The 108,121-nt window shown below is 42.1% G+C and overlaps 3 protein-coding genes and 1 long non-coding RNA gene across 4 annotated transcripts; all 4 read left to right on the top strand.

The window, feature by feature from the left end:
• The first annotated feature begins 838 nt into the window (after positions 1–838).
• RHNO1 (RAD9-HUS1-RAD1 interacting nuclear orphan 1) lies at positions 839–4,050 on the top strand. The gene is made up of 2 exons (XM_074825795.1): positions 839–1,006; positions 3,243–4,050. The coding sequence occupies exons 1-2, from the start codon at positions 839–841 to the stop codon at positions 3,876–3,878; spliced, it is 804 nt and encodes a 267-aa protein (XP_074681896.1). The 3' UTR covers positions 3,879–4,050.
• Positions 4,051–4,285: 235 nt separating this feature from the next.
• On the top strand, positions 4,286–37,578 carry TULP3 (TUB like protein 3). The gene is made up of 11 exons (XM_074825794.1): positions 4,286–4,379; positions 18,314–18,365; positions 23,113–23,275; positions 25,205–25,381; positions 27,207–27,337; positions 29,078–29,275; positions 29,778–29,890; positions 30,295–30,409; positions 32,289–32,387; positions 34,535–34,706; positions 35,208–37,578. Exons 1-11 carry the CDS (start codon positions 4,339–4,341, stop codon positions 35,339–35,341), a joined length of 1,395 nt encoding a protein of 464 aa, XP_074681895.1. The 5' UTR covers positions 4,286–4,338; the 3' UTR covers positions 35,342–37,578.
• Positions 37,579–41,374: 3,796 nt separating this feature from the next.
• On the top strand, positions 41,375–56,288 carry LOC141923996 (uncharacterized). Its single transcript, XR_012623444.1, has 4 exons — positions 41,375–41,515; positions 41,884–41,953; positions 50,101–50,155; positions 56,199–56,288. It is a non-coding gene; the product is annotated as an uncharacterized LOC141923996 (long non-coding RNA).
• A 28-nt stretch (positions 56,289–56,316) lies between these two features.
• TEAD4 (TEA domain transcription factor 4) lies at positions 56,317–102,232 on the top strand. The gene is made up of 11 exons (XM_074825797.1): positions 56,317–56,453; positions 76,139–76,203; positions 77,105–77,167; positions 81,002–81,136; positions 81,965–82,008; positions 84,418–84,473; positions 85,268–85,398; positions 86,356–86,529; positions 97,541–97,681; positions 99,150–99,302; positions 101,993–102,232. The coding sequence occupies exons 1-11, from the start codon at positions 56,447–56,449 to the stop codon at positions 102,104–102,106; spliced, it is 1,083 nt and encodes a 360-aa protein (XP_074681898.1). The 5' UTR covers positions 56,317–56,446; the 3' UTR covers positions 102,107–102,232.
• The last annotated feature ends 5,889 nt before the right edge of the window (positions 102,233–108,121 follow it).

The following is a 108,121-nucleotide window of genomic DNA, read 5'->3' on the forward strand; positions in this document are numbered from 1 at the left end:
AAAAATATAAGTAATTAGCAACTAGAAACTGAAAGACTCTGGTTATCTTGGCGTCACACACCAGTTTTATGGATTAAATTAAAAAAACCAAGTTTTTCAGACTTTGAATTCCTAAACCATTCTTTGACTCGACTAGGTATTGAGCTAATGTGAAATTGTTTTTGTGATAGCTGACTTGACATAGCTGCTTCAGTAGGTCAGCTACTCCCATACCAATTTTTTTTCTTCTCCCAGTGGTTTGAATTTCCTTAAAGTTTTAGTGACCAAGCCTATTTAAATATAGTTTGTTCTGTATTTCAGTATTTTAGTCAGGCCTTATCATAAATGGGTGTCTTTCAAATTACTTCTAAAATATTCTTATGAAGATAAATATCTATGTGAGTTTGCCTGTCTTATGTATTTAAAAAATGCATTTTCATAAGAAACTATTTTTTCTAATAATGTTGAGTCTTGCCCAAAGGTCAGTTCAGAACTCCTGCAGCTGGGACATTTGTTTTGTTTGTGTCTCTGTCTCCTCCGATGTATTTCGCTATCAGCTTCGGAGAGTTTATCTATTCTGCTCTGCATTTCTAAATCTACCTGAAATTCAACAGAAGGTTCAAAACCTGCTGGTAGGAAAAAGTCTGTATAGAGATGTGTAAGCTGTACTGTTACATAAATGTTTTACTTCTGCTAAATGCTAGATTTGAGGTTTCCAAACAAGTTTGTCTTCAAGTCCATTTATTTGTCTTCTACAGGTTTAAGAGCACTTTGGCATCTCCCTGGGGTGCTTTCCTCTTTGTCCAATTGGCTCTAGCAAGCATCATGAGGTTTTTCAGTGGTTTTACCATATCTTTTGATGCCTCCGAAGAAGAAATGTACCCACAAGGCCAGGAAGGCAGAGCTGATATTCCTTGAAAGGCCGCGAGAGGGACCCGTCCAATGCTACGAAACTCCACTACATTCGGCGGAGAATCCAAGACGTGCTCCTGCAAAACCTGTAGACCAGAACACCTCTGCTGCCTGGGTTGGTAGAGATTATCCTTCCCCCTGCGTCCCACAGCAATGGTTTTCAGGTTTCTCACGCATGTCTCGAGAGAAAGCTTTCTGTTCTGGATTCTGAAAGTTAGTAGCACAGACCTGGATTCATTGTGACTGCCTAAAGCATACGTAACTACTTCTGAATTGCTTCCCATTCTAACTACAACCATTGAGGTCTTGCTTATTTGAAGTCATAAAACTGTGTGCAGTGTGTACTGATTAATATGACTATTTTCCTTCTGAAAAACTAATTCTGATCAGGAAAACGCTGTTTTCTATGGCAACTGAAAAGCCTGCATGTAATAAACATTAGAGGGAATTTTTTAATTGGGTTGCTGCTTGAAACAACTGCTGAACTCCAAGTGTAACATGTTAAAAGTACTAGGTGTTTTGTTTAAATCTGGCACTGCTGAATTTAGAGAACATGGGCTTTCACTTCAGGATTATTTGTTCTAACCTGCCCTCTTTTCCATTCTGTGCATTTTGAATAGTTTCTTTCCATAACGCTCTTCTGATGGACTCCTTTTCTAGTCTGAAAAAATATTCCAGGGACTGTTCAGTGTCCCAAGAAAATCCTTATATAATGTAATGTAAAGATTTTTTTTTTTTTTTTTAAGCAAACAGGCGCTGCAGAGGCAGACTGTTCCCATACAACATTAGACATCACCTAGGGGAGCTCTGTTGAAGCATTTTTGCTGCTTGACACTCTGTTCTTCACAAAGCAGGCTCAGGAAGCGTGGTTTCAAACCTGCGTGAAACATTCCTTTGTTCCTGGTGACCTGCAGTTACTTTTATGATGCCTTAACCTTGAAGTAGAACATGTTCAATTTTTTCCTCTTCATTTTTTTTTAATGTGCTTGAGGCAGTTAGCTCTATGGTTTCTGAAACACTAAGTAAAACAACTGCTGAGAATAAGCGTTCCTTTTGTTTGGAAGAGGTGGAAATACACACACTGGTACTCGGCTCTTTGATTCCAAACATACAATGATTCTAAAATTCGAAGCTATCAGCACCAAAATGGTTAGATATTTTTCCATTTGAAAATCCTGGTAGGTTTGTAACTTCCTGAAGCATCCTCTGCAGAGTTTCTGTCAACTTGTTTCAGTGGCAACTGATTTTCTCCTCCTCTCTTCATGATGTTATCTAAGTTTTTCATACCTTCCTGACTGCTAGGTGCCTGCATTGGTAAAGCCTGCCCTACATGTTCTCTGAAGCCAGGAAGTCATAGCCTCAAAGTCAGTGGTTCACCTATGATCTTTTAAGTATGTGCCAGGATACAATTATCAGGGAATCATTTCTCCCTTTTCCGACATGAAGGCTTTGCATTCAAACAGTTCAGTTGTACGGCAGACAATCACTGTCCTTAATTAAATTGCACTTAAATTTTTTGAGGGACTATGTAGTAACTTAGGAATGCTGAAAGGGATCTGTAGTTATCGTAGCTAGAACCCAGTTTGGTGTGCTCTAGGGAAAAGCAAATTGCAAGAAATGGAACCTGACTCTTAGTTGATACTCAGGAAGATTAAAGAATACTGTAATAGAAGGATTTCCAGGTTTTGAGTAAGAGTCCAGAATCTTTCAAAGAAATATAGGTTGTTGAGCCTTGACCCTCTTCTATAGAAAGCCAATTTTAGAAGTGGCTTTTGGGTGATCTGTTACTCCAGAATACAGATATTACCTATGTTTTGAAGTAAAGATGTTCAAGAGGAACAGTGTGAAAGCCGTATTAATATAATCTAAGGTGATGGAGCTAAGTGGGCATCCTTTAAATAATTTTGTATTGCTCTCAGTTCAACCTCTACTTGTACAGGGAGACTGAGAATGTAGTTCACTGAATGTATTCAGAGTTATACTAAGACACAGAAATAAACAGGATCCAGCTCTGAACTCTTTTAAATCTGCAGGGGTTACAGGAGTAGACACCAGTTAGACTTTTCTTTAAAACCCAGATCTTGAATTCTTTTGAAGTTGTCAGAGAATACAGCTCACTTACACCCCAATCACTTTTCAGAGAAGAGTGGCATAACATGATGTTGAAGTTCAGAGGCATCTCCTGCTTAGTAGCTTAGTTAGTGACTGATTTATTTGCTGCAGACCAGATTACCTACTTAATGAACACACTGAAAAAAGATGGGATAGATGGGGGAGTAGAATCAGGTTGACATTCCTTTGTCTGGAGAAAATTGTTGGTTTTTTTCTTATTATTACATCTTTCCATTCAGGTGTGCCCACAATTTGAAACAACTAACTCAGTGGTGTTGAAAACATGCCAGAAGAAGCATTGTGGTCCTCACAAACCCCATAATCAGGATGCCGACCACAGTTTGCTCCATGCAGGAGGAGCTTGTCGAAGAGCTACAGTCCGCAAACTTCCTTCTTTGACTTTTGAGAATCCAGAAGGATATGCAGTCCACCCCTCGGATCATCCGAGTCGCTCCAGGAAGAACACACAGCGCTCTCACAGCCAGCCCAAGAAAGGGACAGCAGCGACAGCTGACATCCAGGTGAAGAGCCTGGGGGGCTGTAGAGAAATACCTTCATCACCTGCTCCTCAGCCTGTGGAGCCAGAAGTCTTTACTCCAGACACTCCACAGGTGCCTTCTGTAAGGAACTGGAGATGCAGCAGCAGTGCCTGGCATCCAGAAACAGAGCTGGCATCGGGGACAGATCCCTGTGGGAGCGGGGAGGCAGCTGCAGTACTGGTTACAGATACTCCTGAGCATGAGTACGGAGTAAAGGTTACTTGGAGGCAGCGGCCTCATCTCATGAAATACCTGCAGGAGAGGGGGAAGCTGAGTGCTGCCGACATACTGGTGAAGGCGAACCCCGAGCTCTCAAGGAGACAGGCCAACGTCTGACTTGGCGGCAGCAGTAGTTTTGTTACATTCAAAGACACGTCCAGAGCGACCATGTCGCTTCCAAGGATGAGGAGGGGAGAGGATTCAAGCCAAGCCCTGCGCTGCGGCCGGCTGAGCCTCCCGTGGAACGCCGCAGAGACACGGGGGGTGTTTTCTGGGGGATGCGGGTGTGTCTGGGGGACTGGGGGGCTCTGACAGGCGCTTTCTGACCTGCGCGGTTCCTTGGCGGGACTGTGGCTCCCAGCCCGGCGGAGGCGCGGGGCGGGGCGGGCGGGGCAGCGCGTCCTGCGCATGCGCGTGTCTCGCCCCGCCCCGCTGAGGGGCGGTGCTGGCCAATGGGCGGGCCGGGTGCTGCGCCCTCCACCAATGGCGTCGCGCCTCAGTGCCGAGTTCCGTTGCCAGGGGTAGCGGCGGGGCCGGGCGTGGCGACCGGGGCCCCATAGCAACGGCGGGACCAGAGATGGAGACCGCCAGGGGCCGGAGCGGCCCCGCCGGCGACAGGTGAGAAAGGCCCGGCGGGGCGGTGGGCGGCCCGGTGCGGCTTCCCCAGTCCGGTTCCGCCTTCCGACGGGCGGGCGCGGTTTCGGGTAGGCGGCGCCTCCGGGGGCAAACCGACCTGGGCCGGGGCTGCCTCCCCCCCCCACTCGCCTCACCTCCCCCTCGCCTCAGAAACGGCGCCCTGGGCTGTGCAGCGCCCGGGTCTGGGTTGAATGGGGGCTGGGCGGGCAGAACCGCGGGCGACCCGCCGTGCGAGCCCCCGACCCGCGTGGTAACGTCGCGCCGCTCGGCCGGGAGTTGTGGCTCCTCTGCCCTGGTAACCACTTCCAGCAGGCGCCCAACAGCTGTGTAAAACCCGGCTGCATTTTGTGTGCTTAACTCTTCAACATGACATCATGCGTCATCTAAATACTTGTAGATTAAACTGGTTTTGTGGGGTCTTGGTCCACGCTGGTTGTTTCCAGGTGTTGCTGTGAAGCATTTTTTGCAGTGTTTTTCAGCCTTTCAGTTCCTAATGAAAGTCTTGGTGCATGTTGGTAACATACTCTGTACGCCGTTGCAAGAAAAAGAGAGGAATAACTGAAAGGAACTTAACTGATGTAATACAGAAAAACAACCGTGAACTTGGGAGAAGAGATTTTTGGAAAGAGATGATTCCCGTGGCACCTGAATAGCTCAAAACAGAAATTATTTGAAATTAAATGTGAGGATGCAGACAGGCAGCGAAAATGGGTTCTGACAGAATTAGTGTGATTGTAAAAACACAGGAAAAAAATACCTTTTGTGCCTCTGATGTTCGGATGGGGTAAGGAGAAGCAAGTAAAGAGAGAAACCTAAACTTCTAGCAGCTGGATTATAATGAGCACAGCAGAGAAGAAAACCAGTATTTGTTTATGACATATGCTTGGTAATTTTAGTTGAGGGTGAAAAGAGGCCATAGAATTAGAAGGGGTCCCATAATCTCTTGAGTCCACCAAATATGCCATGAAAAATTAGAAGATGACTTGTTTACCCAGACTTTAACGGCTGAGGTTCGTGTACCAATTCTGGAAACAATGTTTGAAAAACTGAGGACCAGATGCACATAAACTTCCTTGCATAGATATTAGATTGTTTAAGTTTGACAGAGTTGAAGCTACAGGAAATTATGCTCCTTTTCTGATAACAATTGTACTAGTATAATTTCTTTCTATGAAGAAACTTGTTTTGCATACTTTTATGGGTGCCTCACAGAAATAGCCTAACAATAATGACAGTTCATGGGATAGCTGCTTCCCTCCCACCCCCAGTTTATTAAACAAACAATCCATTTCCTTCACTTTCTTAGTCTCCGTGTTAAAGTAAAAAAACTAGAATACATGAACCTAAAGAAAAGTACGTAGTTTTTAAATAGCTACTACAGGCCTATTATTTTTAGGGGTCTGACTCTGAACTTAGAATGTTCAGCAGCATTATAATAAATTGCAGGAAGGCAAAATATGGTATTCTTAAGAAGGATCTTCTTTTACTGAGAAGAGAATAGTAAAATTATCCATAAATCACTAGTTTAGTCATTAGAACTCTTATTTGGTAAAGTAATTGTCAGTTGTCCAAACAGTGGTTTGTATAGAAGTAAATGTGATACATGATAACTGGCAGTTCATAGCAATGAAGATACTGCCTGTAAAGTTTAAAAAAGCTGTACCTGAGAACCAGTTGGCAGCTTTTTTTTTTTGCTTTTTATTTTTTATTTTCCTGAGGTTGAATACTTTCACTATTGAGCAATATGTAAAATACACATTAAGATACAAAAAGTATTTTATTTCTCATGGACAGAGGTGAGGGAAACAAGTCAAAAAGAAATGTCTATAGTTATATAAATGTGCTGGGATACTTGATGATGAATAGACGTCTGAGATCTTGGCTTTAGGCCATCTCTGAAAAAGGTTGTCCCTTGAAACTATGGCACTGTGTTAACCTATCTTCCATTTGAGGTGGCTGCGACTGAAAGTGCTCCAGTTTGTTTTGAAGTTTGATTGACTTTCGGGTAGACATGGCACAACTGTCTTAATGCTTTTGAAAATGATAAAGTTGATAGTGCTATTTCATACTTTCAGTAAGTGCTATACCTTCTCTCTTCATTTGGGAAAGTCCATTTTGAGACTTAGCATGAAATTAATAATGTTGAATGCAGTAGAAACAGTCAGATAAAAATTATTCCAAATCACTGTAAGCTTTTAAAATATTGAGAAGGGAATTTGGTTCATACAGTGGTATGTATTTTAGAATCTTGGAGACTGAGGAACTTCACCTTGTTGCGCACTAATTATACAATATACAGGAATACTTAAAGCTTCCCACATGCTGCCGTCCAAATGTGCTTCAGCTTCTGACTTGCAAATGTCGTGTATAAAGAAGAGAATTTTCAAGGTGCAAAAATCTTGACTGAGTCTGCAAAGACTACAAAACTGGGTGTCAACTACAGTGGTCTATCCCATAATTTGGATGCTTCCTGGGTGACTAGACATGTATGAGTTGGTGGTTTTCAGTTTGTGAACTCAGGAACTCTGGGATACTTCCTCGGGGTCTTCAAAGGTTAATGAAGAAAAAGGTCTGATTGACAATAAGCTCAATTTTCAGAAGATTATGAGCCCACAGACTGAAAAATGTTCAAAAGTCATTTCATATATTGTTGTCCAGCCAAGAGCCCTTTCGATATTTGAAAAACCTCAGTGTGGTTGAGATTGTTAGGAATCTTGGTGGCTGCTGAGCTTGACTGTTTTGTATAGATGCACCTTAATTATAATTTTGGGGAAAAAAGACACACTTTTCTAATCATTTTAGCTCTACTTATAGTCCAGAGAAGACAGAGAAGTTTAAATTTCCTTTTAAAAGCCTATCAGCATCTCTGTTAATCCTTGGGTATTTTTATTTGGCCACGGGTGACCTTGAAATGAACAAGCAGTGTTTTGTAAATTCCAGGATTTATAATTCTGCCAATCTTATCCTTAGATAAGAGAATTGGTTTTCTATCTTGTTTGCTTCATTCCTTTCAAGTCTAAACATTATAACCAAGAAATCTGTCCAAAATGGGATAAATCTGTAAATATTTTATAAATGTGGTTGATATGTACTCCTAGGAGTGCAGTTTCTAAAGAAAATAAAACCCTTTGCGACTGCAATATGATGCTGTTGCTGTCAGCGTGAATTAAGGAGGAATCTCCTCGCTTCCTGTCATGTAGACAGCAGTGCCAAGAGAGAAAAAGTAGCAACGCTGTAACACCTGTCACTAAAATTTCCAAATACAGCTTGAAATGCACTTGGTAACTGCAATTGTTAGAACAATGAAAGAGTTGTCTTAAAGTTGAAGCTCGTTTGAAATGTCTCTTCTTCTCCCATCTCTTACAATTTAGAATTTCAGGTATTGATCACACTTCTTTATGAAGACAACCATTATTTTTCTCTTCTGCTTTTTTTTTTTCCTCTTTTTTTTTAAACCACTGTTGGCGTGGCATCTGTAGGAGGGACTAATGCCCTGATTTCAACATAATCATGACTTTGTATGTGTGAAAACTTTCTGCACCCAGGCTTGCACTGGGATAGCTCCAGACTTGTTTTGTCACTGAGGCACAGTTGGGTGATCTCCAAAATAAAACTTATGATTGTGTTGTAATTGGGTCATGCGATGAATTCTCTTCTAAGTGGATTTGCTGATATGCTTAGAGCTGTTGTCTTAGTCTACTGCAAGACATTTACCCTTACTCCTAGTGTTGTTTAAAGCATATATTCTGTGGGATGTTAGAACTCTAACTGCTTGTGTTATTGTTATAGAAGTCTGTGGTCACTTCTGCCCTCCTCTCCCATTTAGCATTCTTATGTGAAATCTGAGGGGAAAAAAAAAAAAAAAAAAACAAGAATCTGAGTCTAACAGCAGTATCTTGCTGAGTCACCTAGTTTGGGATGAAAATGAAATTTTGCTGTTTCTATCTCTTTAATGGCATCCCCTTTCAATCTTCTAAAAATAAAAAAAACTGGACTGGGACTAAAAGTTCACAATCAGTTCTAGAGTGTCAGTTCAGAAAATTTCATTTATTCCTTCCCCAATTTTTAGTTTGAAAAGCTACAAAACAAGTGCAGTTTGTGGCATGAAGTGTGATACACTTATTTTCGGGGAACGTTGAGTTTTGTTACCTGGTCTGGCTTAAGCATAGTGTGTGCTATTTAACTGCTTTGTTGCTAGGAGAGAATAGCAACTGCTCCACATTTCACTGGTTTCATGTTGTAACGGGGTATGACATCAACAAAAGTGACAGGCAAGGTTTAATAATTTACAAACAGAAGATCATAGGAGTCAGAATTCTAAGCCCTGTGGATCTTGCTTTGCTCTTTCCTTGGGTAGAGCAATTCCTATAAATGAAATGACCCTGGGGGTTTGGAGTGTGTAGTTGAGAGGACATTAAATAGAAAGCTGGTGTTCTGCTTATGGAATAAATGTCTCTTTCTTTTCCTTAGCAGAAACCTAAGATGCATTAAATTCACCTGAATAAACATTATTTTGGAAGCATAACATTCTGTAGTTATATTGGTGGATAAGAGCTGAAAAGTCCTTACTCAAGGAGTCACCAGGTGTGAACTCTTGAAGGAACGTACGTGGCAGAAGATTCCTTGTCTCCTTTTTCATTCAAACATTGTAAGAAAAACCCAGTTTAGAACCCCTTTTTTGGCTACACACTTAAAGATAAGTTTATGAGCATATTTTTATTCTTATGGTTGTCTTCTGTGTCAACTTCCCAGCATCCATGATGGCTTTAATGGTTAATAGCCTGTGTGGATTTCTGGCTTCTCTTGGCCTTCCTTCCAGGAAAAGAATACTCCTTTCACTTTAGCTATCCTGTAACAAATTACTTGAGACTTTTCTGGCTAAGGAAAACAAGAATCTACTTTATGTTCTTCCAGTATAGTATAGTAGGGAATGACACAGGCTTTTGTTTGCACTCTTCTTTGTAGTCCAGACAGATGATCTATTAGCTTCTGTCCAGAGGGTGCTGCTTTATTTTCATTGCTCTGGTCCCTTGTTCCAAGTAGGGGGAGATGATCTTTGGTGCTTGGTAAATCAGTTTTTGAATGGTGTATGAAGCACTAAGGAATACAGTAGTAAAAATAGTTCTGAGCTCAGAATTTAACCTTTTCACGATGCTTGTGTTCCTGTTGCATTTTCTTGTAACAGGCTGTGTATTATTTATTGTCATCTAGTTTCTCTCAGACTTGGGCTTTAAACGATCTCCATTTATCTTATGATCTCCAGAACCCAAACAGACAGAATCACAGAATCATGGAGGTTGGAAGGGGCTTCTTGAGATCATCTGGTTGAACCCCACCGCTCAAGCAGAGTCAGTTGGAGCAGGTTGCCCAGGATGATGTCCAGTCAGGTTTTGTGGAGACTCCACAACCTCTCTGGGCAACCTCTTCCAGTGATTGACCACTGTCTCCGTAAAAGTTTTTTTTCTTGTGTCTGGATAGAATTTCATGTGTTTTAGTTTGTGTCCATTGCCTCTTGCCCTGTCAGTAGGCATTACCAGCTTCATCTCCTTTACGCCCTCCCATCAGGTATTTATACACCTGTATAAGATCCCCCCGAGCCTTCTCTTCTCCAGGCTGAACCATCCCAGTTCTCTCAGCCTCACCTCATGCGAAATGAGCTCAAGTCCCTTAATCATCTTTGTGGCCCTTTGATGGAGCTGTTCCAGTATGTCCATATCTTTTTTGTACTGAGGAGCCCACAACTGGACGCAGCACTTCTTGTGTGGCTTCACCAGTGCTGAGCAGAGAGGTAGGGTTACCCCCCTTGACCTCAGCCCAGGATGCTGCCAGCCATCTCTGCCCTGAGGATGCATTGCTGGCTCATGGTCAACTTGTTGTCCACCAAGACAACATCAATCCATTTCTGAAAAAGGAATCTCATCAGACAGCATATGCTTTATTCTTTGTTTTGCCATAATTCAACTTTTCTCCCAATCACCCTTCAGTTCTGCATGTTCTGTTACTTTACTAGCAGGTTCCTGTTTAGTTTGCTGGCAATCTTCTGACACAGTTAGTTCTTCCTATTTCAAGGTGTGTTTGTGTACGTATGTAATAGTGTGGAGCATATCCCGTTGCATTTGCGAGGTGATAATTTTATACTAGGGTTTTGTGCTTCCACGGATACCATTTTGAAACAGAAGATAGGGGTGATTCTTCTGAGTGGTCCTTTCACCTTGCTTACACTGTTTCATTTTACCTTAAAAAATCACTGGAACGAGCACTGTAAAGAAAAGAAAAGTTTGTGTCTTTTCTGCATTAACTTAGCTGCAGTCAGTCAGTACTAGACTGCATCATTATTTACCTAGTTACATTTGGCATGTGAACAGTCACCACAAAACGGATGCATTTTCAAAGGATCTCCTTTAGGCCAAATGAGCTCAGCTCTTGCCGAGCTGTTTTAACCTGAACAGCCTGTTACTTTCAGGTACACTGCACTGAACTATTAGGGCATTAGGCGTTTAATGGCATTATTGCATTATGCAAGTATGGAGAACATGGTGCTGCAAGGATAGATTTGGATTAAAATCACTTTCTTGGTTTTAGCTAACAAAAATAATTACTTTATACCAATATTTTTCTGTAGCACAGGTGTATTGGATTGTTTTATCTTGAATTACTTTCTTCAGCATAGTATTCCTATTGCTCTGAGTTGTTGGAGCAGCTGTTTTGCCACAACAAAGGCAAAACATATCCATATATTTATATATGAAGAATATATAGATACATTCTTCATAGCGCCAGCCTTTTCAGGCTGCCTCTAGTCTTGACATGCCTCTAGTCCATGTGACTTTGAAGAAAAGTACCTAATAATTCCACAGTGAAGTTCCATTTTTAAACTCAGAGGTAGGTAGAAGCAGAAGTTTTACAGGACTAACTTGCATTTGTGTTTCTTTAGGATCTTCTTTAGTAAGTTGTAAATCGTTCAGATAGTTGCCACAAGTTATTGGCAGGAACATGCAGTGCCTAGAGGATTCAGGTGTGTTTTAAAGTGGAGTAGGACATACAGATCTAGATGCTTGTCTTGCTGGTCCCACACCCCACCCTGGTCTGGCAGTTGACTTTAGTGTTCTTAGTTCATTTTACACTTCTTTTCAAATATTTTAAGTCTTATTCAGTCTGTATCATGTGGGACATAATTTGTGTGTTAAAGCATATCCAAGACACTCTTTATTCACAGTAATACCTTCACTCATTCAGAATTGCTTCCAGAATGAAGTGTTCACTGTTGCCATGTCATTGTTCCCATAATATGTCCTGTAGGTGAAAAACTTGCCACACAAATCTTGTGAAACCTGTCTCAAAACAGTACGCTATTGGCATTAGAAATCTGTGCATGTTTCTTTTGGGTGCAGAATCAAAGGTAAAACTGATTTCACTGGAGAAGTTCATTTTTGTAAGAAAGCCAGACAGAGGCTAAAACTTGCCCTTGTTGAAATACCAACTGTTTGAAAATATAACTGAAATGTTGATGCAGCGTGAGCTGTGTCAGTTAGAAATGGGTGTGGCACTTTATGGCTGATTCGCAGCAGATCCAGGTTACCTTGGAAGACTTACTGGCAGTTAATTTAATTAGGAAGGAAAGAATATCCTGTGTTTGCCAAAAAAAATCTCACTCTTCTGCCTTGGGGAAGGCAGAAAAATGTGATAATCCTCACTCCTATGGATGTGATGTTACACACTTTCCCAGAAATGAACAATTACAGTTGCGTCGGTTGTAAGGAAAGCAGCTGGGACTCCTCCCTTTTGTGGATTGGAAGGTGCATTACAGATAAATTTTGCTCTTCAACCAGTTTCCAGAGATGGTATTGCAATTTTGTCTGGAATATATCTTCTTCAAATGATCTCTTTTCTACAGCTTCTGTTTTCCTTCATAGCTGTAGTTCAGATGAGGAGAACAATTCCCAGGAAAGTTCTTTGGAGAATTAAGAGTGAAAACCCTTGCATACCAGCTGACTCCACATTTCTTACAGAAGTTGCTTTTACTTGCGCTCCTACAGCTAAAAATAAAATCTAGTGGACAAAGATATGTGCCACAAGCCACGTTCTTCTCATTCCCTGATTCTTAAGTTCTGGGAGTATTGCTCAGAGGCATAACTGCTGCTACCACATTAATAAACTGTCCTGCAAAGGAAAAAGGAGTTACGTGAGCTTTGTTAGACTCCTGATGGAAGCAGCCCTCTGTAGAGTGAGAAATGGAACATAAGGTATTTGGGACATTTGTAGATGAAACTGGTGTTAGTTTATTGTGCCTTGGAGTTCCTTTAAAGGAAGCAGAGCAATGGAAACAGCTACAAATTTAAGGATCTTGATTGTTAATGTATAGGTTCATATTCCCATCAGTACTGAAAGATTGTGTTTGTTAAAAGAAGGATTTATGTGTCAGACTGAAATAAAATACCAAGCTTGTTTGTAACAGGGTGCAGTAAACTCAAAACCTAGTCCGCTTTAAAATAAGGTAAAAGCTTCTGCTGCACATTTTCCCTGAATCTCTCTGCCAAACTAAAGAGTATCTGAATTTTTAGTACCTTCCCTAGAGCTGTGCACAAACAGGTGATATTTCCTGAATTTCTCTCACCAATAATTCAGTGTATATACAGTGCTAATATATGCTCTAAAGAAGCTTTTTTTTATTTTCTGTTTTGATCTGTGTTGTTGTGGCTATGGAAATGCTGCTTATTTTTCCTGTTCCTGCTGGATATTTAATTCCTCTTATTGCACATAAACCCTTCAAATAGAAAAGCATAGCAAAGAGTATAGTGGTTTTGCGTGGGCATGTCCGAAGAGCACTTGGATATACTGGTCTGTGTAGCCAGTCTATCTGAAGGAGGATTCGTGTTTGAAGCCTGCAGCTGTATTAAAAAGCAAAACAAGCTATCGTTCCTCCTCTTGAGTCAGATTTTCTTTTAAGGGTAGGGTGGGGTCTGTTTCTGTTAGCTAGTCTGACCTTCTGCTTAAAAGAACCTCTGCAAGAGAACCTTACTCTTTATCAAACTACTTAAATTGCAGAAATGCTTTAGCTATCTCGGAAGCTTTTCAATCTGCGAGACCTTGCTGCCTTGCTTCTTTAGGAGGAAAACCTAAGTAGAGTATTCCTTTAGTGGACATATGAGGAATTTAACTATTTTGTTGAGTGCAGGAAGAACTATCATGAGGTTTTTTTCCTTTGTTCAACATATTTCAAATTTATCTTCTCAGTGAATTCAGGATCATGTAGAACATTTTCTCTCTCCGGGCTGCTCTTCCTGTGGCTTTTCTTGCTCCCTTTGCTTGTTGCTTCTCACTCACAGCTGCAACCAGTCAATTCTTTGCAAAAACTAGTCCATAATAAAGGCAACCTTCTATTTTCCTCTTTACAGCTTCAACAGACAGTATATAAAGGGGACTTAACTGGTCCATTGGTATAACTTCAAAGAAGATTGCTTAGCTCTCCCATCTGGGATAACTGCACCTGAAATCTGAGGTAGACCAAAGCCTTACTCCATGACAGCAGTTTTTAGTATAATAGTATTCAACCTTGATTAAAACCTGTCATTTTCTGTTGAAAATCCACAGCTCTGTGACATATCCCAATGGTTAGTCACAGTTTTAAATAAAAATTCTATTTGCCTTCTGAATTTGTTTATCTTCAGTTATGTCTGTCTGGATTTTGTTGTCTTCTTTCATCAATAGCCATTTGTGGCCTCAAATCCATGGAAAGGAGTGGAGTGTATTGATTAGTTTTCTCTTGAGTAAACTGCAGGATGCATTCAAATCTTGCCAAGAGGAACATTTTCCAGTGCTTGGTCAAATTGTTCAGCTTTCTGCTGAACCCTCTTCAGTTCTTCAGAATCCTTTCTCTTGTGTGGACCTTGGAGAGAATGGAAAGACCATTTTCAGACTGGGTCACTGCTTTTTTGCCCTATTTTCTATGTTGTCCTGCTTCAATATCAGGGTTTTTCATTATTCTCAGAGTTATATTATACTGTGGGTTTATATTTGGCCAATTCAATGGTAATTATTGCCAAGTGCTTAGAACATAACTATTTCATTTTTTTTAAGTATAATATGTTCAGGAACACAGAGAAGTTGCAATGAAAGCAAGAGTGTTAACTCTGCCTATCCGTATCTATGCTTTATGACATAGTTTGTAATTCCAAAATCTCAGTGTGTTTTTGAAAAATAAGTCCATTCTGAAAGAACTGTCACAGATGTAGTGTGCCATTTTTACTGAAATGAAAATAAACTGCATAAAAATGAAGCCTTAATTCCATCTATGAGCATCTGTTAAATAACTTGTGAGTTATCTCTTCGCTGTGGTTAGTTTGATGTTCTGAAAATGGTTAGGAAAGACCAAATAAACACATCTATAATAAATTTGTCATTCATATTCCTATTGCAATACTGTCATTTCTGCTTATGATATGAAAACAAGCCTAATTTCTGATTTCAGCAGGAAATTGAGGTGGTATCTGTTAAAAATAAAACATTTTAGTTCATATTGGTCTATGTTGAATCTGGAGATGGATCTGTGAACCCCTTTATGTGTCACTGTCTTCTCCCCCATTCCGATATGCTGTTGTATCATCTCAATTGAGTGTTTTTGATAAATAGTTGCTTTCCCACTCTCATTTTTGTTCTGTATCCTGGATAATCATTAGTTTTCATGTCTATGTTACATTCTGGGTCATTTTTCCTTTGTGACATGTGTCCATTACCCGTCACACAGCTTTAGTAGGAGAGCTGGTGGATTCTGGTTAAATTTAGCAGAGGAGTTGGTGGGCAGGATCTTGCTTTATACATCTGCTCTACTGCAGCGACTGGGAAGAGGAAGATCATGACAGGCTACTTGAATATTTTCAGTTCTTTTCAGTAAATGGGTGACTGCTTTGGTGGTTGTGGGTTGGTTTTTATTTTCTGTTTTGATCTGTGTTGTGGCTATGGAAATGCTGCTTATTTTTCCTGTTCCTGCTGGATATTTAATTCCACTTATTGCACATAAACCCTTCAAATAGAAAAGCATAGCAAAGAGTATAGTGGTTTTGCGTGGGCATGTCCGAAGAGCACTTGGATATACTGGTCTGTGTAGCCAGTCTATCTGAAGGAGGATTCGTGTTTGAAGCCTGCAGCTGTATTAGCACACTCCTTGCATTCCTTAGTGGTGAGCTGTGGGAGTGACTCTGGCACAGCCTTTTCCTCTAAGGTCTGTAATAACACCAACCCCGCTGTGGTGGGTAGAAAAAAGCTTGAAGTGTGTCTATGCCTGGGAAGCTCTTTTTTTGTCTGGTTATTTATGTTACACTTTCATGATGACCAAGTGCTGGAAGGAAGGTTGCAGGAGGAGTTAATACCTAGTGTAGGGTTTTTTTTCTTTTAGTTACTACTTACAGTGCCACAGTGCTCATGGCTTTAATTCTTTTAATTTTGCTCCTTGTGTGAATCCTTGCACTTTATAATGGAAGGATTGATGGCTGCTTTCATTTTGTGGCACGCTACAACGTGATTTTGGTCTGTGTTTAACAGTAAATTGTTAAAGAGAACACTCTTTTTTGCTTTATCAAGCTGTGTGACCTGTTAGAATCCATGTATTTCAACCATGTTTGAGTCTCAGTTAAGTGGTTAGAGGTGAGGCATTGTGTAGTCCGTGTTACCGTCCTGTTCCAACAGTCTTCAGACCTGTCTTTGCTACCTAACTTTATTCCAGTGTGGGTAGAAAATAATCTAAAAGTACAAAGTAAATAATTTTTATTGAGGATTTCTGCAAGGTGTGTATGCAAGTCCTAATACTTCAGCATTTTGCCATCTTCCAGGTAAAAAGGAAAACCTGGAAATTACTTCCAAAATTAGTCATGTTTTTGTTTCTTTTTATTTTCTGAAGAAGGGACTCAAATTGCCAGGAATGCAATTTCTGTTAGGAAAAGCAACAAAACCACAGACAGTAGCTTGTGTCTACACAGGACACCTTTGTAGTTCTTTTTAATTATATAGCAATGTGTCCATAAATCTGATATTGATCAGAGCTACATAGATTGCTTCATAACAAATTCTTGACTGCAGTTAACAAATGTCATCTATTAAGTCAGTAGGTGTATGAAAAGGGATATTTCTCATAACACACACACCCCCTTTTTTTTTTTTTTGGTCATTAATATTTTTACTGGAACTTTCAAGCACTTTTTGGGCTTTGCCAAAGATGGTCTTTTCCATTGCCTATGCTTTAAATAAAAAGCATGGCACGTTTTGACTTTATGTTGAAGTTTCATGTGGCAACTAATGTCTATCTTGCTGCACTCAGTAGATATGTCTTTGCGTGTTTCTTTCTTAAATTGTGGATGTTTTCAAGTGGAGATGACTGTATTACTGTAACTGTTGCTGTGGGGACACGGAGTAGCTCTCCATCCCTTTTCAAGACAGACATTAATTTTTCCAGGCCCTGCATTGCCTTTGACTCCACGGTGCTATGTATTACTGGTCCATGTGAGGAGTAACATCAGTTTTTAGAAGCAAGGTGTTGTCAAGGTCTTAGGCCTGTTATGTGATGATACTTGAAATACATTAGAAAAACATTATAGAAATAAGGAAAACTATAAAGTGAACAACCGTGGTAGTGATAACTTGCTTTAAAATACCATTAGTTGGGCAGTAAGCATCAATTTTAGAGTATATAAACTGTTCTATAAGATGTGCATATACAAAACTTTTTTTCTGTGCGTTTCAGCCTTCCAGAAGAGGGCCTGTGTTGGCTAGAGTAGTGTGTCTGTAAAGACCTCTGATCTGTTGTCTGCTTGCCCTGGAAGTGGAGTCACATGTGGATTCACTAGGGGTTAAGGGGACTCTGGGCCCTTTCTCCTCATTAGCTCCATGTGCTGTGATCCCATTTCCATGGCATGTGTTTTGCAGAAACCCCACCCCACCTGTGTCTCTTCATCTCTCCGGTTTTCCTGGTTAGGGTTATATTCATCACTGTCTGCTAGCTTGTGACTTCACATCATTGGACATCTCTGCATACCTAGACCAGACAGAGCATTTCCTGTTTAAATTGAAATTTTGGCTAGCCCTGCTTTTCTGCTTGCCATCAGTAAAATATATAATGTTTATCTGTTTCCTGTATTATTCTTCCTGATGCTTTCTCACTTCTAGAGAGGTCTTTGTCAAAGCTGTGTGGAAGGAAAGTGCACAACTGTGGTAGGCAGAATATATGCTCATTTGTCAGTTAACCTTTCCCCTTTGTAGGGTTAACTGCTCTAAATCACACTCTGTGTAATAATTCATTATCTTACAAAAGGAAAAGGGAAGTCTATATAGAACACAACTGGGAATGAAAAGCTAGAGTTCTTATGAAAGTTATCTATGTAAAACTTAGAGTGAAATAATTATTTTTTCATCTCCAGGAAGTAATATCAGGTGTTGCAAATACAGATTCTCTCAGGTATTGTCAGTAGTTCTGGGAAGCCTGACAGGAGGAAAAAATGGTGTGGGTTTGACTCCAAGACAAAACCTGAAATTCTGAGTTAATTTGGAACTGGGTATTTTGTGAAAGAGCAGGGACTTTGCTGAATTGGTTTGAACTGTATTAAGCCTTCAAATATAAATTGTCTCATAGCCCACCTCAACAGTGGCTCATAATCCATCCGTCAGTAATGAAGCCTTTTTTGCTTACAAAATGTTTTCAGAACAGTTTATTAAGGTAATTAAATTACAGTTTGGTCCTATTTATGATGGAATATGAAGTATGCTTTATTTTTTAATGCTATGTAACTTGGTCTTCTTGTGGGATAGAAGTTATGTCTTACAGTTGTTTTAAAGTCTTGACAGTGAAGTTGTGGTCTGTGAATATCCTGTGCTCTTACAATGCAAACTATTAACTAGCAATAATTAATTTGTTTCTTTCTCTTTCCCAGCATCTTTAAGGATGAAAGCATGAAGCTACGACAGCTGAAACTAGAGAATCAGGTAAATGCTAGTGCTTGAAGCTGGTAAAAATAAGTATAGGCAAACAAACATTAGCCATCTAGAGACTTGAGAAACAGGGGTGAAATGTTAAAAATGATTGGTCTAAAGAATACAAGCAAGAACTCATTGCTAACATTTTTCTTTAAAGATTTTCATGGCTTTTGTTAGTTTGTCAACCTTGCTATGGCTTGTAGGCTTGATTTCTTTGATACATTTATTTTTCATACTTATTTCATTGGGACTGAGTCACCACAGTGCAGGAATGAATCAAAAGAGAGGAAGACGGCAGGGAATTACCCATTTTAAGCATCAAAGGAAAAGAAAAACTTTCCCTGAGCTATAGAAAGATCTCCTTAACACTGCTGTTGAGAAAGATTTCCGGCATTTTTTGGCTTTTTGTGTTTCCTACAAAGAAAACATTTACAGCCAAGCATTTGTCAAATATTAGGTCTCAGTTTTTAAAGTGTTGTTGGATGCTTACATCACCATATTCTTCAAAATAATAAAGTAACCATCCTTAATATTCTTCCTCTGTGAAATTTTAAATGCTTATAAATAGATTAGAAGATGTGAGATTATTATGATTCTCTAGCTGGCTGCTTCACATGGACCACAAATCACTGTCTTGCATTAAATTAATCTGTGTTCAAATTCAAGTATGTCTTTTAGAAAAGCTCTTTCTCAGATGAGGATCTCTAAATCCAGACATAACAGTCTTCAGGGAACTGCTGCAGTGGATAATAACCCTCTTTACCAGAACTTGTATATTATTTCTAGTCTGAGTTTGCTTAGCTTCTGACAGTGGATTTATCACCAACTTTATCTGTGTGTATATAGGTGCTTATCTAAAATGCTTCAGAGTCAAGGAGTAAAATTTATCTTTGGTCATATTTGTGGAAGCTAGGATGATCCTTTTACCTGTAGGCTATCCAGTAACACTTGTTTAAAAAAAAAAAAAAAAAAAAAAAAGGCAAGCATTAGTTCAAATAATCAGTAAAAGAACGTTTAGTGCCAAATGCCACTCAGTAAGAAGTTTCAAACTAAGGATGGTCTGACGGCTTGGTGTTGTACCTCAGTGTCTGTTCTAGGACTGTTGCCTTGGGTCATAAGCTGGTGGTAATCCCTGGCTCCTAGTGCTAGGCACTGTGGTCAGCGTATGCCTAGTTTCAGACCTTGTCATGGGGATGCATTGCTGTTCCACCAAAACAAAGCTGCTGGGCTGGGTGGAATTCCCTTGGAGGAGCTGTCAGTTGAATCATGAAGAAGTGAGTTTAAAGAATTTATGCCCTCTTGCAATTTTCTTTGAGGCTTTCTTGGATTTGTTTGAGATTGGTTTTGCAGATGATTGCAAAAGCTAGAAAATTTCACAAAAATGTATTTTAACACTACCATCCCTCCTCGCAAATGAGATTTGTTGAGAAATGCTAACAGTCTCTACTTTAGGATTGTATGTTTAGGTTTGGATGTTAACTTTTAAAGTCTGCTTTTAACTTTTATATGAATAGTACCATGCTTTCTGAAGAAATAGAGATCAATACGAGATCACTATCAGACATGATGGGCTCATTGCTAGTTGTAGCCAATGACCCACTTGATTAATTTGTCCTAAACATTTATAGGAATTGGGATAAAAATGCAAAAAGTTTTAATCCCGCAGGATCACATTTAGAACCTTTGGCCATACAGAGAATCTGGAATAAGCATTTGCCACAGCAAAGACATATGCCTGCCATCCATCTTCATGACGGGTTTGGAAACCCAGTAATTGCAGTACAACCTTATTTCTAATAATGCATGACATCAAGTTCCATCTGTGGGCCAGCTCTGCCTGACAGGCTGCTTTTATCTAGACTAGTGCCTTTTCCTTGAGGAGAGCATGTGGCTGCTTGCAGTGCTCACTTCCCCAGCAGTACAAGGTGTTCCTGCAGCTCCGGGTGCAATGCTGCCATCTCCCTGGGGGTGGGGAGCACCGAAGACGTATTTCTGAAGGCACCTGGTATGGTACTTACTCTTGACATGAAGTTTCATTAATGCCGTCATCACTAGCATTGTCACTGCTGCCTCAGCATGAACTAAGGGGGAGCTGGAAGAGTGGAAAGGATGTTTCAGAGGTAGGATCCATCCCACATGGCCTACTGAGGTAGGACTGTGCCAAATAATAATGGTATGGTATTGCACCTTCAAGGGTGGAGTGGTTGGAACATTCCTGTATACCATCTTCCTGCTCATCACAGTTGTAGGAAGAACACTAAAGTAGTTGTCTTATTAGCATGCTATGACACATCTGACTTAGCCTGTTGGAAACTCATAAGAACCAGAGTTGGTGGTTTGTGATCCTTTAATCATCCTGTATTCTGTGGTGCAAAGAAAATGTTTCTGAAAGTATTTAATACTTGCAGTTTACAAAATCCTGAACAAATTATAATCTGTATCTGTTATTTAATGGGTTATGTGTTCTGGTGTCCTGTTCATGAAATATCTAACATTTTTGCTGTAATATTATATGAATTTTTACTGTAACACAGAGCTGGAGGAAAAGGCTAGTTAGTAGACAAAATTAAACAAAATACAGTTTCCTTTTTTCTACTTCATTTTAGCGGAGTAAGTCTGAGAATACACAGTGCTGAAGGTAAGGCTGCTCTGCCACCTTATGTAGAAAAAATGAACTGCTACTGTCTGTCCTGTCAGTGGACTTGTAGATTTTTTTTCTTTCATTTCAATAAATACAGTAGTAGAGAGAATTACTGTCAAGTTTTGTCACTTTAATTATCCTGAAGTTCTTGCAAAAAGAAGATTGGTCACATCTAACAGCAGTAAAGTGTGTGTTTCAATATAAACCAATATGATCCCGTTGGATTGGTAAGTCCTAGAAACTCTTTGATGAAACAGAATGTACTGTAATAAGAAAAAATAAATTTCTCAACTGGTGAGCAGTGAAATGTTTAAAAAATCTCATCTAATAGAACAATCAGTTAAGTAGCTCTGAAAGTTCGTATATCCTATATTGATCCCAAATTCAATTCCCATTCTAGCAGTAGCTGTGTACTTTCGTATGTCTTTAAGATGTGTCTGGTTTATTTTTTCTTGTCTGTCTATTTGTCAGGTAGAGAAGCACTGGCAACAATTTTTCTCAAATCCTTATTCAGAGTATAATGTTTGGATTCTTGTTTTCCTCTCTCTCCTTTTATTTAAACTATTAGAGACTTATAAACTGTCATTAAATTTTTTTACATTTCCTCAGCATTAATTTGAAAAACAAACAACATAATCCGATGTAAATTCTTCTGGAGGGTCTGACTATCTTTCTAGAAAACAAATTTTATCTGTAATTAGCATTTTTGAAGAATTTGACTTCTACTGCTTATTTTTCTTCTCCTAGACCAATGTGATAATTTCTTTGGAATTCTATGTAATTTTTGCTCTGCAGGAAAGTCCTTGCAAATAATTCTGCAGTAACAAATGCTACCTGTACTGCAGTCCAGTCTTCAAAGTGTAATTATGAGTTTAAATAAAAAAGGTTGGTTTGGTTTGGGTTTTTTGGTGCTGGATAGGGTTTTGGGGTTTTTTTTTTAGGTAAGTGCTTGAAAAGCAGAAAGAATAAAGGACCAAGGGCTGAGTTGTGTTGCAGTTTCTCAGGGAGATGTTGCCTGAGAAACTAACCTCACTTGAGTTAAAAAGCCCAATAGGAGAGGAAAGAACCAACAGGAGAGAGAAAAAGCAGAACAGGAGAAGAAAGGGTTTCAGAGATGTCTGTGTCTCAAGTGGATTGAATTGTTGGTACTGTTTATCTGATGCATCCTTGGAGACTGGAAAGAATTTGGTGGAGAAAGGGTTTCTGTCATCAAGAACAATTTTCAGGGGTTGTACAGATACCTAAGAAGCAGGCATGGATAAACTCCCTCTACGGCAAGGGGCTTGCACATCTTTTGCATAGTGGTGCCTTACAGAATATCAGAAATATGATTTTTCCTCCTTCATCCATTGCCTTAACTTTTACAGGTTAAGCGTGGCTGTCTTTAAAATGGTGCAGTGTCCCCATTTGCCTTGATTTAAGTCTAGAAGTTGTTTCTGTTCTCATTTAGTAGGAAATCATAAACATCAAATGTATATGTATCTTGGAAAAGTAATGTTTTATTTTTCAACGTTTGCATTTACCGTTCTTTCCTTTCAAGCCTGAATTACATGGAAAATTTTTGCAAGGTAGATAAATTTTCCTTTTACTGGATTAGTCCTATTTTAGTGACTGTAATTTTTAGATTTTTTTTTTAATTTGTTTTTTTTCCTCTCTAAGTCTTATGTCTTAACATTGGTTTCTGGGAACTATTTGTTTTGAGATCTCCTTATAAAATGATAGCTTTTGAGACAAAGACCTTTTCCTTTGCTAGTCCTGACTTTTTCATATTGGGTCATAAGTGACTGCTGAATTTGTCTATTTATATTAAGGATTGCTGCAGTTTAGATTGGATGGAAGGAGTTAAAATTATCTCCTGATGGTCTCAGGATAGATCAGAAAATAAGCAGGTGTCCACATCACCCATCAACCACTGATGGAGAATCAAAGGGAATGTCTCACTCCAAAGACACAGTAATACCTGTGTCCAGGATTTTTGGAAGAGATTACCAGAGTATTCCAGGTTTATTGGAGATCCTGATCAGTGACATGTCATTGACAATGGCTGAGGTCTGATTTCTGCATCTCTGGATGTGATTACTCATCCTTATTTCATGCTGCTTCTTTATTTCACAGAGAGCTCTTCTAGAGAAGAAGCAGAGGAGGAAACGTCTTGACCCCTTGATGGTACAGCCAAATCCTGAGGCAAAGCTGCGTAGGCCAAAGCCCAAAGGGTGTGAGGAGCAGACTCCTTTAGTAGAAACTCCTACCCCTTTCCACGGTGATGTTATTTTACATGGTAAGTAATCAACCTGATTGCAACAACCTTCCCCAAAATGTCAGTGAGTGCATTTTAAGTCACAGATGGGCACCTACATTGCTGTGACAGTGGTCAAGTGATAACCAAGTTTGATTACATACCTTTCTATGTAACAGAAGTAGAATTGTAGTACAGTATGGTTGAGCAATACTGAACTGTAAAAACAAACAAAAACCTTAGCCTGAATTTTGTGACAGCTGAGAATCTTCATGTGCCTTTGAGTAATCTACCTTGTGTTAGGTTAAGAAGAACTGTAGAAATGGGTTAGGAACTTCTATACAGGTAGGGAGATACAAATCCAAAGCTATAGGATAAAGAAAAAGAAATAATCCAGTAGTATCTGCGTGTACTTTTCTTCATGGTATCATGGTATACTCCATCTCAAGATGGCGTATGACCGAATGATAAAGTAGACAAGAGCAAAACAAATGTCTTATGAATACTGAATTAGGTTCTTGCTGTTTTTTACCTCATCTATTGTTTCCTCTGGGCTTCAGGGAGACAACTGAAACATGACAAACAAGCTATAGTGGTCCGGAAAGTCACAGAGCCAAAGGGAATAACTCATTGGTCTCAAAACATTGCAGTAAAATAGTGACTATTCTGTTAGGACTGCAAAGAAATACAGTAGTGAGAGCTTTAAGACTTTCATGTCACATGGAGCAAAAAAAGAGCGGCAGTGAAACCCCTACATTCCAGTGGAAGTGTCAGGAAGTAGTTTGAGAGCTAGGATCCCATCAGCCTGTCAAGAAAGTAACAGGAAACATCCTCAGGCTTTGAGATGCATGCTATTGCAGGATGATAAAATACCACCATTATATTAATAGGGAATTAATGTGTAGAGTAGAATTTAAAAAACCCAAACAAACCAGTGTTACCTGGTTTGAAGATCACATCTAGAACTATGTTATCCCCTGTCTTTTGAGTGTTTTTCTTGTTCTCCGGATGTCTTTCAGGATTGTAGGACGGGGAGGAGAGTGGTGATGTGGATGGTAGCATTTATGTTTAAAATCAGGTGGGAGAAAGCTGTTAAAAGACACTTTTAAGTCAAAAAGAGAGTGAGATAAAAGACTGATGTAACTTCTAAGTTAGGAATTTTCAGTAATGCTGAAACTATAAGAAAGAAAAATGAAAACTAACTGCTCCCTCACTAGCATCCATAGTTCTGAAGCTTCCTCAGTACAAAGAAATCCTGTTAAGAAGTGATAGCAGCAGTAAATGTGTCAGAAATCTGATGGCTAGATAAAGCAGTAAAGTTTTACGAAGGAAAACAGTGGGAAAGCAAGAAATCTAAAGATGGAACTACACTTATATATTGTGTGCTACACAAAAATGTATTAAGTGTTACACCAGACCCTGCCATCAAGACATCTCCACCAATTACAAAGTGCGTGCACAGCTGTGTTGCCTGTTTAAACGTGAAAATTTAATTTCTACCAAAAAGACAGAGGGCATCCATTTACAGGTTTTTTTTCTGCCTGTGACTATAGATATTTTTATCAAATTGATTTGTAATGTTCACTGTAGAGCACTCACTCATTGTCACAGGAGCAAAAAAGTAACCTGAAGGAAAGGAAAATAGAGTAGTTGCCCATAAATAAATTGAAGGATATCAATGTGCATGACAAGTACAACTCATTCTAATTGCTTAAGCCCTTGTAAAAAAGTAGATACAGTCACTATATTTATAAATGGAGAAACTGATGCCTGATATGTTTATAGGACTAGGCGGTCCATACCAGAGTCAGGCCTGACTCCTCCCAAGTCTTCTGACAAAAGTTGAACAAGTATACATCAGTAGTTTAAAGCAATGCTTGAGCAAGGGAAGATGAAAAGAACCACCATCCTGGGATGCATCCTTAGCTATAAAAAATAGACTTTAGCATTCTGTTTCATTTTGGCCTGCAGGCATTGATGGACCAGCTGCTTTTCTGAAATCAGAAGTGCAAGATTTGGGGACCAAGCTCCAAACTCTCTCTGCTGGATCTTCCAAAACAGAAGACAATAAAGATCAGGAAAATGATGGAGAGGCTCTAACAGACACAGCAGGCAAGCCAGATCTGCAAGAAATCTTACAGAAACGAGGTAGGAGTTGATAATGGGCAAAGGTCTTTTTCAGGGCTCTTCTTATAATTTTTTTTCCAGCCTAAAAAATATGAGGAATCATGAAACAAGTGTCTGTAGGATATTTTAAATGCAGAGCTAGTAGATTCTACAGCATGTAGAAATGCAGAACTGCAGTTCCTTCTTCTGATATTAATTGGAACATACCAGTTATGTTTTAAAGGTTTATCAGTGTGGTATATAATTTCTGGCCTTTCCAAGGAAGTTGGTGACAAAATGCTATACTTCACATTTTGCTAAAGTTCAGGGTATTTTTATTCCAGATGTAATATATCTGGATATGATGCTCGAATATTTTCACAACAGCAGAATCCTCTAGAGCCAGTAATTTAACTGTTTAGGAGACTAACAGGAAAGGTGTTCTTCCTGAGTCGAAGGCTGTCCAAATTGACCATTTTAGAGTTTTATGGTCAATAGGTATATCCTATTGAATAGTTTCCCAGTGGAGTGTCTGTCTCTGTCTGCCAAGTATCTTATAGTGCTGCCAGTACCACAGGAAACCTTTTTTTGTTGCATGCAGCCTAAGCACTTTGCAGCAAAATAATGGCTAGTGTTTAATATGGTACACAGCTTGGTTTTATTTTGCAGAGCCTGTCTCCCAGAATGTTTCCAGTACACTTTATATATAAAGGTACTACCATATGTAGAAATACTTCCATTCAATTGTCAGATGCAACAGCTGCTTACCTATGGATAGCAACATTACGCAAGAGTTAGGAAAGGAAGCAGGAGAGAATATCCAGAAACTTCAAGGGGAAATTAGTGGAGGTAGAATATAAACAGTGAATTTTGAAATTGGCCAGAGTACTAGGGTTAACGCCTTTCCTCTTTCCAAATGTGCTTTGGGAAGTTTACTGACAGGTTGTTAATACTACATTTTTATGTTTCATCTGAGACGAAGAACTTCCAGCAGTGCCCCTTCTATGCAGTACCATGTTGGAGCACTGTTATAATATTGGCTGTCAGAAAATAATTTGGCTTAGCAGGCTGAGTGTGTTCATTTTCTATAGCACTTTATGTGTTTTTCCATTCTACCACCAAATTAAAGAATGGAATCACAGAACAAAACGATGCAGTTCTAAGTGGAAGGAAACACCAAACAGTGATGTGTACGGAAGCTCTTTATAACATCTTTATCCACAGTTATTTCAGTTATATACCCACAGTCATCTCTACATAACTGTGCTTAGGTTAAGATTAAATAACTAAGTCCTGGAACTACTCAGTGTGCACTTCTGTTTTAAAAATCAAACCATTAGTAGTATTCACGAGACCTGAGTTATTGCTACTGATGTAAGAATAGGAGGGGGTCTTACTGAAAAATTATCACACTCCATTTCAGTGTGTATAAGACTAAAGGGAAATGGTAAAGGATGTAAACTGTGCATAGTCCAGTTTACAGGATAGGTGTCAGCATATTGATCTGCATTTCCTTTTTTTGTTCTTAAGGCATGGAAGGCTTTTTTACGTGAAAATAAGCAAAATTAATTCAATGACAGCACATACTAAGCGGTATGTTACATCATGTAGTATCATGTCAAATATGTATTAATAAAAGCCTGACAGCTGCTTAATCATCTACACAGTGACAGCTGCAAAATGTCAGTAGGGGTTTGAATTACAAGGCTTGGGAAGCAATTCAGCACATGAAGAAAATCAGCAGTTGAAACAACAGGTATTAACTAAAAGAGCGAATAGCTATGCAAGAGTCTATATGTATTAGTGATGCCATGAACTCATGACACCTTCTTTCAGAAGTTACCTGCTTGATTCTGTATTCTGACAGGAATTTCAGGCAGTTTGAATTTCGATGAGGAGGACACAGAAGAGGAAGAGGCTGGTAAGAGACCAGCATCTCATTCACCGTATCCTGAATCTGAGAGGCCTCGTTCTGCAACCAGTGTGAAATCTTCTGCGGTAAGTGTCTTGAAAACCGTTTCTGATAAGGGCTGGGCATGTGCTTCATTTTAGTACTAACCCCTTGAGCACTGGGTTAAGTTGCACCTACCGTAGCTAGCATATTAATCCCCGAAGGCAGGGGAAGGTCATGATTGTCAGGTTATGTGACTGTCAGGCGCAGAGTTAAACACAAAGACCTAGTAATGATCAAAGGAACAATGGTGGGCGGAGGAACTCAAGTAGCCTAATCAGTGAGGATGGGAACACAATGAATCAGCTACTCCTTGTGTCCCTCAAAGGACACAGATTAGGCCATTATCTCTGGTGTAAAATCCACCAAGATGACTCAGAGAAAATCCGAAATGCCATTCAATTTTAAGAGGGATCACTGCCTGAAGGTTTATAGCATTTATTGTGGGGTGCAAGGGGGAAGAGAACCTTGGGATAGAACAGAGAATTCTGGGATGGGACAAAACTTTTTATGGGGTGTTTAGGGGAAGGGACTCAAGAGGGAAAAGAAAGGCGTCAAGGTGGATCAGGGAGTAATAAACATGGGAAAATAGGGAGTAAAGGGGGTAAAAGGCACCAAATGCACGTAAACAGCTGCAAGAAAATATGCTTGTCTGTCCAAGCCTTGTGCCTGATTACTGCAGCATGTCCTACTAGCTTCTAAAACTTTATTTTCTGTGTGAATGTGTTCTCCTGTGTGTGTGTGAGACAGACAGACATACATACAAACTATATGCTGGGTTAGCCAGTGAGTTGGAAGAGATGGGTGTCAGGAAGACCCAGGGGCTAAGCTAGTGACCAAGTGAAGGGCATAGGGTTTGGTCATGGATGCTGGACAGCCTTAAAAGTCCATGCTACGATTCAAAAGACCCACCTGAGTGTATTTGTGAGGTGATGGTGTGTATGTTGTGCTACCTTAGTGGGTGAGTAGTACAAGAGGTCTGGGTGTTAGCTACTTGGGAGACTGGGCTATGGATGCCAACTGCTGGAGATATGGGGTGGGGGGTGCTTGAGGCGGGAAGGGGTGAGAGCCACTAGTGAATTTTGATTCTGTGTGTGTGCCTCCGTGTGTATTCACTCAGACTTCCTACTGGCTGTACCTGAGAATGGGGATAAACCAGCAACCTCATCTCTAAGGCCCAGTAAGGGAGGAATCTCCTGGGTTCTACAATCCACAGGATTCAGCTACCGCGAAGAAAAAATTTCATTAGAATTCCAGTTCCTTTGCTGACCATAACTTGCATCCTGACTGTATACATTGTTCTAAGGTTCTTCCAGTATTTAGTTGAGATGGTTCCACTGTCACTTTCTTCTGTTTCTGCTACTGTTCTGAATCTCAGTGCTCGTTTCAGTCACAAAAATCCCAGCCTGGCTTACTGCAGCATCCATCAGTCCTGCTTATCATGCTGCCTTATCTCACACAGAGTGTTTGAAGTTCTAAAAACGGAGAGGCTCTTTGCTTAGAATATTTACAGTGTCTCATTCTGTTTTCCCCTTCCTAGCAATTCACTCATCTCTGGTTAATGGGTACGTTTTCTCCCCTTCCCTTGGAGGGCTAGTCTTTCCTCAGAGTAAAAGTCTTCAACCACTTTCTTCAGAGAAACCCAGGTGGTCTCTTATTTAACTTCCCTTTCTCAAATACCTTCTTGAGACATGAGATCTTCTGTTTCAACACACCTTTCTTTTCTTGGGGAATACCAGAACCTCTGATCTGATATTAATTTGCTAATATGATGCTGCTTCTTACAGGAAACAGGTGCTTCCTGTAGTCCATCCTCTCAGGCAGATGCACAGCTGGGAGAAGTAGAGAACTTGGAGGATTTTGTATTACGCCCTGCACCCCGTGGTGTTACAGTCAAGTGTCGAATCACTAGAGATAAGAAGGGAATGGACCGAGGCCTCTTCCCTACTTATTACATGCATCTGGAAAGAGATGACAACAGAAAGGTATTGGAAACAGCACACACTATCTTGATTATTGTGCTCTTACCACAGAATATTTTTGGTGTAAGAGAGAGCTTCTGGTAAGAAACCAGAAGCTGAGGAGAGCCAGCATGCAGATGAGGACAGCTTATATTTGGCCAAGGCACTAAGGGGGGAATTGTCAGGTTTAAAAGCCATAACACAATAAAAGATTAAATTTAAAAAGGATAAAAATTTCAAGGATAAAGAGCAGCAGGGAAACTGAGCTGTTCCAGAAGAAAAGGAGGGAATACTAGAAAGGACAGTTGCATTAAATCTAGACTGCCAAGTGAGCTGATTGGAGGAATAGGATTTCAGGGTGTGTACTTGTGGAAGAGATCAAAATTGTGGAGACAGTAACAACAGCACAGAACAAAAAGGGGAATGGATGTGGGAAACAGAGAGATCACAGTTTGGATAGCAATGCCTAGCAATGTCTCTGCGTTCTTACAAAGTTCCAGTCTTGATCAAAGTTTTGTATTTCCAGACATTCCTTCTTGCAGGGAGAAAACGAAAAAAGAGCAAAACATCCAATTACCTCATATCAGTTGACCCGACTGATTTATCCCGGGAAGGGGAAAGTTTCATTGGAAAACTCAGGTGAGAACCACAGACAAAAACTACAGACAGACAGGAGAGATTGGATTTTCCTTTTTGTTGAGTTGGGGTTATGAATAGCAATCTGGTATCAATTCAGAGAGAATGAACTCGCATTGTCCTGCTTAATGTAATCTGTATTCACCTGGGTTGGCAACCTTCCTTCAGCGTTACCATTCACCATGGCAATTCAGAGAAGGAATTCTAGCCTGATGCTTTTCCAGGATAGGTTACAGATTCAGTTCACCGTGGGCACTTTGTGGAAGCTCCTTACTGAGCTGGAAATTAGAAGATTCAGATGGGAGGAGATGTGTGTTTTCACTGTGCTGTACAAACACCTTCATGAGATGACAAAACTTTCCACTGATGCGTCTCTCTTTCTCTGTCTTTCCATAACCTGACATTAGGTCAAACCTCATGGGAACTAAATTTACAGTCTATGACAATGGAGTTAGCCCACTCAAGGCACGAAGTCTAGCGGAAAAGGCTCGTACAAGACAGGAGCTTGCAGCTATTTGTTATGTAAGTAGTGCCTCTCCCCTTTTGTTCCTTTCTTTTTTGTCACCTGGTTATTGAGGAAACAGGGCTTGCAAAGCCATGCTGCCTGGCAGCCTTCCCCACTTAACTTGGGTTGAAATTGGTCAGCTGGTTCCAGATACAACAATGGGCAGAGGCCTCAAGGGTAAGTTCTTACAAGTTTAATAAAAAAAAAGTATTTAAAAAATCAATGCCAGGGGAGGGAGAGAGACCCAAACTAACATCCTGATGACCTTCTTACCTGGCCTGTCATTTGGCATGTGGCCAGTCAGCATATCCTTTACGTGGAGCCAGCCACAGCATGAACTGCCTCTTGCCTAGCTGGTATCTGGTGGACAGTAAGAAGGAACTGGGAGTACCCTGTGAAATTTTTTGCAGAATCAAAGGCATTTTGGTGGATAGGGAGGAGCTGGTATTATTTCAGCAGCAGCTTGTTGTTGGTAAGGATGTGGTTCTAGGGGAAATTGTGATTTGCTAGCTCTGTCCTAGAGATGTTTTCTACTTCTGGTCTTGTATATCACCTCAGTCTAGGCTTCAGAGTAAGGAGACACTTGTGGACACTAGAATTATGTGAGGGTTCTCACATCACATCGTTTCATGTTCCAGTCTTAAAGTTTGAGTAAAGTTTGAGGTTCCTTACAAAATGATGACCAGTCAAGTGGAAGGATTTTACTTTTATCACAGGGACAGCAGCAGAAATTTAAAGGTGCATTAGTCTACTGGAGCATGATCTTGATTTTTTTGGTGTTGATCTTAATGGCACTTGGGAAAAAAATTGATGTAATAATTCCAGTACTAGCCTGTTTACAGAAGTATCACTGGATATTGACTTTGTTTACAGTATTCTTCAGTTCCCTACCTAATTGTACAGAGCAAGGTGTTAAAATGAGTACAGCAGATAATAAAAAGTCAACTTTTCAGATTATGAACTTCTTGTAGATGAAAGTTCAGAAAAGCTTATGTATGAATAAAATCAGTACCCTCATTCTCAGATGTGCCCCTAGAATTTCTGAAGTGAAATAGAGGTTGCAACTCCAAAGACCTTTGTTCTGTGTCTGCAAAATGCACTAGCGTATTAGGAGAAGCTGTATCACTTCTATCCATCAATTCAGTACTTTTAAAAGATTTTGGCTTTTTAGTTGGTCTTTGGGAATTTTAAAGGTTATCACTGATGTTGTTACAGAACACTTTAAATGGACCCTTGGATTTTGGTTGACTTTATTAAATGGATGGTCTGAGAATGCCAAGACTTTTTTTCCTTTGCTTTTTATACTCGATCCACTTTGGAGCAGTCTCCTGCAGTACTCTGGAAAAATCTGCTTGTCTTAAGATTGAAGCTTGGACAGATGCTGAATACTTTGCCTTCTGGGTCTGTTCTTAATCATTTATAAATGAGCATGATTTGAGAGAAAATTGTAGGTATGCTCTTAAACACAAATAACAGCACCTAAAGAAGAATGTCATTTATTCTTCAGGAACATTTTAGCCTATATGGTGATATACAGGTAACATAGACTCAGGCCAAAGGTATTTTTGCCTTTTATCATACTTGTTTACTAGCAAGATTTTAGCATGTTTTTTGCCTCAGATACAAAAACTTATGCCTGGAAATTGCACTTGTCTGATTTTGTTATAAAGGTTGCATTAGGGTAGCAGATGCACTCTAATCAGGTAGTACCACGTGTGTGTTTTAACGCAGTTCTCAAAATGGGAAAGTAAGCTATTCTCAGTGATTAAACACAGTTGCAGTTAGATAACTGCTACTACAGTTGTAGCTAGGAAATCTCTAAAAAACAATATAAATGTGGATTCAAGTTCACTTTTGCTGTCTTTACTGAAAGTAATGTCTTTCCTTGTCTTTCAGGAAACCAATGTGTTAGGATTCAAGGGTCCCAGAAAAATGTCTGTGATCATTCCAGGAATGAATATGAAGCATAAGCGAATTCCAATCCGTCCACGAAACGTGAGTTATGCAGTTTGGTCATGTTTCAGATTGGCGGAAGAGGTTAAAACTTTCTTGTAGAGGTCTTGAGTGTCTGTGGTGGTCAGGGTTTTTAGAGCAAGGTTGTTAATACCCAGGACTTTAGCAAGTCTAGTGGAGAGTAAATACAGAGTAGCCTAAACGTTTTGATTAATTTGTTCTTGTCTTTTACCTAATTTGTAGCCTTCTGGATAGTGCTTGTATCCTTACTTGTCCTTTGGTCTGCCTAAATATTATTTACTTAGCTGTTGCAATGGCTAGTGGCTAGTGTATGTTGTTGCTGTTGCACCTACAACCCTTCCTCGTGGGTGGGACCACATTATGCTGAGAGCTGGGTGAACACAGAGCAAACCACCTTCTCCCAGGAGCTTACGTTCTTAGCCAGTATGTGAATAACAACAGGTAGATAATATGGTGGGATTCTGGTGTAGTAGAAAGCAAGTAAATACATTTTTGATCAGAATGTTGTCAGTCTCTTTGTAGGAATCACAGAAAAGGAGGATTCTTTAAGGACAAAGTAGGATGAGGAAAGGGATGGAGTTTTGTGTTGACTATTTAGTGAGGATTTCTCATACATACAGGGGATGCTATAGCTAAAAGCTTGCAGAACTGTATCTGAAGATACATTAAGGTGTATGATGAAAATCATTCAGTTCCCTTTATGTGGGTTTTATGTTTGGTCTGATAGAAGACCAAAAAGCAGAAAGGACAGGTGCCGCCTGAAAGACATGGTCAGTGTTTTAAGCTAGAAGATGATATTTGTAGCCGTGTTGTGAGTGATATGAGTAGGACAAATGGGTATTTGTTGAGGTCAGAGGAAAAAAAAGCTTCAAGAGTAGAAACTGAGTCATGAGAGCCTGGAAAAGAGGTTTAATTTTGTGAATGGGCAGGAAAATTGTATCTGGAGTTGGTCATTTATTCATATCTTGGTTTTGCCATCTCCCCCGTCAGTACAGTAGTGATTCCATGGCCCTGCCTTTATTTTTCTCCCCTATTTTCCCAACTGTTTTGCTAGCAGGCAAGCATACTGACAGTGGACAAGGCTGAAACACAAAGCTGTTGTGAAAAGTCGGCAAAGCTTTCAGCATAGGAGTTTGTCTCTGGTTTTGTCTTCTTTCTCTGTAGTGTGATGCCCCCAATTAAGCAATACTGCCCTCACTTTAAAGGAGGAAAAATTGCATCTAAATGCACTTTGGTGCCAGTTCTCAAAGTTCTTTTTGCAATAAAGTAACTAGTTTTAACTGAACAGTAAGCTTTATTTAGGTTATCCTCAAGAATCCGCTATCATATCTGTGTACAATACTAAAACAGTTACCACAGGCGTATCAGTCAGACCTCCACAACAGGTTGTCTTCTGCTCATTTTTTCCCCATTAAATAACTTAAGTTTGGATTCTTTTTCTTGGAATTTTTAACATATATTATTTCAGTTTGGATTTTATTTGTTGCAGAACTTGTAAAAAACACTCGTGTGTTTCACTCACTACTATTTGCATGTCCTTGTAATTCAGTTTGTCAAATTTAATGTCCTGGTTTACCTCCTTTTTGTATTTCTTTGGTTTTATTTCTCTCTGGTTTTCATATTGTGCATCACTTATTAGACCCAATAGGATGTCATTTAACCTACTTAAGGCATACTTACAGCCCACTGTAGCCTTTGGACTTTCTACTGAAGCACCCCAGGGCCTGGTGCTGTGCAGTTAATTGCAGGTTATTTTCTTTTGTTTCAAAGTTTAGAATGTTAGAAGTGGCAGTTGGATCCAACAGGATCAGAGAAAGCTTTTGAGACTCAGAAGGGATTCCTGCCAGCAAAATGGCAGTCATCTGTGGCCTGTGAATTGCTCCCTTTCCTGTACACACGCTTCCTTCTCTCTCATGCTTTTTTCTTGTTCGGGTGGAAATATGGTGCTAGCTCATTGAGTGGAAAGGAATGCTTGGACTGGGAATCCATGGAAGTATCTTCCTGGTTCTTGCAGGCAATTTTCAGTAGGACTGAGTTTAAGAGCTGTCACTGTGTTTCATTAAACAGGGAGTGACCTTCCAGTGACAGAGTGCACACACACGAGAGAGGCAGAAGTCAAAAGCAGAGCCATTCCAAATCTGATAAATATATTTCTTTCTTCTGAACAGGAACATGAGAGTCTGCTGTCAAAATGGCAAAACAAAAATTTAGAGAATGTAATTGAGTTGCACAACAAGGCTCCAGTCTGGAACGATGATACTCAATCCTATGTTTTGAATTTCCATGGGAGAGTCACTCAGGCCTCAGTGAAGAACTTCCAGATTGTCCATGACAATGACCGTAAGAGTCTGGTGGAGAGTGTGTGGGGCTTATTCAAACAGGGAGAACCCAATTTATTTAAGGAGGTTTGGGGGTAATAGGACATCCTTCCTGGAGAAGAGAGACTGGGTGAAGGAATTCAGCTGGGGACTTCTCAGCTGTCAAGAGAATTATATCAGGCCTCCCTTTTTCTGGGGTGGCTGCAGAGACTGCTGTCCATAGCTGCAGCAAAAAAGGGGGCAAATGCAAGCTTCCTGAAGGGAAAGAAAAGGATTAATACAGCACCTTCAGCCCAGCAAAAGAGTGGCTTGAGCTTTGGTTCTGATAAGGTAATCTCTAGAACAACACAGTCGCTCTAGAGAACGGATTTCAAGGCCACTCTGGTGAGAAAGGATGGATATTTGGGACTGCCAGACATGTGTGGGTTTTTGTTTGTGGTTGTTTGGTTTTTGTTTGGTTTGGGTTTTTTTTCTTTGCTTCACTGTGAAATTGTTCATCTCTGAATCTTTCTTTTCTCCCCAGCTGACTACATTGTGATGCAGTTTGGTCGTGTAGCAGAAGATGTGTTCACTCTGGACTATAATTATCCTCTCTGTGCTCTTCAGGCCTTTGCTATTGGACTCTCCAGCTTTGATAGTAAATTGGCCTGTGAATGAGAGACAACAGACTCAAAACATGGAACTCACTCGCATCCCTGCATCTTGTTGTAAGAGTTCCAGTGGAAAAGCACATTGGGGATGGAAGGGAACTGGAAGACAGACTTCTGCAGGCTTATTAGAAAGCAAATACCAGGTCTTAGAGCATTATAGTAGTTGACAGTAGACATCTTAGGAGACTGTCCCAAGACAGAGCAGTCTCTGTATGCATTGTGGAAGAACAAGATATATGAGTGATGTTTTTGTTGTCGGTGTTGATTCTGCTTTCAGAATCTTTGTAACAGATGCTGCATGAGAGCAGGCTAAGGAATTTAGCCCGCTAATTAGAACCCATTGCAGCTAGGATTGGCAAAATAATGGGTTTGTGTTCATATACCTTGGAACTTCCACAGTGCCCCTGAAGATGATGCTACTGAGGAATTCAAAAAAAAGGAGGATGGTTATTGGCATGCATTCTCTTTTGCCCTGTGTAGCATTTTGCTGTCTGTTAGAACAGTCAGACGTGGAAGGATTCAGGTTATGGCTCTGTGCAACTGTAGGTAACGTTCAACAAATACAGAGCTGCAACGAGACATTGGCTCTAATAAAACACTTCTACTCTGTGGGATGATTCTCTGTAAAGGTTCATATTCCAGTTCCCTTTCATTATTCTAATTGCTCCATATTCCTTGACAGTTGTTTTACCAAATAAAGAACAATCCATCTCAAATGCTTCCTTTTTAGTTGGTGATGTCATATCTATTACTGTTTCTGTTATTCTTAACCATGTGAAAAATGAGACTGAATAGATGATAGAATCTGACTGAATTTGGCAGAAGGTAGTATTGTAACAATATACAGTACTATTCCTGAGAAACAGTGTTCTGATTGATTGAATCTAAACTGTAAGCTGATCGGAAATATTTTTAATTTGTCCATTGTTCGAAAAATTTGCTACATTTTTAGGAATAAGTTAGTGACCGATTTTTATTTTTTTTTTAAACGTGAGATTATCTCAAGTCATGACATATTAAACTAGATTTTATATAAATAATTTTAACCTGACTATAAGAAGGAGTTACCTCAAAAAGACATTACAGGTGTTTTCAAAGGATCAGTAAGTTTGAAAAATTTAATAAATGTATCACGGGGCTTTGCAATGTGTCCTTGTAGTGTTCCATTTTTAATGCTGGATGTACAATATGGAGACTGTAGGTCACAGCATGGAATGCTTCTTGATTCCTATGGCCTTGATTCATCAGAGCGAGTTGCTGCACACTGTGACATGTAAGCCTCGTAGTGTAGACATCTGCTGTGTACTACAGCAGAGAACAGTTACTGTCTTGCCTGTGTCATGGCAGTAAGGCATATTCATGATGATCCTGGAAAAAACTCTATCCCTCTACTGAGGCAAGAATAGGCGTTCTCCAACTTTGGGTATTGTCGTTGTCAGCAGACTTAACTCTGTTTCAAGCTCCAAAGAGCCAGATTTATTGCTTTTGGTCTCTGGAGTCTTTGCAGTGGTAGATATCACTTGCTTTTTTGAAATAATGAAACTTTGTGAAGACATTTTCTGATATTGCCAGGAAAAAAAAATGATGGTAATCATGTGTAAACTCTGTATGTAACTGTAAGTTATGAATTGATGCTGAGAACTCCAGCTCATTTATCTCTCAGATGCCCATTCTGCTTTAGCTGGTGAGCCACTGCCTTGAGATGATCTCATCAGCAGAGCAGTCCCGAAGAGAACTTGAATCATGGATCTCTTTTGTGCCTTCACGTACTTCCTGCTCAGCAGGCTGAAGATAAAACCTGGCAGAATTTTCCAGTTGTGCTTTTCTGAGTTCTGGGCTGGTGGCTCTGCATTCCGTCTACGCATCCAGAAAAACCAAGTCACTTTGTTACCTGTCTGATTATTTTTCTGACTAGGACTGTGTGAAAGAAACTGCCTTACGTTAGTTTGGGGTGACCTGAAGGTAGAATGCTAATTTCCAATTCAAGGTGATTTTCTCTGTTTTCAGAAGGCCACAGTAGCAATCCCTTTATTCACATTTTCAGTTAGGCTTGTCAGCAGGGGCTCTTCGAGCTATTTGTTGACATCAGATGATCCTACCAGGGTCAGGGTCTCTGGTCTCAGCCAGATTATGCAGACAGGTGAACTGATTCAGTGCTCTTTTATCAGATACTGTTTTACATGGATTTGTATTTATAACTTTTATATCTAAATGAAAATAAACTAATTTATATATTGAAAAAAACCCTTAATTCTAAATGATTTTTTTTTTTGTAGGATTTTTGCTGTCACTTGGGGGTGGTCTTTGTTCCTCCTGTACTAGATACTACCTCAGTTTCTTCCTGTCTTCTTGTATCTCATCTCTCTTGTTACTCTCTCTTTCCTTTGAAATTCTTAATTCTCTTCCTTTGTGGTGTTTTTCTGATCTGATCAGCTTGCCCAACTCCCTCTGTTTTCTGTTCTAAGCAGAATAGTTTGCTTCTACATTATGACCAGTAAAGAAAAAAAAAAAAAAAACAACACTTAGAAGTCTGGGAATAAATATAAGTTTGTTTCTCTAATGCATTTTTTTTTCCCCCATCAGCAGGTCTTCCTGTATAAGTCTTAGTTTCCATTTGATTCTCTCTTTAAGCTAGTTGCATTTCTCCGCCCCATGTTTTTAATGTTTCTCCCAGCATCCTGTTAGAGCTTTTGAGATGGTTCTTTATGCATTTTTCTACCCTCAATCTGAACCTGTTCTACTGTTGAAGTACACCACCATATATTTCTGAACCAAGAACTGAAATAATACAAGGCTGGGAGGAACACCAAGTTGAAGTGGTTATTTTTTCCTATTTCCAGTGGGAGATGTATGAACCGCAGTAAGATAATCAGAAACTGATACAGCTCTCAATGTGTAGGTTCTATTCTTCCTGCACCTCTTTTTTTCCCCACTATTTCCATCTGAGCCAAATTAGGTTTAATTTGGAGAGAAAACCAAGCAGGAAATATTACTGGGCATTTGTTCTTAGTACAATAATATTAATTGCATACATGCAAATGTAACATTCTTGAAATCCCAGAGAGCTCTTAAAACAAAGAAGGAAATATATTGAACTGTTAAATACGAAACGTAAAGGCAGGCCTAGCAGACTAAAACAGTTTCTAGGCTGCTTTGAGCTCCTCGGCTCACAAAAATAAAAGATAGTGGATAATTTCTTGCTTTTAGGGGTCAGTCCCACTCTCATTGAAGTTTTGCTTCTGAATTTGGTAGCAGTAGGACAAGGTTTTTTGTTTCTGTTGGCATAATAATTATATCTACTTGGCGTGCTCCTCTACTTGCTGGTATGAACAGCTCTGTAAATCATTTGACATTGAATCAGATTTCCTTTTCCTGGTACAGAAGACAAGCAAAGCCTTCCCTGTGATTTACAGGTCAAGAGCTAAGAGTTCGTGCAAAGTCTTGTGAAACTGAACTGCGGGCAGATTCCTTCTTCAGCAGAGTTAGGAGTCTCATCTTCTCTGCCACAGTGTCAAACTGCTGTACATAACTGCAGTTTGGAACTACTACTGCTGAAACCCAAAACTAAGACAGACGCTTTAGGTATCCTAGGGCCAAGAGATTTGGCCCAGCATATAGTTATGAAGGCGAGTAGAAAAACAACACTAGTGTAAGGGCTTTGTTAGTGCCAGGGAAACAGCCTGTGACGTGGTAAGAACAGAAAGCCCTGCCATGAAAGAAGGCAGAGAGCCTGTACCCACTGTTACTCTTGTATCTCTTGAACTGTGCGGTCTGTAGAGTTTTTGTCTTCTCATTCCATCCCTTAACATGTTCTATATGGATCTATTCTTTCCCTGCTGGAAGCTGGAGGTCAATTCTTTGGTCCCAAAATGAGAAAAAAATCCAGAAGCCAACTAACTTTACCAAAACCCATTAAGGTAAAGGCTATTATAACTGTAAACTGCTCGGGTAATTTAACATTTAATTTAGAGAATACATAAATGGGTGAATGTATTCTAGAGGATGGAATTACTTTGATTAACATTTCCAAACAAGGTGAACCGTTGCACTGTCTGCAACAAAACAGCTTAAGAAAAAGGATGGATTTTTTTTAAATGCTTAATTGAATTGAGCCCTTTATTTATTAAAGGGAAAGTAATACTATTTTACTGTGAAAAATGACTATTTTAAAAGCTGCATATCAAAATCATTCAGATAGAGTACAGATAGTGTTGGGGAATTAAGTCTGAACTAACTCCCTCTGCTTTCTGTTCTAAGCAAAATAGTTTGTTTCCACATTACGACCAGTAAAGAAAAAAACCCAACAACGCAGCCCACCACCAAAAAACCTCTGTTCTCTTGAGTGGGTTTCCATCTGTAATTGACTGGAGTCCCACAAACAATTTGTGTGATGATTCACAAGAAGGAATAGGTTTCAATTCCTTCTCTTTGAGCTATGTTGATTCTGCAGGGAAACAGGAGCAAAACAGTATGTTAGTCACATCATCATAAGACCTGGCCTAGAATTCACAGTGAACACATGACGAGAAATGAGCTACCTTTAATATCTGTTTGGTTTTCATTAAATTACATGTTTTTAAATATGGCTTAGTAGAAACAGTGGCTAAATGAGATCATTACAGGGCTTTATACAACAAAATAATTTAATCTTTTAACTTCATCTTATTTATATAGTATATACTCTTGAATCCTACAGTTGTATCAGAAAACTTTTTTTCTTAAGTATTCATAAAATTATTGCTGCATTGCCTTACAAAGAAAAGTAATTGTAAGTGTATTAAAAAGGATGACCAATATCAGTTATCTTCAGCACTGCCAAACTAAAAAAAAAAAAATAATTAAAAAAAAAAAGTGGAATTGGCCTTCCAAATCCCAAGACTACGCTTATGAAGTTGATGGGTTTTGCCACCTGGTTTCTGAGGCCATAGGACACATTCAGGTCCCGTTTTCAGGTTTTTTTCTCAGCAACTTGAAAGAGTTATGAACTTTTTAAGCTTTGCGTTCTTACCACAAGCTGATATTCTTCTTAATCCGTTTCTTCATTATACTGAAGTTTTAAACAAAGCCAACTGTTTCCTAACTCTACCACACGTAGTTATGTGCACACCAACCAGGCATCTGTGCCACAGTCACCTGCTGGAGACGGGAAGAAGTTTATTTTGCTGATGTAGCTGCATTGCCCGGAGCTGCTTATAATAGGATGTCGTTACGTTTACTAAACTTGCTGGTTTACTACTGCTTTTGTTCAGGGGATGAGGCTCCATCCCTAGCGCAGCTCCCAGTCCTGTATCAGCATTTTCCAGCGCAGCATGCTGGCGTTCCGCTGGGAATGGACCGGAGAAGAGCACCGGTCTGAGGCAGAGGAGAGCCCCCGAGGACACCCTTTTGCTGTGAGGTGAGTAGTTTACTTTCTGGGGTGCTCTCGGGCCAATTAAACTGCTGTAACCACTTCTGCGGGCTCGGGGCTGGTTTGGTTTGCAGGGGCTCGGCTATGCCGGGTGGAAAGCCCAGCCCAGCCCTCCAGGGCTTCGAAGTGGTGTCCGCGGGCCGCGCCTGGCTCGAAGGGGCCCCCAGGGGAGCCCTGGGCGGGGGCTGGGGGTTCCCCGGGAGCGGAGCGACCCCCCCGCGCCCGCCGGGCTCCGGCCCCGGGGAACGCACCGGGCGAGCGGCGGCTCTTCCCGGGCGCTTTCCCCGGCTGAGGCCGGTCCGGCCGCGGGCTCCAACTTCTCCCCCGCTGCTTCCCGGCGGCGGTGCCGTCCCTGCCGCTCCCGCCGCCCATTCCCCCGCTCCCCCCTCCCGGAGTTTCCTTCCTCCGCTCCCTCCCGTGCGGGCGGCCCGGCCCGCCCCCCCGGCCCCCTCTTCCGGCCATTGCCCGCGTTCCCTCCGCCCCGGCCCCGCTCGGGAGCGCCCGGCCCCGCCGGGTTTTGTTCCCAACTCTCGCCTCCCCCCCTCCAGTCCCCTCCCCAGGCCGGTCCCAGCCCCTGCGTGAGCCGGCAGTCCCCTCCCTCGGCCGCGTTCATTTCATACCAACTCTCATTCCTCGCATTCCTCACTTCCTCCTTTCAAACTCCAGGGGAAATAAAAACCCTCCCTTTTCTTCCCAAACTCCTGCCCGGCCGCCGCCCCCCCCCCCCCCCCCTTCCCCTCCCCGCCGTCCTGCCGGCCGCTCCGCGCTCCTCCGGTGAGTGTTCGCTTCGCCCCTCCGCTCCCGCCGGCCCCGCGGCTCCGCTCCGCGCCGCTCCGCGCCTCTCCGCGCCCCGGCAGCAGCGCCCGGCCCGGCCTCGCATTGTTCGCGTCGTCCCCGCCGCTGCGGGACCGGGGGGCAGGGGGAGCCCCGGGGGTAGGGGGAGCCCCGGGGGCAGCAGCGGCTCCCCGGCAACTTTTTTTTTTTTTTTTTTTTTTCTTTCTTTCTTTCTCTCCGCCTCGGCGGTGGCGATGCTGAGCGAGGAGCCGACCCGCCCGCTCCCACCCCTGCGGGCTCGGGGGTGGGGATCGGGCGGGAGCGAGGGGCAGGCGCGCAGCAACAGCCCTCATCTGCTCTTTTGGCAGCGAGTCCTGGAGCAGAAGGAGGATTTGAAGCCGGTCCCCGCTGCCCCCGCGGAACAACCGCCGCGCTCAGGTCAGGACACGCCGTTTCGCGGCCGCTTTCCCGCGGGGTGAAGGAGCGCGGGTGCGCAGGATAGAGCGGGGGAAGGGGGGGTTTGGGGCCGGTCCCGGGAGGCACAAGCGTACAAAGGAAGCGATGGGAACATCCTCAATGGAGGCTCCGGGGGCTGCCCCTGCCGGGACCGCAGGAACTCCGTGGCACCGGCTGAAAACTGCCAGCCGCTTCTCAGGGGACAAAAAAAGGTTTCTGTACCCTTCGTAGAGATGTTTTGGGGGAGGCTGGAGAGGAGAAACGGTACTTTCTGGAATAAATTTTGATGTAAATTATAAAAGATGTTTTGGGGAAAAACAGAACAAAAAAAAAAATCTAAGCAAACCCGTCCGTGAGAAGGCGTGTGGGTTGTTACAGAGCGTTTACCAAAAGATGAGGGAATGCTGAATATCAGCTATTCTGAAGTTAGAATTGAGTTTCGGTGGCCTGCCTCAGGAAAGGATTTAAATTAAAAAAAAAAAACAAAAACAAAAACAACACCCCCAAACACCAAAAACCAAACAAAAAGCTTCCCCAAGGAATCTTTTATCCTGTGTAGATAATTCCGTTTAAACAATTCCTTGCATGGGATGCTAAAGATGGGGCATTTTTGTAGAAGGGAAAGGGGTTTAACTTTACGTGTTTTAAGGACTTCTGTAAAGTACTTTATGGTGAATGGTCGTATATAAGTAAAAAGTAAAAAAAACCCAAACCAACCAACCACAACTAATCTACCAAAGCTTTTTGGTTTGTTTTTGTTTATCCTGAAGTTACACTCATGCGACTTTCTAACGTTAAGAGTTGAGTCCTGTGAATCCTCTACAAATAACACAAAATACTTTTCAAATGCAGGGGGCTGGGTGGGAAGGAAGGAGATTTAGAGTTTGCTGGTTTTTGGTTTGGGGTTTTTTTTTTCCCTTGTTTCTTATTACGAACAGATCGTCTTTCCCTAGACTTGACTGGATTGTCTGTGTGCATAGTGAGTGGAGCAGGCGTTCACCTGTCTGTCCATCTGTCTGCGGAGATGTAAGAGGTTTTATTGTTCTTCTCCTGCAGAAGGAAGTGGGCAGCAGGACAGGGCACAGAGTAACGGGGAGGGGCCAGAGGAACAGAACAAGGGGAAAGCAGACTGGGTGTATAACAACTCCTGTACTAACCCGTGCAGTCAAAGCCTTTTGGTCTTGATAGCTTTTTCTCACGACGGAGAAGAGCCTGGATCGTGCTGTAATGAATACTGAGGGGCTTCTTTACCAGGGCTGGTGGATGCTGAGGGACTCTGTGGCTTTCTCTGGAACTTGGGTTGGCAGTGAAGGGCAGCCAGACGGTGGGTCCAGTCACCTTATGAGGTTTTCCCAAATCCCGATCTGGATGGCTCCCTCAAAGTCAAGCATGCCACAAAGTTTATGGTCTCTAAACTGGACTAGCAACTCATTGTTGATACCCTCTCAGAGGTGATCTTGGGAGCAATTAGTGTGCCTGAGAATGGGTGTTAGGAATTTCTCCACTGTCTTGGTTCCTGCTACATCTTTTGGATTTTTTAAGATTAATTTTACTGATGGCTTTGAAGTATTGCAGGTTATTTACTGTGATAAGTGTTTCAGTGTTAGTGTATTACAGAACACCTGTGGGAAAATGGTATGAAAACAGTACTTTCAAGCTCTGAAGAGAAAAAGCGCTCCATGGCACCAGATCTTGCTTGTGGTTTAAAATAAAATCACAGTTGCTGTTTGTTTTCTTACTCAGGTATTTGTTTCATGGAACTCAAATACAATAAGTAGAGTTTTGAGAAGGTTGCTGAAAAGTACCGTTTCTGATAGATGCTGCTTGCATCTCTGTTTGGAGTGACATTATACTCATTCACAGCTTTCCTTCCTGAGTATTACGTGTCTTTTTCTGATTGTATCTTTCAGCTCTTGGTTCCGTCACAACCTAACTCAAGGGGTGGGTCCACAAAGACTTTAGGCTGGCACTGCTGTAGACAGAACCTGTCCGCACAGCTTCAGAGCGTCCGTTTCCGTACTTGTCACACCTCTTCCCTTTGTCGCTGGCAAGGGTATTGGCACTGCTGTTCACTGACCCAGGGCAGGGGGCTCATCCAGATGAAAAGTAACACTCTCTTTTAGCAAGTTAGTTTTCAGCCACATCTGTTCTCCGGTCCAGTTAATCATGCGGTCACATAAATGCTGGTGTGCCCAGAGAGGGGGTGCAATGACTAGTGGGTGGGCAGTGGGAGAAGAAAAGGGCTATTTTCTTAGCAACACTGCCAACTTTTCCCACCTTAAGAAGTTCCCTGAAGCATGTCTACAGTTGCTCCTGTGATAGTGAAATGATTTTCTGTCTTATCTGGCCACAACTGTATCTTAAGAAAGCAAAAATTCAGCGTTACCTTTTTTAAAAGACCTATTACACTTTCCCTATAGCTCAGATTTGACCTTTGTTAATTTGTGTTTTGTTTTTTTGTTTGTTTGTTGCCCCCCCCCCCCCCCCCCCCCCAATACATGCAATGGATCTTCCAGTAATTTTCCTGGGCAACTTTTCCATCACTCAATGTACTTTAACATCAGAAAAGCTTTCATACTCTACTGCAACAGTTTTTGCTTTGGTGTATATTTCTGTGAAAGGATTGCTTCTTCTCTCTCTGTCTCTCTGCATTTCCACCCTCTAAGTTCTTACAAGCTACTAGTAAGACTGAACTTTTAATATTATACAATGTCTATTATTCTAGGCCTAATGATTGCTTTTTATACTCTTCACTTTCCTCAATTTATCTGTGTTCCTTTTGCAGAATGAGATCTGATATTCCGTGTGTTGCAGGTGATTCATCTCTCTTGCCTGAAGTGATATCTGAGCACAGGCAGACAAAAGTTACACTGGTCATTTTGTAGAAGTATTTGCTTTGCAGACAACTCTCATTTGTTCAGCATTCTCACTCTTGCATGTCTTTAGCTCCTGCTTCTGGCAGAGCTTTTTCCTTGATTTAACTGTTGGTTTTTTTTTTTTTTTTTCATTGCTGTTTCTTTGGTTTCATTACTTTTTCCACATAGTCTTATTTGTCCCCCTTGCTTCTCTTGTTTGTTTTTGAGCGGTCTGAATCCCTTTGAGTTGTTTCTGTCCACTGGTGTTTGTAAACTTCATTCTGCATCATCTGCAAGTTTCATTAACAATGCCTTTATTCAGTCTTAGATCTCTAATTAAGATGTCAAAGAAAACTAGACTGGCAAAGATCCCTGCAGCAACTCAGTAGATGCCCCCTGTACCTCTTGGTTCCATTGGTATATATCATTACACTTAGTTTTGAAACCATTAGTTAATTTTTGTAATAATATGAGCAGTACTCTCCAAAGCCAATTTGAAGTGGTTTTTCCACTGTGATTTCCTTGGAGAGTAGCAAATGGTATTCTAAATCTAAGCCTATTACATCATGTGCTGTATTCTTTTCATTCCCTAACTTCATGGCAATTCTATCCTCCTTTGAAGAGCAATCAAGTTTATTGATGTTTACAGTAGTGTATGCTCCTCTCTCTCTCCCCAACGTCTGCATTATGCCCACCGCCATGCTAAATAAATGCCCAACACATTCCTTCGTAGAGCCTTGTAAAAAGTCAGGAATTTGCGTGTATGGAGCTCATTACAAGATCTGAGACTAAATGATTAGAAAGAGTTCTTTGGGGTTTGGAGGCGGTGTTTTGGGTTCTTGGGGGGTTTTGTTTGTTTTTTTGGGGTGGGTTTTTGTTGTTGTTCCTGCCCCTTGGGTCCTCCTTTTTCTGGAGATGATGCAGTCACTCCTCTTTGTTTTTAACACCATATGAATGAGACGTTTTCCTGCTAGGGAGGGGCAGGTTTTCCAGTTCCCGGTGCCACTGGCTGAGTCACTGGCTGTGTTTTTCTGTTCCGTTGTAAGTTTATAATTACCTTGTTCTTACCTTCCTTAGAATATGATTGCCAAAGGGTAGGTGTTTTACTTTGCTGTACTTCAGAGACGTGAGTGCCAGTGGCTTTCAGAGCCTGGATACAAGCCTTTGAAGCATCTGCTTTGCTATTGCCAAAGAGAAAATAAATTAGCATAGTCCTCAAAGTGCCTCCCTTCAAACAGTATGGTAACCATTAATGACAGATGTCCAGGCAAAGTCTAATCTCTTGTAACCAGGAGCGCTTTAACCGAAGGGGGAAAAGTCAAGAGAGCACCAAGCATGTGTATACTGAAATGGAAAGGGAGGATTTGCTGATGTGTCTTAAGTGCATTTTAGCTGACCATACTTCTCCATAGCAGATCCTTGAAATAAAGCTCACTGATACCAGACTAGCAGGATTTAGAAAGGTTCTCCTGGTTTGAAAATCTTGTCAGCTTAGGGAAAAAAGAGAGACGTGTAAGAGAGAGGTTTGCATAAGAAGATTTTCTCCAAGTACACTCACTGCTCTTTGATTTATCTTTATAAAAATAAATAAATAAAATCCTGTTTATTTTCCTGCTCCCATTTGTTTGTGAAGGATCTACCCAACCAGAAGAAAATAACTGTGCAGGGGAAACAATGTAAATCGCTGTTTCTATCCACCTAGTAAGCTAACTGAAAAACAGAGAAGCAGCATCTTTTTCCACTGTTTTTGATCACAGGTTTTATTTGTAAGTACATGCTTTAAAAACTGATGTTGTTTGAGGTTGGCCATGTCCCTTTAAGAATCTAGTTTTGCTTGGCTAGCTGCCCTTTTTCTCCTGTAGATTAATCCAGCAGAAGGTATATAACCTGTTGACCTTCCTGGCGAGAAGGGTCTGGAAGGGCAAAGAGATAAATCAGAAGGTTAGTGCTTTCCTGTAATATCTGGGGGCAAGTTTAACCTGTGTTTTTCAGGTTTTGGCATTTCTTTTTTCTCTTTTGCTTAAGTGATTCCTGTTTGAGGGTTGGGGTTGTACTTACTGATTCTCATTATTTTCACTTGCTTTCTGTGAAATCCCCGTATGTTCAGCAGTTTGGAAATGACAGTGTTTATGCCACAATTGAGAGGGAAGAGTTCTGATCTCAAAATCACACTAGTCTGAGTTGAGGACAGCTTTACTGTCTCTTGTATCAGAATCCAGCTAAAATGGCTGGCGTCTGTTTGTCTGCTAGGCAATTTCGGACTCTTTTACAGGGAAACAAATCTGGTGGACTTTCCTCAGTGTCAGCCCTCAGGAAGTGATCTTCTTAGCTGTAAGCGGTGAACGTTCACCTGCTGCATGTTCCAGGTGGAGCACGTACTCCAAAACTGAGCTGGAGTGGTTTCTGAGTACTCCAGGAGAGTGCAGCTCGGTGAGTAGCCATGAGTAGGGTTCATTCATATGATGCAGATGTTTCATTGTTGTTCTTTACTCAGGCATTGGTTTATCAAAAGTATCAAACACCTTTAAGCTCCCATCTAACTGCTACTAAAATCAAGACACATGGTTAATTGATTGACTGAATTGAGGTCCCTTTTTATATACCTGTTCTGCCTGTTTGTGGTTTGCTTCCATCTTGAGGCTTTAGTACCGGGCTTAGCCCTGGCCGGACAGGTTGTGCCCGCAACACAGACCACCCCCAAGCACTGCCCATGCGGAAATCTGATTGTGTTCGTGGCTTGTGTGGTCAGTGCTTCTGTCTATTCTGTTTTAAGTCTCTTAGCTCAGGTTCAGCTATTTCTTTTCTTGGAGATTGGCTATAGTTTTGGAGCTAAATGTTTTCATTGATTTGGATGAGATTTGCAAACATCTGTCTCCTGAGTTCATGTGAAATTCTGCCATTAGTGTCATGGGAAGCGAAGTGTGTCAGCGTTGTGAGGGGTTTTGGGACATCGACCCTTGAGTCCTAGACAAGAGGCTGATGTCATGAACAGGAGACAGGATTAGGAAATAAGAATTCTATTTAGATATTGTAAAATGGGCATTATGAGTCTCTTGATTTCATGTTACTTGTCAGGAAAGACTCAAAAGATGCACGATTTCCAGGCAGTGTTAAACATGAGTCCCTCCGAAGTTACACACCTTGCAATTGCAAATCACTTCTGAAGTTCATCTTTTCTTGTCTTGAAATTCTTGTCTGGATTTTGCCCCCAATCTGGTTTGTCATTGGGTGGTTCACTTAAGTCTTTGCTCTATAGTCTTTTCCATAGGTAAAATGGGGGCTTTTGAGTCCGATGGTGAGATTTTCAGGACAACTGACTTTCAGTGGGTTTAGCAGCAAGGTTTTTTTGGGTTGCTATTAAAGGTTCCTTATCCTTTAATAATTAAGTGAATAATACTCTTAGGGAAAATGCTAAGCATGATTAATTTCTGTCTCTAGCTTGGTTTGGTAAGACCCAAGTCATTTTAATCAGTCAATGTCTACGCTCGTCTATACTTGAAGGGACAGTTGTGATTTAAACATGTTAGCTAACACTACTGATGATTCTGCAATAGAAAAGGGACATGATTATTGAACTTCCTCCTGGTTTGGTGCTTTCTAACCAGCTCCATGCTTGTTGGGAGAACGACTCCTGGTGACTGCTGCTGCTAGCGCGAGGGTGGCTAACCGTTTTCACCCTGCCACAACCTTCATCTGCTTGGGAAGCTGTGAAACACATGCCACATGTCTTGGAAAGTCAGGGAGAATGGGAGCTCTGGGAACAGCTCCCGCGTGGGAGATAGCGGTGACTCCCCAGGAATTGCACTGTTCCTTTGAGGGCTGGGGCCAGCCCAGTGTGTGGCTCAATCCCAGGGCAACCTGGCAGTGTCAATCTCTGCTGCCCTCTCTGGCTCATTTTTCTCTGCCAGATGAGATGTTAATCACGCAGTAGTCATTTTGTCAGTCCAAGGCCAGTGGCCCTGCGATGTAGCCTGTACGTGGGAGCTGTGCATGAGTTGCTTGTGGCCCAGGATCGATCCCCAAGTTGGCCACCCCTGGACTAGCAGGAGCAGAACCAGACTTTGGGTATTTATGTTGTTGGGTTGTGCTGGGCTTTTTTCTGCCCTCCTTAGGGCAGTGAGGCTCTCTGTTCTGTTTCCTTTATCACAAATGTAACTGATTGGATGGTGTGCAAGGCCACACACAGCCTTATCTCATCACATCCTGTTTGACTGCATTATCCAGGGCTGTGCTGATAGAAGTTCTCCTCTCTCCTTATTTTGATTTATATCACTCTGCTGGACACTACATCCTCTCTCTGTTTCAGCCAGAGCTCAGCTACTGCAATAATTTAAGAGTGTTGTTTTGCTTTGCTCAGGAAGTCAGGTGCCTTTTGAACAGCAGCTGCTGCAGGCGGTTTCAGTGTAGCAAGCAAACCAAGCTTGATTTTGTGCTAGGCAGTGTGATAAGCATTCAGCTGGAGCCCAAGCTTGTGTTGGATATGATCTAAGGTTAGTAGTGTTTGTCCCTTTGTAAACCAGTCTTAGTGGTGAGACGGGGACAAAAATCTCACGATGCAGCCTGTAGATGTAATGATTTTATTACCTTGCCCGGTACACAGAGGGAAATCTCAGTTCTCCTTTCTTCCTTGCCTGGTGCTGCTGCCTGTTAAGAGCTTTTGCTTCACCTACAGCAAGTAACAGTTACCTTAACTGGTTTTATTCAAAGGATTAGGCAGCATTACTCTGGTGTCCTGGGTGGATAAGGTTGTTCACAGGGAATAGCCAGCATTGCTCAGGGATTGCAGGAGACCCAGGGCAAAAGGTGAGCTTGCAGCCAGGCTCACCACTTGGCTAAATTGTTATGTCGTGCTTGAGTGGAGCCCCCTCAAAAGGCTCAGTGAACTGCAGCCACCCATCTCCACTGTCTCTAGATCTTCAGCTGAAACTCAAGAGTTTCTCTGGCTCAAGGCTGGTTTAGTGCCTGGTGTGCAGCTCCTGAGGAGCCTGAGCAACTGATGGCTGGCTGGTGCTGCAAAAGTGCTGTTACCTTCCTAGATATAGTTCAGTGATAGTTGGTCTTGCTACAGTTGCATCTTTATTTTGCTCTGTAGAGACCCTGTAAACATGTTCATGATTTCTGTCCTCTTGACTGCGAGCTTTAACAGACCTTAGTTATTGTTGAATAGCTGCTTTCCCACCTTTTCCCTTTCCAGTACGTTTTTTTCCTGGAGTCTTTGAGTTGCACCCCCTTGGAGCTACTCATCTACTGATTGCACTCATTCTTCTCTTTCAGAGGAACTGAGCTATTATTGTAGTGTCCTGTAGAATTTCCCAGCCTTCTTCCTCTGGTAAGTTTGAATGCTATCTTCCATCATACCTTGTGCAATAGATTTCATAGTATTCCAAACTGTTGCTTTCCTCAACCCAAATCTCCTTGTATTACTGCATTGTGTAAGCTCATTTGTTAGCGTGTTCTGGATGGAAGTAACTGTCTGGTTGTTGCTATTTCCAGGTTTTCTTATTGTTATAAACTACTCTAAAGTTACAGTTTGAGCAGCAGGACATCTTCTCTTCTGGCCAAACTCATTGTTTTTTGAAATTCTCTGTTTGACTGCTGATGAGATATGAGAATGTTGTGGTTCAGATCCTCTATAGTAGCAGAATTTGGCTCATGTTACCAAGGTAGTGAATACCGGGATTGTTTGCTTTTATTTGCGTTACAATGACATCAAGGAATACCTGTAATGGGAAGCAGTCCCTGCCCCCATAGCTTGCAGTTCCATTAAATGAGACCAAGGATGAAGCAATGTCCTTGGTAAAATGAAGTGACTTGCCAGCTCAGAAGCAGGAGTGGAACTGCACAGTCAGACTCCACATGGCTGTGCTGGCAAGCGCTCCTGCCTGGGAGGGGTGAGTGAATAGGGACATCTCTGGTTAGCGTGTCGTGCTCGATACCGATCCCAGCAGAGAAAGAGGGTGGCCATGGAGTGGGGGGAGTCTTTTGGACAGAGCAGCTCTAAGAAAACTGAACAACTGGAGGCAGCTGGCTGCAATTTTTCAGATCCTCAGGAAAATATGATTTTGTGTTGAGCAGCTGCCACAAACACTTAAGAGGGAGCTGTTACCAACAGTAATGACTGAGGGATTGATATTAGAAAGCAGATGTGTCAGACTACAGAGTCTGTTAAAGATGAGCTCCCTGTCAATGAGACCTTGCTGAAGGGCTCTTGGCAGCTGTCTAGCCCTGCAGGATCTCTGAATCTCAATGAGATACCATGTGTGAAAGGAAAGGGAGTTAGTGTTGAAATTACCAGCATCAGAACAATTAAACCAAAGCTGCTGGAGCTGAAAGATTTTTGTGCTTTCCCCATGGTTTTCCTTTCCTCTGACCCAAAAGCCTGCCTTTGTGAGTGACTCATTAAGAGTTGGGCCATGGCAGAAAGAAGAACGGGGACCAAGAGTGAATAAGAAACAGTATTTGGACAGAGGGAAACAAGAAGGAAGTAGAGAGACTGTGGTGAGGAGGTGGAGGTGCTGTGAGGGGCTTGTGACTTTGATCCTGGGAGAGAATCCCTGACTGGACTCGACAAAGAAAGGTAGTTAATCATCTCTCTCAGTAAAATAAGAGTGAGATCACAATAAGAACAACTGTAAGGTACAATACCAGAAATATGAGGGCCAAGAAGCGAAGCGTAAGTTCAAACTGGGAAGAATCTGAAGTGAACAAACACTAATCTGGGACCTCTGGCAAAACTTCCTGTTATGAGAATGGGACAACATCCTCTGACTTCTCTGATCCTAAGAACTGTGCCTGGTGAGGAGATTCAGATAGGGAGGGAATTGTCTGAGCATGCCTGGGAACTGGGATGTCTGTTTAGTGATTTCAGAATCAAATTCCCTTGACATCAGAAGAAAGCTCTGTGTTTACAAGCTCTTCCACAGGCAGGAGTTGTAAATTATTTTTTTCTACTTTTTTTTAAAGTACTAGAGTATTTACTGACATTAGAGCACTCAGTAATACAGATCAGCATTAAAATTACCAAGCTGTATGTGAATAGTTACTGTTGATTGAATGGGAAAACAGAAGCAAACTGAAAGCTAGGTGCTAATGGAAACATCTGTATTTTGTTAAAGTAGTTACTAATGAATATTTATTCAAACCTTTCGTATAAATAACAAATTCAACATTAGTATGTTTCTGAAAAATGCTCTGGTTTTGACCAAATTGCTTTTTCGGTGGGAAGTGATTCCACTGACAGTTTTTCAACTTGCTATACTACTAAAGCCATTTACCATAGAGTTTAGCCCATAGCTTCTCTACAGTTTGCTTTGTTGAGTTTAATAAATGGCCACTTTGGCCACCAGTGAGTTCAGAGTTCAGATCAACAGTGCAGGAAACAGAAGGCCTGAACTGTTCAGCCAAAAAAAGAGACCCACAGACCAGATAGCACCTGACCAGAACTCCCTGTATTACTGTGTACTGCCTCTGAGCACAGAGTATCGCCTGGGATTACACGTGGAGCTTACTATTTAAGCAGCATTATTTAAGAAAACTTTGCAGGCCCTTTAAGCCCTGGGCATCTTACTGAACTGGAGACATAGAGTTATAAGGATTTGCATGGTCTTTACAGTCTATGGAATTTCTTCGGAATTTGTGTTAATGTCTGGGTGATTACTGAGCTTTCAGCTGGAGATGGCCAAACACCCTTGATTTTATAGTCTGTACAATTCCACTCTTCTCATCATTCACCAGGAATAGCTTTAGTGCCAAGAAGAGAAAGCAGAATCGGGCCCCAAGGTGTAGAAACGTTGGGATTGGCCATGATAGCACATTTCAGTGCCTGCTGACTTAGCTGTAGCTTGGGATAGGACTAACATTGCTGGTCAAGGCACAAAAAGTAAGGAGCATTAAAAAAAAAAAAAAGTGTATAGTCATTTCAATATTTATATAATTTCTTCTCTCATTGCTCTTATGTGCCACATCTCCCTTGATTTATACCAGTAAGGCTCACATATTCTGTCTCTTGCTTTGTGGACTTCCCTGAATATACAAGTGACATCTGCTCAAACTGGCGCAACTTTTCCTTCGTGTTTGGAGTAGAAAGCCTTGGGAGTTGACATTGAACTGAATACAGCGTGTTTGCTCCTCCACTTCTTCTGGAGCTTGCACCAAAAAGAACCCAGAGTTTCCTTTGCAAAGGTGCTTGGTGCAGATGTGAAGCCTTATAAAACGTGAAATGATCAGGCAACAATTCCTAGGGTTTGTATGCAGGGGTGGGGGGAAGTTATGCTTCAGATATATTTGTTTAGTTTCCAGCATGTATGTGCCATGCTGAAATCATCTGCGAGGTAGTCATCTGTGTCTGCATGGACATTAAGGAGATGAAAATAACTGGATTCAAAGTAGGTGCTTTTTATGGTTATGGTGGCTGTACATTCCCTAGGAGATGACTTTGCCTGTATGCAGGGCTAGGGGATTTGTCTTGATAGCAGAGGTTGTAGCTTCCAGTGGTTCTGGGAGTCATACCACTGAGCAGTTGGGGTATGTTCTCATTTGGTGTGGAGCTTGCTGGCTGTTACGAGACTTGAAGCTCCAAATGAGGGGGGATGAGCCTCTTTAACCAAGTAATAAGTGATAGGACAAGAGGTAATGGCCTCAAGTTGCACCAGGGAAGGTTTAGACTGGATATTAGGAAGCATTTCTTTACAGAACGGGTTGTTAGGCGTTGGAATGGGCTGCCCAGGGAGGTGGTGGAGTCCCCATCCCTGGAGGTGTTCAAGAGTCGGGTTGACATGGAGCTTAGGGGTATGGTGTAGTTGGGATCTGTCAGTGCTAGGTTAACAGTTGGACTGAATGATCTTCAAGGTCCTTTCCAACCTAGATGATTCTGTGAATTCTGTGAAATGCAGGTGGTACTGTGAATACCCTTGCTGTTACACCTTGGGCTTCTTTCTGAACCCCTCCATTTCCTAGTCTGTCAGCCTAAGTTAAAACTAGTCTGTGCCTTGTGTCTGTGGAGATTTTAATGTGTGTTAAATACAGAAGGTCTTGACAGCCTCCAGGGACTAGGGATTCTTGGGGAAATATCAAAAGAAGAACAGCTGGAACAGAAAGCTTCTGTTTCTCTGTCAGAGTCCCCCTGTGGAAAGCTTACTCCTCTATGCCGATTCCCCAGCAGAACAACCTCTTGAATACCCGTGTAATTTTTTTATTGAGCATCTGCCAGTGAAAGGGGATGTATTGGTGATAGACGCTTGGTGAGGGAAGCAACTGTTACTGTTCATTTCAGGGTCTCTTAAAGTCACATTGCCTGCTTTGGTGCCATTCACAGCACACTTGGGATGTCTGTCCCAGTGGTAAAGGCCCCATATGAGATCCTCTTTCTGCCCTCTTCACCTCTCATTTTATTCTTTCTTCCCATGTTCATTAGAGCTCTGAAAATGTGTATCATGGGTCAAGAGGGTTGAAATAATCTAATGTAGAGGCTGAAATGGATGGATGGGCAGTGGTAGGCCATTCCAGTGGCTCATGTGTTCCAGATATTCTCATGGGAAATACGTTGTATAGGGTTTTCTAAATGTCTATGTAAACCACTTGTTAAAATGCTGCACTGTAGCGTAAGAAGTATACTATGTCTAGAAATATTCAAATGCTCAGTATTATCTTACTTGTTTCCTGAGCTTTTGGTGGGTTATAGAGATGTAAAATAGGTATCTGCTGCTGTCTAAAGTTACTAAGGAGCAGCGAAACCTTCTGAGAGCCAGTGATGACAAGTCTTTTTACCACTTCAGCTTTTGAAATGATAAAGTTTTTAAGAATTTCAGCTCTTATTAAAAAGAATAAATCTAGTCATCGTGGTCTTGGAGCAGATTTTGTAAACATGAAATCCAAAGAGGTAAGAAAACAAAGAGAGACTTAAAAAGCAATGTATGATGTAATGCTTTTTTAAGTTGATGTCAGAAAAGTTTCTGTGGCCATGAGCCCTGAATTTTTGAACTCCTGAAGTTGAATGAATGGACCTGCTTTTCCTATTTACCAACTAGGGCATGGCATAAATGCACAAATTTTGTTCTAGCTAGTTTTTGGCATATACCAGGCCCAAATTTCTCCTCTGTCCTCGATCACATTATCACTGTAATAGTTCTGAGTTAGTCTGACTTGGCATGTCAGAGCTCTCTCCTTACTCTCTTGTTCAGTATAGGTTTGATGATTCTGTTGCTCTTGCAAAAAAAAAAAAAAAAGCCTTATTCTGATTTCTTGATACCTAGCTCAATGTGGTTATACGCCAGGGAAGTTTTGAACTCTCATTTAACTGGATTCTCAACTGGTGGCTTGTGAATATTACTTGTAGCTCAAAAAGGTAAACAAACAGCTTTGGGGTTAAGGCAGGGGAATGATCTGTGTCTTTAGAAGGCATTTATCTTCTGTGAGGTTGACTGGAAGTGTCTGCATGGTCTGAAGCTGCTTTCTGAACGTGTCTTTTAGCAGCTCCACTCAATGACTTCAGCCTTTACTGCAGGTGTTTATAAGCAGACTATAACTGTAGTTTTCAAGAACTAACAGCTGCCTGCTTAGGTTTGAAGAGAAAACAGTTTCTGCTCCTGCCCAGTGGCAAATATAATAGCCTAGCTGGTAAAGGATGAGGAGGCAGAGAGGCACAGAGAACTGAAGGAATTTGCCCAAGGTCATTCTGAAGATAAGCAGTAGAAACAATCTAAGCGCCTAGGATTCTTGACCTGCAACCTCGTGCCTTTTTCCTTTCGGTCATGGTGCCTTCTGCTTCTGCCAGGATAGAGTGCTGAGATTTGGGAGACATTGCATTAAACTGTCTGGCTCCAGGAACTGCTTTTTAGAACTGCAGCTGATCCTCGAGAAGAAGAAATGTCAGTGTTAAAAATGACACCGACTACTAACTCTGATCCAGTGAAACAGTATCTAAGAAAATTTCAACCCCAGTGCTCGGTGATGACTAGATAATTCATCACTGCTTTATTTTGTATAGTCTTTCACACGGACTGAATCTCTGTATGCGTGCTTCAGAAAGTTAAATAACAGTTACACAGATAATGACAGCAGAGGGAGAAAGAAATTAGGAGACAAAGACAGAGGCAAGAAGATATAGGTCTGAGGAGAATTTGGAAGTGATAGAGAGCTAATGAGCCAAAGAGCTATGGGAGCAGGCTGTTTTATCAGGAGGATTTTTAGAAAAGGTTTTAATCTCAACATAAATAGAAATCAAGCACATGGTTGAGTTACCATTTAAGGTAAACTTGAAGTAAAAACCCTCCTCGCTGAGGTTTTTCAACTTTTTTTTTCTTCCTGTAGTATCTCCTCATTTTCCTAGAGAGGAGGATTTCTAACTGACAGATGGGATGTGTTTGTCATCACAGGTTCTGAGTCTGCTTCTCCGTGTGGCACCTTGGAGTTTCTAGCTGGCACCATTACCTCCAACGAGTGGAGTTCTCCCACCTCCCCTGAGGGGAGCAACGACTCAGGGGGCAGCGAGGCCTTGGACAAACCCATTGACAATGACGCTGAGGGTGTGTGGAGTCCGGACATTGAGCAGAGCTTCCAGGAAGCGCTAGCCATCTACCCACCATGTGGACGGCGGAAGATTATCTTGTCAGACGAAGGCAAGATGTATGGTAAGGAGAAAGAAAGGGCACACACAACACGCCAGGTAGCCTGCCCTGCCCTGTGCAGGCCACTTGTCTTGTACCAAATGATGTTCTGAATGAACTCTAGTCTCTTGGGCATTCCCAAATTGATGTAGTTGGTCACTTCAAGTTGTATTTAGGAAAATCAGAGAAGATTTTAACACTCACAAGTCGTAAAGAATTATAGATGGCTTTTTCTGGAGAGCATCAATAAGGTAGATCCCAGAGTTGGGCATGCTACTGAGCTAATCTTTGGATCGATATCATATAATGGCTTCATAGTGTGACTAAGTCTATCTTTTATGGCATCTGTTGTCGCTGTCTCCAACATTCTTGTTATCCTAACAGGTAAAGGTCTGCGACTCTGGTGCTAAAGGGCAGAAGTTCAGTCCCTGAACGCCTGAATGGTTCTGCTGGTGGTGTGCAAACACCTACAGTTTGTTAACTAGCTATGCTTTTCAGATCTTAAGAAGGACAGAAAAAAGACCTCTCTGGCTGCTCCCTTTCATTGTACTTCTCCTTCTTATAGGCCTGGCATGAATGTCTTTCATCTGCGGGTTCTTCTCAGCTAGCTAGCTAGATACCCAGCCCTGGATGCAGAGAAGTACTGGCTTGCAGCTGCAGTAGGTGTCAACTTTTCAGGTGGTAGACACAATTTTGAATTGGATTTTTGACCTATTCCACAGCTAAAATGTCTCTCTTGATTTTGTCCACAAAAAAGCTGGTCTGGTCTCAATTCTCTAGCTCAGTATTGGAAGAAGCCACCTGGCACTTCTGTGACTAGACAGCAAAGCAAAACCTGAGAGTGCACAATATTTAGTTAAAAGTCCCAAGGTGTTAAAACTGTTTCTCACCTTATGGAAGGCAGTCCTCTTCCTACCCAGTCAGTGCTTGCCTTTTTTCCTTTACATTGGAATCTGTGTGTCTTTGCAGTCCCCAGCCGGTGAGCACCATGCCCTGAAGCTTCACACAAAGCACTTCACAAGTCATTCTTCAGGTTTCTGTCCACCCATCGGGCCATTGTTCCCTGAGCTAGGGAATAGATCCCTCTCACAATGGGGGCATGGGTGGGGCCTTATCTACAAAGGGTGATTTTACTGGGTGCATACATCATTGTACCTGTACAGAGCAATACATGTTGAGTAAGGCTGATCACCCTGAGGCTCAGCAAGTGTCAATATTCCTATGTAGACATCAATTCCTGCTGTGTGCTGGCACAAACATTTTTGTGGTTGTGCTATGGAACCAACCATGGAACTGATCCAGCTTGAAACTAACACAGCCAGAAAGGGGGAAAAAGTTAACTTTAATTCTCATATGCCCCTTGATTTGCTTTGCTGCACAGCTGCTTGTGCTGGTACTTAGAGAAGGGATGATGAGTGGGAATGAACAGCCATGGTTGAGGTGAGGGTAGGACTGCTTATTTCAGAAGCAATGCTTGCTTAAAAGTGTTATTCAAACTAAAATATTACTTGAAAATCCACCCCATGGTTATTAAGCATAGATTAGTGACATGCTCCTTGCTGCTCTAAGTCTGCACTAGTTTTGATGACAGATGACTTTTAAAATTACTGCTGAAAAATTACAGTTGTGTTTTAAGACTGTCTTCATTTACTAATCATTCTCCACAGTCCCTGAAATTCTTCAGCTTTGGAGTGAATATGTCAGAGAAGAAATAAGAGTGAGAGCAAAAGTGAAGTAGAATGAACTACAGAAACCAATGAGTCTTAGCTGGGCCTGACCTAGCATGGACTGGTGTTAAGTGGAAAGTCTCTAGTTAACTGCACTGGTGAGCTGAAGAAGGTAAATAATCCCCTCGCAGGGTGGAAAGTTTAGACTAGGCTCTGGGAGAAATGAACAGCTTTCCTGCAAGCCCTCCCCCACTACTCCAAATGGGACAGTGTCCCTGCTTGCCTTCAGTGCACCTGTTCCCAGCGTGAATATTTGGTTCAGTGTGCTCCTGACAGAACTCGAGGCACTGATTTATGCCCTCCTTTGCTTACTAGTCTCCAGGATCCATGCCAAGGAAGCAGAGCACAGCCTGGGATCTATAGAAAGATATGACCGGGCAGAGAGAATAAATATAGTCCCTGATTTCATCTTCACCGCTTACGAGCCAGCTCACAGAACAGGACAAGCTCTATGTGGAGCTGGCCCTGCCTCTGCGGGACGGTTGTTCAGCTGTCCCGTGACCGACTTGCACAGACCTCACTGGACCAAGGGGCGAGGTGTTAGAGACAACTGTATATGCCCCTTTGCCTTGACAAAAGTGGAACCATTTAATTGTTCCCGCTGAGGAGCGGGTGGTCTGGTACTGTTCTTTTGGGCACAAATGTTCCAGGTCCCAGGGTCTCTTCTATGTGCAATTTATATACTTCTCACCTGTTGTGAGGCAACCAATTATGAGTTTAGAGTTAGTAGCTTTTGCCAGCAAACACGTTGACTAAGCTAAAGTGCATCAAGCCAATATGAAGAACTTGCACTGCTTTGTTTGAATACATTTAAAGTTGCACAGAAAGGTGTGTTTCAGCCCATACACAGGACTCATGCTCATGTTCCCTGGCGCTCTCCAGAGTCGGCTTGCTGCTTACAGCTCTTTAGATGACACTGTTGACTGTTGAGTGAACATGATTCCTACTTCACCCAAAAGTCAGCCAAGCTCCTCTCTGTACATTGATGATCTGTGTCTTGATGCCTTTGCTGCCTTCTTTTCTTTCATTATCTTTTTCCTTCCTAGACATGTTCCATTACTGGAGGCAGCATTCTGACAGAATAAGCTCATACCACAGCACTGCTTCGGGTACAAGCCCTCACTGTCCTTTCCAGCAGTCTCAGCTCACCACCTGCTTAAGGCAGGAAAAGCTGTCTTGTCTGATATGAGATGCTATCTTTTCTCCTAATCATTGTGTTGACATTAGAAGCAGCGAGTCCAGGGCACCACTAACTTACTGGTACCACTAAGGTCCTGCAGGGTAATTTTGTAAGTGTTGCCTGCTAGAATACTATGGGGGTACAGCATTATAAATCTGTCTCACGTTTTCTAATTATGTTTTTCCATGGGAGAAATAATATTTGTAGCGTTCATACCAAATAAGCAATCACAGAGTTCAGTGCTAGAGTCAGTATCTCCTGGCATCTTCAGTACTGGTCTAGAGAAAGGAGAGGGAAAAAGCTTAGCACTTGCGTGTGATTTGCATGGAGATTGTAAATAGAGCAAGGTCTCCCAACACTACTGAGGACAGAGAAATAAACAATAGTAACTAGCAAAGTGATGCTTATTTTGACAAAACACTGCTGGAGCCTTGATTTGTCAGTGAGGAAGTAAGAGCTTGTAAGAAATGAGCTACTGCCTTAGTTGTCCAGTGTTCCCTTCCTCTATGCAAACATCTGGCTTGGAGCACCTTTTTGTAAGAGGAGCTAGAATTGGCAGCTGTTAGTAGCTAGTTTACAAACAGCTCAGCCATTTCTGTGCTGAGCAGGGTGGGGCAGAAAGCCTGGGGGCAGTCATGTATCTCTCAGACTGGTGAGTCAAAGCCCTGATATGGCTGATAGGAAATACCTAAAGATGTCCGAAGATCAGAGGCTGATGGAAGAAGGATGATTAACCGTGTTACTAGTTAAAACCCGGAGCAGACAGTGAACTGCAAAGACTTGAGCATGCAATATCAATTAAGCTGGCATAAAAGGTCAGTCTGATGCTGAAAACTACCATGTCACAGGTGATGCCTCCCACCCCTGTTCTGTAGTAACTAGGTAAATTTGCAGGATGTTGCTTTCATCTCAAAGGATATGTTATCAGTTAATGATTTTCCTGACCTCAGAAGTCAGTAAAACTGAAAAGCAAACCAATAAACCCAAAGAAGAACAAAACATGCACTGCCTGTCCCAGTTCATAAACTAGGGAATATGTGGGCCCTCTCTGGAAGGAAAAAGGAGACCTGTTACCCAGGATATGGAGAAGGCTGAGGTACTCAATGACTTTTTTGCCTCAGTCTTCACCGGCAAGTGCTCCAGCCACACTGCCCAAGTCGCAGAAGGTGAAGGTGGGGACTGGGAGAATGAAGAACAACCCACTGTAGGAGATCAGGTTCGAGACCATCTAAGGAACCCGAAGGTGCACAAGTCCATGGGACCTGATGACATGCACCTGCGGGTCCTGGGGGAACTGGCGGATGAAGTGACTAAGCCACTATCCATCATATTTGAGAAGTCATGGCAGTCCGGTGAAGTTCCTGGTGATTGGAAAAGGGGTAAAATAACCCCCATTTTTAAAAGGGTTAAAAAAGAAGATCCAGGGAACTATAGGCCAGTCAGTCTCCCCTCTGTGCTTGGCAAGAACACGGAGCAGATCCTCCTGAAAAATATGTTAGGGCACGTGGAAAACAAGGAGGTGTAAGGGCAAGTCATCACTGACTAGTTTGGTGGCCTTCTACAATGGGGTTACAGTGTTGGTGGATAAGGGTAGTGCAACTCGTGCAAAGCTTTTGACACTGTGCCACACAACATCCTTGTCTCTAAATTGGAGACACATGGATTTGATGGATGGACCACTCGGTGGATAAGGAACTGGCTGGATGGTCACACTCAAAGAGTTGTGATCAACAGCTCCATGTCCAAGTGCAGAGCAGTGACAAGTGGGGTTCCTCAGGGGTTGGTGTTGGACCAGTGCTGTTTAACATCTTTGTTGGTGACACAGACAGTGGGATCGAGTGCACCCTCAGCAAATTTGGTGATGCCACCAAGCTGTGTGGTGCGGTCGACACGCTGGAGGGAAGGGATGTGCCATCCAGAGGGACCTGGACAGGCTGGAGAGGTGAACTCATGAAGTTCAACAAGGCCAAGTGTATGGTCCTGCACATGGTTGAGGCAATCCCACGCACAAATATGGGCTGGGTGATGAGTGGATTGAGAGCAGCCCTGCGGAGAAGGACTTGGTATTATTAATGGATGGAAAACTGACTATGAGCCAGAAATGTGCACTCATAGCCCAGAAAGCCAACTGTGTCCTGGGCTGCATCAAGGGAAGCGTGACCAGCAGGTTGAGGGAGGGGATTCTCCCCCTCTACTCTGCTCTTGTGAGACCCCACCTGCTGTGCTGTGTCCAGCTCTGGGGCCTCCAACAGAAGAAGGACATGGACCTGCTGGAACGGGTCCAGAGGAGGCCATGAACATGATTGTGGGGCTGGAGCACCTCCCGACAGGCTGAGAGAGTTGGGGTTGTTCAGCCTGGAGAAGAGAAGGCTCCAGGGAGACCTTATAGTGGCCTTCCAGTACTTAAAAGGGGGCTACAGGAAAGGTGAGAGGGTCTCTTTATCAGGGAGTGTAGGGATAGGATGAGGGGTAACGGTTTTAAACTGAAAGAGGGTAGATTTAGATTAGATATAAGGAAGAAATTCTTTACTGTGAGGGTGGTGAGACACTGGCACAGGTTGCCCAGAGAAGCTGTGGCTGCCCCCTCCCTGGCAGTGTTCAAGGCCAGGTTGGACGAGGCTTTGGGCAACCTGGGCTAGTGGAAGGTGTCCCTGCCCAGGGCAGGGGGGGTGGAACTAGATGGTCTTTCAGGTCCCTTCCAACTCATACTATTCTGTGATTCTATGATAAACACTTCTCCTTGAGGGGAGGAAGAAGCATGGCAGCTATTATAAATATGAAAACTTTCAAGGTGTCAGTCTTCAAACGCTTTTTTCTGTATCTAGTTTAGAATCTCACCTGACGATGTTTCAGTCAAAGGAATTGGAACATGCTGAGAATATGCTCAGTGTACACAGAACTGGCTGGCCCAGGTAATTGCAAAATTTGGATTTCAGTTGTGATACTCCTCTGAGAGATTCTTCTGCAGTTCCTATCCCTTACATTATTGTGACCTAGTGAACCTTAGAACAACCCTTTTATCCCACAGTTTTGGTAACAAAATTGAATCTCCCATTTTAAACACTAGAAGACGGACAAAACATAGTTGTGTGGACAATCGGTCAGGATGGAGGCTTTTCCCTCTTCTCCTCTTTTCCTGGCGGTAGGTGTGATGTTTTTGGAGTTGCTCAATAACAAAGTTTTGTTTCACTTTTGTGTGGTTCTAGTTCCTTGTTGACTAGATGAAGCCAGATTTCTGGAGACATTTGCAGCAGGTTCAACTTCTGCTGGAGTTTGTCAGGTTTTTCCTTCTATCTCCTTTGTATGCCAAGTTCAGGGTTCTTCTTGTTAAACTGTATGCCAGTTTAACTGGTTTTTTTTTTCATGTAAACCTAAAAAGAAATATTCTTCCAAGCATTTCCCGAATATTGAGGAATTAACAGCTTTTGAAATGCCAATCAACCAGGAAACTGCTTGCTGTTGTAATTAATAGAGTTAATAGTACTGGCTGTCGCATCCTTCCTTAAACGTGCTTAGTACTGAACAGAAATATAATAGTAGGGTTTTTTCGTGTATTACATGTTATCAGAATTATTGTGACTACTTTTGGGGGGTTTTATTCTGTTGTTTCAACAAAGGTTACATACTTTTTCCTGCCTCTTGGTTTTTAGCAGCTTTGTAGTCCCACTTTTATCTGTCAGGCTTAAAACCAAGCGTGTTGTGTAGGATTATGTTTTTCTCACTGTGTATGTCTGCAGCCACGAGGTTTTGTTGTGTTCAAATAACTTCCTTCATTAGCAACATTGCATTACCCTTTTGGCTCTTCCTCTGGCTTCTTAATTTCTAAATTTCAAACATTTAGTAATTCTCCATGATAGAGTTGATCTGTAGTGGTATATTATCAGCAAGGCACTTGTTCTGGTTTTTTTGCATTGTAAATAACACACCCAGTTTAACTGATTTCTGGTTTAATAAGTCAGCTTTATGCTTTGTAGCTGTATCCATTTCTCTGCCTTGTATCTGAGAGACTATTTCAATTTCATTTGTCAGCCTTTTCGCTTGTTGCAAAGTCATTATTTTGCTTCTGCTGTCCTTATGGTTTACACATTTTCAGTTGTTTTCCAAAAAGTTTAGTAATAGAGCCTTGGTGGTTTTTTACAGTTTTAGAAACACGGCATTCTTTCACAATTGGATCCTAATATTTATGGCTGCTAATCTGCTCTTAAATATAAAACCAATTTATTTATATTTAAAATTTCAGATTGAATTCAAAACCTGGAAACAAAATCAGACATGGAAAATTAAAATTAATAATGTCCACTGGCTTGGGTTTCTTTTTTCTTTAAAACAAGTGCATGTAAAGCTCTCTTCTGGACACTTTTTTGTGAACACATTATCAGAAAGATCTCAAAAACATGGCGTGAGTTCTGAGAAGAGCAACAAGCATACCAGACTTAACACTGAGCTCTGGGAGTTGAAGGGACTGATTTAGGAGGAAAGATTAAAGTAGCTAAATATACATAGCTTGGCTAAGCGATGACTGAAAGGTGGAGGGTGGGGGGACACATAATAACAGTCTAAAAATATTTGAAGGGTGTTAACATTTAGGAGGGAGAGGGATTTTATGTGGAACATGTGAGCATGACTAGGATTAATGGGAGAGAAAGAAGGAATATAGGATGGATATCAGCAGAAGCTTTGTGACAGCATAGTGCTCAGTGCTGAGGAATCTCTCTTCTGTGAGGAGTTAGAATGGAAATGCTGTTGTTGGGGGCTTTTAAAATTGTATCAGACAAAACTATAAGGAATGCATCTGCAAAACTTGTCCCAAGGAATGGCGCGCATATGTGCGTGTGTTGTATGAATGAGAGGTGGATTCTAGATTAGATGTACTATGGTTTTACACAGGAAAGAGAGAACAGTGGGCATTAGGTGGTGACCAAATATGGCTTTCCACTGTAAATATCTGCAATTTTTTCCCAAATTGTTAGTATTATGATTTATACTGTCTATGGTTTTATGACATGAATAAGTTTATTAGACTGATGGACACAGAGGCCCTTTCTCAGGTCTGAAACAGGAAGAGCAAACTTCAAGATAAATACTAGGAATGCTTCTCAGAATTTGTCTTCTGTTGAGTAGTCAGACACTGGGTAGAGAAGGGTGATAGCGCTTATCAACAAGGGGGTGCACGTACATAGAGGAAGCTGCTAAGTGTCAATATGCAAATTGTGTGGAGACCTGGCATAGGAGAAAAGGAGCTTTCTTATTTCTATTTGCAAGTAAGCAAAACCTATCACATGAAATCTCTTTAAGTCTCGCCTTATTGCTGGAGGGCATGTATGAAATATAATTTAACAAAACTTTATTAAAGTATCCCTATACATCTGCTAAGCAAAACTGGTACAATACAACATAACCTTTCCATGTTCTAGTGCCTTAAGGGCTGCCCCAAAGTGAAGGAAAGCTGCTTGATCATAAAAGGCAATATTACAGCTAGAAGAAAAGGCAGTATTCTCATTCATGTAGGATCCAGATAATAAGCGCAGGAGAACTAGAACCGTCTATTGGTTTAAACAGTTGCTCATTAGCTAATCCATAACAAGCCCTGTATTGTCTGTGTATGGTGAAGATCTGGGCAGTGAAACTGGGAAGGCTGTGTGCAGTTTGTGCCCAGACAGATGGTCTTGTAAGTCTGTTGGTCACTGGCAGAGCTGACTTAAACCTCTGGGGCCTGGGTACACCTGCTGCTGAAGGGTGCACAGCCAGCAGCTGTTCCTCATTGCGGTCACCTTGAACTTGTGACCCATCTTCTGGGTACTCCTTCAAATTCTCTGAGGCTCATTGCCTGCACATACACAGGCATGGTCTTTCTCTGTCTAGCTTCTTGAACAGGAAATTACACTGTTCTCATTGAAAATTTTTCCTGTAAAATGTCTTTAGAATCACTCTCAGTACAGTAATTGCAAATCTCTTTTCAGGAGCTTAGTTTGGAGTCTGCGGACTAGAGTGCCAGGAGTGTAACCAGTGCTTGATGAGATAACCCAATAGGAATGACCCAAGTTGTTGACTACAAGGGCTGTAGACATAGGCCTATTTCAAAGCATGTCCGTATTACAGGGAAACACATGTGCATGTGTGGTATTTAGCACAACGTTGCCTTCAACCTTGACTGGGGATTTTGAGCATTCCTGCATATGAACACTGCATCATCATCTTTAGTTGTAGAATCATAGAAAATGGTGCTGGGACGGACCTTCAGAGGTCATCTCATCTTGTGCCCAGAGGCAAAGCCAGCTCTACTTAAGCTGTTCAGGTCTAGTCTGATCCTTTATGGCTAAGATTCGAGGAAAGTGATTTGGCAATTCTAGATACAGCAACTTTCAACTAGAAGGTAGTTGAAGCACCTAGGTACTTGCAAATTTCCTTATGCATTTTTAGGTATCCCTGCAGCTTAAATAGTTTTGTCACCCTCTTGTTCCTGCTCTCCTATCACAGCCTGAATCACGGTTGCCCAGCTATCTATCAGACTTACGCTGTAAACTCAGTCAGGGAACAGGTGTTTAAAGAATGTAGAACAGACTTGCTCCAGTGTTAGGAGCAGAAAGAGAGCGGGGGGGAAATATCACAAGCGACTCTAAGGAAATTTTACGAGCTTGGCAGAATTCAGCTATTATCCAGACCAGTTCCTGGGTAGCTACACGCTTATGATGCCTGTGTTTCTTCTAGGCTTTTCTGTCCACATTCTCTTTTCACCTGTTGCAGAATATGACATCTTTAACAACTATTTTTGCAAATGCTGGCATGGTGTAAAACTGTTGAGACCAAGAGTGTATTTCCTTCAGAAACAGTGAGATGACCTAACAGTTCATTGCAGAAGAAAAGAGGGAGTTGCCACTCCTGTTTCCTTGCTCCCCTGCTCTGCTCTCAGTTTTGTGCTCCCACTTTTTAGGCGAACTTCAGTTTCCAGCAGACTCCTTGCTGATCCATTTTAGCTTGCTAAAGTGATAGCAAACTAATCTGGCAAAATGAGCTGGACAGATTTCTGCCGCGTTAGAGTTGAAGTGACCTGTGGAATGATCTGGTGAGAGGGAGTTAGGAGAAAAAGGCAACCACTTTTTCAGCAGTAGCTAGCTGTTTGTTTAAGCTGGAACTGTAACTTGATGGTTTAAATCACGGACAATGACTGCACTCTAAATTATGATGGCAAAAACTGAAGATGGGTGAAGCCATCCACTTACAAAGTCAGTATTCATTTATTCATATAACAAAAGAAGAGTCTCTGGATTGTTTTGCTGTCCTTGAAGCTGCTGAATAATTTCAGTCAGGATGGGTGCTGGTGTGGTCTTACATGTCAAGTGAAGCAGTCACAACTCTTCACAGGACTAAGCCAGACCAGGCCAGATGCCTTGAGAACTGCATGGTTCTGTGCTGGACATGCAGCAAGTGGCTGCATGGATCTCACAGACCTCTTTTTAGCTCCGATTTCTGTGATAGCTGAAGCTTTGAGTACTTGGTCAGCCTGTCATCTGGGCACATGTACCAAATTAGCACTTGGGGCAGAAATCTGCATGAAACAGTGTAATATTGGTGCCAGCAGAAGCAGCTGACCTCAAAATGAGGAGAAGGAGAGGTGCTGAAGTTTTTGCTGTCCTTTGAAGCAATATCACTGAAGTGCTATTGAGAGTTGCTTTCAGATACCCTGGAAGTTATTGAAACAAGCAGACAAGATGTTTATTGACCTAAGGAAGAATTTAGCAGATGTCTGGGTCTGTAATGTAGAACTTGGACTCATGGGAACTGGAGGATGTTGTTACAGTTAGGCATTAGTTTCAGTGCTACCCTCAATGGTCATGTTTTTCTGAACCTGGGCCTTAGTGAGTAAAGTGTGTTTGTGCCTGTATAACGTTGTAATTCTCAGGTGTCCTAAGAGACTGAAAGCTGTTAGTTTGACATGCCTTTCTGTGTAGGGTTGTTACTGGCTGTTTCAGGTGTTACCTGATACACTCTCTGGGATATGAGGGACTCATATTACTGTATGCAGCTGCTTTGATGTGATTGTGGGATTTCCCAGCCAAACTGAATCTAAACAATTTCTGTAAGATTCTCATCAGTCTTACTCTGGGAAGCACCGGAACAAGTCCCAGCTCTGTTCCTGTGGCAGCCCTTAATTTGTGTATGGAGGAGTGCTTATTGGATGGATTATTTTACATTTCTATGGCCTGAGGTGATAATGTGGGAAAACACAGCTGATGAGGACATTCAATTTATGCACTGAAAAACTGTATTAAAGGCTGAGGGGTGGTGAAGAGCTGTGTAGCCTGGAGCTTCCCATTAAGCTGATGGGGAGGGACTGCTGCATACCTACAATGTTGTACCTTAGTAAAAGCTCATCTTTACAAGGAATAACTCCACATGCCTTTGGGGCAGTAATTAGGAGGCACTTTAACTCTGTCTAGCCTTTAGACAAATGATGCAAGCACAGGAAAAGCCTTGCCCATTTTCTTCTTACCAGTCTGTATATGTGTTGAGGGTTGGGTGGAGTACAGTTCCAGGCTACAGTTTCTCTGGTGGCAAAACTGGTTTAAGAAGTTCTGCCCTTATTCTTTCTCTGTTCTCTCTGCTGTGCCAGTGCCGTGATTAACGTGGCCACAAAATGAACTAGTTCACCAGTCCAATTTAAAATAGGCTGATTGGGAAAAACAAAACAAAGCCAACAACAAAATCCAAATGGGGGAGGGGGGGCTTATTTTAAAATATTTAGTAATTAGAGTGGTGTGTGTCAGTCCTTCCCCCCCCTCCATTTCTTCCAGCAATTTAATTGGTACAGCTGCATACAGGAGTTGATGGAATATTGCAGGAGGAGGAATGACCAGCTGAGGAGAAGGGAACTTCTTCAGGATGCTTTGCTGATGAAGAATTTGTTGCTATAACTACACCCATGGTGACTGACTTCATTTATCTTCATTCCTTGTTTGGAACCAGTAAGAAGCTTCCCAAAACCTGCAGGTTCTGTAACTGTCCCTCCCAAGTCATGTACCTTGTGTGAAGTGTCTTAAATTGGCCATCAAAAACCAGCAGTTTCTAAATGGGGATAGAACTTCTGGTGTTTCTAGCTGTGAATTTAGGTTATACAGTGGAAAAGGAGAGGCGTAAACACTAACCTTCCCAGCAAAAGGCCTTTTATGCAAGACAAGGGTTCGGTGTTTAGACCAGTTAGTAAACGAGACAACTGAGTTTTATGACCTCAGACAGGTTGATCACCTGGCTGCTGTTTCCCCACATGAGGTGCTTGATGGACACATCCTGCCCAGCAAATAAAGCTTCAACTTCTTTGTCATCTCAGAAGAGGAAGGGGCTCAGCACTTGCACAGTCAAATGACGAAAACGGGTATGTTGGGGAAGAGCTGACGATGTGGTGATGCTAATCACTTCAGTATTGTGGTTTCAGGGATCTGATTGATTTTTTTCAGACGTACTGGCTCAGCTTTCTTTGAGACTTCATCTCAGAATCCCCTTATTGTAGGGACTGCATGAGCTCAGTGAATCTTCTTGTGCAAGGTTAATACTGAGCAAATTCAAGCATGGAATAAATGATCAGAGTGAGGAAACCTTACAGCTGAATGTAAAATTCCCTGGTATGTGTAACTGCTATGGGAACTCGAACCTGACTGTTAAGCACTGAAGTTTTGCATTAGTGGGGGAAGAGATGTCTTCGTAGGATAGGCCAGTGCAGTAAAATGCAGTATGGTTTTCTATGGTCTCTTTCATGGGAAATGATCCCAGTATGATGGTCACAGTGGAGTACTAAGTTATTTTATTGCCTTCTGAATGCAGTTTTCTGGATTCAGTGTAGAAGTTAGGAATAAAAATACAGGTTGTTCAAAAAAAGCTTTGAAAGGGACTTGATCAGAGTGAACTTCATTGTTATTAATATATCATTTAAAGTGTTGTCTCCAGCTCCTAATTAAAAATAAACATGCCGCTCTTGCGATTGTGCATTGCTGTCGGGGATACTTCCCACAGGGATTTGCCACAGTTGTGGTCCAGATAAATGGTAAAAACAAGACACCATGCTGCAAATAATATTTAGTATGTTTAGTTTATAAGTAACAACAAAAACTGAAGACCAGTGAAGAGCAAACAACAGGTTAGAGATTAATGGTGGGGGAGTGAGTGTTGGAGGTTCCCAAGGAGGGGTGGAAAGATAGGGATGAATAGGAAGATGGTTATCGCAGATTTTTTATTGATTTTGGGGACCGCCTCAGCTCTGGTAGTGGAATTAATAGTGAAAGTAGGAGCTGAAACAGAGAGGGAGGGAAGGATTGAGCCTTTGAAAGTGTTTGGGTGCTAAACATCGTCACTGCATTATATAAGTTGTATACCAAGACAAAGCTCAGAAAGGGGGGGAAAAGGACTTATAGGAGAGGTAGAGGCCAAAGTCTAAAACTTCATAAACGAGTTTCGTGAAAAGGAGATTTTAAGGTTGAAAGCAAGCATGCTAAGTAATCAAGAAAGATGCAACATTAATGGTCGCCAAAAGTCAAGGAAGATAGGAAGGGATGAAGGGAACCCAGGCCAGAGAAGGAAAGGTCATGTACTGCATTTTCTCTTGCCTTGAAAAAGCTGGGTTGGGAAACTGGGAAGCTAGCAGAATCTTCTCACCAAGGCTTTGGTGAAAAAACATGGCTTGTGATGAAGGGAAAGTCTAATAAAGATAGCATTACTGCTTTTGCCTTAAGTGTCATTCTGGTAAGACTTGCTTGGCAGTTAGTTTTGCTTCGTATGTGTAGAGAAACATTGACATTTGGTGGACAGCTGAGGTGTCCTTAAATTCCCTCTTGTGTCTCAATTTATTTGTCATGCTGTCTGATGCACACAGTTCATCATGTTTATGTTGATTGTAATAAACCATTAAGTTAAATGCTTAGCAAGTTCAGGAGACAGCCATGTCCCAGGAGCTATCATTAAGTGACACAAAGAGATTGAAATGATAGTTGAGATGGCTTCCTTGACCTTGCTTTGATTAACCTTTCACTGGATACAGCTGGATAGTTGCTTCTGTAGTTTTCTTATCTTTGCTGCACTTCACAGGTAGGTGCATAGGTTTGCTTTGGGTACAGAAAAGGTATTGCTACCAAAGAAAGGGGATACTTCCATGCAGTTTCCTATTGGAAGGATTTTGCAGAAATCACTGAGTCTTTGCTTTCATCCATCACAGAAGAGAGGCTTTTGGTGGTTCTAAGTTCTTTGGCAACAGGTGTGCGAGGAAGTATAAGGCTTGAAGAGATGCTTTATCTGCCTCTTGTACAAGCAGTAATATACCATTACTAGCAGAAAGCCAGCACAAAGCTTTGAGGTAGGACTGGGAAATGCTTTCTATGATTGTGGGAATTCCCTTGATTTTCCCCCTTCCTTACAGGCAGACACTTCTTTCCTCTTACATTGAAAGGCCTGCAGGTGGAGAATGGAGAATCAAAAAGCCTCTTTATTCACTTCTCTTATCAACACCTTCCTGGATAACTACTGAATGCAAAAACTTTGCAATTTATTGTAAGACGGAGTGGGAGCTAAATTGATGCCCTTGGAAATGTATCGGTTAGGAGTGAGAGGTGAAGAACATAAGAGAGTATCTCTGCTCCTTTTTTCGTGCCACGCTTCCAGGGGAAGGCTACTGGGAGGATAAAGAGCTTTTGGGTGCTGCGCTGCAGTTGGTATGTTGGCTAGAGCTTCATGAAACCCAATGCGCGGTTTCGACAGAGGAGGCACAACAGTTGGCAGGTTCTGGTGACCATGGCAGGCCTCAGCGGGAGTTATTCTAAGAACACAACATATGATCAGATCACTGAGGGACACTTTACATGGCTCTAAAAAATGAACCATCTGACAGTTTATGACAGCTCTGCCTGTTCCAGCCAAGGGAGGAGGGCTAGTCTTTGCTGACACTGCAGCCAGGGTTGTGAAACAAAGAAAGTGCTTTCCAGAGGCTGCGAACCTACAGGCTTCCAGCTGCATAATACCTGCTTACATCTAACTTCTGATAAGAAAAAACAAAAGACATTTAGGACTTGCGGTTTTGATTCATGGTAATTTAATACCTTCTTGCTGCAGTTTACTGGGCTTGGCAATTTGCATAGTTCTATATTTAGTCATCCCTGTGATGCTAATGTCTTTGTGGAATGATCTGGGGTTTTTTGCTACCAGTATCTTTATTAGCTTAATATACCCTGTCACCTGTCTGTTTTTCCCTGGCTTTGTGGGGACACACTTCTGGAAGAAGACTGTATGAGAGGTGGTGGCAAGTGGGAAGTGAATTCTAAAACTGGAAATTTCAAGGATCCACATTTGAATGCTCTCTCTAGAGAATTTCCATATCGGCTTCTAAAATGTGCAATTTGCACAAGAATTTCCCTTCCCTCTTGTCTTCTCTACCGAAGTACATGGCCTGAGAGAGCTTTGCAATTTTTGCTGATGTTGTCAAACAGCTAAACACACACTTAGGGAAACACCTCCCACTTTCCCAGGCTTGAATACAGTTTATTGCCTCTCCTCCCCCCTTCCTACTCTCAGCTTCCCTTGTTTTATTCTCTATAACACTCAGGACCTCCTAATTCTTTGATGAGGTGCTGGGTGGTGCAGGAGGTTGGGGTCACTGTGTAAAGGTTTCTTTCTGCCAGTCCTTGCAGAAAGAAACCAGAGGGTTTTTTCCTCTGGTACTCCTTTCTTCTTGCTGCTCCTCAGTTCCTGCATGGGTTCTTGATGGGCTGCAGGACTTTCAGGGTTGTCCCTGCTCTGGCATGGGTCCTCCATGGGCTGCAGTTGCCTCAAAGTGTACTTGGAGCACCTCTTTCCAAGAGTACTTTTCCAGCCATGTTCCCAACAATGTCCCCCACGCCGTGTCTCCTTTTCTCCTTCCTTTCCTCCAAATGTGTCTTTTTACATATCTCGCAATTCTCCTTCTGTGCATCCTCATGTCTCCTTTTTGCAGTTCCTTTTGTGTGTTTCCTGCCCCTAATGCCTATTGCCCTTCCCAAAATGTTTGAGCAAAGGTAGCTTGTGCTCCTCTGACTGGCTGAGGTTTTGAATGATTGTTGTTTTCATCCATTTTGGAGATAGCTGGAATCAACTGTGACTGGCACAGGGCTGTTCATGGCATCCTCTCACACAGGTTATCCCTGCAGCCCTCTACTGCTGAAGCAGAATGGTGCTCTGTCAGATTGCTCGGTCTGTATAGTTCCTTGACTTTCATGGAAACACCACAAAGCTAAATTTGCTCCATTACATTTGTTATATCTAGCTGAGAATCCATAGTTTTGCAAGGATGACCCATATTTGAGCCAGTCTGGAGAGTTTCCACGTGTTCAGATTGTTATTATAGCCCAATATGCACCCTTTAAAAGTTTGCCTGAAATTCTCCACATCCACTTCTTCTCAAGGCTAGTTTTTCCTCTCTCTTCCATTAACTCGTTCCCCTTGCCCCTCAGAGGATCCTCTTGGTAATATATAAATTTTCCTGTTTCTTTATAAATAATGGGATTTGAGCACCTTGTTTTGTTCTGCACATTTCCCACTTCTGACGTGTGTCAAACTGTCCTTCTGAAATTTCATATATGCTGGCATCTGTGTGAGAAAAATCACTTCAGTTGTTTCTTACCTTTCAACTTAGATCCATGTCCAACAGATGGGAGCTTTGAAAAGCCATAAATATTATTCTTGGCACTAGAAAAAGGTGCTGTGGGTGTGTGTTGCTGGTAATTGGTCTCGGCTTTGTAAAATGGTTACATTGGTTGGAAAAGCAGCCAGGTGGAAGGTAACATAACAGCATCTGCTCACATCAAACTCTCCTGGGCATGTCACCGTGCTAATGCTGAAACTGTGGGAACCGAAGAGGTCAGCGGCCACATGCTGGGCATTGTGTTTCTGGCACAGAAATAGTTTCTAATTTGTGTATAGAGGAGCTGGAGCTGTTTTCTTTTCTCAGCTACAGACCTGATTCTTCTCCCAGGGGAATAAGGAGAGCTTCTGTAATGACAAAATTAGGAAAAGCTTAAGATCTGTAAATGTAAAATGCTTTCCCATCCCTATGTGTGCTTTGGTTATGTTTCATGGACACAGCCTAAATGCAGTCATGGACATTTACATTCTTCTGTTTCAGAAACAGATGGAATTAGAAGCTTTGCCAGCCCTTCCTTAAAGGGCTGGGTGGTCGATCTCTAACATAGAGTCTTTCCTTGCATTCATTTTTTTCAGGGTTGAATTAAACAAGGGTTTAAAATAAAAACAAGTGACAACTTTTTCATGGAATATTACACTACTGGAATAAATATTGCATCTATTTTCACTGCTTGCTTTTTCGAAGTCCTAATGTACAAGTTCTCCATTCAGCCCATAAATTTTCCGTAGAAAACGCAGTGTTTTTATAATTTTGTTACAAATAAACTTAACAAGAGCTGTGGCTTTGCTTCCCAGTTTATTCCTACTTCATTCCTCAAACACTTGCAGCCATATAAGATGTCTCACAGCCTGGCACTTCCCACCCCCAACTTCTTATCGAGGTACTGTATTGCTACTGGTGTGGTCACCACAAATATATGATTTTGCAGAGCCTGCTCTTTCTGTCATGTTTTCTGCCTTGAACCAGCCTAGAGTTCAGATGTATAGCTGCTGCTTTTCTGTTCCTGCTCTTTATTCCTCCATCTCCAGGAGAATAAAATCTGTGTGTCTGCTTAGATTTGATACATGGGAGCCAGTGTATGGCACCTGCATAGTCTGCCTCATGTCTTGGCATCCACTCTCAAACAGTTCTGTGATGCTAGCTGGGAGTTGGGTCTAAGCTTGCTTCTCCTGTAGCTCAGCCTTCTCTGCTTCTCTTCCTGATTTTCAAATCCTGGACCCAAGTCTTCTGCAGTTTCCTGCTCTCATTCCAAGCAATTTCAAATTCTGTGCCAGTGACCCTGTAGCTTCATGTTTCGTTAGCCATTTCATTCATGTAGCTGTTAATACCATTACCCTCATCTATCACCATGACCATCTTTTCTTTGCATCTCCACACTGGCCTCTCCTCTCATGTTGAACATAAAACTACTTGCCTTCATTTCCCTTGGCCCTGAAGGGCATAGTCTCACTGTGTCATCTCTCAAAATCAAGGTGTAAAACCTAACTGGTTTCAGTGCCTGCAATGTGTGCTTGTTCCATAACTGGACAAGGATTCCTTCACCTCTCCCAGCCAGTGCCCCACCTTCACATTTATGGGAGCTTCCCATAATCTTCCACAAAGCTAAGCTCCTTTCTCTATATCTCTTCTGAAGAATGCTCCTTTTTTTTGGGATGCCTGCAAGACCCTGAAAGCACCTTTAGTTCACTGTATCATGTCACACCGATAAATCCTGTGTGACTGTTTCTGTATAATTCCCCATTGTTGTTTATTTTCTTGTACTTAGATTCACAGAATGAAAGACGCATTTAGGTTGGAAGGGATCTCTTCAGATTGTCTAGTCTGCCCCTACTGCTCAAGCAGTGTCGGCTACAGCAGGTTGCCCAGGATTGTGTCCAGTCAGGTTTTGAGTTACCATCCAAGGATGGAGACTCTACAGCCTCTCTGGGCAGCCTGTGCCAGTGTTTGACCACCCTTACAGTAAAAAAGTTGAGTTTTTTCTTTTTTTTTTTCTTGTTTTCAGAGGGTATTTAATTTTTTTAGTTTGTGCCTGTTGTTTCTTGTCCTATCACTGGGCACTATTGAGAGGAGGCTGGCTCCCTCTCATTGCCTTCTGTCAGGTATTTATATGCATTGACAAAAACTCCCTCTGAGTCTTCTCCAGGCTGAACAGTCCCAGCTCTCTCAGCTTCTCCTCATATGAAAGATTCTCCAGTCCCTTAATCATTTTTGTAGACCTTGTGCTGGACTCACTCCAGTACGTTCACATCGTTCTTGTGCCAAGGAGTCCAGAACTGGTCACAGTACTCCAGATGTTGCCTCAGCAACATCTACTGCTGAGTCGAGATGAAGGATCACCTCCCTTAGCCTGTTGGCAACAATCCTCCTAATGCAGCCTGGGATGCTTTTGGCCTTCTTTTCCATGAGGGTTCATTGTCAGCTTGTTGTCAACCAGGACCCCATCCATTCAGCCACTTTTCAGTCCACCTCCTTGCCCGCGTATCTGACCTATACTTTGTCAGGTTGCCTGTGAGGATGCTATGGGAGACAGAGTCAAAAGCCTTGCTAGAGTCACAACATATACAGCTCTGTACTCATCCACCAAGCCAGTCACCTCCCTCTAGAAACTATCAGGTTGGTTAAGTATGTTTTCCCATTTGTAAATCTATGTGGACTACTTCAAATCACCTTCTCGTCCTTCATGTATCTGGAAACAGTTTCCAGGATTACATGTTCCATTACCTCCACCACCACCATTGGGGTGAGGCTGACTGGTCTGTTATTTTCTTGATCTTCCTTCTTGCCTTTCTGAATGTTTTAGTGTTAGTGACTTTCCTTTTTCTTTTTTGTACTGGCAATCTTGATCCACGTTTACAGCTTCTACCCACTATGGTAATGTAATTATTTAGCAAAACGTATGATTCTCCTTTTTATTGGTAATTTTAAGCTATACAGATGCAAGCTGGAAAATAGAATGTGCAGCCCAAAGTTCTGCTCCTAAAACTAAGACCTCTACCATGTGAACTAATGAGTATCTCTCTAAGACAGAAAATAGTGTGACAGAGTGTCATCCCAGTGCTGATGTCTATAGATAGTTAATTCCACTGTGCACCTTTTTCCTGGGGTCATAGCTTTCTAAACCTGCATTTGCATTATTTCTCTGTTCCAGGCCGAAATGAGCTGATTGCCCGCTATATTAAGCTGAGAACAGGGAAAACACGCACAAGGAAACAGGTAAGTGTGAAGTTTTCCCTGTATACATTAGCTTATTTGGACCACTAGACGTGATGAGGGCTTATAAGAACAAATCCCTTGCTCTTCACTTGCTCTTCATTTCTGCCTTTGCTGGAAGAGGTTGTTGTGCAGAGCTGGTTAGTAAGAATGGTGGGAACAGTCAGCTCAGGCATTTTACAGTAGGACTGTAATGCTCATGTCTCCCAACCACATCGTGACACCCAAATTTTTCTACTGGTAAATGGTGTGTGATTTTATGTGTTTGGCCTACTAATGAACATTTCAGTGAATATCAGTGGTCCTCTATATGAAGGTTCTTTGCTCAGCCCGGACAGATGGACAGCAATGGTGATTTTGAAAATATCTGGCACACAGGATAAAAAAGGAATCTTTGTAATTTGGAAATGACCGTTCAGGCTGTGCTGGACAAAGCACTGAGCAACCTACACCTGCTTTGGGTAGGAGGTTGGTGGATGACATCCAGAAGATCCTTCCAACCTAAATTATTCTATGATGCATTTCGGCCCACAATAGATATGGTGAAGTTCTGAGAGTCATTATATAGTGGCCATGGGTTTCCCTTCTTCCAAGAGGACACCAAGATGGGGAGCAAAGAGATCAGAACTCTCAGTCCCTAGATTTAAGGATGGGTTCTTTAGTCTTAGAGGAGGTCTCTGTCTCAATAAAGTCATTTGAATTGGAAAAGGCCCATCTTTGCTGGCCCCTCACCTCATTTCATGACACTTAAGTCTTGTTCAGAAAAGCATTTCATTGCTACATCAACCCCCCTCCCCCAACCCTAAATAACTCCCTGTTGCACAAGGTGCCTAAAGTATGTTTACTTCCGCAAGCAGCTACCAAGTACTCCTGGAATGAAGACGGATTTTGTCTTTTAATGCAGGTATCTAGTCACATCCAGGTCCTGGCAAGGCGGAAAGCTAGAGAGATCCAAGCCAAGCTCAAGGTATGATGGGTATCCTTTAACAAATCACACAAGACCCCTGAGTCAGCCATTTCCTCATCCATTCCCTCTTTGAATAGCCTTAAAAAAGGGTGAGATTAGCCACTGACCTGTAGTAAGCTGGGGAGGAAAAGGTATTTCCCAGGAAGTGTTGTGCAAACACTTGCATTGTTGTAGCTCTGTGACATCTGGAGCAATTCTATTTAAAGAATAAAGAAACAATAACTTTAAATTTTATGTGTCTGATTTCTACCTCCAGTTTATGCTGCTGTCATCCAAGTCTGAATGACCCTTAGACTTGGGAGTATGTAAAGAGTGTTTACCTGAGAAGGAGGGGTTTATAGTAACAAATGCTGACCAGTAATCAGTCCCTGGTGTGGTGGTGGCCTTGGGAAGGGATAGCATTACGGTTAATGCAGTGCGAGTTCCACATCTACTAATGGTAGTGATGAGGAGTTGCCCGTGAGAAAGTGTTCTGAGTTGGCATAACCGCTGAGAGGAAGCAGTAAAGCCAGCTGGCATCTTCTCAGGTAAAGTGGTGCCAGCTGAATAGACTTTGCCCCTTGATTAATTCAGACCCGATTTGAAGAGGCCCAGGCTAATGAGAAAGAAAATGGCTAACTACTTGCTTGAGCAAATCTGTGGTTTCCTTTCTATAGGAAGAGCTCTGAGATCACACTAATGAACTGATACCTACTGACATTTATTTCCACTCTGATTTGAAGCAGGGAGATGGTTTGTGTGCTCAAACTGAATTGCCAGAAATGTCAAGAAGGTCAAGTTTATGGGTGACAATTGCACAAAAGGGTGTCCCCTGTTACAATGTGAACCATCCAGGAAGGGCTTGCCAAGCAGGATGTGGGGTCTGGTCCTTGTTGTGTATCACTGAGACAGCCAGAGAAGGAAAGCTCATGTTGACCTTCCTGATTTGGTATGGCAATAAGTGATCTGGAGGGAAGTGTGTTTGCTTCCCTGATCTTTCCATGCTTCAGGTGATGATGAGGATCTTGACAGCCCCATCCAGCCCTGACTGTTGAGTGGACAGACAGCTGTTAATATGTGCTGCTTCTTAGCTGTCTGGGCAACTCCTTGCTGGACACCAGGAGTAGTGGACTGTCTGTGAATGAACTGCTGGCACTCAGTCTTGACCAGCGCTGAAGCGCATGCATCTCTACTGCAAGCAGTGATTACCTCTAAGTCATGACTGTACCCCCCACATCCCATGCCCAGCTCCATTTTCTAAAGTGCTGTTGTGTCTGTCATTAGCCTGTTGTGTTTCCAGCTGCTCAGATAAAGAGAAGGAGCCACACATTACAACTATCTAATTCAGTGCTTCTAGGTAGGGCTGCCTAAGCGTGAAACCTGCGGTGCTGTTAAGTGGTCAATTCAGGTGGAGGCCTGCTTGAGAGGCAAGTTAGAGCGAGTAGGAAACAACAACTGCCCGGGGTGTTAAAAGATTTACTGCTGCTTATATCTGTAACCTTGATTCCGTTCCTTGCATGTCACAGCTCTGGGATTTGGCGTGATTGAAAAGCCAGTCAGCCGAGCCTGTTTCCACTTAGCACACAGGAGCTGGCCGTCTTCGTTCTCGGGGAGCGAAGGTGTCTCAGGGAGCTCCATGGAGCCATTGGTTGTTCTCCTTTAACACCACGCCAGGCCATGCTGTGAGCTCTGCCCAGCTGCCTGCAGTGAACCATTCCCCAGTACCAGACTGTTCCTTTGTGCCTGCAGAGGCAAGTCTGTAGCACTGATTCAACTCATTTACTTCTTTGCTTTCACTAGTCATTTTCATAGGGCAAGGAAATGAAATCATAAAAGCTGCTGCCCTTCTTCCAAGTTCCTGCTGATAGCTGTGTGTTCTTCTATCACTGTTCATTTTCCATAGCGAGTATACGTTTTCATACTTATATCCTAGAGATCAGAGCAGCTACACGCTGACTTTTCAGAGCAGTTACTATAATACTATAGTCTCCACACAAACTGGGGTGTCTTCTCGAAGTGTGCACTGTGCATCTAACAGATAGAGGTGAGAAAGTAGGGTAAAGCCTGAGAAAAATCTGTTTCCAGAAGTCGGTAGTTTTCCATGTCCTGGGTGGCTAATAGATACCACCTGTACTAAGGAAAAAGAGGGAAATTGTGGTGGTGGTGGTGGTTGATATTATTATGATGCGTTTTGAGAATAATACAAATAGTGTAAATGTTTGGTAAAAGTTTTTGTTGCTTTATTTTCTTTTTTTTTTTTTTTTTTTTAATGTACTGGAAGCACGATACAAATGAATACAGAACTGTTAGCTGAAAGAGGAAGGAGATGTCTTTTACAAAAAGATGCTTTTTCCAGCAGTCTGTCAGGCATTTAAACAAAACAGAAAAACACAACAGGGGTTAATAGATAAAATATTTTCCCTTCATAATTGTTCAGTTATTTTACTTTAATACTTCCACAAACAAATGCCTCTTCCCCGTAAACTCATGTATAAACTCAGGTAGACAAATACAATTTTTCCAGTGAATCCAGAAAATCCTTTTCTGCAATGGCAACTGGGAAAGCATCTTTATGTATGTAATGAAAAAACAGAAGAGAATATTTACCCTTAAAAAATGTTTTAGGTAATCCTTATAGTATTCCCATAAGCATCATTTAAACTGGATTCTGAAAGCTTTGGAAAATCTTAGGAACTTTCTCAGCAATTAAAATGTTTCCCTTCCATTCACTTGAATGGTACTAACAGGACTCACAGATACTGTAAAAAAGAAAATATGTAAGCTTTGTCCATTCCTACTAATCATTCCACTTAAATGTTTATTCTTGAACTTTTGTTATTCCTCCTCTGACTGTTTTTGTGTTAGACACACCAGAATCCCTGAGTTTTGAACTTAAGAAAACCTTAGAGAAAGCGGAGGGGTTAGAGAGAATGGAGACCCAAGGGTGAGAACTTATTGCAGTTCAATGAATGCAAGTGGGAAGTGAGAATTCCTGAAGAAGACAGCAAGAGCTTACCTCTTTGTGCAGTTTCTCCAAGTCATGAACTCATCTGTGGCATCGCCATTATAATTATAATGTCACAGTTAAATGTGGAGCGTTTGAAGGGTGAAGACTAATTGTAGGAGATGTAGGAGGAAAGGCAGAATGTGGGGAAGTGCTGCTGTTTGTCTATTTATTCCTTGGAAGAAAAAATTAAGAATGTTATTTGTTCTAAGTATACATCAGGTCCCCTAGTTGTTGCACTGTCATTGCCTGTAAAAATGTGTGCAATTCCACAGCCCTGTTAAAACACAAAAAGGAATGTCCTTGCATTTGTGCCCTGGGAGATTAAGATTTCCTGTTTCCCCAGGGATGGGAATAAAATGATCAACTTTACCTGAGACTAATGCAGTCCCAAAGTGAGGTAGTCTTTTTGCACCGATGATGATGAATTCCCTTTGTGAGTTTGTTTCTAGAGGGTTTTTTTGATAAGCAAGAGTCTTTCCTATTGAATATTCTTACCAATGATTAAAACACCAGAATCAGTTAGAGTTGTACTTTCCATAACAAAACATTTCAGCTGTGCGGCTGAAAGCCTTCAGACAGAAAGGATAAATGCTTAGCAGTCTCTAAACCAGTGATCCCAGCATTTCAGAAAGGATGATTAATCACATCTGAAGCTATAGTAACGGGTGAAAGACTTACATGCTTTGAAGAGCTCTTAGGACAGTTATTGGCAAGTCTGCTGCCCAGTTTTTGGAGACGCTTGTTCTCTAAAAGAAGCTGATGAGAATCCTGGTTATGCAGCATTAGACCAGGCAACTTCTTTATCATTATAATAATTCTGTTTTTTCTGTTTCTACTCTTGCCCATAGGATCAGGCAGCTAAAGATAAAGCCATGCAGAGTATGGCTACAATGTCATCTGCCCAGATTATCTCTGCAACTGCCTTCCATAGTAAAATGGCCTTGCCTGGTCTCCCACGACCAGCCTACCCTGCTGTTTCTGGGGTGAGTGAATCAGTGTCTTGGTGGAGTTGGGCTGAAGACACTTGAGTATTTGAAAGGGTGTTGGGACCTGCTTAGGAAAATCCTGAGAACATCAGAAAGAATGGGCCAGAAGGCATTGTCTTTGTAGAACAAATCTGTCATATGGCTTCAATAGTTTGGGTCTGATTCTTTAGTCACACTGATGTAAAACAATAGAGTTTTTTTTTAAATGACACAAGTGAGAGAACAATCAGATCCTTTGGGTTTTCACTGCCTGAAATACTTTCAGGTGTCTGTATCACTTTCTTAGTCCAGGATCTTGTTGGATTAAAACTGTTTGGGCCATCCTGACCCCTTCTCAAGTTTATCATTCCCAAGCTCATCCTGAGTGCTTAGATTACAAATTGATGGCCCTTATATAAAATCCTTAATAGAGGAGGCCTGTCAGCATCCCCTAACCTTTGAGTTGGGCCTAGTAAGCTTTTGCTGAGCATTGATTTCTGCCAAAATACTCCCATGGAACTGTCCTGGGGAAAATGGTCCCTCCAAGAGATGAGCATCATTAAATCTTTGGAGACAGAGGCACAAGGTGCATACGTAGTATTTAACATTAAAACCCACTTGGGTCAGTTGCTTGCGTGTCACCAGTAGTAGTGTTTAGAAAGAAAACAAAGGCCAGTCATCACCTACACAAAGATGAAACCAGGAAGGTAGAAAGAAGAGGTATAACTCTGTCACATCTTTAGAAGTCTGTGAGCTTGCAGTTTCTTTCCTCAGGAAGAAACAAGCCTTGCTTTTCATCTCTGTCCTAAAAGTGGTGACTTCTGCCTGTATGTTGTTCTCTTGCAGTTTTGGCAAGGAGCTTTGCCAGGCCAAGCTGGATCTTCCCAAGAGTGAGTATTCCTTCATGTGATCATCCAAAGCAGATGCTTCTGCTGCTTCCTCTATGCTGCCTGAGTAATACCATTAGCTATTACAGGATTTATAAAATGCTAAGATAACATAGTCTTAGCTCTTAGACAGATTCCCTGACTGTGGATCTGAGACTTAAGGCACATGGTTGAAGACAAACTGAGAGTCATGAGAGAATCTTTAATAGATAAGACCCTATGTCTTCATATGGTACCTTCAACATGGATTACACCACTTTAACGTGTGCCATGACTCAAGCAGCCTAATATGGGTTATTTTAGGGAGCTGCTGAACCTAGTAGCCTGATACAGGGGAGGCTGCTGCAGCTCCGTGCTCCCAAATTCAACCAGTAGCGAGGCTGAGTGTGTATCCCCGGTAGGCACACACACAACTATGCGTATATGTTGTACACACACACATATACACATGGCTGGGCCCACAGAACAACACAGACAGATAACGCCCAGCACTCACACAAATACAGATGGCACCAACAGCCTCATCCTGTAGCCTCTCCCTCTGGCTGATGAGGGTGAAGGTGTGTTAGTGGGAAATATACAGGCACTGTGGATCCACCCAGTAGCTGCCAGGGGATCCTTTGTCTCCCTGTGTGCTGGCATCCAGGAAGGGGAGCTCCCGAGGCCACAGCTCTGCTCCAGTTGCTGGTGCTGGCCTCTCAGTCACACACACATGCACATCACAAACACACACACTCTGAATGTCTCCAGTAACTGGGCTTAGATACAGTCCACTCAGTAGCTGGATCTTCACTTTCCCCAGTTTGCCTCCCAAAGGGATGATAGATAGACAGACAGATAGGCAGATAGATAGATAGATAGATAGATAGATAGATAGATAGATAGATTGATTGATTGATTGATTGATTCTCTCTCTCTCATATCATTCAGTCGATTTCCAGACTCTGCAGTTTCTCAGTCATTTAGCCTGAACCTCTTGGTCCCTCTGAAAGCATTTTTACCCCTGGAGACACGCACAGATTGCTCCCAAACCATCTACTTGCTGGCTAGTCTGGCTTGATAATCACTAGTGATCACACCCTTGCTGCTGGCACTCCAGAAACAAACACACACGGAGAACTGAGAGCTCCTCATGCAGGAAAAGATTTAGAAATAGAATTTAGTGAGAAGATAGGACAGACTGCACTGACAAGGTGCAGAGCATGGACAGACAACTGTACTGATGTTGTAACATGCAACTAGCACCTTTTATCGTCATATTCTCCCTAAACATCCCCATAATAAATCTTGTGCAGTCCCAAAATGCTCCCCCCTTGCACTCTGTAACATGTCCCATACCATCTATGCAGTAACCCCCTCAGTCTGTAAGGTGACTGGTTTGTGAGCCTCCCCAGCTGGCTCACTGGGTTGGTTTCACACCTGGACAATGGGGCTGATGGCTCTGCCGGGACAGCCCTGGGAGGGGCAGAAGCTCTGTTCCTTTGAGGCATTACTGCCCCAGGGTGGAGATGAGCCTTTGATGGGCTGATCTTTCACTAGTGATGGCCCTGGGTGTTTTTGTGTCAGAGTATTATTCAGGTTGCTCCACCTGCCATTGATCCTCTGTGCTCCTTTGTTTGTATGGAGACACTTTTTATCACATAACCTAACAGGAGCAATTTAAGGCAATTTAAGGACAAGCAGCTGGAAGGTTGTATGTTCTTCACCCAAGCCATTGTTCCTGCCCTCTTGTGGTGCTATTGCTAATGTTTGTGGAGCAGATCAGGGAACAGATACTATTAAAATATCTTGTGAGAAAAAATGGCTAGTAAAATGGAAGCCATCCTAGGAGAAATAAAAAGTAGATTTTATGCCTTTAGCTTGAAAGTGAACGAGGCAGATTCAATGTGAGAGGTTCTTTTAGAATCTTGAAGTATCTGCTGCCCCTGATGTCAGATGATTTTTCTTACAGTGGTATTAAAATGGAGCTGAGCTGTCTTGAAAGCTAGGTTCAGTTGTGAGTGTTGAACATCTCTGAATCTGGGCCTAAAAGTGTGAGAGGCATCCAGCCCAGATGTATAGCCACTTGCATAAATTTAAATCTATCCATGGTTGAAAGGAAAGGATAAACGAATGGGCACCAGTGTATTAACAGGCTGATAAGGATCTCTGAATAACAAGTCTGTGAGGAGAGCCTGCTGAACACCTACAGGGAAATTTTATTCAGTCCAGTCCTGACCCCTTACTGTTTTTTTAAGTCTTTCTCCATGACCCTCTCTTGCCCACACAGAAAGATAATTTCCCAGAGACACTTATGCCACTTTCTCCCTCAGGAGAAATATTTAATCTAATCTGCACAAACAGTTTGTCAAGAATCTATTTTGTTTTGATTTGGTTTTTTTGTTAACCATCTCTCTTTGTGTACTTCTGTAGCGTGAAACCTTTTTCTCAACAGCCGTACGCTGTACAGCCACCGCTGCCGTTACCAGGTAGGTAAGGAAATGTACTTCCTTGCTTTGAAATTATTTTCCAACTTCAGAAATAGCCAACACTTTAAAAAGTTTTAAAATTAATCTTTAAAAAGGATTTTTACTTATTAAAACATTTCAGTGAGCCCTAAATTATTTTTTATATGATTTCTCCTTATTACCCGTTCCCATCGTTTTACTGAGAGAACTGAATCTTTTAATTTTAAATTTTGTTTTAATTTAAAAAAACTTTTTTTCCTGTTCTAAGTTGGTTGTTTTGGGGTTTCTTTTCCTCCTGGCTCAGCAGAAAATAAAAGTTTATGTATCTCTACTGTTCTTTCGCCATGCTACATGTACTAGAGCACTGTTTTCCATCATAACTTGATTGTCTTTCCAATTTCTCACTAAGTGGAACAACAAATGTATTTCCTGCTCAGTTTCCCCATTTTGAGAGGTTAATGGTCATGTTAATGGTGATGCTTCATTCTGATACTAAAGTAGTTTATTTCACTGCTTATTTAGGGCTCAATAATTTAGGTCCTCCTAAAGTTGCTGAACATGTTTGCTCTAGTGTCAAAACCAGGCAGATTGTCTTTTACATCATTACCAGCCCTGACAGTGCTGTCTTAGCAGAGAGTAACTGACAAGCCACTCTAACCACAGGTAGAGTGAGGACCTTATGAATGACATTTTTGCATGATGACTGAAGTCATAAGAAAATGTAATTAGTCAGCTTTGACAACAGGTGCTCTACTGGAAAACTATTACCAACTTTTATCTTTCTAAATTTTGTTATATAAATCCTGTGTGCTTAGGGTTTGAGTCTCCCACTGGCCTCTCACCTTCCCCATCAGCACCAGCTTGGCAAGGACGAAGGGTTGCTAGCTCCAAACTCTGGATGTTAGAATTCTCTGCATTCTTGGAACAACAACAAGACCAAGACACAGTAAGATACACACCTGACTTCCACCCTTCATTAATTTTTGGTCTTCAGGTAGCTCCTGTTCATTGTGGATATGTTATACTACTGTACATGTATGGGAATACTTGCTTCACCACTCTACTGAGAATAGAAAGCCATCTTTGGAAAACACAAGATACCCTTCATTTAGAGGATAGAATTGCCTATAGTGATATAGCCAGCTCTGTGCCATGTGCTTCTGGCCTCCCTTTCCAGGGTCATGGATGTTCACATATCAAAGCTCAAAGCACCGAGGTCATAAGACAGTGGTACAGCTCCTGCTGGGCTATTCTAGCTGTCTCAGTCAGCCTTGGAGGATAGACAGAGAATCAGATGATCACATGAAACCAGTCTGGTGTGTCGGGAATCTAAATTTGGGGGCAACTGGGATGAATTTGCATCAATGTGTTTCCATGGTGCCACCTCTAAAATGGAAGCAGTAAGATATGCCTGTCTCACTAAACCTTGTGATACTGCATCTTGAGATGTACATTGGTGATGGACCGGTTACATGTCCTCTGTCTGAGATAGGAACGTTCGGAAAATTTGGCTGGTACCTTACTGTGAGATTTCAGGCAGCTCTTCACAGGACAGGCGGATTGATGTTTGACTGAGTGACCTGTGACAGGTAATACTCTCTATCTCTTGTTATTTCAGACTTTATAGCAGTAGCAAGAGGCAATGGTTTAGGAGTGAATATAGGAAAAAGCCCAAAAATCATGTTTCAGAAGAAGCAGAAAGCATGGACGTATTGTTAGGATAAAAAGAACAGCATGAGCTGGTATTAGCAAAGATATTTCTGCTAATACTTCTGGTCTTTTAGAAAGTGCTATCAAATCTTCAGTGAGTTCCGGTAGTCTTCTGTGAAGAACCATGAATGTTCAGTATGTACTGAATGGTACTGAACAATTTCCTAATTCCATCTTTTTCCTCTTCTTGCAGTATAACAAACACCTGTTTGTGCACATTGGGCAGTCAAGCCCCAGCTACAATGACCCCTACCTCGAGGCAGTGGATATCCGGCAGATCTATGACAAGTTCCCTGAGAAAAAAGGGGGCCTGAAGGAGCTCTTTGAAAGGGGGCCAGCTAATGCCTTCTTCCTTGTCAAATTCTGGGTAAGGGAAGGACCCTTTGTAGGGTACCTATTTGCTATGAAGTTCTCACTTTAAAAGTGGTGGCCTCTCTAGCTGTTAGAAGACTGCCGCCTCCCAACAAATTTTCCCTCTGCAGGCAACTTAATACAGCCACGACTGTCACTGGAGATCTTTCCTTGGCTAGACAAAGCACTCATTCTGTCCTGGAGCAAGATGTATCTTTCTCAGTGTCATCTGCAGAGTTGTTCTTGACTAGTGCCTGGAGATTTTATTTGCTAATGGTAACTTGGGCCCTTTAAAATTTTTATTTATATATGAAAGAAGATTTCAGAGGAAATTATTCTCTGTGTACTCATATGCGTTCATTTCTCTCAGTGTTGAGTAACTTCTCAGAGACATTTTTTCCTCTTTTCTCCTATATCATTAGCTGCATTTTCTGTTATCCAACTACTAATAATTCACAGATGCATATTTACTGCACACACAAGGACAGACAAAAGATAAGAGAGACATAATGAAATTGAATTATGCTGATAATATATTACTGAAATGACTTCTGGTAAGTTGGCAGAAATCAGCTGGGCAAAAGCCTACTCACTCAATTTGGATTTTTGTGAGTTAGCTGAAATTTGCAAAAGCTGTGCCATTGTGCTGCAGGGTACAAACAAAATAGTTTTGGTCATCGATATTATCATAGGTATTACAAGATTAAAAATAATAGCAGCTTGGGGCAGTTGCACGCTAGATGGCTGAGGGAATGTGTAATGGGATTTGGAGCCTTTCACCTTGAGTTTACTGCTTATAATTCAACCCCAGGTCAGGAGTGAGATGATGAGAAATGAACTTTCATATCTCATACTGTTCATACAAACTAGATAGACTCTTAACTGGTCCTTTCAGGAGAAGGAAGAGTTAAGTGCCTTGAGATGCAACTTCCCAGCTGTCACAAGCCTAGCCTTTCCAGAATTGAGTTGGAGAATGTTGGCTGGGAGTCTGCTGTTCAAGTGTCTGGTGTTTAGGGTGTTAGTTGCTGGTGATTCTTGGAGATACATCATTTTACTACCCACAGACTGTGTGCTACTGAGCTGGGCCCCTCATGGGATTAGCCTCTGTTAGAATACAACAAAGCCTGCTTGGGAAGGTCAAAACAAAGAGTAAAAGACCAGCCCTGTTCTGGGTGGAAGAGAAATACTTGGGAGATACAGCAGCACCTTGCTAAGAAGCATATCCTTTGACAAAACCTGGGTAGTGATTGTCCTACTAAGAATTGTCTGGAAAAGGAAACAGAAGTCTGACGTGACAAAAGAAAGGAAGGAAAAAGAGTAAGAGGGGACAGGGGATAGCTTCTAAGAAATGGTCCTTGGAGGAGTAGGAGCTGCAAGAGCTGCTTCCTGCTGTGGGATAGGATGCCAGGAAACTCTTCATGTCAAGGTGAAGAGCATTGGCTGCTGTGTGGTATCCCTCTGAAGTGCTTTAGAAGTTTCAGGAACCAAACGGAAGAGCATAGAGGGAGATGTTATATAGAGAGAAGACAACACTTTGAATTTCTTGACTTAAGGAGAGAGAAATCATAATGAAATTGTGATCTAGCGCAACTGTGATTTTATTTATCAAAACTGTTAGTGTGCTTTTGTGCTTGTGGGGTTGGGTTCGGGGATTGTGTTTGTTTTTTAATATTAGAAGGATAAATGTGGCCTATGCATCGTGTCAGACCAACCTAAATTAGGGTTTTGAAGGATTTGTGTAGTAGGATGCCATTAAGTTGGACTTTTTCCGGGCCCACATGAGGTGTCTGGTGTTCGGAGGGTATCAGCTCACAGAAATTTGGCTTACATGAAGAGATGTGACACAGGATGTGAAGCACCTTTACGTCAGCGTATACATGATGTCCTAGGGCCCTGCATCTGTACACTTATAATGACCATGATATTTCTGGGCTTGGTTTAATATTTTGACTTTCTGATTCTTTTTTTGATGCTCTTGCATTGTTGAATCCCATCTAGAGTTAACAACAGGTTTTTTTGGTGGAAACGCTACAGGCTGTCACTTACAAATAAGATAAGTTTACAAGTCAAGTAATTGATTGAATGGAAGCTTCTAAGGCTTCCAAGAAGTAAATCATTCAGTCTGGTATTTGTTTCTCAGTGTAGACAGTAGTAGGGGATGAAAACACCATTCCTGATGCCATATTCTGGATGAGAAAGTTTTGGGGCACTTTTCTGATTTGCGCTGTGTTTCACAGGAGTGCTTACATTAATCCTGTTGTAAGATTTCAGCTAGGATCTCTAAGGCAATATAACCAAAGCAGTTAAAAAACCCTCTTTTGCTCCAGAAGATTGGAACCTTTTTGAGTAGAACTCAAACCTTTTTGTTGCAAAACTTTGTATTCAACATTCCTGAAATATTGTGGTAATGCAGTCTTATACGTAAACAAAGCATGTGAGACATGCCTGTAATGCACCATGCTGCATGTGTGAATTTGATATATTGAAATAATTGCGTGTAGTGCAACCCCCTCACTAATAAAGACTCTTCACAGATAAGGCAATACGATTTAAAATCACAGTTTAACAGAAGAAAACTAGATTTCAGCTGAGATTTTTATACCCCTCTGCATTTTTATACTTCTGTAACAGTATATGCTAGGGTGCTTTTTCATTTTGTTCAGAGCCTGATTGCTCTGGACAGCTATACAAATATACCGTTGATGTCCAAAGATGTGCTGGATAAAGCAATTACTACACTGTTGAATTTATAGCATCATTTTAGGATAAAAGTATTATCCAAAAGCAAATTACCGATAACCTTAAACTTGCTGGGTAGAGTTAAATACTTGAAGGGGTGTTTTGAAACATGAGGGTATGATTGATTTTTCAAAGGTTCTGAATTGAAATGGTGCTTGCAGGTGACAAAGACATAAAAAATCAAGGCATTGAATAAGTTGGTTTTGTGTACATGTAGTTTTCAGCTTGAAGAACCTGGGGCAGGAACCTGCAATTACTGCAGTAAACATTGAATATTCCAGATGATCTGTTGTGCACCAGAATCCTAATGCTACACTAGGGATGGGGTTTCTTGACATCACTGATAGCACTTAGGATCTAGTGTGACTGAGAAAGAGATGTTAATATTTGTTCAGTGGTGCTTTAAATTATTTATACAATAGCTAAGAGTCAAAAATTGATTAGATTGAAACATAAGCAGTGTTTGCAATTCTTCCTTGATTTTGCCACTGGGAGCTTGGTACAATGAATTAACTCTTGGACTTGGATTGGCAGGTTGTGTATGACATCTGTGTGACATTTCTCTGTGCTCCAAGTGCGTTCTAGCACACGACAATGAATGTGAGACATTAGCCTCCCAACACATGGGCAGTGGCAGCTCTGCTCTTTTCCAGTGCAATATTATCTCTACCACCTGTTACTTGGTTCTCCCCATGAACTCCTATATGCATCGTTATTAATAGTTTGGGGAAGAGGCGTTTTCAGGGCTTTGCACATTAGTAGAATGGTGCGCTTGCATCTTAAAGCTTTCAGAAGTTGTGAGACTCTGGGTGGAAGACAGAAGGAAAATGACAAACCAGGAATTCAGAAAGGCAGTACTTTGTCCAGAGCAGCCATCTGCAGAGGGGTGGATCAGGAGAATTGCTTGGGAGACCTCTCCTGCCAATGATGAATATTTGTAGTAATTTCTTCTCAATAATAGGCAAGCTGAACCAGTCAAACCACTGTTTTCTTTTCAGTAAATTAATTATACTTTTGTGGAAGGGGCTGAAGGGGTGGGGTGGAGACTGCTGTCCTGCACTTTGCTTCTCTTCTGTCCCAGGTAAATCCAGTCAAAACAGCAGCAGTGCAGATTCCCCTCAGCACCCTGCCCTGCCCATGTATGCCTTCAATCCTGACCTGGCAGAAACTGCTTGGAGAGCAAGGAGATGGTAATTTGGTCTCCATGTCCATTCTGTCCTTGGCACTCCTTCTGAGGCAGCAAACAAGACAGCAGCTAGCAAGAGAGATTTTTATGATCTTTGCACATTTTTTCTGAGAATGGATCTGACAGCCCATTAGTTTCAGTTGCAGTCACCAGCACCACCTCCTACCAGTTATTACCTTATGTAAGGGGACTCTGTCAATGGCACTTCTTTCAGCAAAGTTATTCCCCACAGTGTTCAACAGTATAAAGATTGTTGGCAGCAAAAAGCAGACTGAAAGACTGAATTGCAGAGGGAATCTGTCTGTTGGGTGTCAAAATAACAGTCTAGATATTAGACTAGATATTAGGAAGTATTTCTTTACAAAAGGGGTTGTTAGGCGTTGGAATGGGCTGCCCAGGGAGGTGGTGGAGTCCCCATCCCTGGAGGTGTTTAAGAGTCGGGTTGACATAGCACCAAGGGATATGGTGTAGTTGAGAACTGTCAGTGCTAGGTTAACGGTTGGACTGGATGATCTTCAAGGTCCTTTCCAACCTAGATGATTCTGTGAATTCTGTGAGTCCTGTGGGGCTAGCTAAGTTGCAGCTACCCGCACTGTTCGCAAGGCCTTCTGCTTGCTATCTTTGGCTAGCTCAGAAACTTTCCCCTTCCCCCTTTCTTGGAGGCTGAAGCTGCAGTGGCACAAGTTTTGGACTGTTCTTAAAGAATTGTTCAGCACATGTCTTTCCACTGACCGCATGGGACCTGTGTGCAAGATACCGACAAGCTATGGTTTCTCACAGCATTTAATGTCGTTTGGACTCTTGTCTAATCACTGCTTTTCAGGCCTCAGATAAACTGAAGACTTATTCTCAAAGGTCACATTTCCCTCTGTGAAGAGTTTCAGAGAAATTTTGAATCACAGCCTCATCCTAGTGGGAATGAGGCCTTTCTCGGTAATCAGTTGTGAAACTCACTCCCACCAAAGATCAGACAAAAATCTTGGCTTAGTATATGTTTAGGACAGCGCACAATGCCAACTTTTCTGTAAGTGTTTCTTTCTTGGGGCTGCAGAAGTTGAGTGGTACATTCAAGCTCATCAGAGCTGTTTTCAACAGAGCTGCTAAGAGACTCAGACCACCAATATGATTTAAAAAAAAAAAAAAAAAGAAAAAATACTAGCTTGTTGAGGTTTACTGTGTTCTTCCCTGAACAAATCCCTTCTCTTCCATCTAGAAATCTTGTCTTGTAGGTATTTAAAAATTCTGCTTACTTCTGTGGAAAGGAGGAATTCTCAGCTGTTTGCCCCCAAACAGTCAGATCAGCTCTCTTACATACAATATGTAGATCTCTGAGATGTGCTAGATCACAGATGCCTCAGTGATTGTAGTTTCAGCACACTTTGAAGTCATCAGACAAGCTATGGACAAGTATGTCATCTGTGCTCAACTTGCACAGTAAGTTGAATGCATCCCAGACACATCAGATTGCTGTTATGGTAGAGTGTGCACAGCTTTTGCATCTAGAACTTCTTGGACAGAAAGAAAGAACCCTGACTTTGTCAGATAAAGTAGTATGATCCGGTTGGTGGCTCATAACTCGGATTTATCTTATAATATGCCTCATCTACTTGATCTTCTACCTTTGCCCTTGAAGAGACAGAGAACAGCTATTTGTGTGCTGGATACCACCCAACCAGCTGCATCTGCTGCTGCCCCTACTGCAGTCCCACCCTGTTGCTAGCAGTGGCTAGTAGGAGCCTGTGGGGCAAGGCAACTCAGCCCATTGGCTATGGACTTTCCTAAATCCTGACTATGTCTCTTGTGGCTGCCTAGGCTGGGGTAAAGAAGAGTTATCTCAATTGTTGGACATACTAGTGCATTTGCCAGTGAGGAGCTGAGGCACCTAGGTTCTGGTCTCCAGGTCAGAATCACATTCAGCTATATATGCAACAAGTCCATGCATTCCCAGACTATAAAGTGAAGATTAGCCTTCCTACTTGATGAAGTGCTGGGAAGATTAATTTCCTTTAAGTCAATAGTCACTATTATTCCTTTGCATCTTTGAGGGATTGAATGTACTGGACAGAGTAAAGCAGACCTTCCTCTGCTCACCTTGGGTGCTCACCCCAGAACTGGATGTGCTTTGACACAAGGTTTTCTTTAGAGAAAGAAACTCTGAAGAGAAAGGAAGAGTCCTTTTCCCAAAGCAGCAATGTGGTTTCCAGTCCTGATGGCCTAGGTGTTGTGAGGCGCTCATAGGAATCTAGGCATAGAGGCTGTAGCATTTTTAGATGTTAAGATAAAAGCAGTAGCTCTTTTGGCCATTAGAGACCCCATGATGTGCAGTATGATTTAGTCCTGGTGCAATCCTGGGAGGGTTAACGGCATCCAGTAGTGATTTACTTCAATGTCCAGTTGACATTTAGAAGTTAATTTGGCTATGGCAGATAACAGTGTTCTTCCTCAATTTTCTGCTTTGTGTCCCTTCAGGAGATATAATCATCTCCATAGCAAGAAAAGCTAACAGGTTGGAGTTCAACTCCTGAGTGGTTCTTTGGTCTTGTATTCATGTACATCATTGCCATTTTCAGTTTACATGAATAAACCAAGTTGCAAATAACTCAAGAGCAGATATATGTGTGCTAAACAATCTCTGGAATGGGGGCTGTAACTTCCATGAGAGGGTGGGAACCAGCAGCTGTAAGTAAGTAAATGAGCTGTAACTGTAAGGTCAGCAGTATCTGTCTGAAGTGCTACAGCCCCATTCTCCTGCAAACGTGGGCTGGAGCCCTCGGCAAGCTGCTACTGTCATGCCCTGGAGTTGCTGAAATTCCCTGTATGTATGTTTATGGGCTGAGATTTTCAGAGGTGACAGAAGGAGATGGGTGCACAGCTCTTGTTGACTGACCACCCTAAGACATGTCTGACAGTCCTAGTCCATAATGTGGGACAAGCTTTAGAATAAAAGGTGCAGTATAAATGTCAGGGAGTTCCAACATGACCCCATTGCTTCACTGTGACAGGGCTTCCAGAAACCTGATTGTACATAATGTTAGTTGAATGGCAACAACTGCTTAATTCAAACAGTATTGCCATAATTTTGCCTACTGCCAAATATTTTAATGTTGATTAATTAGATGTTAACTAGCTGTGAAATTCTAGTCTGGTCTTTTGACAGGAGACTTGCCAAATTGTGGACGTATCTACAGTGGCTTCTTAGGGCTAGTGAAACTTTTCTAATTAAGTGGAACTAGCACCTTTCTTCTTTGCCTCATATTGACTGCACTTATTTTTAAATTTGTCATTAAGAATTTAGGGGAATGTAACCTTAACTTTACTATTGAGACCCTGAAAATGTTTGTCTGGTTCTGCAGTGAGAGCCTCCACTATGTTTATGTTGCAGTGGTCCAACCAAGTTTCTGTAGCCTTGACCCTTTGTTTTTTGACTTAGTGGGACAATTTCTTTGGGAAAGTGCAATTGGGTCCATCCATTGTGTTTATCACCACCCCCAAGGGAAATAGCTGAACAATACTGTGAAGGACTCCTAGTCTGGTTCCTCTTTGGAGAAGGGAAGGAATTAATCTTTATTCAGACAGCTGGAGTATGGGTCAAATAAACAATACAGTTAGTTGCATTGACATGTAAATTAGTATTACAGTAACTCAATAGAAACCTAAACCAGAATAGAGTAACATTGCAACTCTTTAATACATGTACATTTGTGGTGCAGAGTAGCTGCATAACTATAGTGAGGAAAACTTGATAGGAAGGACTTCAGCATGACCATAATAATTCACTTGGCAACCTGTATTATGATGTCTGTAATGCCTGTGCCTTGCCTTGTTCCTATTAATACCTGTGCTACCAGGTTAAAGCTAGCCTGGATTTCCCCACATATGCTACTCCAGTGTAGACAAACCATTGGAGCATAACACTGCATTGCAGTTGTTTAGGTGGTCAGGACAATTTAAAAGCTTCCAATCTTCCTGCAGCTGTTGTTTCCAAGTCTTGTGCAAAAGCTATTACTCAGTGGTGCAAATGTGAATGATGTAAAGTGATTTTTAAAAAAGTTTTGAATCCAAATTGTTTTACCGATGAATTTTAACAAGTGTGCCCAAATCTGTTTTCAGCTCAGTGAGGAGGCAGGAAACTATGGGGGCAAAAAGGGATAAATTGTTAAGAGAAGTCAGGAAGCTATTCAGCTGGATACATTGTTTTGGAAAGCTATCTTCTGAGGAGAAGCAAACATGAGAATAAAATATTGCCAGCTTTGTACAACTATCTCCTCATAAATCAGAGGATGCTCTTGAATATATAGTATCCAGGAGATGACAAATTAAGGAAAACACAAAGGTATGAGTGCGCAGCTGGTGTAAACTGGTATGAATGTATTATGCATGTAGGGCTGAGCATATACACAAGGGTTGAAGATCTGTCACCACTTTAGAAGGAGGAATTCTACTTAAAAGGGGGAGTCATAGAGAAGAAGACAAGCCATTCTGACAAATGAACTTTCTTTCATCCATAATCTGTGGTGAAGATGGTAAAACTTTTAAGGATTTTTGTAGAAACAACACAGTCATTTTGAAGAGTGATTTGTGATCATGTATTTAAATACTGTGCTGTTATGCCCTCATTGTGAGCAGAGTGAAGGCTGTATGTCCATCCCTAATGCTGCCAGTGTTGATGCAAACATTGGAGCATTCTGTCATCTTGCCTGGACTGCATCTTTGTCCCGCTAGAATTATGTGAATGCTACAACTGTTAGTTTAAGAGATACCCCAGGAGATGCATTGCCCACTGTACTTCATGAAAAACCTATCCTAAATCTGTCTTTCACTCACTTCTGACTTTGTACTTAAAAAAAAAAAAAAAATTTATTGGTTTGTTTGCTTGGACCTTCTGTGGCATCATTTATCTAATGCAGATGATAGTTTTTCTCTAGGTGGAAATACGTGTGCACAATGGTGCAGTGGCAGCAATGCCCCAGTTGCGCTAAGTGGGAAATGGAACTGAATTTTCTGAAATAAATGCAGAGATGGTTCATTTTATTTCCTTTACCACCTCCTCCTTCACACACCTGAAGTGGCAAGTTAACAGCCATGGAATTAGATTGAATGGAAAAACTGCACGTGATTCCATGGCTGCTTTTCTTGCTGGTGTTTTTGGCATCACTACTGGCAAAATGAATTGTTCTGTGACAATAACTCTGTGCGACGGGATCTGCTGGTGAGTGTTGTGGTGCAGAGATGGCCAAGCCCGATTGTCCAGGGCCAAAAATTTTAACTTGAAAGGAATGACAACAAAGCGTGGCTTCTAGCAGGTTACCAGTTACTGCTGTAGTTACTCAAACCCTAGAAGCAGCAGCCTTTCTGCTTTTCCTATTGCTGCCCATCCTCTCAACACATGTTCTTTGTCTGAACACACACAAGTGCTTCTGGATCAGGTCAGGGAGCTGATCCCACTGAGAACTAGCTGAGCACTTAGTTCCTCAGTGAGTTTTGTAATACAGCTACAGAAACATTTGTGTCAGTACAGGAGGAATGGGGAGGCACAAACTGCTCCAGGACAGTGAGACTGTTCTCTTGCTGTCAGGACCAGCCTGGTGTTATCAAACTACAACTTTGAGGTGCACTTTCCCCAAGAGGCTCAAGCCAACCTGAGTATGTGTTACTATCAAAATAGGCAGTCTTGGTGCCCACAACTTTTGTGTGCGTTCTCACCTCTTCGAGCCCCTGCAGCTTTGTGGAGATCCAAGTGAGCTTTCTTGTGTGACTGAAAACTAACTCACCAAAACCACAACAAAATTTATTTTGGCTGGGATAGCTTTCTCATCTGGCTAACCACAGAGTTGTACCATTGCTAATGGTGGCACAAAGGCAGCAGCAAGCTTGTGTGGCTACAGATGGGGAGAAGGCTGGACTGACACTTTCTAGATTGACTTAAACCTCTTGTGAAATTGCTACTTAAGAGAAATAAGCTAACAGTATTATCTCATGGCAGAGACACGTATTTTGTATGGCAAAGAAAAGGGGAATTAATTATTGAGATAGTCCAGTTCCAAGGCTAGCATTGCTTGTCCTAAGCGCTGCTCTAGATCTCAAAATAAAAAAATTCCTGACATCTGCTAAGAAAACTATGCTAGGATGGCATCTAATGCACACTGTATACACTGTAGCAGGAATACACTTTTCTTCAGTTTCCTGTTTCCCTCAGCTCAGCAGGAAGAATAGAACAGTCTGAAGTAGCGAATGGGAACTGATCATGACTTTTCTGCTGATGTAAGTTAACACCTCCACTTGTGAAGTACAGAGAAGCTCTTACCCTTTCAGTTTTGAAAGGGTGGAGGCTGGGCTGGGCATTCCCACACACCCGTTGCCTTTTCTTTCCATAAGTGTGATTTGAAGGACCCCTGGTGGAAGCTTCAGACAACCAGGATTTTTAGGAGTTGGGTCCCAACATGAGGCTTCAGTTGGCCAACCTTGGTCCACCCGCATTTGAAAACTGTGGCTTCTAATGGAGATGGGTTTGTATTCAGGTGGAACTGGGCTGGATCCATCAGCAGCCTACATTCCTTATGTTGCATCCTGTCTGACATAGTACCTGAGCCTAATGTGTGTGTACTCACATGTTCCTTCACTCTGTCTCTTTCCCCTTACCTGCATATCCAGGTAAAAAAAGCTTTATTACAGTTGCTGTACCCTTATTTTTCCTCCTTAGTGAGGCAGCCCAGTCTAGCCTTGCTCTGTCTCTACGGTGCCCTCCTGTCTGCTCTCCGCATGCTCTGTGCGTAGCTCCATGCTGTTCTGACACTGTTCAGTTATGGTAAATATCAGCTAAGGCAAGGGGCTGTATCATGCGTTTTTAATGTTAAGAGGATATTCCACCAGATTTCCCCAGTGTGTATGCAAATCCCCACCACCATCTTCTAAAGCAGGAACTCGATTTTAGTGCATACTCTTCAGATTTTCCCTGCTTGCTTGATGCACATTGATCTGCTTAAGGAGCTTTGGACTCTCCAATACTTTACAATCTTGGCTACGCAAGGAAATAGTGAAAAAACCACCACAACCATATACTGATAACCACCTATTTTTCTTGCCTTTTTTTTTTTTTTGGCAGGCTGATTTGAACACCAATATTGAAGATGAATCCAGATCTTTCTATGGCGTTTCCAGCCAATATGAGAGCCCAGAAAACATGGTCATTACCTGTTCCACCAAAGTGTGTTCCTTTGGAAAGCAGGTGGTGGAGAAAGTGGAGGTATGGAGCAGACACCTGGGTGCAAGGTTCTCTCTAGCTGCTGTTTTGTCACTTCAAGTATTTGCATCCTGCGTATATCTCAAGCCAAAATATACGCCATGCTTGTTGTCAGGGAAATGAATGCCATAGATTATTACTTCTGAGACATGCAGGTGTAAGATTGCTCCAGCCTGAAACATGGCCTTGTCGCAGGACTTCATTGAAGGTCTGGTAGTGTTTGCTAATTTTTCTTTAAATCTCAATTTCTGAAGACAGGTGAATATGTAAGACTCTCAGCTCTGGTGAGTCTCTGGGTTTTTTTGGGGAGCAAAGAAAAACTAGGAAACCTGGACCCTTGTTTTATAGTCCAGAAAGGTGAAAACAAATAGGCAACACCTCACTCTCATCAGTGGTTTTAAACAGAACATTTATAGACTATAGCCATTAATTAATAGACTGGAATAATTTACAGACTTACAGTTTTATGAGGCATATCTTAGTGCTTGTACACTTACAGCTCCAGCAACAGTGGAGTTGCATAATTATGAGTATATCTGGCATTGAAGAAATTCTTTCTGATGCCACATTCAGCTGCTAAGAGAGCTGTTCTGACACACTTCCTGCTGCTCTCTTGCTCAAGGAGCCTTTAGATGCAGGAGGAGCGGTTACATACAGAACACCAGGTGTTCTTGTGTCAGCAGTCAGCTCAAGCTACATCATTCCCCAAGATCCGTCTCCAGCCATATGACAGACATGCCTGAAGTCTGGTTATGTGTTTGCATGATGTGATGAAACAGGCCAAAGAAAGGTGTTGTGGTGCACAGGAAAGGAGAGCAAGCTCTTGGGGTGAAAGGAGGTAATGGGCATTTAAGGGTCTGCTGTGAAATGATAGAATGCAGCCTCTGCTTCTGTTCAAAGGAAGATAGAATATACAGCAGCTAAAATGTGAATATGAACAAAAAAATCCCTTTGTGTAACATTGGCCAGACTCTCTCCTAAGGGGGAGCAGAGATACTATGTTCTCTCTCACAGGTACCAGAAGGTTTTAGTCCTTTCCAGCTGTGAAGCATCCCAAGCATACGATTATCATCATTACGAGGAGTTTCCTGGTCTTGCCAAAGAAGTAGCTTTTAACTTTTTCGTTTTATTCACACCTAATATTTTTTCAGTAGAGATGCAGACCATAATAGAGCTGACAATTGGTCTGCTCCTCTTAGTTACCTTTCACAGCTCCTTGGCAGTTTGCTGCTCGTAAGCTGGAACTCACTGTTTTAAAGAAAAAAGAAATAAAACCAGAGAAATTGGAGGGCTCAAGGAGACTGACCTTGTTGCGAAGTACTGTAGAGGAATGATTAATCAGCTCATTACTGTTAGTAAAATGACTTGAAAATGCCATTGTAATTTTTCAGTTCTGAATGGCTTCATGTGATTAATGCTACTAACGTGACATCATTAACCCCATGTGCCACTTTTATGTTTTGCATTGCAGACAGAGTATGCACGCTATGAAAATGGACACTATTCCTATCGCATTCACCGTTCCCCTCTCTGCGAATACATGATAAACTTCATTCATAAACTCAAGCACCTTCCTGAGAAGTATATGATGAACAGTGTGCTGGAGAACTTTACTATCTTACAGGTGGGACTTTCAACTGTTTTCATTGGAGCTTGGAAACATGTAAGCCCCATGCAGGAGTTCACTGTTGTGAGTCAAAGCAGATTTCCTTTTACATCTCAGCATCTAATTGAACTTAGAATCTCTCACGTATATTGCACCTCAAGACCATTTACAGAGCTCTAGAGCTAGTAACTCATGCAGAGAAGCAGTAGAAGAATTTGAGAGACCTGAGTAAGAGAAAGAAAAAAAGAAAGATAAAGGGAGAACTCACGAGGCAGAGAGATAAAGGAACGAGAAGGATGCAAAAGTCAGTGAGGGAAATGCTCATTCCACTATTGGGCAAACGTTGAGGTCCTTTCTGTGCCCTGGGCCTTTTTGGAAGGTAAAAAAAATCAAGAGCACTGTTAAGTGACTATATAATTTTGTCATGAGAAGAGTTCTTCATCGACAAGGTGGGGGGGGGGAAAGTTGTTTTCCTAGGACCATCCTGAACGTGGAAAGAATATGGAGGCACATAAAGGAAGGGGCATGTTGGAAGAGGCTCTGTGACACCTTCACGAATCACTGCAACCTCTAGGTAGGGCAGTACTACAATGCTACAGCAACTAGGTTTGCATTAGTGTCTATGTTATACCAGGAGCCTTTCCAGCCTCAAATTTGGGAAGAGGGCAAAGACAGCTTAAAAGGTGGATTTTCCTAATGGACTGAGTTCTGTGCTCGCCTCTACAAGGCGTGTCACAGATCTTTGCCCAGAGAACCTGAGGTTGGGTAAGTAGAAGAGATGCCAGTGGCTGTATGAAAGAATGGAAATCAGGTCATCTTCATTCCATTCTCTGGAGATCTTGTGGGACTTCAGGAAACTCATTTCACAGTTTTGTGGCTCAGGTACCTGAGCTATAAAACACAAAGTTAATAATATACCTCACAGGGCTTTAGGAGGCTTTACTCTTTCATGTTTGTACTAAGATCTTTAGCATCTGAAAGAAGAGAGAAGTATAAATGTTAAGAGTCTTTTCAGATGAGCAAAAGCATGAAGGGGGCAGGAACAGAGAGATGGAAGGCCTGCGTGCTGTAATCCATACTGAGAAACACTGTAACTGCCTTCTGCATGTTTCATTACTCAGTCAGGCCAGCGCTTGCTATAGATTTTATGAACAAAGTTGTTATATAGTTATACTTCCTCTGGGGCTTTTTGTTTAGAGTAATCTCATGTCCTTCCCTTACCTCCTGTCACAGAGAGGCATGTCTCACGTGGGTGCTGGCACATCCTTTTATATATTGCCTTTCAGTCCTGCTTCCTGAGCAGCAGGCTGAGCATTTTCCACTCTCCACTCCCCACTGGAGACCTGAAAAACAGTCGTGCTTAATGTAAGGTGTGCTGCTAGTCTTCAGTCCCCACCACCAATTTCCGAAGCAAGCTTAATTACATTTTTTCTAGACCCTTTCATGATCTTAGATACTCCTAATCTCACTAGGATGATTTATCTTGCTTTGCACATTGCTCTGGATCTAGCCCTCCAAGATTTCAGAGCCCATTTTTCAGAAAAGGCTCTGGTGCCTTACCACACCTGGATGCGTGTAACTTGCAATGGCCTGCAGAAGAAAGGAGAAGGGTTAGTTCAGCTGCAAACCCAATCATGAAGTAAGAAAAGAAAACACAGTAGACCAAAATCAAGCTGCTAAAATTAATAAGCAAGTTTGAAAACAGCTGTTTTCTTTCTGTTTTCACAACAACAGTTAGGCTTTGGTACAGTTCAAGTCTCCAGCTGCGATGTTTTTCTTCTGCAGTTGAGTTGGTGCTACTGCTGATAAAAAGGTATCTCCTCCATCAGGAGAGAACTGCTTGAAGCTTTAGCTATGGCACAAACTCAGATGACAAGAATGTGCAAAGTTGTGCAGTGACAGAGAGAGGGAAACAGAGCTAGGAGCTCTGGGTGCAACATTTTGCTTGTCCCTGCCATGTAGTGTAGGCAGTGCATGCTTCTGAAACTAGGACAACACTGTTCCATCACTGTGCTGGTGACACTTAGTCACACTGCAGACAAGCTAAGGTTCCTCTGATGGACCACAGAAAAATGAATGGAAAAAAAGGAGCTTCCATAAGAACGCATGAGTGTAGCAGCCATCTTTCTCCTGACATCTACAGCATGTGGAATGGGCGGTGTAATGGAGTCAAACCTGTAAGTCTCCTGTAAAATGAGTTATACTCTAGAATTCTCATGGTCTGTGTCTACCACTGAGCAAGAGCAAATGGAGGGAAAGAACTGTTCATGGCTGTGATATATCAACACATATGTGAGCAGGAGTGGATGTGCCACAAGGGTGGCCTCTTTATACCCAACAGAGCAAAAAGGTTTTCTGTGAAACACCTTCTCTCTGCTGAAATCCACAACACCATGGGGTGGGGAGTAGAGGACCTAGTGGACCTGCTTCCACTTATGTGGTCACTGCTTGGTCACAGCTATCCTTTCTCCACAGTGAACTCTGCTCACCTCCCTGTCTCTTCACTGCATTGTAGTGATGCTGTGAAAGTGCTTTGCTTGGGTGTGTGGGCACACAGACTGGGGGTTGTGGTGGCCGAGCTGTATATCGTTCCTGTGCTTCTCTGTTCTTTGCCTATTACTCATGTTTTGGTCTGTGTTAAATGTGTTGGAATATGTAAGCAGAGAAACAGCAGTTGCCATCTCAGCTTCTTCTCCTTTTCTGTCTAGGTTGTGACAAACAGGGACACACAGGAGACCTTGCTGTGCATAGCATATGTTTTTGAAGTGTCAACTAGTGACCACGGTGCCCAGCATCACATCTACCGGCTGGTGAAGGACTAGAGACTCTCTGCCCTGAATTGTCCATGGGATGCATGTCTAAGAAAAAAGCCTGTGCTTGAACAACCCCTGCCCCCTCATACCAAACTGAAGAATAAACTGCAGATATTGTGTATTTTCAGAAAAGCACCTCTGAGCTGTTTTGTGATTGACAGGGTCAAATAAGTTTGTATCTCCAGGTTTGTCAAAGAAACAGGGAAATAACTGCTTAAGGGTTTCACCACAAACATCATCCTCTGGAATGTATTTCCCACAGAGTACACACAGGGTGTGATCATACACATAAAAGGAGTCAGGTAGGGCAATGGCAGCAGCTTCCACAACCACATATGAACAGGTTGGAGATGGTCATGCTACATCTGGTCTGAGTGTGTGCACTCCTATACATTCATTTGTAGGTCAACACATGCACAGACATGCTTACCATATATTTATATAGATGTCAGTTAGACATGTGTGGGCACGTGCATGTGTACAGAGATTGCACATATAGCACACACATCTGCCTGTCTAGCTGTCCACCTCAGCAGGTGTGCAGTCAGAGGCTCCTTCAGCCTTCCTCCTATTAGAGGCTGGATAGTGTTTTCCTCTCTTTTGCGTGCGATAGAGACCAACCTTTTGCTTTTTAAATGAAGTTATGCTTAGAAAATTGGGTATGTTAAATCATGTCTTGTGCAGCAGATTTCCTCCATGTATCAGGTCTGCTGACTTGACTGACTAAAATAATGCTTGCTGCTTTTGCTTCCATTCTCTCTGCACAGTTAGCACTTCTTGGGGAGCTAGACTCTCCTCTTTTCTTGAGCACCAGTAAAATAATTGTTTACTGGGATCAAATTGTTCCACCTGTTAGTTGCAGTCAGTGAAGTGCACAAATATTGCTAAGAATGCCATTTGGCCAGTAAATTGCAGGAAGAGGATGGGCGAGAATAGTGAAAAGAGGTTAGCTTTCCATGTTTCCAAGACAATCAAACACAGTCTCTCTGTTTTACTTGTAAACTGAGGTTGTTTACTCGAGAGTCACTGAGAGGCAATAATCTTGGTTCCCACAATGCTGCTGATGTGGGGGAGGATCCAGCCATTCATGTTACTCTGGGAGAAGAGGTGGGTCGCATGATGCTCTCTGGCAGCCACTGAACAGGCCATCTGTTGTGTGGCTAGGGACAGTCCCATGGCACGGATTTGGATAGATGGTGTTACATCTCTCTCCTCTTTCCATAATGCATCACAACACCTTAGGAAACACCTCAGGAAACACCTCTCACGCTTATTTCAGACATTTCCATCCTTGCATTTTTGGCACAGAGAAGAGTGCTCATGGGTACCTGAGGAATCTGAGATGCAGTCAGAAATCATGGGTTTATTAGAATGCCAGAAGGTAAGGGCTTCAGCCACACACAGATGAAATCTGACTTCTTTCAAGAACTCATGAGCTTGTTGGTACTCCTACAGCTTTCAGTCTGATGATTAAAGGGCTCTGTGGATTCCATGAAGATACTGTACAATTCTCCACAGCGCCTGTAGAGGCCTGCAGACTTAGATATCTCCTCCAGCTTCTTAACCATCTTCCTGTCCTTCAAAATATTTCATTTCTGCATTTGAAGTTGTAAGTTGTACTCATTTAAATTGTACTCCAGGAGTCTTCTCACAGATTGATGATTTTGACTCCTGCACATTTAAAGCTCAACTCCCTTCAAAGTTTCAATCTTTCACTCCCAGAGAATGTTCTTCCCATGTTTTATGGACTCAGATTAATCCTTTGAGTACTTGAAGATCTAAGTCTCCACTGGGCTTTTTCACAAGTATTGTTGAATATTCCCCATCCTCTCATTGAAATTAATGAAAGATTCTCAGTCACCTTCCAGTGTACCATCAGCATCACTTCCATTTGGTATATTAGATTGGGGGGGGAGGAAAAGAGGGAAGATTCCCTTACTGGAACACATTCTTTTAAAAACATGATCTATTTTACTCAATTATCTCCCCCAACCTCTTCATTTTTCTCAGAGAAAGCACTGGCATCTTTCACATCAGTTCTCAGTTCTTTCACTTCCCAGGGGTTCTCAGGCTCCTTAGCTTTTCCCCACAAGATGTTTTGGGCAGTCTGCTGCTTTAGATGCTTCTTTCAACATTCTAATTTTTCACTAGCTCTTCCACTTGACTGTGTTCATGAATTTCCTTGTGTGTGTCATTAGCTGTGCTTTCTCTTACCCAGCTTTAAACAAATCCTGGTAAACACTGAACTTAGCTAGATAATAGTAGCTTCAACCACTCTGTGCAATACTTCTGAGGAAGAGCCTTCTGATGCCTTGGAATCATCATGGTTTTATTTTGAAGAGTATTGACAGTAATTGTTCTTTGCTAGCTCATAAGTGTAGAGAAACACGCAGTGTTTTCCTCAGTTACTTAAATCTTTAGTATTCCTCTGGCTCATTGCTGGCTGGAAGTATGGAGTTTCTTTCTGTGAACTGTTTTCCAAAGCCTGTGTGAAACTTACTCAAGCCTATAATGCTGCCTCTAGAATTGTAATACTTAGTTTATGACCTTAGGATTCAATACAATCTTCTCTGACTGTGTTGCAGCTGGGTGAGTTGATGCCTCACAAGGAATTAACATTCAAGAAACAGTAAAGAATGAACTATTAAAAATTAACTTATAAATCAAGTGAGTTAGACAAGTTTATTATGGTAAAATTTTGATATGGGACCTGCTAAAAATTTTTGTCTGAAGGATGAGTTCACATTGGTGTGGCTTCAGCAGTTAGTTGAAAAGAAAACTACAAAAAAGACCTTTAACAAAGATGACAGATGACTGTGTTAACTGAGGGGAAGGTGTGGACTGAAAAAGATGAGTATAGACCCATTCTCTTTTAACATCATCAGTAGTCTGGAGGATGGAGAAAGCAGCAGGCTGAATTAATCTACAGATAGCACTGAAGGAGATTTTTGTAAGTGGAGTGCATATAGAGAACTTGAGCGACTTGAACACCATTGAAGCACTAGGATTGAACTGGGAGAATAAATACTAAGAATGACTTGAAATATAATTTAAAACATCCTTAAAAGAACAAGAGAAAGATGGCAAATGGAAGGTAAATTATCAGAAAGATAATCAGTGCCTGAATGGTACATAGTCAGAATATGATCCAAAATTGGACAGCATGTTGGAACTAACTGTCGAAGGACAGTTGCACAAATACAAAACATCAGAGAGAAATGTGAGAGTCAGATGAAAGTCTCACGGTGCTACCCACTCAAATGAAATGGAGACATACAATGGAGAATGAAGATTTCAATATCTGTGGAAGAAGTGATGCCAGGCCCTAAAAGGTGTTTCATTTGGCCTAGAATGTGAGAAAGCCTGAGGATTTCCATGTCAACAAAGATTTCAGAGGACGAGAATATAGACTACTTGCAAAGCCCTACTGAATGTGCTTCATATAGAGATACAATTTTAGAATACAGTAGAATAGTTCTGCTTGGAAGGGACCTACAATGATCATCTAGTCCAACTGCCCGACCACTTCAGGGCTGACCAAAAGTTAAAGCATGTTATTAAGGGCATTCTCCAAATGCCTCTTAAACACTGACAGGCTTGGGGCATCGACCACCTCTCTAGGAAGCCTGTTCCAGTGTTTAGCCACTCTCTCAGTAAAGACAGGCTTCCTAATGTCAAGTCTAAACCTCCCCTGATGCAGCTTTGAACCATTCCCACGTGTCCTATCACTGGATCCCAGGGAGAAGAGCTCAGCACCTCCCTCTGCACTTCCCCTCCCCAGGAAGCTGTAGTGAGCAATGAGGCCGCCCCTCAGCCTCCTCCTCTCCAAACTAGACAAGACCAAGGAAGGTCCTTAGCCGCTGCTCACAGGACATGCCTTACAGCCCTTCCACCAGCTTTGTTGCCCTCCTGTGGACACATTCAAGGACCTTCAGATCCTTCTGAAAGTGTGGGGCCCAGAACTGCACCCAGCACTCAAGGGGAGGCCGCACCAACGCTGAGCACAGCGGGGTGATCACCTCTCCTGACCGGCTGGCCATGCTGTGTTGGATGCACCCCAGGATGCAGTTGCCCTCTTGGCTGCCAGGGCACACTGCTGGCTCCTGGTGACCCTGCTGTCAGCCAGCACCCCCAGGTCCCTCTCCGCAGGGCTGCTCTCCAGATACTTGTCTCCCAATCTGTACTTGTGCCCAGGTGCAGAATGCAGCATTTGTCCTTGTTAAATTTCATGCTGTTAATCATTGCCCAATGCCTCAATCTATCCAGATCCCTCTGCAAGGCCTCTTGTCCCTCCAGAGAGCCAACAGCACCTCCCAGTTTAGTATCATCAGCAAACTTGCTAATGGTGCATTCAACACCTGCATCCAGATCGCTGATAAATATATTGAATGGAACTGGCCCTAGAGTTGAGCCCCGAGGAGCAGCGCTGGTGACCGGTCGCCAGCCAGATGTAGCCCCATTCACTACAACCCTTTGAGCTCTGCCCTTCAGCCACTTCTTCATTCAGCACACTGTGAACCTGCTCATCTCACAGCATCAAAAGCCTTACTAAAATACAGAAAAACTACACCCACTGTCTTCCTTTCACCCACTAGGTGGGTAACTTTATTGTAGGATATCAAATTATTTAGACAGGCCTTGCCCTTTGTGAACCCATATTGACTGTGCCTGATGACTGCATTGTTCTTTAAACGCCTTTTGATAGCCCCCAGTATGATCTTCCCTACATTTTTTCCAGGTTCTGAGGTTAGATTAACAGACCTGTAGTTTCCTGAGTCTTCCCTCACGCCCTCTTGTAGATTGCAGTAATTTTGGCTAGCTTCCAGTCAGTGGGGACCTCCAATTTTTGTGGTCAGGTAAGCACAAGCTGCACCAGGAACTAGCCTTACAACACATAGCCCTGCACTGCTGGAGTCACAGCGGGCCTGGACAATCAATCTGATGAGGAAGAGGGACTAATTGACTTATTTCCTCATTAAGCTATTGCATACCAGTTGATCTGTTGTAACTTGTCCAAGTGCAGGGGTTTTTTTGCGCATAGGAGGTCCCTCACAGGGATGAGTCTTCACCAGACCTTACTGTGGAGCAGCTGACATGACACTGCCTCTGCCACACATACTGCACTTCTTTGCTGCTCATTGCCCGTGTCTAGATCATAACCTGTGTTTTGAAGCATGGGAAGGATGTGGGTAAGTAGGATAGCAAAGATGGTGCCATGAAGTCAGAGCTGGAGAAAGATGGTTTGGTTTTTGTTGTGGGAAAAGGACTCCATTTATTTTTTATATACAATGAAGTATTTCTCCCCCAGTCTTGCAGAACCTGCACTCTCTGAGGCTGCTTTTAAGGACTGTGCAGGCCTTGTACTATTAATCTTCTCTGTCCAGGAGCTAAAAGTGACTAGTAAAGGACAGAAGCACTTTTTGCACCCATTAAGCAAAATCTACACCTTCTTTCTGTGCACAGAGTTCCTGCTGTGGCTACTCTCTCCAACACACAGATGCCTTCAGGAACTGACTTCCAAACAGTAACATTGATTCTAACAGCTTTTCATAAGATCTGTATGGCTGGTAACCAGAATCAGTCAAGCTTGGAGAAAGACAAGCCAAGTACTTTTAAACACCTAGAAAACGGAGCATCTGGAAATGCCTGCTGTTCTGTGCTATTCACAGAAAATCCATGCAAACGCAGTCCTGCTCTTGCCCCTCGGGTGTCATTGCTAGCCACAGCAAGGTGACCAAACCACCCGGGGCCAAATTAACTACTCTGCAAACCAGCCAGACCCCACAGTAGGCCACACAGGTATGAAGGTCAACAACTGCCTCCAGTCCATTACCAATGGACATACCTGCCTATTTCAGCCCTACGCAATTTCCTTCCTGATCTTTGAACCGTGTGGAGCAGACAATAAATCAAATAAAACTTCACTAATGAGAAGAAAACTTGACTCTCAGGAAATGTATTTTTGGCCAGCACAGACAACAAATATGTTCTGAAATGGAAGCCTGTACAGAGAAAGGGCAGCGT

The sequence above is a fragment of the Strix aluco genome, chromosome 5, assembly GCF_031877795.1.
Source record: "Strix aluco isolate bStrAlu1 chromosome 5, bStrAlu1.hap1, whole genome shotgun sequence".
Lineage (NCBI taxonomy): Eukaryota > Metazoa > Chordata > Aves > Strigiformes > Strigidae > Strix > Strix aluco.

Bases quoted from the DNA above. Each gene is read 5' to 3' on its own strand.
- RHNO1 (XM_074825795.1), top strand. From the start codon at position 839: ATGCCTCCGAAGAAGAAATGTACCCACAAGGCCAGGAAGGCAGAGCTG. The intron at 1,007-3,242 runs GTTGGTAGAGAT...CTTTCCATTCAG, and splicing joins AGAACACCTCTGCTGCCTGG to GTGTGCCCACAATTTGAAAC.
- TULP3 (XM_074825794.1), top strand. From the start codon at position 4,339: ATGGAGACCGCCAGGGGCCGGAGCGGCCCCGCCGGCGACAG. The intron at 27,338-29,077 runs GTAAGTGTCTTG...TGCTTCTTACAG, and splicing joins CCAGTGTGAAATCTTCTGCG to GAAACAGGTGCTTCCTGTAG. The intron at 32,388-34,534 runs GTGAGTTATGCA...TCTTCTGAACAG, and splicing joins TTCCAATCCGTCCACGAAAC to GAACATGAGAGTCTGCTGTC.
- TEAD4 (XM_074825797.1), top strand. The intron at 82,009-84,417 runs GTGAGTATTCCT...GTACTTCTGTAG, and splicing joins CAAGCTGGATCTTCCCAAGA to CGTGAAACCTTTTTCTCAAC. The intron at 97,682-99,149 runs GTATGGAGCAGA...TTTGCATTGCAG, and splicing joins AGGTGGTGGAGAAAGTGGAG to ACAGAGTATGCACGCTATGA.